This window comes from Acinonyx jubatus, chromosome B4 (genome assembly GCF_027475565.1).
Source record: "Acinonyx jubatus isolate Ajub_Pintada_27869175 chromosome B4, VMU_Ajub_asm_v1.0, whole genome shotgun sequence".
NCBI classification, from domain to species: domain Eukaryota; kingdom Metazoa; phylum Chordata; class Mammalia; order Carnivora; family Felidae; genus Acinonyx; species Acinonyx jubatus.
The window spans coordinates 123,970,330-124,077,910 of NC_069387.1; the positions used below are offsets into that span (position 1 = coordinate 123,970,330).

The 107,581-nt window shown below is 38.2% G+C and overlaps 1 protein-coding gene across 11 annotated transcripts; it reads left to right on the forward strand.

Annotated features, from left to right (window-relative positions):
- The first annotated feature begins 4,034 nt into the window (after positions 1–4,034).
- Positions 4,035–106,502, forward strand: RIC8B (RIC8 guanine nucleotide exchange factor B). 11 transcript variants are annotated; one of them, XR_008300458.1, is made up of 13 exons: positions 4,035–4,620; positions 13,343–13,390; positions 44,752–45,360; positions 55,394–55,488; positions 66,268–66,496; positions 67,244–67,339; positions 72,588–72,732; positions 83,465–83,609; positions 90,681–90,800; positions 92,535–92,690; positions 94,004–94,087; positions 98,223–98,361; positions 105,086–106,502. XR_008300458.1 is itself a non-coding variant. In XM_053226688.1 (11 exons), exons 1-10 carry the CDS (start codon positions 4,537–4,539, stop codon positions 94,041–94,043), a joined length of 1,611 nt encoding a protein of 536 aa, XP_053082663.1. In that variant the 5' UTR covers positions 4,035–4,536; the 3' UTR covers positions 94,044–94,087; positions 105,086–105,271. The 11 variants fall into 11 exon arrangements, 6 of the variants coding, with proteins under 6 accessions (XP_053082663.1, XP_053082662.1, XP_053082661.1 ...); XR_008300459.1 differs by lacking the exon at positions 92,535–92,690 and having other exon boundaries at positions 4,036–4,620; XR_008300461.1 differs by lacking the exons at positions 92,535–92,690; positions 94,004–94,087 and adding an exon at positions 99,016–99,192 and having other exon boundaries at positions 4,036–4,620.
- The last annotated feature ends 1,079 nt before the right edge of the window (positions 106,503–107,581 follow it).

A 107,581-nucleotide genomic window follows, 5' to 3' on the forward strand; every position in this document is an offset into this window, starting at 1 on the left:
AAACTCCCTCCACCATTCTTTCTTTATAATTTGCCTTCCCCGAGAAGGCTTTTCTGCTTCCTTGTCTTCCCATCAATGTTCATCTTGCAATTTCCACAGTACTTATGTTCAATTCCTTTCTTCCTATTAAAAAACATTCACTTATTTCCTGGGTGTTTCCTATATCTCCAAAGGACAGGATCAATTGTTTCTACTTATTTTTTTTTTTTTTTTTATGGTGCCTAAGACAATGCTGTGCTCCAAAAAACCACCAAATAGTTGTTTAAGGAACAAATCATGTTGATTGACTTTGCTACAAAAGGGAGACCTTGTTATTGGTAGAAAATGAAATTAAAATCACTTTCTTCTGCTAGGTTATTCTGAATTCTCAAAGACTAACGAGTCACATGCACAGAATTTGATAGTTATCAAAAAACTAGGTCAGGGGCGCCTGGGTGGCTCAGTAGGTTAAGCGTCTGACTCCTGATTTCAGCTCAGGTCATGATCTTGTAGTTTGTGGGATCGAGCCCTGAGGGCACAGAGCCTGCTTGGGATTCTCTCTCCCTCTCTCTCTCTCTCTGCCCCTCCCCTGCTAGCATTCTCTCTCTCTCTCAAAATAAATAAACTAAAAAAACAAAAAACAAAAAACAAAAACAAACAAAAAAAAACAACTAGTTTGGTGGTTGATAGTGTATCAAAATATTAGTCCAGTGGTTCTGAACCCTGGCTGCTCATTCAAATCAACTTGGAAGCTTTTAAAACTACCACTACCCAGGCCTCACCACAGATCAACTGAATCAGAATCTTTGCAGGTATGCCCAAGCAATGATTTGCATATGCCATATTGGTATTTGATTTGCACATATTGATTTATACAACCTCACTCTTATGAATAGATTTTTCTAAAGAATGAGCATGATCAAATATGGTTTTGTTGTTGTTCTTAGAATCACAAAATTTTAGAACTGAGAAAGAACTAAGATAATATCTGGACCAACCCCTTTATTTTACAGCTGAAGACTCTGTGGCTTAAGAGAGTTTGAGTAGCTTGATACAGTGGCGAGATGATTGCTGAGTGACCAGTCATATCCTGAATTAGTGGAATTCTCTGAACTCCACACAAAAAACATTGTGTGTATGTGCGTGCGTGTAAGATTTGGATTTTAAAAGCTGTTAGCACCAGGTACTACTTAAAGACCAATTTGGCACATTCCATCTAGCCCGTTGTCATGGCAGAGGAAATGTCACAGTGGGATATATCAAAGTCCAAAATAAATGACTAGTATATATTTGCAGGCTTTTTCATTGGCCCCAATCCATAACATATTACGCTATCAGAGCCCAGAGCACTTCTAGCCCTTAACTATACCACTTATTAGCAGATTTACTGCTTATGAGCAAGCTAATCAACACCCTGAACTTCCCTTTTCTCTATAAAAAGACAGTGCCTGTCCTATTGACCTTGCATTTTTCAGCTATTATAAGGATTAAATCAGATGATCTACGTATGGATATCTTGAGAATAGTAAGGCACTGTGTATATATCTGTATAGAATTACTATGTTGCTATCTTTCAGAGCAATGACTTGTGAATAAACGTGTTACTTTGATTACCCAGGCTCTAAACCCTAATTCCTTGGTACCATGCCACCCAAGAATCAACAGGAACTGGAGTTAGTGCTGGACTAGAGTCTCTAGTCACTGAAAGTACCCCGTAACTAAATATTCAGGGAGGTAAAATGATGTAGTGACCCAGGATTTAGCTAGTCTAGGCTCTAGTCCCAGAGTCTGCTTTTAACTATTGACTTTGGACAAATCACTTAATTTTTCTGGGACCAGAGTCTCGTCAGTGGTCAAAAGATGACTTGAATTAGAGTCAAAGATCCTTTTGATTTATAAAATCAGAATATTAGTGCTTAATTAAAATTACTAAAGTGCAATTTCCCAAGCCGTTAATTGATGTGGTTTCACATTTTTTAAATCTCTTTTTAGAAGTTCAGGGTTGGAGCCTAAAAACATAAGCCTATTTCTGGTAAATAGACATTTTGAACACATGTGTAAGACCCTTGTTAAAAGCAACATCTCTACTCAGATACTTTATGCTTGTTAGTGTCCTGTCCTGATGCCCTTGCTCCACAAATAAATATATGGTTACCCAAAAGGCATGTAATACACTACTGGACACAGAGTAGGTACCCAAATACTGTTACTTTACAGCTTGCAGTAGGAGTCCTAGCTCTTATTACTTAACTTGTCTGAGCCTGTTTTTGTATTTATAAATGGGAAAATAGTACCTTCTTCAATGATCCACTGAGATAGTGTATATTAAAATGCAGAAAAAAGCGGGGTGCCTAAGTGGCTCAGTTGATTCAGCATCCAGCTCTTGATTTTGGCTCAGGTCATGATCCCAGGGTCATGGGATTGAGCCCCGTGTTGGGCTCTGCACTGAGCGTGGAGCCTGTTTGGGATTCTCTCTCTCCCTCTTTCCTTCTGCCCCTCTCCTCCACTCATGCTCCCTCTAAAAAATAAAAAAAAAAAGTTTTATAAACTGTTAAAAACAATTGCAAGGTATTACTATTACCTAAGGAATGCAGACCGCTCTAAGGGTATTTTTTTAAGAGACAGATTAAAATCTTTCTGCATTAGTTTATCATGGACACAGCACCTACTCCAGTGCCTGGCTCAACAGATATGCTCAATGAGTGTCTGCTGCGTGAAGAGTATAATCCGCAGAAAAATCAAAAGCTCCATGAGCTTAGATTCCATATTTCTTTTTCTCTGCAAATTCCCAGAGCTAACACAGCATCTGACAGATAGAAGAAGACAATAATTATCAGATGAAAAATTGTTACCCCTCTAGTTCCTCTTCAACACAGCTCAAGAGGTAGACATGGGCAGAAGAGGCACCAAAGACGATTTGGAGTGGAACTGGAAGTTATTTGGAAAATTCACCCACTCTCTAATAGCTTGGGAAAGCAAAAAAGCAGCACAGACTCTTGAGTTCCATCAAGTTCAGTTTCCAAATTGTGCAATCTTGGTAAATTAATCTATTAACCCCACCGAGACGGTTTGCTCCTCTTAAACTGAGAATAGTACCCACCTCATAGAGTTAAGCACTAGAATGGGAGCTCCGCAAGGGCAAGGACTTTGAGGCCCACTGCATCTACACTGGACAGTACTGAACTATATTGAACAGTGCTAGACACAGCAGAGGTTCTCAAATACTTGTTGCCTGACGTTGTGAGAAACTGACGGAGAGGACACAGGCACAGTATGTAACAAAATGTTTGCACGTAGTAAACACTCAGCAAACGTGAACCTCTTCCATCTTCACTATCCCCATCACTACCATTACTAGCACATCGGTATTATGTGACTGGCAGATGGAGAGCAGTCACCTTTGGAGAAAGACCCGGATTCAAATCTAATCTAACTCCCCATTTACCAGTTTTGTGACACAGGACATATCACTTAACCTATGCTGGTTCCTTTGGTTCCAGAAAAATCTCCACGTCGTGAGAATCAGAAGCTATATGGCAACGACCTAACGCTGAATCTGGAGCCCTCGCGGCACGCGATACGTGGCAGCAACTATTACTAAGGAAAAAAAAAATCCCCTTTTCTCCAGATAACTGCCTGCAATTTCCCACATTACTGTAGCTGAATACGTAACATGACCGCAAACAAGGGGAGGAAGGAAAGAATTTCAAAGAGACCGAAACCGCTAATCAAGAAAAAGAGGGAATTAAACCGGTGTTTGACAGTTCCCACCAAGGGGTGCTAGTTTCCCCGACTGTCAACCTGTCCGACCGGCCAAGGCTCGAGCAGGACAACCAGCTCTGATAGGAACAAAAAGGAGGCAGAGCAGACGCTTACACCCTCCCCCTAACGGTCTCTTGGTCGCTAGCCGCTGGCCTCTGGCTGCCGCGGGACTCCCGTTTCCGGCCCTGACCGGACCACAGCTCCCAGCATGCCTTTGGCGGGAAGTCTTTTCCCGCTGGATGACTACTAATCCCGGCATGCCATTCGGTACTCCAGTAAATTAGATGGAAGCGTGGAATGACCCCAATGAGCGCAGGGAATTGTAGTCCATTTAGCTGCTGGCTTTTAGAGGGGCGGGGAAGAGCCGGGTCGCTCTCGTCAGCTGAGGAGAATGATTCATAGAGGAGGGTCAGGAGAGAACAGTTCTGGCTGCGAAAGCCCACTTAAAAGGCTGGGCTCTTCTGCGAGGGAGGGAGAGGCAGGAGAGTAAGCGAGGCCTCGGGCCTGACCTCGCCTCAGGCCGCTCGTCAGGCCTCCATCGAGTCTTGGGCCTTGTCGGGGGCGGCCGCGAGGCGCCGGTTGCTGGGGGACCGGTGACGTCGCGGGGTGAAAGTTGAGGGGCGGTGACGTCGGCCCTGCCCGGGCGGAGGCTGGCGGGTTGGAGGCAGGAGGGAGGGAGGGAAGGAGGGAAGGAAGGAAGCTGGGAACGAGCGAGCGAGCGGGGGCGCGAGGCGTTTACCTGGAGGCAGCGGCTTGGGCGCGCTGAGCGGCCGCGGCTCCCCCGCACCTGCGGCCATGGATGAGGAGCGCGCCCTCTACATCGTCCGGGCCGGCGAGGCGGGGGCTATCGAGCGGGTCCTGAGGGATTACAGCGATAAGGTAAAGCGCCCTGGCCCCGGGCGTGCGGTAGAGCACCCCCGGGCCGCCCTCGGGGCTTGCACATCGCATCCCTCCCAACCCCCCTCATTCCGGGGATGCGCGCTGCTCCCCCCAGAAAACGTTTCCGGCTTGGGCATGCGTGTTTGTGCCCCCAGCCTTTCCCGTGCGTGCATCCTGCATCCCCCTGCCCCCACGCTGGCGCCCACTCCTCTGATTCCGGCCCAGCCGGCTGTCCCACGGTTCTCCCCCCAAGCATGCAAGTCACACCCCCAGAATCCGTAGATGTGCGTCTGTGCCCTGTGTCCCACTCTTGAATGCATGAATGCACGCGAGGCTTCCTCACCTGTATGGCATGAAAATCTGTGTTTCCGTGCTTAAACACGGCTCTTGATTAAGCATAAAACGCATCAGCCACGGTGGCAGTTACTTTCTATACCTATAGCACTATATAGTTTTCAAAGCTTGAGGTCTCATATATGGTCTAACTTGATTCTCAGAGTGTTTACGGGGTAGAGGGTGTCATCCTCCCCATTTTATAGATGAGAAAACCGAGGTGCTAAGAACTGAAATCACGCCAAGGTCATGGGCATACTATGTTGTAAGTGGGGGGAGATTCAGACTCCTAGCAATAGCTCTTCTTTGTATCGGGTTAACAGCTTTCCCATCCAGTATCTCATTTAATCTTGACAGCAGTCCTGTGAGGTTTTATCTCCTTTTGCAATTGAGATTCTGTATCAGTTAAGTAACTTGCCCAAGGTCATACTTGGGAGCTGGGACTCCAGCCTAGGTCTTCAAACCATTCATTGTTCTTTCCACTTTACAGCTCTGCAGTAAAAAGGTATCTTGTTGTAAATCCCAGCCACTTCTCTGAATGTTTCTCCAGGAACCGTTAGCTCTCCATTACTTTTTCTTGCAGGAATTTTACGTGGTCACTTCAAAAGGTAGCACGCCACACTTTTATTCTTCCATTTAGAAGACTACTTTATAGGGATGACTGACCACTCACTTCTGTGAAAACGCACTCAACACCAAGTCGTACCCTAGAGACAGCACCTTTCTTCCTTTGACTGACTTGTACTCCTAATTTCCGCTTCTGCGTTTGCTGTGTGCCCACCACTGCGCTTTATTACACTTTGTACGATTGACCTGCCAGGGTGCCAGTTCTGCTCTGGGTGGAGAAGATCCCAAAATAAGATACCTTCATTCCCATTGAACCTTCCCCAACAACCCTGTGAGGAAGTGGTGGTATTCCCCATTTCACAAATGACATTTAGGATAATGTTGCCGTTGAGAGGTGGGGCTAAGATTCGAATCTCGGTTTTCTAATTGCTCTTTCTACAGTACTGTGCTACTTTCTTTGGGAGTATGGATGGATGGATTCAGTTCTGTTCGTATCTTAGCTCCTTCACTTTCCTTTTTTTTTTATTTAAAAAAATTTTTTTTAATGTTTATTTATTTTTGAGACAGAGAGAGACAGAGCATGAACAGGGGAGGGGCAGAGAGAGAGGGAGACACAGAATCTGAAATGGGCTCCAGGCTCTGAGCTGTCAGCACAGAGCCCGACGCGGGGCTCGAACTCACGGAGTGTGAGATCGTGACCTGAGCCGAAGTCGGACGCTTAACCGACTGAGCCACCCAGGCGCCCCATCTCCTTCACTTTCTAATATGCTTTATTGTTGCATATCTGCCTAATTTGGGAGAAATTCACTTGATACATTGGTGTTCATATTACGGAGATGATATTCATTTAACTTGATTTAAAAAAAGATCAGAGGCAGCTACAAACTAATGCTCAAAAGAAAGAAATAGTGTTGAATCAACTAGTATTTATTTTGCAGTTACTATATGCCAGATATCTAGCAATCAGTAGGAACTTTCTTCTTTAGGGACGGGAGGAGGAAAAACCTCTAACTGGATCTTACCACCTTCTTCAATATTTCTCCTTCCCTCCAAGACTAAACTGATTAGAACTCCAGATTTGCTTCCTTGAGTCTACCTCTTCCCCTCCTTGATCTCCCTCCAGGTTGCTTTCCGCACACCACTCCTGGCCAACTGCTATCAGAGCTTAAGTTCTGGACATCTCCAGCTCCCCTTTCACACTGGGAATGTTTTTAGAGTTGTATGCCCAGTGTATATTATTTAAGATGCTATTCCTGAAGTACTTTTTGGGCCAAGCCTCAGAATGCTCTCACTGGATGCGAACCTGGTCAGTCAGCTCCTTCAGAAAAGAGCGCTCCTGTTTAATGCTGATTATGGTAGGGCTAGCATACCAAGAAAATAGCTGAGGTTCATGTTGTTGGTGGGGCTTTGCTCCTCAAGGCGAGAGAGACCTTGGAGGCAGATGAATAGGAAGGGAAAGTATGATTGCGGTGGTCTGGCAGTAAGAATGGGGAGGTGGAATTAAATTGCCCAGCTCTATGGGATATGGAGTCTGAGATCCTGAAAAAGTAGCTGAACACTGTGCGCTTCGTTTTTCTTACCTGGAAAAAATGGATTTGAGAAATGTTTAGAATGAGAGGTGATTGTGGGGCATTGAGGAGTCCAACCAAGAACAGAAATGAATCATGTACACAGAAAGTGATTGGGTCATTGTTTAGGGGAGGAGGTTCTTTATGCCACTTTATTTCTCTAATAAAGCCGGAATTTGAGACAGTTCTAGAAATATGGTATACACATTTGAATAGGATATGTCAATATCTTGGACCATGTAAGAGGACTTTTTGCTTTCCACTTGGAGGTTGAGTTCTGACTCTTTGAGTTCGTTCCACAGATTTTTGCAGAGGAGCATGTTTAATGACTCAAGATAGTGGAAAGAAGGTAGAATTTAGAGTCAGATAAATCTTGGTTCAAATCTGCCTTTTATTGGCTTTATGACTATGGATTTGTTATTTTAAGCCTGGGTCATGGCTTTCTTATCTTTAAAATAGGGATAATATTACCTAACTTATTATGCACCTTTAATTAACTGAAGTTTAATGCTGCACACTGAGCACAGGGCACCTAGGAGGCGTTTACTTAGTGAGTTATAGTTCTAATAGATCAAGGTACTCAAGACGTCTTGTGGCCATAGCACAGGCTCTGGAGCCAGACTGCCTGACTCTGATCTTCAACTTAACCATCCATGTAGCCTCAGACAAGTTAACTTAACTTTGCTGTGCCTCAATTTCCTTACCTGTCAAACAGGGACAATAATAGTACCTACATCATAGATTTGTTGTCAGGATTAAATGAGTTATATGTGTAAAGCCCTTGAAACAGTGCCTGGCACTGAAGAAGAACCCCTAACTTTAGAACAACAAAGGCCAGAGTTAAACATGTAGCCCTGAGTTGATTTAGCCTGATAAAAATAATTGGGGAGTATACTCCATAACTTCTCATTTTCCTTGACCCTTACATTTTCTAATGGGTAGCAAAATACCTTGTACCATGTTTAGAGCCACAGTTACCTATCTGGCTCCAGGTAACAACATCTAATTTCTGTGTTAAAGAGACTGTAATTTTCGAGCCTTCTTGCTTCATTCACTGACTCTTGTTATCCTGGGGAGAGGGAAGATCTACTATCCCAGGAAAAATTAAACTTGTCTGTTTCTCGAGGGCATAATACAAGTTGACCCAACATAGGAAAGTATTAAAAAACAAATAGGAAGAGTGGTTGATCTTTTCCATTTGTCTCAATTCACCTGTTAACCTTTATTGAGTGCTTGCTATGTACTATGTATTATCTGTCCTAAGCACTTTCACATATCATCACATCTAATCCTCTTATATTAAAACTTACGAGGGAGATAGAAGTATTCCCTTTTGCAAGGGGAATAGGAAATTGGGGTTCATAAAGACAAGGTGACTATGAGCTCAAGGGCACATAGCTAGAAGTGGGTTCATGTTCCCTTTACCCTGTCTATTCTGTGTTTTTGAGCACAGAAGAGCAAAAGGTGTTCAGGACCAGTACGTTACTTTCTTTGGTTACTGTTGGGTCCTAATCACCTCCATTCTAGTTATAGAATGAGCTGTTAATCATGGGAGGTATGTATTGTTCTAGTCTAGGCTGTCCAAGCTCCTCCTCCTCCTTCAGGGCCTGCTCTGATACAGATTTAATAGAGAGATTGGTTACCATCATTATGATTATCACAACAAACAGTGATCAAGGGCTCTGAGGTGTACAATATCTTAGTTCCTTGAATCACAAGTTATTTAGACTAGAAGGACTCTCAAAGGTAATTGGATCTATCCCCTTCAGTTAATAGGTGAAGAAACTGAGGCCTAGAGTCATCAACTATAATGATAGCCAGAGAGATGGCTTCATAGCCATAAAAGCCACCTGGGCATATAATTACCTTATAACAAGCTCCAACAGGATTTCGTTTTGGAAATGTGGCAAATTTATGGCCACATTAAAGGGAAAAGTTATTTCAGATACAATCAGGTAGGTCTCCAAGAGTAGTCCTCGTAAGAGAGGAAAATAACACTGATAGCAGTGAGGTCTTCATTTATGTGCTAGAAGAACCTGATTGATCGGGATCTAATATTGAGACAGTTCTAGAAATACAGTCTACACATTTGAATAGGGTATGTAAATATACCGGACCATGTAAGAAGACTTTTTGCTTTCCACTTTGGGGTTGAGTTCTGACTCTGAGCTCATTCCACACATTTTTGCAGAGGAGCATGTTTAGTGAGCTGTTCCTTTGTTATACCTTGTTCTTGTTTCCAGACTGAAATTCTATAACCTCAGTTACTGGTGTTTAGTTCTAGAAGTAACCTCTATTTGTGAAATACAGCACAACATGTACACACACACCACCCCGGTTAATTCCCTTGTATCAGTACTTTTGAGTGTATCTTCTGAAATATGAAATAACTCCTAGTTCTCTAATAGGTATTTGGCCAGATGCCACATCATAGGCCATACTATAATAACAATAGTGGCCACTTACTGAACACCTGCTATGTGCAAGGTGCCATACATAAAAGATAAGGAAACTCTGACAGGTAGTAAAGTTGAATAACTTGACCAAGGTCACACTTTTAGTAAGCAGCTGGACTGGACTCAAACCCACTGCTGTCTGCCTCCTGAGCCTGAGCTTTTTAGAGCCTACTCATAGGATATAAAAACCTATGGGGAGGAGTCCTTGTGAGTCTGGTGTGTCACAGAGCTGTTCCTAGTTTACTTGGTCTCTAAATTGAACAATGGTTTTACTCTTTAGTTTATATTTGACTTGTTGCTCCTGTTCATCTGGAAATTAAGCACATAAAGAAGGTGAGGTGGTTGACTGTTGGCTGGCAGTTCTATAAAGGTATTTATAGCCAGAAATGCTAGTTCCCCTTCCCTTCTCTTTCAGCCTTAGAAAGGAGAGAGAGTAAGGGTTAGAAGTACTGAATAGGTTAGGTATGATCTAAGTTGTATAAAAGAAACCAGCCTTAGAGAAGCCAACATCTTTGGATCCAAACAATCTTGGGGGGTTGAGCTTCTGAATAGATTGGCACATTCAAAATTCAATTTGTATTGCCTCACATGCCAGTATATTTTCTAATTAAATTAAGCCCTCATGCTAGTTAGGGCTTTTGAAAGCTTTTCTCTCTTTCTCTCTTTCTCTCTTTCTCTCTTTCTCTCTTTCTCTCTTTCTTTCTTTTCTCGTTGTGGTTTTATGAGAGGATCAGCCTTGCATTTAAAAGCAACAGAAAATTTAGTCCTTGGTACTATTCAAAATTTTCACCACGAGGGGCGCCTGGGTGGCTCAGTCAGTTAAGCGTCCGACTTCGGCTCAGGTCATGATCTCACGGTCCGTGAGTTCGAGCCCTGCACAGGGCTCTCTGCTGACAGCTCAGAGCCTGGAGCCTGTTTCTGATTCTGTGTCTCCCTCTCTCTCTGACCCTCCCCTGCTCGTGCTCTGTCTCTCTCTGTCTCAAAAATAAATAAACATTTAAATCTTTAAAAAAAAAAAACTTTCACCATGAAAGATTAATTCTACGTAGAAACTGTTTAAAAGATATTTTTATAACTTAATGAAGATCTTTCCAAAAAATGATTTATTTCTCTATGCCTTTATCATAGATGCCAGAAAAAGTTGAGGAGAACCACTGTATTGGCGACTAGGTTCATTTATTGCAGATAATTTATGGAATTAATATTTCACATATAATGGCAAAAAAGCCATAGCTTTTTTTGGTTTCTAAGTGCAATTTATTTTCATTTGTATTGGACTTTTACTAAGCTTCAGTTTACAACCTTAGCCTGATGTCTGTTGTTTCTTTATCTTTTATCTAGAGTTAGTTTTTACTAAACCTCATGTCTATAAGCTCCCCAGTTATAGCCTTCAGATTTACAACTTGTTCTTCCTTTTTTCTTTCTTTCTTTCCTTGTTCATTCATTGGTTTATCTTTTATTTTTAATATTTCCCTTTTAATTATAAAAATACTGCACCAACAATGATTTTGTCAAAAAAAAATCACCAGATATTCCACTGTACAGTTGCTTTTATTATTTTTTTTAAGGTTTATTTATTTTGAGAGAGAGAGCACGCATGCGTGTGCATGAGCAGGGGAGAGACAGAGAGAGAAGGAGAGAGGGAATCTGAAGCAGGCTGCATGCTGTCAGCGAGGAGCCCAATGTAGGACTTGATCTCACTGTGAGATCATGACCTGAGCTGAAATCCAGAGTCAGACGCTTCACTGACTGAGCCACTCAAGTGCCCCCAGTTGCTTTTATTTTTGCATTTCAACACTCAAGCCTTTAATGCATCCGTATACATATGTAGGTACTGTCATTGTAGACATCTAGCTTGGTGTTTTACTATTTTTCCACTGATGCCATTATAAGTAATTTTCCATGTTGTTAACAGAGATTTTTAGCCATCTTTTTTTATTGCAATATAATATTTTATCAGGTGGATGCACAGCAGTTTATTTCATCAGTCTCCTGTTGTTAGATATTCAGTTATCTCTTTCTTCCATAATATTAGATAACACTGCAGTGAATATGCTTACATATATGACTTTACTCTCCTTCTGGATGATTTCATTAAGATAAATTCCTACAAGTAGAAGTTCTGAGTGAAAGGATGTGAATATCTTTATGTTTTCTTGTATGTGTTGCCAAATTACTTTCCCTTTTAAAGTTTATGTCAATTTATACTGCTGCCAGCAATTTTGCACCTGGATTATTGATGCCCATTTCTTAGAAGGCTTTATGTCTTCAGTCTTGCTCTCTCCTTTGATCTGGCCTGAAAGCAACAGCCCAAAATATTCTCCCAGAATGCTGTACTGTTCACACCTACCTCTGTCTTCCTTGGTTGCCTATCACCTGTCTGCCAGTTTAGGTATAAATTTTTAAATCCAAGCCATCTAACCACCTAACATCATCTATTTTAATTGTTTTGCAAACCTTATGTGAAGCAGCCTCTCTTCAGTTTCTTCAAACAACCCTTCTTTCTTACCTCAGTCTTCCCTCTGACCATTTCTTACATTCAGAACCACTTCTCTGTCAGCATTTCTCCATCTCACTTAATTTCAAAAATTGCTTCTTCTGCAAAGCTGACGACACAGAACCACCTGTAATGATGATATCTTTAGTACTTTGTGTACTTAACTCCTGATGAGTTGCTAATAAATGTCAGTGTGACCAATGAGAAAAATACAAAAACAAACAAACAGACAAAACAAAGATGTTCAGTGGAGATTGCTTTTAAAGGAAAACTCAAGATTCATAAGAGCACTAGGTTCCCCAGAATAAAACTTGAGAAAAGAATGAGAAATTTTGTGCTCAATTTTTGGGTCCTATCACTGTTTCTGTGGCTGTGGGCAAGTCAACTTACTCCATCCTCTGTTTAAGCTACAGAGTGGAAAATATAGTGTTGCCAGTCATCTCAGGAGACTCATGACACTTTCTTCGCTTCTGGTTATTTTTTTCCTCAATATCATTGGCATCATAATCATTATAATCCTAATATTTACTGAGTGTTTACTATGTGCCAGGCACTGAGATGGTATATATATATATGCCTTTGCTGTTTTAACCCTAACAGCAGCTCAGAGAACTAGGTATCCCCTCTATTCACATGAGAAATCCATTGATAGAGATTTTGTTACTTGCTCTGCTAGTTAGTGGTAGAGCCATAATTTAAACCTTAATTCGTACAGAATTACTTTTCTGAAATACCAGTCTATCAAATCCCTTCCCTGTCTACAATTCCCTGATCATTTCTTAGTGCATATGAAAAAGAAAGTACAAACTCAGCAACATTGGAAGACCCTTCCAAATTTCTGTCCAGTTTACTTTTCCATTCTCTTCTTTCTCTACTCTCCCATCCCCTCACATGTCCTATATTTCACTCTGGCAGAGCTGTTTATTTCACAAATATATCATACCATTTCACACATCTGAGTCTTTGTTTCTGTCTCTAGAGTGCTTTCCATTTGCCTCCTGGAAAACTCCTATTCATCCCCAAGGTCCAGTTCAGATGCTCTGTACTCGATGCAAAGCATTCCAGATTTTCCTGCGTAGAGTTAGTGGCTTGGTACTCTTATGTTCTTTTGTCTGTTTTTCTGCTGTAGTCTTTCACACTGCTTTATAATTATTTGCTTACATGCCTATCTCTCTTGCTTCAATACGAGTGTTGAAATACGATATGGAAAGGCAAGATTTTTACAAAGATACCTTTTAAATATAGCTGCAATTAAAACTCTGTGTATTTAAAATGACATTGTTTCCCTTTTCCCCCCTCAGCATAGGGCTACTTTCAAATTTGAATCAACAGATGAAGATAAAAGAAAGGTAAGCCTTGGTGTTACCGTGTGTGGGGGGGGGGGGGGTGGGGGGGGGTATGTGTGTGTTTCATTCATGGACTTTCTAAACAGTGAACTTGTTTTTATCTGATGATTGTTTAGTTTTTGGTTTCCTTTCAGTTTGTTTTTAGGAACTGAGAAAAAGACAAGTACCAAGGTTAGTATGGATTACACACAACTTTCTCCTGTTCCATCTCCACAGGACCATTATGCTTGCATAAATCAGGGGAATGGGAACAGTTCAAAGGGGACTCTCTCCATATCTTCTCACCTCCAGAGCTTGACTTTATTTGGTAATAGACCTATAGATTGCCCAAAACGTGTTGTTGGTGTTGTGAAACTTGGCTTTGGCTTAAGTTTTGGGAAAGCAGCTGTTGATGCTGCTGCCCCTCAACTACACGTTGTTCCCTGTACTGGCAGTTATTTGTGTTGTCAGCAATTGTCTCGGTCACTGACTTAACAGGCATAGAGAAAAATGGGAGTCAAGAGACTTGCCAGTAGATGAGTTATTATAAGAAAGGGTGCATCTGAGATACGGTCATATAATGCTATGCTTGCCGGTTGGGGTTGCCTGTGGTTGCTTTACTTAGCTGATTAGAGCATGATGCTAAAGGAGAAGGCTACCAATTCCCCACGAGCATTTTGCTCAGCCCCATACATCTATCCCTGACCTTACAAATGTCAAGACCCAAGTGAGAGGGCATGATTGAGTGTAAACCTATCGCTGCTGCTGAAAAAATAGCTTAAATCCAGTACTTTGTTGGAAGCGGTTTGATAATACCTTGAAATCATCCCTTTATTTACCTCCACCCCTACCTAATGTCTGCATTTTGCTCATTTTACCTCTTAAGATTCCTTTAGTACACTCTCTCCTTAATCCCCGCCCTAATGCAAGCCTTCGTCTGAGTTCTGTACCAGTTTCCTAATCGTTCTTTTTCCAGTTATATGCCCTTTCAGTCCATTGTCCAGAATTCTAAAACAATATGATCTTGTCATTCCCATCCTTAAAACTCTTGAGTGACTTCCTTTGCCTAGAGAATAAGGTCAAGTATCTTAACATGGTATACTACTTGTGCAGTGATCTGATCTCTGCCCACTTTTGCAGCCTATTGCTTACTATTCTGTTGTATTTTGTGCTTTAGCAATATGCTTCAGCTGTATATACATACACATCCCTTCTGTTTCTTACTTCCTAACTTTGTATATGTTGTTTTCTACCTAGAATGCCCTCTCCTTCTTGTTTACCTCTTCCTCTTTTTACCTGGTTAATTCTTACTCAGCTCTAGGAGCACCTCCTTCAGGAAGCCTCCTCTAGCATTCTGTCAGGGCGAAGTACCTCTCCAGTGTTCCCATAAAATTCTATGTATATCTCTAATACTATACTTATATGTTGTCTCTTAATTATGTATTGACATGTCTCATTGTTACACCCTGCAAACTCTAACCATAGATACTGTTATATATCTTTATATCCTTCACATCTAGAGTGCCCAGCACATAATAGGTACTCAAAAAGTATTTATTGAATGAGTGACATGGGGTATAAACTTTGGAGGTTAAACATTTTCTTTTGGATTTGAACAATGTAAACAAGACTAGAGTGCATTGTAGAATGGATTCTCAACTAGAGATACGCTGTTTGGAGAGCGTTTTCAAGATAGGCCTACTCAGGCCTGACTCCTTATCTCCTAAGTCAGAATTTGGGAGGTGGAATCCAGGCATGTATATTTTTATAAATGATCTTCAGGATATAAGTACTCACATTTGGTGGCAGTGCAAAATGGCCACAATCCCTATGGAACAGAAACTGGCACTATCTACCAAAATTATAGATGCATTTTGCCCTTTGACCAAGCAATGTCACTTTTAGAAATCTATTTTGTGGATAGGTAGAACCAGGTAAGCAAAGCTTCATTGAAGCACTATACATAATAGCAAATGATTAGAAGCAAACAAGTCTCCAGAAATCAGGGAGTATTTGAAGAACTAGGGTGCATCTGCATAGTGGAATATTATGATGTAGGAAAGAGAGGAAGAAGGGGAGGGGGAGAAGGAGAGAGACAGGTATGTGTTAATGGGACAGAGAGTTAAGTGGGGGAAAAAAGCAAGGTGTTAACCTATTTTTTTACACACTCATGATAGGAATTCAGGTGAGGGAGGCACCTACTATTTTGATTTTATTTGAGAGAATCCATACTATATCTGTTGATTCATTGTGTCTTGGGGCTCTGACACTAGAATCTTTGATAGTACTTTTACTGGTCTAAATAAGTACATTAGGTGGTGCTTGGGTGGCTCAGTCATTAAGCATCCAACTCTTGATTTCAGCTCAGGTTACGATCTCAGGGTCTGTGAGATTGAGCCCCTAGTCAGGCTCTGTGCTGACAGTGTGGAGCCTGCTTGGGATTCTCTCTCTCCCTGTCTCTCAGTCCCTCCCCTTCCTGTGCACATCAAGGGGAGGGGTGTGGGGAACCATCTCAAAATAAATAAACTTTAAAAATAAATAAGTAAGTAAGTACATTAAGACAGGGATTCCCCCCATTTCATATAAGTTTCAGTTGAGGGAGAATAATTTCCCACTCAGTTGTTAATAAAGCATGTGTATTTTCTGTAAGATAGTAGCAAAACCTAACATTTCAAAGTATTTTACTGCCTTCTAGGTCTTTGGAGACAGTAACTCCTATACTCCTGTTATTTGCAGTGATAGTGTGTAGATTTCTGCTTCCTGGGAGGTCTGATAATAAACAAACCCAGGGGGCCCCCGGGTGGGCGTCCGCCTTCAGTTTGGGTCATGATTTTGCAGTCGCGAGATGGATCCCCGTTTAGGGCTCTGTGCTGACAGCTCAGAGCCTGGAGCCTGCTCCAGATTCTGTGTCTCCCTCTCTCTCTCTGCCCCTCCCCCACACATGTGCTCGCTTTCTCTTTCTCTCTCTCTCTCACAAATAAATAAGCATTAAAAAAAATTTTTTTAATCCAATTAGGGACCTAGCTAGCTATGGCAAAGCGTAGGTAAAGAAAATCATTTTAGTCTCCAAGGGTTAAAAATCATTAGTGACTTTTTCATGTCTAAGGCCCTAAAAACTTGAAATGCTCTAAAGGATCCACATCCTAACAGCTTTTTAGGTTCTCAGTGTAGAGAGACATAGACTAGTAGGCATGCCTCCACATTAACCCTGGAGGAACTCAAGTTACTGTCCAGTTTGTTTTGCTGCCCTAGTTCTCTTTTCCTCTTTCCTAAGCATGTCTCTGGAGCCTTCTGCCAACAGCTTTTTGGTAATAGCAGCATGCCTTTCGATAAACTACAGGTGCTGTCTTCCTGAAAAGCGCAATACCTTTAGTCTGAAAACTTTTATGACAACTTAGAAGTAAATGTAAGGGAACAGACAGAGCCTCTCAAAAAATAAAACTTGGTTATAATGAGCTTTTTAAGAAATGGTTATATATTAAAGATCCTTAGACCTAATTGCTAACACTTATGTAGTGTTTGCATTTTTACAAAGATTTGCTTTGCAACAGTAATGCACTAATGCTATAAGTATGGTGTGAATATCACCATCCCTATTTTATGGATAAGAAAACTGGGGCTTACATTAATGACACCTTGCTAACACTCTCGTGACTAGTAAGTAGTGGATCCTCAAGTAGAGAATAGATTTTCTGACTGTATATTTCAGAAGGTTTGAAATTATGACTCAATACCTTGTTTTATCTCTTATTTAATTCTTTGAGACACCATTTAGGCAACTAGACTTAAATTGGAAAGTAGCAAAGAAAATTAGCAAAAAGGAGTGCTTAAGATTTTCCAGAGAAGTAAAGTCAGATACAACTGTTATATTTTACATATAATGTAAATAGTTCCAGGTGCATGTGGATCATTGTATATTTGGTTATAAGCATCTGTACTTATTGAAGTATTTGCATTCCTTCTTCTACCTCTAGGCTGTGGTTGTTTATTTGCACATAAGCAAATATATCAATCATGCAAATAGGTAGGATAGGGGGAAGTATGATGAATAATCTGAAATTTACATCAGAGGAAATGAAAGCTCTTATACTGGCTTCTAAAACACAACTGATCTCAAGTCCAATAGAGTGCTAATTGCAATAAATGTTGAAAAATACATGTCATAAAATGAGTAAAAGAATTGCAGCTCTTTTACCTGAAAGATAAGAATACAGCTATATCAAATATGGAAAACCTCAGTTGTTGTTTGAGATAAATCTTTGTGTATATAGTGATTTTCCTTAAAAGAGTGAAGTTGAAAATAGCCAAATTTCAAGCATTTGTGTCATTAGCTTTAAATTCACACAGATAAGCCCATTTTCTATAATGGCAGAGGATAATTGCTGAGTTGAGAACTCTTTGAGAACAAGAACTCTGGCTTAGTTTTTTTATATTTTCAGCCCCCAACACTGCATGTGGCATAAAATAGGCACCTATAGTAAACACCTGTTAAATAAATGGAGGGAACTTGGAGATTGAGTGGAGGCCAGAATTCCCATTACTTGTACAATATTGTTTGACTTTGAATTTGATATTCTCCTAATTATACAGCAGAATCTCAATGTAATGTTTAACGTGAAAAAAATGGATATAAAAGTATTTATACAGGATGATCACAGTCATGCAAAAGTAATAAAAACTGTTCAAAGAAAAATGACTATAAAGAAATTTGCTAAATGGTGGCTATCTGATTTTTCTTTCCCTATTCTGTATTTTAAACTTTTTTCTTGTTTATTGTAGATGACATTTTTCTTTCCCTATTCTGTATTTTAAACTTTTCTATTATAGATTATAATGATTTAATAACATGATAATTATAGGAGCGCCTGAGTGGCTCAGTTGGTTAAGTATCTGACTTCATTTCTTGTCATGATCTTGCAGTCTGTGGGTTCAAGCCCCGTGTCAGACTCTTTGCTGACAGCTCAGAGCCTGGAGCCTGCTTCAGATTCTGTGTCTCCCTCTCTCTCTGCCCCTCACCTGCTCACACTCTGTCTCTCTTTCAAAAATAAACATTTAAAAAAATAGATGTTATTAAATATAAATAAATAAAATATAAAATATGTTATAATTATATAACATATGTTATATATCTTTCTATAGTAATGTGATTAGTGGCATAAGCAAAGACCAATAGATACTTTTTTTGAAATCATTTATTTTCTATAAAATTGAGCATTCTTGATTATCTTATATATTCCTTTGGAGGGGAACATAAAAAAATGTTACTGGTTTGGAAATAATATTGCTTGTGGAGCCAGTTTATAGTATGAAATAAATTTATATGAACATGAAAGTTCATTCCATCATTTGAGATTTTCTTCTTTTTACTTCACCCACCCCAGACTTGGATGTACTTGGCATTATTAGTAGAGATCTCTGTAGTCTACAAATAATTTTTCAGTAATTCCTGTGTGCCAAGTCCTGTGTTAGACTTTGGTTGCTAAATTGGCTATTTGCCTATGGTGTGGGGTTTGGCACTTTCTCAGCTACAGATGCATACTGAAGATTGCCATTGTAGACTCTAGAAAATGAGCAGGTAAATTTCCATATTAGAGTCCCCTAAGGAAAATGTACCAAGATAGAACCAGCAGTTCTATACTGTGAATCCCTGCTTAGGAATAGCTCAAGACATGGATGCTTGTTCTGAAAGCCCTTTACACTTATTTTAGTTACTTGAAATTGTTAAACTCCCCAGTTTTCACTAAAGCAGAATGAGCTTTGTATGCCCTGTAAATTTGACTCAAATTTTGATGTCTCACCTTAGGAATACTTTGATACATGATGCAAGCACAGTTCTTATTTAGAAGACAGTAACTTTAAAGATAATCATTTTCAACATCTTGATTTCTTTAAAACTCTCTCACACACACAACCAAAAGCATCCTAAACCTTTTACTTTTCAAAGTTCCTGTCCAGCTGGAATCTGGCATAAAACTTTACTAGAAGGGCTGAATTGTATCATAGACCAGAGTGAATGCCTCATAGTAGTTCAAAATAATTTAAACTTCTTTTCAGACTCCTTTTTTTATTTTAGATGTTTGCCAAGGCATTGAAAGACTAAATGTAGGGAGAAAGAACAAAACAGCTCTTCTGACTTAGCAAGCCATAGATGTGGCAGCCCATACATGATCTTTGGATCATTTTTTGAGATTTATTTCTCAGAATAATAATAATATCTCCAATTTGTACTTAAGAGTTTCAGATTCATTTTCTCTTACCAGAAAAACTCATCCAGAAGTTCCACTTCCAGTGATGACAGTGTGAGGAGTTCTACAGACCTGTTTCCCACTAAAATGGGTGACTATTATTTTTAAAAAACAACCATTTAAAGTCCCTGGAAATAGTCCACAGAGCATAGTCATTGAAGAAATATTCAAGAAAATTTACTAAAACTTAGTAAGAAAAGTGAAAGTCTGTGGTATTTAAACTGAGACCTGCTCCCTCCCTCCCTCCTATTAGCTGAGCAAGATGGAAACTGTCCTCTAAACTGATGCATTCAAGAATATAGAGCTCCCTCTTTACTCTTTTTTCAGGTAGAAGGCTGTCTTCCCAGTAGAGATGTACGATTAACATTTCTCATCCTGCCCCTGCTACCTGTTGCTGAGACTAAATTCTAGGTGAGGGCAGCTGAGAGGTAGGGTCCCCCCTCCTTTAACCCGGCCCACACTCACGGGACAGAGTCTATACAATGGATATGGCACCACTGAAAATAGAGGAGCCCCATTTGCCCTTGGCCTTGGCTTGTGGGATGTAGATTCTACTCTGGGAGAGGCAAGCTGAGGATATCTGGGGTTGCTGCTCCCCTGTCCCCTCAAATCAGCTCCCAAGGAGGTGTCACCCAGGGAAAAGCATGACATTGTCTTTGTCCCGGCATCAGAACCAGGACTCCAAAATTTTACCCAGAGGAACAAGCAGATCTTATAACAGAGATCTCTGAATCTCTCCCCAAAGGAACCAACATCATTTGCAACAGAGTGTGAAGTTCATGCCTAAGGGTGCGGGTTGTGGAGAAAGGAGGAATTGGAGGGAGATTGATAGACTCATTGGACATACAGGCTAGCCAGAAGATGGGCTAGTTTTCTAGAGAGAAAAGGAGAAAGAAACAGCTGGGAGGAACCCTCCTGTGGTTAGAACAAACCTTAAATACTGACCTCAGAGACTATCCCTTCAAAGGAGCCCTAATAGATTGGTTCAGTTTGTGGAACAATTCATGCCCAGGACATTGTTGAAGACAGTATATCAATCAGCTGGTAGTTAGTAGAACTTAGCCAGCTGGGTGTGCTCAGGAAAAAGAAGGTCAAAGAGAGGCCAGCCAAAGCCACTGTCATTTTAGGATGACTGTGGCATAACCAAGGGTGAGCCCCCTGAAGAGGAACATCTGTAGAGAAGGAGGGGAAGAATATACTGAACTAAAGTAATTCATCCAGTCATGGAGTAAATAAGCAAATAGCAATAGCAAGTTTTGGAGGGTATGGGCAGTATCCAGGGTTGCTACTATATATTATATAAAATGTCATTTCCAAGAAAAATATGAGATGTGAAGAAACAGGAAAGAATGACCTACACACTGGGGAAAAAGCAGGTGACAGAAACTGTGAGAATGACCAGTTGTTGAGTTTAATAGACAAAGACTTAAAAGTAGCCATTATATTCAGAGAACTAAAGGAAGCCATGATTTAAAAATAATGCAAGGGTTGATAACAATGTCCCATCAAATGAAGAATATGAGTAGAAAGATAGAAATTGTTAAAAGGAAAAAGAAGAACCAAATGGAAATTTTGGAGTTGAAAGGTACAATAAAATACAATAACTGCAATAAAAACTCACTAATGGGGCTCAACATTTGAGTGAGACTGTCAGAAGAAAGAATAATTTGGTGATTATATCAATAGAGAGTACACAAGGTAAAGAACAGAGAAAAAAATAGTAAGGAAAAGTAAAGCAAGATTCAGAGAAATATGGGACACCATGAATGTACCAACAGATATATGATGGAAGTACCAGGAGAGGAGAGGAGAGAATGAAGAAAAAATGTTAAAAGAAATGATGGCTGAAAACTTCGCAAATTTATTGGAAAACAACCTACACATCCAGGAAGCTTAATAATTCTGAGCAGGATAAAGTTAAAGAGATCCACAAACAGGTACATCATACTAAAAATGCTAAAAGCCAAAGACAAGGAGAAAATCTTGCAAGCAACAAGAGAAAAAGGACTCATCATTTACAAGGGAACCTCTACAAAACATACAGCTGACTTCTCAAAAACCTGTAGGCCAGAGGCAGTGGGATAACTTATTCAAATAGCTCAAATTAGAAACTCAACCAAGAATTCTATTACCAACAGAGCTTTCTTTTAATAATGCAAGGGAGATAAAGACATTTCCAGATAAATGAAAAACTGAAAGAATTTGTTCCAGACCTACCTTACAAGAATACCAAAAGTGCTTTAGATTGAAAACAGGTGATCCCAAACTGCAATTTGAATTTACAAAAAGCACTGATAAAGGTAATTATGTAATTGTAAAAGACAATATAAGTGCATATATTTCTCCTTTCTTAACTGATTTTAAAAGCATTTATATAAAAAATATGTGTGTGTATGTACATATGTGTATATATACACATATGATGTATTGTTGAGCCAATAACATACAGAAATGTAACACATTTGCCAAAAAAGCACAAAGGTGGATGAGAACAAAGCTGTATTAGACTAAGGAAATGACTCTAGATAGTAATTCAGATCCTTAAGAACAAATCAAGAGAAGCAGAAATTATAAGTAATAAAGCTAATGTAACGAAAGCTGTAAGTATATGCTCGTTTTCCTTTCTCCCCAGAGTGTTTAAGAGACAAGATTATATAAAGTAGTAATAGTTATCTTAACGTATTGTTGGGTTTGCAACATTCATACATATATATAACAATAATGCCATAAAAAGGGGAAAGGAATAGCATCATATAGAAATAATGTTTCTGTATCTCATTGGAATTAAGTTAATCCGGAGCTGATTCTGATAAGATGTGTATGCTAACTAAGCCCTTGAGAACAACTAATGAAATTCTGACTCAAATAACTCAGTTTTTAGGAAAACCACAAAGGGTTGTTCAAAGAAGTTGAATAAAATCTAAATAAATGAGAAGACATCTCATGCCCATGGATTGGAAGACTGACTTTTGCTAAAATGGCAGTACTTCCCATATTGATCTACAGATTTAATGCATTACCTTTAGAATCCCAGGTAGCTTCTTTGTAGAAATTGACAAGCCAATTCTAAAATTCATATGGAATTGAAAGGGATTCAGAATAGCCAGAATAATCTTGAACAAACTTGGCTTACAATTCCCGATTTCAAAATATACTACCAAGCAACAGTATTCAAGACACTGTAGTATTGGCATGAGGATAGATTAAATATAAATATATGTATATAGAGGTGTATTTTTGACAGTGGTGCCAAGATCCTTGCCAAAAAGGGTCTAATTTTTGCCAAAGGTGCCAAGACCATTCAGTGAGGAAAGAACAGTCATTTAACAAATGATGCTGTGACAGCTAGTTAGTCCCATATAAAAGAATGTAGTTAAACCTTTGCCTCACACTGTATACAAAAGTTAACTCATTAGAGGTGCCTGGGTGACTCAGTTGGTTGAGCCTCCAACTCTTGATTTCTGTTCAGGTCATGATCTCATAGTTGTGAGATTGAGCTCTATGTCGGTCCCAGCACTGGGCGTGGAGCCTGCTTGGGATTCTCTCTCCTCCCCTCTCTCTGTCCCTCCCTTTTTCTCTCTCTCAAAATAAATACATAAATGTTAAAAAAAAGAAAGTGAAAAGACAACCTACAGGATGGGAGATAATATTTTCAAACCATATTTCCGGTAAAAGACTTCTATCTAGACTATATAAAGAACTCAATAATAAAAAGACAACCCAATTCATAATGGGCAAAGGATGGGAGATAATATTTTCAAATCATATTTCCGGTAAAAGACTTCTATCTAGACTATATAAAGAACTCAATAATAAAAAGACAACCCAATTCATAATGGGCAAAGGATCTAAATACACATTTTCCCAAAGATATGCAGTTGCCAGTAAACACATGAAATAACTTGACATCATTAATCATTAGGGAAATGCAAATTAAAGCCACAGTGAGATTAAAGTTCACACTCACTGGTATGGCTAGAATAAAAAAAACAGATAATAACAAGTATTGGCAAGGATGTGGAGAAATCAGAATGCTCATACCTTACTGGTGGGAATGTAAAACTGTGCAACCATTCTGGAAAACAGTCTGGCAGTTCCTCAAAACGTTGAACTCAGCAATTGTACTCCTAGGTATCTACACTAAAGAAATGAAGATATATGTCTACACAAAAACTCCTATGTGAATGTTTATGGTAGCATTATTCATAATAGCCAAAAGGTATAAACAACTCAAATATCTATCGATTTATGAATGAATAAACAAAATGTGTTAACTATACAATGAAATATTATTCTGCTGAAAATTAAAGAATAAAGAAATTGATAAGTGCTACAACATGGATAAACCTTGAACCCATTACACTAAGTGAAAGAAGCCAGACACAAAGGCCACATAATATATGACTCCATTTATATGAAATGTCTAAAATAGATCCGAAGAAACAGAGAGTAGATTAGTTGTTACCTAGGGGCTAGTGGGAGAGGGGACTGGGGAGTTGCTACTAATGAGTATTGGATTTTTTGGGGGTGGGTAATGAGAATGTTCTAAAATTAGACAGTGTGACTATACTAAAAACCAATGAGTATACACTTTTAACAGGGTGAACTTTATGATACATGAATTATATCTCAGTAAAGCTTGTTAGTAAATACAATAGGTAACATACACTACGTGTCCGTCATCATTCCAAGCAGTGTATGAAATATTAACATATTTAATCCTCACAAGTCTATATAGTAGGTACTGTGGTTTTGCTTTACAGGTGAGGAAACTAAGGCATACAGGAAATAACTTGCCTAAACTAGTGAAGTCTAAGGCTATGATTCAAGCCCATGCAGTCTGGCTCCAAACCCCTGTTCACCATACTGCCATTTATTAATAATTGAATCAACCTGTTGTACAGCTTATGAATTGATTGTATTCAGTTTATGATTTTAGGCATCTAAAGTTTGAGATTTGACGCAGAGCATAAACAAAGCTTTGACACTGAGCTAATTATCAGCATGGACAGTAAACAGAAGAGCATGCTTTGCAGTGTGACTACATAGGATAGTCAGTGAGGATATGTAGTGTCAGCTCTCCATAAGCAGTGCAGTACTTGACCATAGGAGTTAGTTAGGCATGTTGCAGATTTTTTTTTTTTTGGATTCCTATGATTATTATGATTATTTTTTGCCAAAAATGTAAGGTTTCTTTTTCTCAGCATTTAGCTCTTCCTTACAAAGTTTGATCATGTACTAAGGAAAAGGGAGAACATGTATGTATATCTTTGACTAATTAAACTCTTATCTTAGGGACATGGAAGAGTTACTGACTGTACAGACATCTCTAATGTTCCCAACTTCCCCATTTATAGATGAAAAACTGAGAAGTTGACTTGCCCAAAGTCACAATTAATGAATGGAAGAGCTAGGACTCAACCCAGGGCCTCTGTCTCTTTCTCTGCCTTCAGGGATCATATTTGCAGGAAGTTCACAGGGAACTCACAGTATAGTAAAGGGCACCAAGTATCTTCCAGTATAGTGATTCCTTCTAACATATCTTGCACAAAGGGACATCACACTCTGAAATACTTTCAGTAATGGGAAGCTCACAGCAGCCACTCTGTTGTCAGATAGCTTTAATTAGAAAGCTTTTACGCGTATGAACTCCTTTAAGTTGGCTTTGGTTGATCCTCTTACCTTACCCATATCCCTCTCTGTCTCTACCTTTGTCCACTGTTTTGCTTGTCTTCCTACTTCCTTTCTGCCACTCCATCTCTATCATTTCCTCCCCCCCCCCCCCCGCCTTATTGCCTAACACTCATATTTATCAAAAAGCTTTCTCTGGCTGAATTCTCTGTAGTTTATTTCTTCAGTCTCTTAATATAACTTTAAATTGCTATACATTGAAATACACTTATATTCCTTATTCATTCATTTTACATGTTCAGTCTTCCTAATATTATAAATAACTTGAGTCATGTGCTTTTTAACTCCCCAACCCAAAATAGACTTCTTGTCACTTGGAATTTATTTCTCTTGAATAATTTGCATGTACTTGAATTTTAAGTTGGGAACATTTTGAGTTGTGTGCCTGTATGGGGGCTGAGCACACAAGTGCTAAGTAATGGGTACTATGGATTCCAAGTGAACATCATAGAATTGATAAAATTAATACATAATTGCAATGATATTTTTATAGCATCAGCATTTTCCTTTTTCAAGTGGCTTTGCCATTAAAACACATACAAATAAAAATTTCCTAGCCGTATTGTGCCTATGTAGAGTATGCCTGTTAATGTTTCTTGATCTGTTTGTCCATCTGGCCATCTTTATGATGTAAGATGCATTAGCCTCTACTCTATCCCAAGCTAAAGATTTTTAAATATATAATCTCACTTAATATTTATAAGCCCTAAATGTTATTCCTATTTTTAGAGATGAGGAAATGAGATACAAGTGATTTCAAGAAATTTGCCCAAGATCACATAACCACAAGGGGCAAAGCTAGTGCTTAAAGCCAGGTGCTTTTCTCACTTCAATTGTACAGTCCTCAATAAGTAACATATAAAGTGAATTACATCTTACAATATGTTTTTTTCAGATGCTCTCTATATTAAATAATTAAAATAACCCTGTGACACAGGTATATTTCTATCTTACATATGAGGAAATTTAGCCTCAGATAGATTAAGAAAATTGCTCCAGATCCAAATTCAGAAAATAGTAGAGCTAGGGACTAGAGGGAATCTAAATAGTCTGTTCTGTGCTTTTCTTGCTGTATCGCTAGTGTCTTCTTGTGCCTTTGAGGATCCCTAAAATCTCACAACTGTCTCATTGGGACAACTTAACTTCCCTCTTGTCCCTGTTCTCAGCTGTATTATTCTGCTCTGGCTGCTGTTAACAGAATGCCATAGACTGGTGGCTTAATCAGCAAAATTTATTTCTCACAGTTTTAGAGGCTAAGAAGTCCAAGATCAGGATGCCAGCAGATTTCATCCTGAGGCCTTTTCTCTTGCTTGTAAATGGCTGTCATCTCACTGTGCGCTCACATGATCTCTTTGTGCAGAGAGGGGTAGAGGGAAAGTGTGAGTGAGCTAGCTCTCCAGGGTCTCTTCTTTCAAAGGCACTAATCCCATTGGACTAGCGCCCCTCCCTAATGACCTCATCTAACCCTAATTACCTCCCCAAAGGCCCATTTCCAAATACCAATATATTGGTGGTTAGAGATTCAACATCTGAATTTAATGGGGACACAAACATCATGGTAAACATCAGCTTACCATCAGAGCCCCTGACTATCTTCTGTCACCTGGGACATTAGAGCTGGGAACTAGATTCAGAGATAGAGTAACTAGTACAGACTGAATAGTTGAGTGTTGTGGGGTAGATGGCATTGGAGACAAAGCAGGGAAATCCTAAAGAGACTATATAGGAAAGACTTGGATAAACTTTTAGGCAAAAAAGGCAAAGGAGCTATAGAGATCTGTAGGACCTTGATCTGTATTAGCCACTAAGATACCAGGTATGTGTTGTAATAGTGTCCATCTTCCAGCCTTGTTAGTATACTGCGTGATCAAACTATAGCTTATGTTAAGAATTCACTAAAGAGTAATGAGATAATGAGCCCTTCTTTGGTAAATTATAATAAACAACAAATGATGATACTTCTGTATTTGCTGATATATTAACTTAAAATATTAAACTATATTTTAATAGGAGAAAAAGGCTTTCTGAAAAAAAAGACTCTTAAATAGTAAGAGAAGCAGAGTTGGCTGGTACTGTATTTGAAGAGAAATAAAAAGTTTTGACATGCCCATTTCTGCCCTCAGTTGAGAAAGGATGGGCAGCAGATTTTGTGAGTTTTCATTTGCACCTAAGCAGTCTTTGCTATCCCTTAATGAACTCCTGATGATGCAACATGTCTTTCTCAGGACTGCTAATTAGCAAACAAACTTGAGCCAAACTTACATAATTGTTGTTCGTCTGCACTTTCTCTTCAATATTTTTGGCAAGATTACCATGGTATAGAACATAGCCAGAAGGATTGTCTTACTGAAAAATGTACATGTGGAGTAAGGTAAACTAGAGGTGAAATTTAGGAAGTGAGATAAACCTTATTCACAAGGACAGTATCCATTACATAAAAAGTGAGAAGTACCATCACTTCCCATACTACAAGCAGGGAAAAGAAACCCACAAGTATATAGAAATAATAGTAAGTTAAATATCATATAGACCCAGCTGCATGAGTATTCATTTAGAAAATTTAATCTTTATCTTTTTATAAAGAAATTCTAAATTTGACCTTCAGAATCCTTTCTCCAACCTTTACTAAAAACCCAGGTTAGAATTCTGGCAGTGAGTCAGTGATTGTTTAACATTTTTGTAAAATACAAATTTTTAATAGGTCTGTCTTGTAGAACTGACAACATTGTTCTGTTAATTATAGTAAGCTTATTTTAGAATTTAATACCTCTCTGTCTTTCTCTGTCTTGGGTGCGCGCGCGCACACACACACACACACACACACACGTGCTGTACAGAGAGGGCAAAAGTTTAGAACTATCAGATTTAGGTGGCTGACCTTCAAGTCCAGTTATGAACTAAAATTAGATCCCTGTGGAATATATATCTAGTGACATCCATCAGAGGAGAGAGTAGGCACAACCTTGAGAGGCCAGGGAAGTATCATTCAATGGATCCTGCCTTAGCTACAATATTCCTTTTATATCTTATTTTTTAATCTCAAAAATTCATGTGACTTTTTGTATTGTGAGTGTTAATGTATTTACTTTCATGTAGAAATTCTTCCCCACCCTGCCCCCACTAAATCTTTTAGTAAACCAGTGGTTAAAGAGGATGTACTAGGATTGCCCTGTGACTTTAAGTATCCCTGACACTGTGCCACATCTCCCAGATGAATGTGCATAGTCTATTTTAAGAGCAGGGTCCTATCCCATCACTATAGGAGCACTGGTTGGAGCAAGAGCATAAATCAAACATGTGGCTAATGTTGTGGACATAATGGACAAAAAGTGTGGTGGGCAGGAGTCCATTCTTATTAAAGAGAAAATAGTAGACTCTGAGAATAGGTATTCAGTTCCGTGAAAATAGAAGAACAGAAACATTAAATAATAATAAAAAAGTGATAATAAGTAGAACCATGTTTAAGGACTTAAGTCTGTTCATTTAAGGAGAAAAAAAAAATCAGTCCTCAATAATTCCTTTCACAGGCCTAGCTTAACCCTGAATTGCTTTCAAAGTTGGAACACCCATTTTTGCTTTATTTCTTACACATCACCAGATGCCAGTAGAATGAAAAGAGAGTAGGACTGACAGGTAAGAATCTGAGTTTCCCGTTCTAGCATTCTGTGCTATCTTAGGCAAATAATTTAGCCTCCCTGGGAGTCAGTTTTCATGTCTGTAAAATAAAAGAAATATTCCCAAGTCCTGAGTATATTATTAGGTTTGGGGTTTTTTTTAATTTTTTTTTAATCTTTATTTATTTTTGAGACAGAGACAGAGTGTGAGCAGGGGAGGAACAGAGAGAGAGGGAGATACAAAATCCGAAGCAGGCTCCAGGCCCTGAGCTGTCAGCACAGAGCCAGATGTGGGGCTCAAACTCATGAACTGTGAGATCATGACCCGAACTGAGGTCGGACGCTTAACTGACTGAGCCACCCAGGTGCCCCTATTAGGTATTATTTTTTAAAAGGATTCTGTGGTCAAACAAATAAAGGAAATAGCAGTTTTAAAAAATTAAACAGGTTTATTTTCCATAGTACATCTGAGAATCTTTAATACTTTAATAAGCTTTATAAGTTTCTCAGACTTACTCTCCCCAATATCTACTTTTTTATAGCACCTTTTGCAACTGCTAGTGCTTGTTATTATTAAATAGTCACTATAGCCCTTTCTAACTCTTAATATTCTGATTCTGTAAATTACACTCATTTTGTTTGGCTCTTCAGCTGTTTTCTGGCCTGTAGTTATCATTGGGTTACTGCCAAGTTGAACTCTGTGCCTGTGCTGTGTGTGTACCCTGCCCCTCTTTCCAGCTCAAACTGGAAAGTTACTGCATTTTCCTGTTTCTTATAAATAAAACAGACATTCGTGCATGTCTTTGGCAACGTTCACTTTCTCTGTTCATTATTGTTTCATTTTGATTTAATTATTCAATTATTGCCCCATTTTTATTCTAAATTAATATATAAATCTTTACTTGAATTTCCCAAATAGTAAAGACTTTTAAAAGTCTCAGCTCATTACATCCTTTTGATAAACCCTGATGTTGAAGAGAAAACTAGATGTCAAACCTACATATAGGCATATTATTTTAATCATAAAAATAAGCCTCCTTCAAGATAGTACTGTTGGCTGAGATCTTTAATTATAGGTCTTGTTCTTGGAAGTGTACAATTTTAGCTCTTACTAAGTACCAACATCTTATTTACTAAAACAACACCATAATACATATTATCCCCATTTTAAACATAATGAAACTAAAGCTCAGAAAAATCAAGTAACTTCCTAGATCTCGCAGGTAAAAAATACAGCAAAGTGAAGACTGACTCTGGAAGTCATATTCTTTATTATAGCATGTAGCCTTTTACTAAAGTATATGGTAATGCATTGTAGTTATGATGTTAAATAACATTTATTGGGTATTTATTTTATCTGAGAACAGCACATGCACACTATCTCATTTAATTCCCCCAACAACCCTATGAGTAGGTACCATCATACCCATGTTACAGAGAAGGAAATTTAAAAACATGACCAATTTATTAAAAATCACACAAATAAGTGGTACCTAGGAATTAAGCCCAGAACTTTAATGGCCTATGTGGACATAAAACTCTGTGTTTAGTATATAGTGCTTTGAAGATGTTGCACTTCGTATATATGTTTGTAAGTACATATTCAACATATTTGACAGCATCTTTGTACCTGTGGAAGAAAAAGAAATAGACAAATCCTGCCCGCCCAAAACTGATGAAAGAGATAAGAAGTCTCCATAAATATAATTCAAGGTCAGAGGTGTTAAGTGCTATAAAAGTGCTAGAGATAGAAGAGGTTACTTCTAAGCTTACAAAGATGACATTTGCCTTGAAGAAACAAATTATTTCGGAAGGTCAGGGTTTAAGAAGACATGCTATGTACAGGAAGTAATATGAGAAAAGGCACATATGTTCACATAGATAGTAGAGAGTAGGTTTCTCAGCCCAGATCAAGGATAATGTGACAGTAAATTGAGTGTGAGTTTTAGAAAGGTGGATATATGTTGGAGGAGGATCTGACCCCTTCCTAGATAATGAGTTTAGATGTATTTTATTTGAGGTGTCCACTGTGGGGCGATTAAAGAGAAATGTCTACCAAGCAATATCATTCTCTTTTTGCTGCCAGCTTTAGAAAATGGGTTCCCTATCTCCTGAATGATTAAGACCTCTGTCAACCAAGTTGTCCAAGTTAGAAATCTGAGACATTCCTTGTCTCCTCTTTCTTCTCCACCCTGATGACCACCCCACCAATCATCCAGTCAGTTCTACTTCCTTAAAATCTCTTAGCTTTCCTTTTTTTTTTTTTTAAGTCGGCTCAATGTCCAATGTGGGGCTTGAACTCATGACCCCAAGATCAGGAGTCACATGCTGTACCAACTGAGCCAGCCAGATGCCCCTCACAGTCTCTTAGCTTTCTACTTCTCTGCTTAGTTCACATAACCATCATTTCTCATCTCATTAACTTTTTCTGGTTCTGTCCCATTTCTTGTGCATTCTCCATATTACCATCAGAATGATAATTTCTTTTTTTTAATATGAAATTTATTGTCAAATTGGTTTCCATACAACACCCAGTGCTCATCCCAAAAGGTGCCCTCCTCAATACCTACCCCCCCTCCCACCCCCCATCAACCCTCAGTTTGTTATCAGTTTTTAAGAGTCTCTTATTAACCTCTTTTTTTTTCTTCCCCTCCCCCATGGACTTCTGTTAAGTTTCTCAGGATCCACATAAGAGTGAAAACATATGGTATCTGTCTTTCTCTGTATGACTTATTTCACTTAGCATAACACTCTCCAGTTCCATCCACGTTGCTACAAAAGGCCATGTTTCATTCTTTCTCATTGCCATGTAGTATTCCATTGTGTGTATAAACCACAATTTCTTTATCCATTCATCAGTTGATGGCCATTTAGCCTCTTTCCATAATTTGGCTATTGTTGAGAGTGCTGCTATAAACATTGGGGTACAAAGCTTCTGCACAGCAAAGGAAACAATCAACAAAACTAAAAGGCAACCAATAGAATGGGAAAAGATATTTGCAAATGACATATCAGACAAAGGGCTAGTATCCAAAATCTATAAAGAGCTCACCAAACTCCACACCCGAAAAACAAATAATCCAGTGAAGAAATGGGCAGAAAACATGAATAGACACTTCTCTAAAGTAGACATCCAGATGGCCAACAGGCACATGAAAAGATGCTCAACATCACTCCTCATCAGGGAAATACAAATCAAAACCACACTCAGATATCACCTCACCCCAGTCAGAGTGGCTAAAATGAACAAATCGGGAGACTATAGATGCTGGAGAGGATGTAGAGAAATGGGAACCCTCTTGCACTGTTGGTGGGAATGCAAACTGGTGCAGCCACTCTGGAAAACAGTGTAGAGGTTCCTCAAAAAATTAAAAATAGACCTACCCTATGACCCAGCAATAGCACTGCTAGGAATTTACCCAAGGGATACAGGAGTGCTGATGCATAGGGGCCCTTGTACCCCAATGTTTATAGCAGAATGATAATTTCAAAGCACAATCTAATGTCATCCCCCTGCTTAATACCTTGTAATAAGTTCCCCATTTCCTTCTGGATTAATTCCAACTCTTTATTCTCTTCATCATACAGACATGGACTAGTATATCCTCTCTTTAAAAAAAAAAAGGAAAAGAAAAATAAACGACCTCTCTTTATCTTATAGTTGCTCTTACTACCATTCAATTTCTGTTTCTTTATAGTCACATCTTGAAAGGTATGTACGTCTGTCTGCACATTCTCATTTCCCAAATACTATGTAGAAACTGCTTTTATCAAGGTCACTGGTGATCTAGCATTGCCAAATCCTTTCACTACTTGATCTTTCATCAGCATTGGAAACAGTCGACTACTCCCTCTATAAAATATTTTCTTTCCTGTACTGTCTTCCAGAGCACCACACTCCTAAATTTCCTCTTGCTTCTGGCTGTAACTCTTAATCTCTTTTATCAAGTTCTCCTCCTCCCAGCCTCTAAGTGGTGGCATTTTTCATGGCTCTATCATCTTCCTTCTATTTTCTATGTATTTTACTGTAGGCAATCTATTCCTATAGCTCCAAGCACCTTTACTCATAGAGAAGATGTAGCCCTGATGGCTGCTTAGGGCTTCAGCCACATATTCAACTTTGTACTTGACATCTCTGTGGGCATTGCAAACTTAATGTGTCTATACATAATTTTCCCCAAAACCTGTTTGTCAAAAATACATATCAAATCCATCTACCTTTCTCTCTCTCTGCTGCTTCCATTCTAGTTGAACTGTATTTGTTCCCTTCCAACCCATTTTCCACACAGCAGCCAGTGTGGTTTTCTTTTCTTTTTTCTTCTTACGTTTATTTTTGAAAGAGAGAACGAGCTGGGGAGGGGCAGGGAGAGAGGGGGACAGAGGATCCCAAGCAGGCTCGGCGCTGACAGCAGAGAGACCTGATGTGGGGCTCGAACCCTCGAACTGTGAGATCATGACTGGAGCCAAAGTCTGACACCTAACTGACTGAGCCCCCCAGATGCCCCAGGCAGTGTGATTTTCTAAAAAGTTTTAATTGGGTTGTATGTCTCTGCTTAAACTCCTTTAGTGACTTTTCATAGCAGTTAAAGTCTAATCTCCTTATCGTGGACTGTAAACCTCCACGTGGTCTGGTGCCAGGTTATTCTCCAGTTACATCTCAGAGCACTCTGCCACTAACATCACCCACCCTGGCTTTCAAGACCTTAAACACACCAGACTCTGTCTGCAGTGCTCTTTCTTTGCACATTTAGCACCTTCTCACCATCAGAAGTTGGCTTAAATATCACTTTAAAATGGATCCTTTCTCCAGTGGTTTTCTATCATACCATCCTGTTCATTTCTCTTATAACACTTTAATTTTTTGTTTGTCTTCCCCATTAGACTGTCATCCCCATAACACATAACAGAATAATGTTTGTTTTGTTCACCACCGTACACCTCTCACATTACACAGTGCCTTGAATATAGTAGGCATTCAAGTATTGTTAAATGATTGAGTGGAAATTGAATGTGTACATTTCACATCTCACCTTAGATGTCACTTCCTTAAGAACTCTTTCCCTGAGTTGGTCTGTATCCCTCCCATAAGTTGGATTAGGTGCCTTAGATTTGTATTACCATAGTTTTTTACACTTAAATCAGTGATTCTCACTGGGAAGTGATTTTATTCCCCAAGAGACATTTGGCAGTTTCTGGAGACACTTTATATGTGTGTGTGTGTGTGTGTGTGTGTGTGTGTATACATATATATATATACATATATATATGTGTGTGTGTATGTGTGTGTGTGTATATATATACATATGTATATATATATACACACATATGTATGTGTGTGTATATATATATGTATATATATATGTGTATATATATATATGTATAAAATTGTCAAATTGGCTTCCATACAACACTCAATGCTCATCCCAACAAGTGTCCTCCTCATTGCCCATCACCCACTTTCCCCTCTCCCCTATTCCCCATCAACCCTCAGTTTGTTCTCTGTATTTAAGAGTCTTTTATGGTTTGCCTCCCTCCCTCTGTTTATAACTTTTCTTTTTCTCCCTTCCCTTCCCCCATGGTCTTCTGTTAAGTTTCTCAAGATCCACATATGAGTGAAAACGTATGGTATCTGTCTTTCTCTGCCTGACTTATTTCACTCAGCATAATACCCTCCAGTTCTGTCCACGTTGCTGCAAATGGCAGGATTTCATTCTTTCTCATAGCCAAGTAGTATTCCATTGTATATATAAACCACATCTTCTTTATCCATTCATCAGTTGATGGACATTTAGGCTCTTTCCATATTTTGGCTATTGTTGAAAGCACCGCTATAAACATTGGGGTACAAGTACCCCTATGCATCAGCACTCCTGTGTCCCTTGGGTAAATTTCTAGCAGTGCTATTGCTGGGTCATAGGGTAGATCTATTTTTAATTTTTTGAGGAACCTCCACACTGTTTTCCAGAGTGACTGCACCAGTTTGCATTCCCACCAACAGTGCAAGAGGGTTCCTGTTTCTCCACATCCTTGCCAGCATCTGTAGTCGTGGAGACACTTTTGATTGCTGTATTAGGTAGTGGTAGTGAGGGGGTGTTACTGGTATCTAGTGGGTGGGGGCCAATGATGCTATTAAATTTCTTATACATATTCTGAGAGAATTATGTAGTCCAAAAGGTCAGTAGTGCTAAGGCTGAAAACTTCTGGCTTAGACCTATCAGAGCACTTATCACACTAATCCATGGCTTGTATTTCTTTGCAATTTTAATTTGCTTAGAAGCTTGCTATTGGCTACCCAGTACCAAGGATTTTACCTTGGATTTATTAGATACTTGGTGTCTTCTTGAATGAATGAATGAATGAATAGGTAAACAAATGAATATATAAACCAGCCATAGCACAACTAGGCTAACTTGGACTAACTTTTAGTATTAGTTATAGAGAGTAGTTGCTTCGTCATTTAGGTGAAATATAACTTTTGTTACTTACGGAATGCTGGCATAAGAGGTTCTGTGTGAGATCTTGATGAGACATTGTATTTCAAAGGTGCATTTTATTTAAATTTGAAGCTAACCTGATGCAACAAAGGGACCCCAAGATAGAAGTGGTTTGAGGAATATTGGTGTTTTATTACCTTTTCAAGTGATAGTTCTGAGGTGATCCGATCTGGTTAGGTAGGTGAATAACTCTGCTCTGTAAATTTATTCAGTTGCCCTGTTTTCCTTCTGAGTTTGCAAGTCATGCTTCACTATCTCAGCATTGTCCTAGCATATACTGGGCTGCCACTTCCAAGTTCTGGGCTACAGAATAGGACAAGAAAGTAGAGAAAGAATGCTCACTGTCTTAAAGACCCAAACCCAGAAATGGCTTGCAACGTGTTCACATACATTCCATTGGCAAGAGCTGAGTCATATGGTCATATGGCCTCAGAGCAGGTGAGGAATGTGTCATAGGTAGGCACTCGTGGGTCTTGCCACACTTCTGTTACTATATCTGAAGGGGAGAATGGATTTTGGTGGACACTGATAATAGTTTTTCAATATAGTGTTGAGGAATTAAACGAAATCTTAGATAAGCATGTTTATGAGACAGTCCCTCATTACCATGGGATCTGAGTTAGTTTTACTACTTTCGTTATATAGTTCAAGAAAATTTATACAATATAAAATGCATTCTCTAGAACAGTGCTCCTTAAATTACTTATGGTGAAGGGCCAAGGTTTTTGTTTGTTAATTTTTCCCTAATTTGCAGTAGACCAGTGCTTCCATAAAATACAATAAAAATGAAACATTAAAAGAGATAACCACATCCTTTAATAGTCACAGCAAAGTCGGATTACTATAAATGTTTCTAAATGCAAACTCAATTTTTTTATACCTATTTTCAGTTTGTGTACCTATCTCAATGCAGTCCAGTAACAGTTTGTGAACTGGCACCAATCTGTAGACACGTTTGAGTAGCACTTATATGTCGGGTTGCCAGAGTATAGGAAACTATTATGTCTGTATGTTTTTTTTAATTTTTTAAATGTTTATTTATTCTTGAGCGAGAGAGAGACAGAGTGTGAGTTGGGGAGGGGCAAAGAGAGGAGACAATCCAAAGTGGGCTCCGGGCTCTGAGCTGTCAGCACAGAGCCCAATGTGGGGCTCAAACTCACAAACTGTGAGATCATGACCTGAGCTGAAATTGGATGCTTGACTGACTGAGCCACTCAGGTACCCCCTATTATGTCTGTATTTTAAGCAAAGACTCTTTTTTATGTATAAAATTTGACTTTTAATTTCTTAATATTTTTAGAAATCACCTTTTAAAACAGTATATAAATCATGATAGATCATTTGAATGTTCATCTATGCTTTATGGCATGTTCTGCTTACTTCATAGCAAAAGCCAAAGCTGATCTTAGTTTTACAGATTCATAGTGAAGAGCTTACCATCCTGGAGCTGGAAGAAGGTTGCCTTAGAAATTCTTAATGCATGATATAGATGAAGAAAGAGGCCAAATAGAGTGACATACTCAAGATCATATTTTTAATAAATGAGAGAACACTGTGGTACAATCATTGACATGAAGTGGAAATCACATTGGAGTCAGATAATCTGGATTAAGTCCTGGCCTTCTATTTCTTAGTTAAGTGTCCTTAGACAGTAGTTTAGGTAAGTGTTTAGTGATCATTTCTTACATTGAAGAACATATATAAGAAGTTTTTTGTACACTTACAAAACCACCCATTATGAAACCACTCCTTTTGATGCTAGTAAGTCCACTGCTCTTTCTGGATTCTGCTATATTTCATGGTAGAGGCTTACTGAGAACAGAAGTCATTTAATATAACTGCATCTATTTAAAATTATTTATATAAGGATTCTGTAGCAATGTGGAAAAATGCTAATAATTAAAAATTAAAAAGTCAGGACACAAAATATATACACGTTATGATTGTAATTCTGTGTTAAAGTAATATGCATATGTTACTGATAATCAAGTAGATTGACTAAGAATAAATACTTCTGTCTCCTGCATTATAAAATATACCTGCTAGGGGTGCCTGGGTGGCTCAGTCAGTTAAATGTCCAAGTCTTAATTTCAGCTCAGGTCATCATCACACAGTTGTGAGTCCTGCATCGGGCTCCATGCTGGGCATGGCCCCTACCCAGCTTGTGCTCGCTCACTTTCTCAAAAAGAAATTAAAAAATTATACACACACACATTAGCTGGTGTAATTATGACTGTTTTTCTATTTTCTTTAATAGTTTGGTGCGTTTTACATTTTCTTTTTTTTCCCTTTTTTTTTTTTTAACATTTATTTATTTTTGAGAGACAGAGCATGACCAGGGGAGGAGCAGAGAGAGAGGGAGACACAGAATCCAAAGCAGGCTCCAGGCTCTGAGCTGTCAGCACAGAGCCCGATGTAGGGTTTGAACCCACGAACCATGAGATCATAATCTGAGCTGAAGTTAGACACTTAACCAACTGAGCCATCCAGGCTCCCTGGTGCATTTTACATTTTAATGAACATATATATTTAAGTTATTTAACCTCTTCAGAAAAAAAGAACTTCATATGAAGACATCTAAGTTCTGCTCATATAAAGAGACATTTTTACCCAATGAGACAAACCATCTTACTAGTCCAATCACACGAATAGCCTTTACTACTTCTCTTTCCTTCTTAGAAAGGAGAAGTGTCCAGACAACATTAATAGACTTCTACTAATCCTTTAGATTTGAAGAACTTTATCTAGTCAGTTTATATTTTGGGTGCTAACTTGTGTGCTAGTTGCTCTACTGAGGGCTACAAGGATTATGAAGAATATGAATAATAATAATCACCATTTACAGAGTACTTATTATGTCCCAGAGTCTATTTCACAATAGCCCTATGAGATATAGATGATACTATTCCCTTTTTACACATGGGACAGTGAGGCTCAAAGAAGTTAAATAGCATGTCTGAGTTACACAGCAGCAAAGCCTAGTAATATACCCAACTCTAATTCAGAAACCACTACAATTTATATTTTCTTCTGTCTTGAAAAAAAAAAAAGTGTCCTTTCTGCCATCAGAGAGCTTTTAGTAGTAACAGGAAGAATGTACAGAGCACCAAATGATTGCTATAAGTTATGGTTTGGGTATTCCTTGGAGAGAAAGAATGTTGGGAGCTGAAGTGGTTAGGAGAAATTTTATATCAAAAGTGAATATTAGGGGCACCTGGGTGGCTCTGTCAGTTAAGCGTGAATTCTTTATTTCTGCTTCGGTCATGATCTGACAGTTCGGTTCGTGAGATCAAGCCCCAGGGTGGGCTCTGTGCTGACAGTGTGGAGCCTGCTCCGTATTCTTTCCCTCTCTCTCTCTGCCCCTCTCCCTGCTCGTGTGTGTGCGCGCTCTCTCTCTCTCACTTTCTCTCTCTCTCTCTCTCACTCACTCAAAATAAATATTTTTCTTAAAAGTGAATTCTGAGGTTAGCTTTGAAGAATGGTTAAAACTTGAATAGTCAAAGAGGAAGAAGAACTGATGCATGCAGAGGGGAAGCAGTAAGAAAGCAGAAGAGCTCAGTGTGAGATAATTTGGATAGGAATATAGCTAAAGAGGAGGGTTTGATAGAAGCACAGTATGAAAGAGAAGCCTGAAAAAGTAGGTTGGAGATCTTAAATGCTAAACTGAGGACTCAGATTTTATTTTATAATAATATATAAACCTATACTGAACACTTACACATCCTAGGCACTATTCTAAGAGCTATACATGTGGGATATCATTTAGCTCTTACAGTAAATGAGGCCCAGAGAGGCCAAGTAAGTTGCCACAGTCACACTGTTAGAAGATGGTAGAAGAGCCAAGGTTTGAATACAAGGAGTTTGAATCCAGAACCTTTGCCTTCATCACAGTACTGCTGTGGTTCTAGAGTCCATGGTAAGTTGAACAAGTTTCAAGCCCAGGACCATTGACCTTAAACAAGTAATATATTTCACACGTGGAGTAGTGTTTTTTTTTTTTTAATTTATTTTATTTATTTGTTTTTTCAATATATGAGGTTTATTGTCAAATTTGTTTCCATACAACATCCAGTGCTCATCCCAAAAGGTGCCCTCCTCAATACCCATCACCCATCCTCCCCTCCCTCCCGCCCCCCCCATCAACCCTCAGTTTGTTCTCAGTTTTTTAAGAGTAGTTTTTAATATTTAAGATAAGAAAGGTAATGTGACCAGACAGTGACACCCTGTTCATCTTGAGGATAATCAAAGAGAAGTTAAGGTTATTTGCATTAATGGCTTTCAACTCAGCCTACTTTTCTAAGCTTATCTGGTCCATTGCTCTCACTTAACCCCAGTCCTCTAACATCCAAGTTGTGTCAGTCCATTGTTAACCATAGTTCGGTGGTTCACAGAGTGTAGCTTCTGAATTGGCAGCAGCAACTAGGAACTTGTTAAAAGTCCCAATTTTGGAACCTCACTCAAGACCAACTGAATCAGAAGCTCTGAGGGTGAAGTATAACAATGTATTTTAACAATCCCTTTAGCTGATTATGATCCATGATGAAGTTTGACAACCATTGCTGTAGTAGACTCTGGGATTTCAGTTCAGGAGAAAATTACTAAAATTTTTTGGCGGTACTGATAGTAACATTGGGGAACTATTTGGGATCTTACTCTTGAGTGTCTGCTCCTGCGTCCACAGTGTAACTTTATAGAAATAGCCATGGCTTGCTAAGCTAGTAAGCATTTTAAAAGGGCTTTTTCTCAGACTCTTTGATTCTTAGTAATATTTTGTAAGCATACCTCAACTTTGCTTTCTGACTTTCGTTCATTACAGAGAACCCAAACTCTAAGTGAAAGTTGTTAAATCAGAAAATATTTCCATTAATTTTGATAGAAAAAAATGTGTTTTGTAATTATCTAAGGTACCAAAATAATTTGAGATTGAAAAATATATATCAGTTGAACAATGAAAACAATTTTGAAAGTAAATAAAATAGTAAATAAAAATAGTCTACACCTAACCTCTAATGTAATGACAGTTTACTGTACCTGCAAAAAGAGGAAGAGAAGACTTGATAGTAAGTGGTGGCTGGTGGAGGAGGAATACAAAGGAGTCATTCTTTGGAAGATGCTGGAGAGTCAGGTGGTAGTAGTTTTAAGGTTAGAAATTTGTGGTTATCTTGCACTTAAAAATAGGTATAGCACACCTGATCCAGCCACAGGGCTACAGAAAACATGGCCTATTCTCTAGGAGCCTAGAGAAGGAGTGAGATGCTCCAATAACTTACTCTGTACAAAAGCAAAAACTAAGATCTTGTTGGAAGCACAAATATCAAAAGAGGGAGTGACTAGGGAAGCTTATAGACCCCTCAGTCTTCAAACTAAAGCTGAGAAAAAGAGGGGGCTCCTGACTAGAGGGCATGGTAGCATGTCCTTTCATGCCACAGAAGGAACAGCAGGGGAGGAGCTCAAGACAGATGTCAAAGGACTGGGAGTCATTTTGGAGCACTTGAGAAAAAGCGGGGAGTGTCTGTGACAGAGCAGTAGGAAAAGGATCACTAGGCTCATTCCAGATATGTCCTTGGGCATCAAGGGGCTATATAAAGTGTTTGAAGAGAGCAGAGCATGTTTTAGGAAGCATAAAATCAACTGAAAAAAAATAGTCACAGCATAGAAAAATACTGTTCAGGCAAAATAAAGGTGAAATACAAGAGCATCTTTGAAACACAGAAGGAGTGCATGCACTCAACAGATGGAGAAAGTGTAAAGAATGCTCCCTCTTCAATTCTCTAGCTTGGTGTACATATGCAAAGCAAAATTTTTCTTTTTTTTTCTTTTTTTTTAATGTTTATTTATTTTGAGAGAGAGAGAGAGCATGAGTGGGGAAGGGTGGAGAGAGAGAGGGAGACACAAAATCGGAAGCAGGCTCCAGGCTCTGAGCTGTCAGCACAGAGCCCGACATGGGGCTCTAACTCACAGGCTGAGAGATCATGACCTGAGCCAAAGTCAGATGCTTAACCAACTGAGCCATCCATGTGCCCCCAAAGCAAAACTTTTCTGATTCATCCACATATACCTGATTTATTAATTTGGTCTTCATAATATTCTCTGAATAGAAATGATTATATTGAGTACAGCAATAGGTGTGTTTATAAAATATCACTTTTGTTGTATTTTGGGTAGGTCTTTGATTTTGTTTTTTGAATTATAGTAAAAAAAAAAAAAAGGCAGAGAAGAAAGAGTCATGATCCAAAAAAGTGGCTTGATTTTCAAGATACGTTATGATTATAATAAAAAGCCACCTAACAGTCATTATGTGAGGCATGTCTATAATGAGAAATGGCATATTTAAGAACAAGTATAACCAAAAACTGTGCTTTAAAATTAGAACTCTTGTCTTTGGTTGCCAGTTGATCTCCAGGAAACCTGTAAATGAAGTCGTTTTTGTGTTTTTTTTTTAATGTTTGTTTATTTTTGAAAGAGCATGAACGGGAGAGGGGCAAGGAGAGAGGGTGACAGAGGATTCAAAGAGGGCTCTGCTGACTGCAGAGAGCCTGATGCAGGGCTCAGATTCACAAACCATGAGATCATGAGCTGAGCTGAAGTCAGACTGACTCAGTCAGACTGACTGAGCTACTCAGGTGCCCCAGAAGTAGTTTTTAACTATAAATTTTGTAGGCTTTCTAATTTCTTTCATGTAGCCTTTTTATGTCCTAGTGTTTTAGTCCATTTGGTCTATAGCCTTGTCTCTTCCTATTTGTATTCATACTTTGTTCTTTTTCTTTCTTGAGTCTGAAGGTAGAGCAAGAAAGGAATCATATTGTCTATAGATTTGGGGGGGATTTTTTTGTTGCTGTTGTTATTTTTGGTTTAGAAAGTTAGGAGGTAAAGATGTCTATTTTACTAGATATGTAGAACTCCAAATTCACATATATAATATTTTATAATACCTTATTTATTACGTGTTTCTTAAACAGGAATGTAGATGAGTTCTCTCTTGAATAAAGTTATGTGGGTGCAAAGATTATCTGACTTCACCCCCAGAAATATACCACATAGGAAACAGTATGTAGAATTGGTTTTGTTTTGTTTTTTTTGTTTTGTTTTTTATCTTGGATATGAAAGATCAGAAATTAGAGAAAAATTGCCTTGTTTTTTGTATTTTTATAATGGGCACATTACACTTGTCCCCACTGCCCAAACTTATGTTCATTTTTAAAACAAAATGCTTTGGGGTGCCTGGATGTCTCAGTCCATTGGCTAAGCATCTGACTCTTGGTTTTGGCTCAGATCATGATCTCACGGTTCATAAATTTGAGCCCTACATCAGGCTGTGTGCTGACAGCACAGAGCCTGCTTGGGATTCTTTCTCTCCCTCTCTCTCTGCCCCTCCCCTGCTCACTCACTCTCTCAAAATAAATAAATAAACTTCAAAAAAGTTTTTTAAGTGCTTTAATGATGATAGTAAGACATTAAATGAAAGTCCTTTCTAGTCATCAGGGATGACAGGTAGAATTGACATTATTATCAAATTTTTTTCAGCTTGTCAAGTTAATTTCCTTCCCACCTCCATCTAGAGAAAATAGTACAGTTGACCCTTGAACAACGTGGGGGTTATGGGTGCCAACCCCCTGCACAGTCAAAAAAATTTCTGTGTATATGGGGCACCTGGGTGGCTCAGTTGGTGAAGCGTCCGAGCTCAGTTCGGGGTCATGATCTCACGGCTTGTGGGTTTGAGCCCCACGTCGGACTTTGTGCTGACAGCTCAGAGCCTAGAGCCTGCTTTGGATTCTGTGTCTCCCTCTCTCTCTGCCCCTCCCTGTTTGTGTTCTGTCTCTCAAAAATAAATAAATGTTAAAAAAACCTTTTTTTTAAATTCTGTGTATAATTTCTGACTCTCCAGAAATGTAACTTACTAAGAGCCTACTGTTGACCAGAAGCCTTACAAATAACATCAACAGTCGATTAACGCATATTTTGTATGTTATATATTATTGGATTTATACTTTTACAATAAAGTAAGCCAGAGAAAAGTGTTAAAATCACAAGGAAGAGAAAATACATTTATAGTACTATATTGTATTTATTGAAAAAGATCCATGTATAAGTGGACCTGTGCAGTTCAGATCCATGTTGTTCAAGGGTCAACTGTACATTTAAAGTTGACATTGCCATAGCTGTACTACTAGGATGTACCTGAGAAGGTACACACAGCTTGGGATTCCTGCCAAGATCATAATGCTTGACCCATGAATAGCCTCTTTTTAAAGAGTTAAAGTCTGATGCTAGGTTAATACAGACTTTGTAAAATCTTACATCAGTCCTAGTTGGTGCTGTTGTTTTTATAAAATGCAACAGGTACAGAAATGGTCAGTAGTAAAATAGTTATACCTACTTGTTCCACATATAAGACATGAGCTTGAGAGACCCAGACCTGCAGTTTATGGAGAAGAAAACTAGACATTGAATTTTGAGAGATGAACAGTGGTTCTTAAATTTAGCAATGACAGGAATAATTATTTTTCAAAAAATACAAGATAGATAATATGTACTTTGGGTCCATCAGCTATGATTCAGACTAATTGCCTTCTATCCTGGTATTATATGTAGTCTGATGTTAAAAATCTGTTGAGAACAAAGCTATATAAAACTTGACCGATTCACTCTGGCCCTGTACAACTAATTCAGTCTCTCTAGCCTTCAATTTCCATATCTGTAAGTGAAAGAAGTGCAGCAAATATAAGGTCTCTTTCTTTTTTTTTTTTTTTTAATTTTTTTTTTGAATGTTTATTTTTGAGAGAGGGAGAGAGAGACAGAGACAAAGCACAAGTGGGGGAGGGACAGAGAGAGAAGGAGACACAGAATCCGAAGCAGGCTCCAGGCTCTGAGCTGTCAGCACAGAGCCCGACGCGGGGCTCGAACTCACCAGCCGTTGAGATCATGACCTGAGCCGAAGCCACCCAGGCGCCCCTAAGGTCTCTTTCACTTCTAACATTCTGTGACTTAAAAAATTAAAAATCGAGGCGCCTGGTGGCTCAGTCGGTTGAGCGTCCGACTTCGGCTCAGGTCATGATCTCAACAGCTGGTGAGTTCGAGCCCCGCGTCAGGCTCTGTGCTGACGGCTCACAGCCTGGAGCCTGCTTCGGATTCTGTGTCTCCTTCTCTCTCTGCCCCTCCCCCACTCGTGCTCTGTCTCTCTGTCTCTCAAAAATAAATAAATGTAAAAAAAAAAAGTTTTTTAAAGTAAAAATCTTTTCTAGCCAGAACCTGACTGCTATTACATACATTGGTAGAGAAGTATTCTGTTTTAAATCATTTAAGCCAAATAATGACTTTTCATACTCATTCTTGTTTTTCAGAAACTCTGTGAAGGTATATTTAAAGTCCTTGTAAAGGACATCCCAACAACATGTCAAGTGTCTTGCCTGGAAGTTCTCCGCATTCTCTCCAGAGACAAAAAGGTTTTAGTTCCTGTAACAACCAAGGAAAATATGCAGATACTGCTGCGACTAGCCAAGCTAAATGAGTCGGATGATTCTTTGGAGAAGGTGTCCGAGTTCCCAGTTATTGTGGAGTCATTAAAATGTCTGTGTAACATAGTGTTCAACAGTCAGATGGCACAGCAGCTCAGCCTGGAACTTAACCTTGCTGCAAAGCTCTGTAACCTCCTGAGAAAGTGCAAGGACCGAAAGTTTATCAGTGACATTAAATGCTTTGACTTGCGCTTGCTCTTCCTCCTGTCACTTTTGCACACCGACATCAGGTCACAATTGCGCTATGAGCTTCAGGGACTAGCGCTGCTAACCCAGATCTTGGAAAGTGCCTTTAGCATCAAGTGGACCGATGAGTATGAATCGGCCATAGACCGTAATGGACCTCCTCTCTCACCTCAGGAGACAGACTGTGCCATCGAGGCCCTCAAAGCTCTCTTCAATGTGACAGTAGACAGTTGGAAGGCACATAAAGAGGTAAGGTTGAGAAGAATATTCTTATCTACCTATTATTTAATTGGTCCGGGGCATCCCTAGAGCTGCCTGTAAGGTTTTAGTTGACATTTGTGTAACACTTACTAGAAAAATAGGATGAAGATGAAAAAACAAATATTTTATTTTATTTGTTTTTTATAGATTTAAAAAAATTTAATTCCAATATAGTTAATATGGATTATTATTTTGTAAGATGCCAAATATAGTTCCTTTTCTGAGTTGTACCATCACATGTCTTTTTTTTTTAATGCCTTTTTGAGGAATAAGGTTTAAATGATAATATTTGAAGGGAAATAAAACAATGTGGTTCATAAAGTTACAGGCATTTATGATGACTGACATCTTAAAGAAAAGATAAGATAATCAGGCCAGTTAAAACTGATCAATCAGAATTGATGTCTGCTCAGTAGAGTAAAAGATGCTGTATCACCTATCATCCCAGTCTCCTAGAGTGTTATAGTATTAGATAACTATCAGAAATGTAGGACTACAACTAGATATCCAGGCTGGTACACAGTCCTAGAAAACAAATGTAATTACACTAATGTGTGAGAAAGGTTTTTTTCTAGACTAAGATCCTTTTCTGTGGCTTGGACCATACAGCAGCCCAAAAGTGAGGCAGATTTGATAGTTTATATCTAAGTACCCACAAGAACAATATGCTAAACAAGAAAGTTAGTTTAAGGAAGAAGACAATTGTAAATGAAGTAGACAAACTTTTTTCCTTGCTTCTAGAATCTCAACATTTCACGTTTACCCTATTTAACCTTAAATAATGAGTGAAATTGAGCCCCTGCTTTAAAAAGAAAGAAAAGAAGAAAGAAATGCAGTATGTTGGTGCCAGAGCAAATTATCTTTTCTGACAATTGACTTTAGGACCTAGGGCTAACATTTTGCTGTGTCCATTTGAAACAGTTCTCACCATGAATACCGATCTGTTTTTGCCAGCAACCTACTTTGAGAAGATTATCTCAGTGCAGTGCTATAGTGGGAGAATGCAGGCATCTGAGTTTTAAAGTGCAAATAGGTCTATATTTTGAAACCAAATATTTGAAGATCAGTCCTAACAGCTGTTTTAGATGACTGTAGTATGGTCAGTTTTTCCTGAGACTTGGCAGGAAAACATGTGGAAAGCCCACATGCTCCATTTATGCTTTGAAACCAAATATTTGGAAGTATTTAAAATATTATGTCTCTATGCTTATTTGGTACCTTCTATGGTTATTTTTCTTACACTGTTTGTTTTGGTGTTTTTAAGTTCTCCATTTAGTTGCAAGAGCTCTTCTGAGACTGTTGGTTTTTCATTGTTGGGAGGCCCTGTTATTTAAATTGTGCCCAAAATAGTAGTTCACACTGTTCAGATTCCCAACAAAAGGGTGTATAAGTCAATGACTGCTTATCAGTATATGTATGGAATGACATGTAACATGTATCAGTAAATTGAGATTAGCCCTCATGAGTGTGCTTCAGTTAGAAGCAATAGTGGGGCTGGAAGAAGCCTTAGAAGATTTTAAAGCAGCAAATACTCATTCTGTGGCATAGAAAGTTTATTTTCTGAAAGATACATGAGAAAGGATCAGTAGTCCTGAAGCAGGCTTCTCAGCAGATGAAGGGCTTCTTGTGAGTTGTGGTTCAGTAGATGAAGCTGTTATAAAATGTGCCCAGTTAATGTTAGTCTGGGCTATTACTGAAGTTATCAGAAATTTAAACAGTAGTGAAAGTAGGATCTTGGCAACCCATTTAGGCAGGAGTGTGGGAAAGGTTATTTTTAAACCAGTTGAATCTCTGTGGGTCTCCAAATTCAAATTTTAGCAAACATTTAGTCAATCATTCAGTTAGTCAATAAATATTTATGGCCAGTTACAGGGTATCATGCTGGCATGTGTAATATGTTGGCAAATAATAGACCTAGTCTCTGCCTTCAGTTTTGTTGGTGAGACAGGTATTAAGTAAACAAATATATAATTCAAATTGTGTTAAGTGCTAGGAGAGAAACAGTGCATTCACGATTGAAAATACTTAGCACAGAGAAGACCATGAAGGTGTCTCCTGAGATAGGAAGACTGAGAATGATAAAGCTGTTTGAAGATTGGGGAGATGGATGTTTCCCTGAAATCAGAACATAGAGTACCTTTTAGGGAGGTACCCACAACTTAGCATAAAGAAAGTCTATAATAAAGTTGCAGAGAAACTTGCCAATAAGAGTCCATTTACTTAGATTTTTTTTAAAGTTTATTTATTTATTTTGAGAGATATGTGGGGGAGGGGCAGAGAGAGAGGGAGAGAGAATCCCAAGCAGACTCTGCACTGTCAGCACAGAGCCTGACACGAGGCTTGATCTGTGAGGTCGTGACCTGAGCTGAGATCAAAAGTTGGACACTTAACTGACTGAGCAACCCAGGTGCCCCCATTTACTTGCATTTTAATAATTCCTTGATTGTCAGATGCATGGCATCTTTCTCCAGTTGAGCAAGCACCTAAAGAATTGTTAGTACCTTAAATACCAACTGAAATAAAGGGATAATAAAAACTTACTTCTTACAGAAGAATCCAATTTTAAAATACAGTGTTAAAAATAACTAATATTATTTTCTTTTAATCAAAATGCATGCTCATTGTAGTAGATCTAGAGGAAAATTGCATATGAGCAATAAGTACAAATCACCTATAAGCTTACCACTCAAAGATAAGCACTTTGTGTTTTAACGTATATCTTTCTAACTATTCTTCATTGTAGAATATATAAATATAAACATGTATAATTTCTTTTTACAAAAATGCAGTAATTTTATAATCTTTTTTTCCTCAGTAAATGTTCTTGAAGAGTAGTAGTTTTCAAAATGTTCCCTGAAGCCATAAAGTTCCTAGGGGTAGCCTCTGGTGATGAGTGGACAGTGTTCCAGGTTCCCCACCCTCACTTTCAAAAGAGTATCTTTGATTGTTGCTGTTGTTTTTTTCTATTTACATTTAGGTTGAAGGGCACCTGGGTGGCACAGTTGGTTGAGCACTTAGGTCATGATCCCAGGGTTGTGAGATCAAGCCCCGGCGCTCAGTGTGGAGCCTGCTTAGGATTCTCTCTCTCTCTCTTTCTCTTTTTCTCCCTCTGTCTCTCTCTCTCCCTCCCTCCCTCTGCTCCTCTTCCCCACTCGTGCTGTCTCTCTCTCTCTCTCTAAATAAAATGAAAAAAATTAAAAACAATTTTTTAAAATAAATTTAGGTTATAACTGGATATCATTTGGGGATAAAAAGAGTTCTGTAACCAAAAAATAATGTACCAATTTATTTTCCTGTTAAAGATTGATAAATCCTTATGAAGGAATACCCTTCATAAGTAATTTTATATTTAATAGGTATATTTATACTTGAGTATTCCTTCATAAGGATTTATCAACCTTTAACAAATTCCCTATGTGTAGGCATTTAGATTGTTTGCAGTTGTTTACTATTGTAAATAGTAACACAGTGAATTTTCTTATTGTAAAATTTTGTAGATAAATTCCTAAAATTGTTGGGTCAAAGGATTTTTTTTTTAAAACCCTAAGGGTTGTTAATATGTATTGTCAAATTGACCTTCAGAAGATTAGTGCTAGTTAATACCTTTCCAAACCCTGGGGATGCACCTTTAAAGATCTTTATGACCACAGCTCAACCGTTAGAGAAAATACAGATGTTTGGTTTTGGTTTTAACTGTTTTAGTAGGTATTTCTACCACTGTTCACTTACAATTCATTAAAAACAGAAAATTAATGACTAGGTTTTTCTTGAGGTTTAGCAGATTAGTGCCATTTGTTCATTTTAGGTTCATGTGTTAAATTCCTGCCTGCCTGCCTGCTGATACCATCAGGAATCTGAAGATTCCTTTCTATTCAGTAGTTGGCCTTATTTCCACACGGTGTCCATCTGTCTTCCTCACTTCCTTCCTCTTTCCCTCCCTTTCTCATTCTCTCCCTTTCCTAAAGATAGTATGTTTAAGAGGTCAAAAGACTCCTTTAGCAGGACCTGAAGTCAGTTCTAGAAAAGTTAAATGAAATGGTCTTGTTTTCCTCCTGTTTTAACACTTTTGCTAAATCTCTTTGTTGGAGGAAAGCATGTTATTCTGGAAATCCCTTACTTAACACACTTTCCCTCTGCACTGCTTCCCAGGTCATCAGTGCAATGTAATGAGAAAACATAAGGACCAACAAACATGTTAGAGCCAGACACCCAAGTGCAAGCAGGGAAGTAGTACCACTATCTGTGTGGTCACAGGATGTATTAGAGTGACAGAAAACAGTGAATGTCCATAGAAGTTAATTGGGAATGTCACACTGTCATAGAAGAGGTTAGTTCCATGATTATTTAAGAGATTTTAAAGGAAATATGGGAAAAGGACATAATATTAATTTAAAAAGCTTCAAGCTGTGTCATGCTTGTTTGTTTGTTTTGGGTTTTTTGTTTTTTTTTTTTTTTTTTTTGCTGAATCATTTTTGAGTAGACATTGAGTGCCCAGTATGTGCCAAATTCTATGTTGGGTATACAAGATGCAAGATGAAGAAATCATCACTGCCTTCAAAGAACTAAAAGATTAACAGGAAAATCAGACACATAAACATAGATAAATATACGACTGTTTGTTACATACTATTCTTCTCTATATTTTCTATATGTTTAAAAACAGGAAAGAATCACCTCAGTAATGCAGAGATGTTTCAAATGCCATATGTTCTAGATCTTTGAGGGTATGTCTCACCTCCCTGGGATAGTCTTTCTGCTAGCAACATACCCAGTACAGAGTAGACTTTCAGCAAATTTTTGTTTAATGAAAAATAAAATGTGATATACAGAAATACATAGGAGAAAAAGCCCAAAGTTAGCAGGGAGGGAGGAAAAATATATGGTACCTTTTAAATTTTCAAAGCTTTTAGAAAATTCTCTAGGAGCCTAAAACATTTAATAACATTATTTACAGCAGTAATTTCTAGCCTTTTTAGAGTTAACACTATCTATTTTATAACATTTATATCTCCCCTTGCAAATTAATTCAAAAAAGCATTGATTATTTTATGCCCGTCACCATGTTAGATGCAAAAGATGCAGAGGTAAAATACATAATCTTTACCTGTAAAGAGGTAGAGATTTTTAAATATACACAGTTTAGTAGGACAAATAACCATGGTAGAGGTAAGCAAAAGGAATAGGGTAAAACATAGGGTAAAATGCTACCTGAGATACAGCTGTATTTCTAGGTAAGCATGCATACATTTGTATGTGTGCATGTGTGTATGTGTGTGTCTGTGTCTGAGTGTCTGTTTCACTTTTTATAGGATTGAAATTAAATTTTCACAGGACAGGTTTCCTAAACCTTCTTGAAGAAATTAGAACTATCCTGGGGTAACAATACCAGATCAGGACTGGTTGGTGAGCAGTATTCTCCCTTCAGACTTTCTCAGGCATTGTTTACATCAGTTGACACTTTGAATGAAAAGATGTGAGGAAACTGACACCTTTACCAAATAAAAGTGAGATCTTCCACAGTTTGCACAGAAGGAAAAAGCAACAGGACCGTAGTAGAATCTGTAATTAAGAAGTGAAGCCTGTATAGAGATCCCAAAGAATTTTCTGAGTTTTTATCTACCTTTTAATTGAGTGTTGTTATCTCATTTTGATTTCCACTATCACAACAAGCCTATTTTGCTTTCTCTCTCTTCCTCCTCCCTTTGTCCTTGGTGACTTTTTTCTTCTCAATCTTTGGAGATAATATGATTTCAAAGGAGAGAATATTGAAGTCTTAAAGATACCAAAATTAAGATGAAGCAAGTAAATTATAGTTATATAAACTGTATTTGTATAATGTTTTATAAAGAACAGTTATATTTAATCTTTCCAGCATCCTTGTGATACAGCAGCATTAACTACATTTAACACATGGAGACACGAAAGATCAGAGTGTTTAAATTACTTACGGAAAGTCACATAGCAGACTAATAGTATAGTATCCATTCTAACCTTTGTTAAATAAGACTTCTTAATGATAACACTCATTTAACCAATATTTATTGAGACATAGACTAATGGAATAGAATAAAGAGTCTCGAAATAAACCTACACATATATAGTCAACTGGTTTATGATACAGGTAACACTGAAGTGCAGTGGGGGAAAAGTGGGCTTTTTAATAAGTTGCCCTGGATCAATTGAAAGGCTGTATGGAAGAAAAACGAATTTATTTTACTTTATTTTTAATGTTTATTTATTTTTGAGAGAGAACATGAGTGGGGGAGGGGCAGAGAGAGAGGGAGACAGAATCTGAAGCAGGCTCCAGACTCTGCGCTGTCAGCACAGAGCCTAATGAGGGGCTTGAACTCACAGACTGTGAGATTATGACATGAGCTGAAGTCAGACGCTTAACCGTCTGTGCCACCCAGGCATCCGGAAAAACAAATTTAAGTCCCTACCTTATACCATACATAGAACATTAATTTGAGATGGATAAGGACCTTAATATTAAAAAAGGTAAAATAATAAAGCTTTTAGAAGAAAACAGATTATATTCATGACTTTATCCTAAACAAGTCAAACATTTCTTAAGTAGCAAAGATTTCTAAAATAGGACAAAATAAAAACCAAATCTTAAAGCAAAAGTTGACAAATTGGTCTTCATTAAAATGAACTCATCAAGAGAAGAAAGTAAAAAAAGCAGGCCACCAAATGGGAGAAGATATTTGCAACACATCTATAAATAAAGGATTGTATCCCAAATACATTAAAATCCATACAAATCCATACAAATGAAGTCAGTCAACCCAGTAGGAAAATAGTCAAAAGGCTTGAACAGGCACTTCACAAAAGAGCTATCCAAATGACCAGTAGTCACATGAAAACTCCTTAGTTATCAGGGAAATGCATAATAAAACTATGAGACCACTGCACACCCACAAGAATGACTGAATTTTAAAAGACTGACAATACCAAGTGTTGACACAACTGTAGAACAACTAGTGAGAGTATAAATTGGTATAAACACTTTGAAACACTATTTGGCAGTATATTCTGAAGTTTGACATATGTATATGACCTGTGATGCAGCAAATGAAATGTAAGAAAGTACATTCACAGCAGTACTCTTCAATGTAGTCCCAAACTGGAAACAATCCAAGTGCCCATCAAGAGTAGGATGGATAAGTAAATTGTGATATATTCATTGTATTTAGCAGTGCTTTCTTAACCAAATTGGTGAAGGATCAGATTTTTTGCCCTTGCTTTCAGAATGAAATTCTTGTATAGTGCAATATTACACACAATGTCAAACTGGAAAAGTTCCTAAATGCTCACACCTTCTGCACTCATGACACTGCAGATCAGTGGCAAACAGGGTGCAGACCAGCAGTGATCCACAGACTACATCTCAAATATTACTGCTCTCAAGTGATGAAAATGAACACACTGCACCTAAATACACATGACAACCTGAAAGAATCTCACAACCATACACAAAGGGTCTATATTTTATGATATCATTTAAGTAAAATTCAGTGAAAACAAAAAATCACTAACCTGCAATGTTAGACATTCAGATTACCCTTGAGGATCAGGAGACTGTCATTTGAAGAGGCCAATTCTGGAGTTCTTAATCTTAGTGTTGGATCATTTTTGTGCTGGTTATATGGATGTGCTCATTTTATGAAAATTTATCTGGCTGCCCACTTATGACTGGGACTTTTTTTTGTTTTACTTACCATTTACATTAAAAATTATTGAACATCTACTAAACACATGCACTCTAAACTTGTAAAGGTAATAGAGTACTGGAGAAAACAATGGATAGTGCCAGTATGTAAATAAATGTGGCATTACAAATTAATGATTTTATGAAAGGAATCATAACAAGATACAGCAATAGAAAATAATGAAAGAAGAAACCTACTTAGATATGGTCTAAGTAGGTCTTTTCTAATGAAATGGTCTTTCTAATGGTCTTTTCTAATGAAATATGTTAGCTGAGACCTGGAATATGAAAAGGAATCAGTGATGCTGAGATTGGAAACAACAATCCAGGGATTTGACAGTTGTTTTGAGTAGAGAAAGGGAATTTAGTGGATTTATAGTAAAAGAGGACATTGAGGATATAGGTACAACTTGGGAATTGGCGTTATAAAAGTTGGGACAGGAGGAAATGGGATGGAAAGAAGTAGGATTTTGGTTTACAGTTGCAAATAGAAAGACCACAATGGATAGTTTTGCAAGAGGCTTGTCAACATCAGCATGAGAAGAAATGATTGTGATATCTAGAATAAAGGAAAATCTTGTTTGAAAGGAAGTGCATTCCTAGTTAATTTTCAAAACCGAGGAAAATATGATCTTATTAAGAATTAAGAAATGGAAGAATTTTACATGTGTTTCCTGTGCTTCATGTAATTTGGGGTAAGCAAAAGTGTATTTACATATTAGAGAATTTTGATCCAGGCATTTGAAAATGGACAGTGAATGGGACAGCGTTCGTTTCAACCCTACCAGTCCTGGTGTCTCTGACATTCTACCGACCCCCTTCCCCTTTTCTCTATTCCTTCCCCAACACATGATTATTTTACTATCACTCATTTCAGCTCTGTCAGTCTTACTTACCTTTTGTTTCCTTCTTCCCTCATCCTTTCCACTCACCTTCAAATGTTTCATTCCAAGTACTAAGCACTTCCATGTGTATCATCCTCTTTAATCCTTTTATAACCCTACCAGTCTCATATTTGTGGAGATATGTGTGGGGAAACTTTGGCTCAGAGAATCTGTATGACTTGTCTAAGGTCACAGCCTAGACTCCAGACTCCAAGTGAAGTGCTTTTTTACCATTATGCTACTGAGGCCTTCATCTCTTCCAAATGAACATATGATGGTGTTTGGCTTAAAATACTGTCATTTGCATTATGAGTAATGCAGTTGTGCTCTATTGTTTGTTAGATCTTATAGGAGACATCATCTCAGAGGGCTGAGTTATATATATGAATATATGTATAATATTTGAGTATATTTCACTTTATATAGACTTGAGATTATATGTAAAACTGAAGTTTTTAGATTTAAAACATTTTTAATAAAGTTTTTAAATTTTTAAATAGTTTTTGAAGTAATCGGAGACTTCCTGAAGTATAGCATATGCAGGATCTCTATTATAATTATCATTTATTTTACATGTCTTCTTAGTTACTAAAAATCTGGAAGCAGAGAGATATGACCTTGATGCAGGTAATTAAAGAAATTATAATGGCCCCAAATCTCAAGAAGAGGCCCAAAATCTCTAAAAGAAGAGGAGGTAAACTAAGGGATTATTCAAAACTTAGCTTATTTCCTACTGCTTGCCTTCTTCCCTCTGACTCTCTCTGTGTCTTTAATAACAATGAGTAAACATTGGAAAAATAGGAGATTAAACTCAGATCACTTGTTTTTCATCACTTGCTGGTAATTCTGGGGGAACTAGCAAGATTTGGGGGAACTAGGAGATTAAGAAGACTCATTAATGAAGTTGACAGATTTTACCTTTTAATTTATTGCTTTTGAAATAAGAAATTAGGCAGTTAAGTATGTACAGCCCACTGTTAAAATATCTGATAGCATTACATCTGTTTGAACTTTTATAACCACTAGTAAACTCTAACAGTATACTATCAAAAGAATCTATAGACTTTCTGAAAATGGAAAAGATCCTCAGGTGAATTGAGTCTTAAGGTAAAAGAGAGTAGGAAATGCATGGCTGTTGATCTTGTCTCTCTTTGCCTGACATGCCATAAAGGGAGTGGCTAGGTCAGCATCTTCTGGTTTTCAGCCACTTCTGGAGGTGGCTGTTCATATAAGACAGTAACTATTAACTTAGTATTGAGAATTTTGTCTACAGTGTCCTGACTTCTATTATTTATGATATAAGAATGACTGTTTAGGGGGACAAATGGTCCATAAGATGGCTCCCAGGGATGCAGGAATACACCAGACTCCTTCACTAAGGCATTCAATCCCCAATTTTTCCTCTTGTCTTTTTTATTTGCTGTAGAGTGATTCTCATCAGTTCCGTGTCATGGCAGCTGTCCTTCGCCATTGTTTACTAATCGTAGGTCCAACTGAAGACAAAACAGAAGAGCTGCACAGGTAGGTAACTTCTGTGTTGATATCTCAGTAAAGGACATCATCAATTCTCGATGTTTTTATGCTTCTAATTTTAGTTGTTATGAGCACAGGAAAGTGAAAATATTCTAGTGAATCAAGTAACTGGTAAGTCAGAAATCACTACCATGCCCTGATGACAAATTTTCATTCTGTCCCCTTTGGAGACAGTTTGGCATTTGTTGCATTCAACAGTAAAACCCAAAACAACAGTAATAATAGCACAGTTCAATAGTTATTGAATAATGGGGCGCCTGTGTGGCTCAGTCGGTTAAGTGCCCGTCTCAGCTCAGCTCATGATCTCACGGTTCATGAGTTCAAGCCCCATGTCGGGCTCTGTGCTGACAGCTTGGAGCCTGGAGCCTGCTTCAGATTCTGTGTCTCCCTCCTACCTCTGCCCCTTCCTTGTTCACGCTCTGTCTCTCTCTCTCTCTCTCTCTCTCTCTCTCAAAAAAAAAATAAACATTAAAAAAATTTTTTTAAGTTATTGAATACTATATGTGACATTATGCTAAGTGCTTTATAAAGATTAACTTCTTTAATCAGCACACCAGCCTTATCAAGTGGGTACTATTTTTCCCTTTCAATAGATGATGAAATTGGGGCATAGAAAGATTAAGCAATTTCTCTGCGATCACACAGCTCTATTAAGTGACAGAGCTTGTATTTGAACCCTGCTTTTAATTACTACACTCAAACTAATGTTTCCACTAATTTCATTGTAAGAGTATTTACCAAAAAGTGTATCTTAAGCAATATGGATTAATTAAATTTTAAAAACCTATTATAAGAATTGGGTCATAGTCTCAAGTATTAATATATAAAAAATAGTTCAAGTTTTGTGTCTTGCCTGTTGGAGCTATTAATGGACAGCTACTAAAATGTATCATTCTCTGAGAACTTAGTTAATACATTTTTCTCCTTCTTTTACTTTCTATTCTAGATCAGATTTGTATTAACAACACTTACAATTTTAACATAAGACTGCTTAGGGTGCTTTATTCTTTAAGAATATAAATGGCATTTTAAACAACTCCAATAAATTCAAATCTGCAAACAAATAACTTTGGCGTTAACTCTCTTTTACAAATAAACTTAAAATTGGGTTCTTCATAGCTTCTGAGCATTTACAGTATTCTTTTTTCCAAAATATGGCTTAAGTAAAACTTAATAGAAACACAACCAGAGTGTAAAAATGAAACGTAACCTTGTTATTTTTTAATCAAATTCATATTATTTTAGTTATGATCAGCAATTTATTATTTGATATTATGCTGAGTTTGTTGGTAGGTTATCTTTATGTACCCCACCCTGCAAACCTCAGAAGATTATTTTCTTCACAGTTAAAAAGTGTGATTTTTTTTCCTTCAGCTAGAGATCAAAAGTTCCTTTAATTTTTTTGAGTCAGTGCCTTTAAAAAATAATCAGATTAGGGCACCTGGGTGGCTCAGTCGGTTGAGCATCCAACTTCGGCTTAGGTCTGATCTCACGGTTTGTGGGTTCAAGTCCGGCGTCAGGCTGTGTGCTGACAGCTCAGAGCCTGGAGCCTGCTTTGGATTCTGTGTCTCCCTCTCTTTCTGCCCCTCCCCCACTCACACTCTCTCTCTCTCTCTCTCTCTCTCTCTCAAAAATAAAATAAAAACATTAAAAAAATGAGATTAAGTGCAAAAATCATAACCACTAAAAAGATTTTATTAAGCGTTTTTGACTTACTATAATTTTTTTCATAATCAAGAGACACTGTAGATACTAAAACTTAAAAAAAATGGATTTATAGAAAGCCCAGGAGTAAATTGGTGGCTTTTTTTTTTTGAAATCACATATTATAAGTTAAATGGTATTCATACAAGAATGTGAAGAGAGGGGTGCCTGGGTGGCACAGTCAGTTTAGTGGCTGACTCTGATTTCAGCTGAGGTCATGATCTCACATTTCATAAGAATGAGCCCTGTGTAGGGCTCTGTGGTGACAGCAAAGGGTTCTCTCTCTCCCTCTCTCTCTCTGCCCCTTCCTCTCTGTCTCACTCTCAAAATAAATAAACTTAAAGGGAAAAGAATGTGAGGAGAAAGTGGGGAATTGTTACACTAGTTACAAAAACATTGCCAAAGATTTCTGTGATAAATTTAATATATTTAAAATGTTTATTTATTTGTTTTTAGATGTGAGAGCACACATGTGCGTAAGTGGGGGAGGGGCAGAGAAAGAGGAGGAGAGAGAGAATCCCAAGCAGGCTCCATGCTGGCGACACAGAGACTAACTCGGGGCTCCATCCCATGACCATGTGATCAAGAGTTGGACGTTTAACTGACTGAGCCACCCAACTGCCCCTGATAAATTTAATATTTTAACACAGCACCCAGTATTTGTCAAAAGAGAGCAAGAAGAGAAGTTTTAAAAATCAGATTTTTTAAAAAGTAATTAGATTTCTTTATTTTCCTAATGATATTATTTGCTTTAAATATTTATTCTTAAATAAATTTTAAAGATACTTTTCTTTAAATTTGACTTTATCTTAAAAGTTGCTTTGATAAATTTCTATTAGGTACACTGTAAATAAGAAGGGATATCCCTAGAGCCACAAACAGGATATAGGAGTTTCTCAGAGGCTTTCCCAGGAGATTGAGGTTGTGGCTGACTTGACAGTTTATCTGGAAAGGCCCTGCAAGTCCCTTTAATCAGAATTAAAGTGATTAGTATCATTGGAGAATAATGACTCTAGGCTAAGCCATTTAAATACAGAGAAAATTGCTTTAACCTCAAAGAGCTATTTTAGGAAACTGACTAGAATTGTAATACCTACTAAATTCTGCTTATTTGTAGTGGCCATGAAAATCGTGTGTGTGTTTAAGGCAAAGTTAAAACAAAAAAATCAGAATGTTTTTCAAAGTAATATTTTGTTTCAGTTTTTAAGTTATTTTCTAAGTTTGTTTTTTTCTTTTTCTTTTTGACACTTCGATTTAAGGACAAATATGATGAAATAGGTAAACCTGAATAGTATGTGATTATGCATTATCATCAAACTCAAAGAGTTGTAGTAATGATTCAATAAGAAATTAATAAAGAGCTATTGTCCCTGGCACTGAGGAAGCACTTGGCAGGTGGGAAGGCTGCCACTGCCACTTCTGTAACTATTATTGTAATAAGCATACTGGCTTTTAGAACCAATATTTAGTTCCAGATCTCTTCCAACTTTTAAAAATTGGTTTTTGATTTTGATATTTTTTTTGGGAACTTATTTCTGTGTATATCCTGTGATCATGTAGAGAAATCTATTTTCCAGTCATCTAAGCTTTCCTGTCTATCATACATACGTGTCATGAGCCTACTAGGCTCCTCCAGGAAACGAGTGAGTAAAAAAATACCTTGGCAACAACTTTTTCTGATGTGCTGTCTCTGTAAGACAGTGCCCTTTTTTTCCCCACCCCCAGAGCAATGAAGAGGACAGGGACATTGAGATAAAATGAGTTAGCTCACACGGACAGCTGACCTTAACCTTTATTTCCACTAATCAGCATGTGAGATAGCTTTAAAAATCTATTTATTCTATTTCATTTCCTCTTGTCTATACTTAAAGTAACAAGTAAATTGTTGGTTCGAGCCATCTTTTTTGCTACTTTAAAGAACACATCCTAATTCTGTTCTTCTCTGCTATCTTCCTGAACGTATTTTCAGCCCTCTTGTCCATAATCAGCAAGCTTATACATAAACAGCCAAAAACAGTTGCATGTGGATGTGGTTGTGGTTTCATTTTATTTTAGAAGGGGGAAGATGGGGCTGGCCTAAATGCTGGATAGTTGAGGAGAGGGGAGGGAAGGACCAGATCTGATTTAATTTCTTTTAACCTCTCCGTCTAATTTCTTTCAGTTAGCACGCTGGCATCTACAAAATGCTTTCTCTCTCTCTCTTTTTTTTTGAACCCAAAGAGCTGGTGTGTTTTTTATTTTTTTTTTCAATTTATTGTTATGTTATTTTATTGGTGTGAAATATACTACCAGTTCTACTTGTACATTTCAAACAAGCAATTAAACTTTGATCTGTTATTTGTTTTGTTTTTTTTTATAAATATGAAATTTATTGTCAAATTGGTTTCCATACAACACCCAGTGCTCATCCCAAAAGGTGCCCTCCTCAATACCCATCACCGACCCACCCCTCCCTACCACCCCCCATCAACCCTCAGTTTGTTATCAGTTTTTAAGAATCTCTTATGCTTTGGCTCCTTCCCTCTCTAATCTCTTTTTTTTTTTCTTCCCCTCCCCCATGAACTTCTGTTAAGTTTCTCAGGATCCACATAAGAGTGAAAACATATGGTATCTGTCTTTCTCTGTATGGCTTATTTCACTTAGCATAACACTCTCCAGTTCCATCCACGTTGCTACAAAAGGCCATATTTCATTCTTTCTCATTGCCATGTAGTATTCCATGGTGTGTCTTTTAAAAGTAGTGATTACCTCCCTGCCTTTTTTGTTTCTTTGTTTATTTTAAAGTTTATTTATTTATTATGAGAGAGAATGAGCATGAGTGAGGGAGGGGCGGAGAGAGGGAGAGGGAGAATCTCAAGCAGGCTGTACACTGTCAGCACAGAGCCCAACGTGGGACTTGATCTCATGAACAATGAGATGATGACCTGAGTTGAAATCAAGTCAGACGCTTAACTGACTGAACCACCCAGGTGCCCCATGTTGTTGTTTCTTTGTTTAGACCAATTTATTTTATCTCACATATTGAAGTACCTAATGATATCTTATTACAATGCTAAGTATATGCCTTTTTTTCCAGCTTTATTGAGCTGTAATTGACATATAACATTGTTGAAGGTGCACAGTGGTGTTGCTTTGATACACTTACATTACAAAACGATTACCACCACAGCATTAGCTAGGCATAATGCCTTACCCGTGGCTGACTTTCAATAAATGTTTGAAAATTGAGGGGAGAGAAGATGGGGGAATGGGTAAAATAGGTGAAGGAGATTAAGAGCTACAGACTTCCGGTTATAAAATAAATAAGTCACAGTGATGAAAAGTACAACATAGGGAATATAGTCAATAATACTGTAATAATGTTGTTTAGTGACAGGTGCTAACTACACTTATCCTGGTGAGCACTGAGTAACAGAATTGTTGAATCACTGTTGTATACCTGAAACTAATGTAACATTGTATTTCAATTATACTTCAATAAAGATTGTTTTTAGAAGTTTGAAAATTTGATTTCATTTTGGCTTATATTTTTTAACTGAACCCTTACTATATGATAGGCACTATGTTGAACTCCTGGACAACAAAGATGAATACAGTACAATCTGTGTTCTCTAGGGCTTCACCAACTAGGGGTAAAACAGACATGTAAGTAAATAAGTGCAGTTATTTTGATGAGTGCTGCATCAGACACGAGCAAGCTTATGTAGGAATGCAGAAAACAAGAGAGTTTACTTTGGAGAGATCAGGGAAAGGGGGTCTTATTTTATTTTATTTTTTGCTATTAAACCTCCTAGCTCTTTAACTTCTTACTGTGAATAACACTTATGTAGGTGAACAGATATTTTCTGAACTATCACCGAGCACCATGCTAGGTGCTTGAAGATCTCCACAGTACATACTCTGGAGGAACATAGAGTCTAAATGAGGTGACAAGACTAAATATTAGGAAAAGTTAAATAACAATTCAAGACCATAATAGAAGAGCTATCACAAGATTTTGAGTAGTATTCCAGTGAATTAATTATCCAAATAATAACTGCTAATAGAGTTTAAAGACAAGCTCACTGTGGTCTAGCATGATGAAGAAAGTCTTTCTTACTTATACTGTACCTATTCTCCATCCTCATCCAGACCTCTGGTCTCCTGGTTATTCCTTTTTCTTCTACCTATAAGCCCCCAGAGGCTTACTTTCTTCTCTCTCTATTCTGAAGCATCGGTTCATCATTTCAACCTGTCTGTACACCTTCATTTTCATGTCCTGCCAGTCTTGAAGCACCCAACCCCAGATCAGTCAGACCACCCACCTTCTCCACTTCTAAACTCAGGCTGCTCAGTCTTGTGGGACAGTTTTACTAACCCAACAGATTGGTCCGTCCTGTCTACTGCATGCAAGAGTTGTTTCTTGAAAAGCAAATCTCTGTTTAGAATCCCCTCAGGGTTCCCCTCTGTCTTTATGTTTCAGAGCAAACTTCTATTGTTATTTTGCACTTATTAATGATCTGTAGCCTTATCAGGCAAATCTGTTTCCCTGGCTTCTGCACCTTCCTCTTTGCCAGAATAACTCCGGTTTAAGGTCACCAGTAACCCATCTGGCCATAACATGCATCTCATGGCAATCCCCTTTATGACACTCCTACCCCACTCCATGCACACATACATGTACTTTTCTGGTTTCATTGCCTATTAAGGCCCCTCCTTTAGAGGCATTATCCTTTGCTTTATACTGTATACTTAGCACCTAGCATAGTAGGCATAGTAAATATTTGTTGAGAATGAAGGGAAGTTTGAGCTAGTCTTAAAGAATGAGAACATTCTAGGCAAGAGAAAACATGGTCAAATACAGAAATGAGTATGTCTCTGGCACATTTAGAGAACAGTGACTAGGTTGCTGTGTGTTAAAAAGATATGCTTTGCGGAGAGCAGCATACAGGGGTCTTTCCATCCATATCTTATCCAATGTTTTCTTGACACTTCTCACCCGCTGCTACTCCAGTCTTCTCTTGCTCTTTACAGCAAAAGTCCTCCAGTCGTGGACTCTCTGGTTCCTCTACTGTTCTTTCTTGAATTTGGTCAACTCATGCTTTAGTTCCACTGCTCAACTGGAATGGCTCTTAGTGACTTCTGTGGTGCTAATCCAATGGACATTTGTCATTTGTCATCTTGCTTGTTTGTCCACATCATTTGACAGGGTGGTTGCTCCATTCTTGCTTATATACTTTCTTCCAGGACACCAAACTATCTTGGTTTTCCTCCTACCTCACTAATTGTAATTTCCTCAACTCAGCCTCAGACAACAGAGTGGCCCAGGTTCAGCCCTCAAAGTCTTTCAGTCCACACTCATTCCCTCACTGATCTGATCCCATCTTTTATCTTTAAACATCATCCACATGCTAAAACTCCTCACTTTCTATCTCTAATCCAGATCTCCCTCCATGGACTCCAGACTCTTACAGCTAACTTCCTATCAACATCTCCACTTGGAAGTCGAATAGATAACCCAAACTTAACATATCCAAAATTAAACTCTTAATGTTCCCCTAAAAAGCTGCTTCTCCTGCAGCACTTCCCATTTCAGTTTATGGCAGCTCTAGCTTTCCACTTGCTAAGGCTAGAACCTTGAATTCTTACAGTTCACAATTCACAAGAAATGCCCTTTAAAATGTATCCAGATGTAGCCACTTCATTGTTATCATCATGTTCAGTCATCTAAATTATTATAGTAACATCCTGATTCTTCTCACCTTTGATGTCCTACCATCTGTTCTCAATGCAATAGTCAGAGTGACCCTTTTAAGATAAATTAGAGTATATCACCATGCAAAACCCTATAGTGGTTCCTTTTTCACTCCAGAATAAAATTAAGTTATAATAGCCTGCAAGACCTATCTGGCCTCCTATACCTATCTGATCTCCTGTCCTACTCCTTTTCCTTTATATCGTAGTTCAGCGAAACCATCCTTCTCACAGTTCTTCAGTCATGCTGCTGCATGACTTGGGGCCTTTGCTCTTGTTTTTCTTTCTGAAATGCTCTTTCCCCCCATAGTTACATGGCTCACTTCCTCACTTCCTTTAAGTCTTTGCTTAAATGACACCATTTTAGTGAGGACTACCCTAACCACTCTATTCAAAATTATAACCTACATTTGTCTATCTTACCCTCCTGGTCCCCCCCCACACCCCCACCCCAGGCCACTTATGAGCTTCTATGTGCCTTCTATTCATTCATCTTATTTGTTTTGTTTACTTTTTACTGACAGTTTTCTCCATGCTGGAAAATAAGCTCCCTTAAGACATGGATTTGTCTTTTTCTTCATAAAACAATGCCTGACACAAGTAATTAATAATTACTGAATTGAGCTAGAGTAAAGGTAGGAATTTACATCTGAAAGTCTTTTGGAGATCTTAAGTTTCATTTAAGTAAATTCTGTAGCCATGAAGAAAAGATATGTGAGCCCCAAGTATAAAGAAGATACGTTTGAACCAGGAAAGATTTGTTAATGGTTGTAGGTCTGCATGTACCGTTATCATGCTTCTTGTTGTCATTTGGTATTAAATTATGTTTAGTCCAGTGATTGATACAGGACTGGATTTTAGATTGCCTTCCCACTCTCACAACTAACAAGGCTTTAATCAGGGCCTTAAGGAGCTCTAAATAGGCTTTGCTTTTGAATCTGCATATCAGGAGGGGGCTGGGAGCATGAGTGGGAGGATGTCATGTCCCAGTGATTAATGATCTCTAGGAAGCTGAAAAGGGGAGAGTAATATACACAGTATTTCTACCCCCTGGAGTAGGAATGCAAACACCATTGTGCAGATCTGTGCATAGTCACTGACTTCCTGGTAGCTGGAGAATTTCATACACTCTTCTACCACAAATAAAACTGTCAGAGAAGTGACAGAGCTCAAAAAGCGGGCCTTCCTTGCTTAAAAAGAATAGCTCAAACACAGTGAGCCAGAAAATTAATTTTGTAGTTGTTTGGAAACCCAGTTGTTTAATAAGAAATGAGAAAATGAGAACTTTTCTTGAAAAGCCTAAAAGCTCCAAATATTTGTTGAATCAAACTCAGCATTTGGTTTCTTAAATTTACTGGATTCCTGGAAACTACTTATTTTAAATGAATTTAAAGGAAAACATTCCTTTGTAATGAAATGCACTGTCTTAAACTTTTCAGTGTGTTCTCTATGGTAGATTTAGAAAATCATCCTATCAGTGGACTCCTGTGCCTGTTGCCCTATGTGTCGAAAAAAAATCCTAACATTTCACAATACTTATATGGTTTTAAGAAAGTAATTCTATGGTAGAGTTCTTTTGTTTGTTTTCATCCCCAGTGAATCTGTGATATTTAATAACAGTTTCCAAATGCTTAAGTCAGAAGGGAAACATTTTTAACTCAAGATAAGGAACTACAGATGTTTGCAAAAATTTTTAAATGAAAGTTTGTGGGAAAAGCATTGTATTTCAACCAATTGTGATCATTTACAAATAATCAAAATGAGGGCCTTTATTTAACAGTAGCAGTAGTAATCACAGAAGCAGTGACAGATTTTTAATGGGGACTTCCAAGTAACTTGTATTTTACCAAGAACCATTCATTGGTAGGACTTGTTATTTTTGTTCTTGGTTCAGATTTTTTTGATACCGTTTACATCACTACTCATTGTTCTACAGTGTCTAATTTTTAAACTTTGATTTTTTAAATATTTTTTCTGTAGTATAAAAAAAAAGGAAGGAAATACTCATTCTTGGGGAAATAAGAGCCACACTTCAGAGTAAGGAAAGAAAAAATTTTATATTTTATTTCTGTTTTGTTGGTGTTTACTTTGTTTATTTTTGAGGGTGTCACTATAATCTAAATTAAAATGAACTACTGTGGTCTAAATTAAGGCAGCATCAGATAGAATCAGCCCTGAGTTTGGTTTCCAAGTGGTTAGACTTTTCAATTGCATTTGCAAGAGTTTATTTTTAGTCAGGATGTGGTTATTTTTAGATCTGCTTCTCTGTCACTAGGAAATGTAATGCCTGTCTTTCCATTGTTGTTTATCAGGAAGTTCTAAGGCACAGGCTTATAATATCCAGTTAGCAGAGAACACTGCCTCTCCTTTTAGATGAAAGAATATGAAATAATCCTTGAAGGAAAATCTGTTAATTGAGAACATGTCTAATTTTTTAAATTATTAGTGTCACTTTAGTCTCTTACACGCTGAGCAACAGAACAAGATTTTTAGGGAACATCAAAAACACAAGGTTTGGGTTCCCCCTACTGGTATGCATCCCAGGTGCATGTGTTCCTTAGTGAAAAGGCCTAGGGGATTAGAGATTTGAAATGGCTATGTGGACCTCTTTTAAAGAGATCTGGTGATGAGAAAAGGAGAAAAAAAACACCGTTACCTATTTTCTGATAATGTCTTTTAAAAAAATTAGATGATATATATGCTAACTAAGTTGGATGTAAATTAAAAAAAAATAAAATAAACTGAAAAAAAATTACAAATAAAAAATAAATAAATAATGAAAACCTCTAAAACTATTTTAAAAATTAGATGATCCAAAAATTGTATTTTTTACATCTAGAAAGAACAAAACTTAATCCCATAATATTTGGTTTTTTAATGTTGTTGCCTCTGTGATAAGCTGCTTATATACAGCTTCTCAAATGCTTTATGTTGTAATCTAAGGAATAATAAAACACCAGTGGCTCCACAAAAGGATTTAAAACCCCAAGGAAAAAAAAAAAGCTAGCATTGTGTCATAATAAAATTAAAGAGATGGTGTTAAAGCTCACTAATTCCTATTTTAGCATTTCAGAAAGTGACAGGACATCATGTGATTGTGTGTGTCCATTTAACATCTGTTCTTTCTAATTTCTCATATGTGTATTTAAAACTGTTCTCTTTATTTTCTGTCTCTTAGTCAGTAAATGCCAAGTAATATTAAAGGCTTGTTTTGAAATAGAAAAATTTTAATTGACTCCTAAAAGTCATTTCTGAACTTCTTATTAATGTTTGCATCTTAAAGGACTATTCAATGAAATTAAAATATTGTATTTTTAAATTGCTTTTCAGCAATGCAGTCAACCTTTTAAGCAATGTTCCGGTCTCTTGTTTGGATGTTCTCATTTGTCCATTAACCCATGAAGAAACAGCCCAAGAGGCAACGACTCTAGATGAACTGCCCAATGATAAAACAGCTGAGAAAGAAACTGTTTTGAAAAATAATACCATGGTATACAATGGTATGAATATGGAAGCCATTCATGTTTTACTCAATTTTATGGAGAAGAGAATAGACAAGGTAAGGCTGATAAAATGGAGGCCTTGGGAAGATGTTTCTAAAGAATGTAAATGTGCCATATATACAGATATCACAGGACATGATTTTTAAATTTAATCTTTTTTTTTTATAGCTGACATACTGCATAATTATGCCCTGGAAATCATTTTATTACAATATACGATTAATTGCTAAAACAAGTCAATTTACTTGTTTAAAGACAAAAAATTTGTTAATGCAACACCAAAACTGTGACTAGTGCCTGCAAGTGAAGGAAAAATTAATGACTTTTCCATGTAGGTATTTTTTAAGACCTAGAAGTAAAAATTATCTGCCCACAAAACCTGAAGATAAATACTTTCCATAATACCTAAAAGCTATCTTTAAAAAAAATCGAGTTTTCATTAGTTGTGAGCTGCTTATTTTCTCTTGTCTGTCATTTGCTTTGTCTGGTAGCTATACTAAAAGGCAGCAGGGTAGTATGGGTAGGTTGTCAAAACCTTTGCCTTATTTAAGCCCATTGGTTGAGCCAGTGAGGACCCCACAAAATGTAGGAAAATCCAGGGAGGATAAAAATGGGCATTAATAAAAATGAAGATAACTGGTAGAATGAAGACATGGTTAGGAAAATAATTTCTTAAATAGTTTGTAAAGCTTTGGTAACATAAAATGTCTCCCCCACCAAAAAAGGAGTATTAATATACTCAGTTATATAGAGGAAAGTAATACTGTTAGAAACTAATGTAGTATGTCTGGTTTTCTTTATAGGGAAGCAGCTATAGAGAAGGTCTAACTCCGGTTCTCAGCTTATTAACAGAATGTTCCCGAGCCCATCGAAACATCAGAAAATTTCTCAAAGATCAGGTAACTGCTTAATGCATATTACATCTCATGGTTAATCTTCTTATATGCAGTTTCTAAAAATAGAATTAATGAGTTGCATTCTTTCATAATGGTTTACTTTCATAAAATCAGAAACTCAGAAAAGTTAGTTTTAATCTTTGAAATCTTCCTAATCCGGGAAAAAAGTGATCGTGTGTATTTTTCTGAGTCATTGATTCATTTATTCAACTAATAGTGGAGATCTACTTTGTGCTGTGTTCTAAGCATTGTTCTAACCACTGAAAGACAGATGGAAGTCTTTGCCTTGTGGAGTCTACCTTATAGTCGGAGAACAAAAAGTAAATGAATATGTTATAATGGCAAGTTGTGATGTGTTCTGAAGAAAGACAGCAGGGGAAGGGGAGATTTAGGAGAATCAGCAGGGCCTCTCTGAGAAAATAACATTTGAGCGGAAACGTGGATAAATAAGAAAAGCATCTCTGAGAATATCTGTAAGAGGACTATAGAGAGAACATGTTCAGAGTTCCTCAGGTGAGAGGATGCCTTGGTGTGCTTATGGAAGAGCAAGGAGGTTAGACCAAGTTGACAAGGAGAGTGGTAGATGAAGTAAAAAAAGGTAAGCAAGAACCAAATAGCCTGAGGTTGTATAGGACTTTTGGTTCTCTTTTAAGTGAGATGGGCAAGCATTGGACCATTTTGAGAAGGGGAGTTGAATGAAGGGTACTTGTTTATATTTTGAAATACTCTGGCTACTCTATGTAGGATAGACTAGGGGAATGTGAGTAGATGCAAGGAGGCCAGCTGGAAAGAGAGCTGATGGTGAATGTTTGGAGTAGGGTGATAGTAGAGTTGATGATAAGGATTCTTTCTACCACTGTGTTTTCTGTTCATCTGCTTGTGTCATATAACCTTTGTCTCCCCTTCTATCATGAGTGAATTGTCCCTGCTTTCTTCTGTGGCCAGCCTCTTCGCTTGTGTCCTAGATCCCTTTCCTTCTCACCTTCTCAAGAACTTTGCTTTTGCATTTATTTCCTCTCTTCTTATGTTAATCCTTTTTTTTTTTTTTTAATGTACTGGGTCATTTCTGTCTTCATCCAAACACATCTTTCAATCTAAAAATAAAAAAACCTTCTCTTAATTCCATTTCTCAAGCTGCCTCCCCATTACTCTGTTCTTCTTAATGCAGTTTTCCTCAAAACACTTTTCTGTACTCACCTTCTCTATTCTTTTTACTCTTTAATTCTCTCCTGCACCCGCTGTAATTAGGCTTTCCACCCCACTGCAGAGGCACTCATCAAAAATCATCAACCCGGTAATGCCAAATCTAATAGTTCTCAAACCTTTTTTCTTTAATTCTCCAGTGCATTTTAATGTAATGCGGTATTCTCTCCTTCTTGAAATGCTTTCTTCACTTGGTTTCTAGGACACAATAGGGAACCTTTTTGCAATGTTTGAGTGCCCCGAGGCAATATTGCCTTGGTCTCCATTTCCACTCCCTTGGTGATCTCATTCAGCAGTCATGGTTTTGAAAATCATCTGTATGCTGATGACTCCCAAATTTATGTCTCTGGCCCTGACCTTTCCCCTCTGCTCCAGACTGATATAACAGGCTGCCTACTCATCTCCTCCCCTTAGATGTATAGTAGGTATCTTAAGTTTTAACATATACCCAACTAAGCTCTTGATTCCCATCCCTTCACCCTGTTTCTTTCCTTCTTTCCACATTTCGGTGCATGGTACAACCATTCACTCCACTGCTCATTTTTTGCCATACAGAATTTCCCTTGTTAAATGAACCAGCTTCATTTCCCCCCCTTTATGTTTATGATCAAGATTTAGTAAGCACCTTACCATACGTGAAGTACATTAATAGATACTGCTGCTAAGGAGAAATTAGAAAGTAGAGACTCTATCTTTGAGGAATTTACAGTCTATTGGAAGAAGAGAGTAGTACCCTGAAAGCATGAATAATCATTTAAGCCAAGTAAACTAGTTGATTAATGAATTGAAGTCATTTTCCAAGTTGATTATTTTAAGACATTCTACTGTGACTAGGAGGAGTTGGTGAATAATAAATGAAAAATATTTTAAATTTTCTATATTTTAGCTTTTTCACAAAGGAGATCCAGGTTCAACTGAACTGTTTAGAGTTTAGATCTCTGGCCAGAAGAGCCAAAAAAAACCTGTTTGTTAAACAACTTCTCTATGTGAAGCTCTTGAGCCACATATTATGTAGAAACAAAGATTATGAGACCCTCTTTTTGTCCTTAAAGAGGCACTACAGTATAAAGAGATGAGACATGACAAGTAAAGATAACTAAAGATACAAGACACACACAAAAATCCACTTTCTTCCTGAGAAAGATGCACTCTCAACTATGATGATTAAGAAAGGCAGAACATAAAGTAACAGGTGGTTAGTTTTGGTAATCGTGTAAATGGAATGACGGCTAGTTAATTATTACACCCTATTTCATTATTACCTGAATGAACCCAACACATGCCTACCCAAAGGAAATTGGTCTTAAGTATTGAGGCAGGTAGAAAGAGAACAGATGGTAGAAAGTACCAACCCAGGTTGGGTTAGTCTGTGGAGAGGTTTACAGAAGAGATGAGGAATCTGTGGATTTGAGAGAAGAGATGGACAAGATTTGTCAAAATAAAAAATTTGTTGGAGGGTAGTATTTGGGAGGAAATGGAATGAGTCTATACAAATGCAGTTTGGGAGTGGTATGTAACAATGAAAGCAACAAACTTATGTTTAAAAAATTTTATTTTAAGAAACCCAAAACATTGGTAACAAAATTTTGGGGTGATAACCTTTGTTAATAGATTCTTTACTCTGGAACAGTAGGCGCATACTACATGAAATCACTTGTTAGATGTCTCATTCTTCTCTACATTCAGTGTATAGAGACCATATAGAACTCAATATGGTTAGCTGAATCAAATAAGGATTTATTGTGCAGTGACTTTGTGCCTATAGAGCACAGAAATCATGGTGCTCTACCCTATCAGAAATACTGAATATGGGTTCTGTAAACACTTTGGTAGCTTATTCATTTTTCTGGGATTTAGTTTCTGTTTGTGTTCACAGCTGTATCTCCAGTGTCTCCAATACCTCCTGATTCAGGATAGGCATTCAGTGTAGAAGGAGAGAAAACAAGAAAGTCAGTTGAATGGATTAAATAAAATAATATACACATGAAGGGTCCAGCACAGTAAATTATTATTTGACTTTGTTTTTATTGTCATTTACTACCTTAGTGCCTAGCTTATGGAAGGCACTTTTAAAAAGGTATTTGAGGAGTGTCTGGCTCAGTCAGTAGAACATGCAACTCTTTTGTAAATTCAAGCCCCATGTTGGGTGTAGAGATTATTTAAAAATAAAATCTTTAAAAAGAAGATTTTTGAATTCATTCATTCTTCCTTCAATCAGCAAATACTTATGGAACATCGTAATATGCCATGCACTGAGAGCAGTAAACAAAACAGAAAGAAGTCCCTGCCCCCATGGCAGTGACTCTTGTGGAAGAAGGCCAACAGTAAAGAAAAATATACACTGTATCAGGTGGTGATGAATGCTGTGAGGAAGACTAAAGTGGCGGGCGGGGGGTAGGGGTGCACAGAAAAGAATGCTCAAGGTTAGTCATATAGGGTGGTCAGGAAATGCCTTCCTGTAAGCAACATTTTAACACAGACCTAAAGTGAAGGGAATGAGCCACACAATTTTCTAGAGAAAGTGTTTCTGGGCAGAGGGAGCAGCAAATGCAAAGACCATGGTGTGTTTTAAGAAGTTCCATGGAGGCCTGTGCAGCTGTAGCAGCATAGGTCAGAAGTGTAGTCAAATTGGAGTTAGAAAAATAGCAGGAAGCTGGATTATGTGAAACCTAAGGGAGTTGTAAGGACATTGTTTTCACTAGGAGTAAGATGAGAAGCCCTGGAAGCTGGAGGACTGAGACCAGGAATGACATGATCTGACTTTCAAAGGATCCCTAGCTGCTTTGTAGAGAATAAATCATAGAAGGGCGAGGTTTGAAGCAGAGACCACTAGGAGGTTGTGGTAATAACCAGTTCAGGTGAGAAATATCAGTAACTTGGATTTGGTAATACTAGAGGGAGTAGTGAGAATTGGTTGAATTATGGATATATTTCAGAGGTAGAAACAATATAATTTGCTGGTGGATTAGATGAGAAGAGGCTGTTTCTAAGGTGTTTGTACTAAACGGTTGGAAGAATAGATTTACCATTTAATGAGATGGAAAACTAAGAAGGAACAGCTTTGGTGGGAGCATCAAGACTTCTGTTTAGGACATGCTAAATTTGAGAAAGCTTTAAAAGTCTGGAAGTCAGTAAAGAAATTAAGATAGAAATATAATTCAGGGAGTTATCACTATATAGAGACTGTATAAAGCCATAAAAACTGGTTGAAATCACCAATAGATTAAGTGAAGAATGTCACCGAAGAGCACAACCCTTGAATTTTCCAACACTTAGAAAACAAGAGGAGAAAAGAGAATTGGCAGAAGAGGCTGAGATGAAGCAGCCAGTGAGATAGGAGAACCTGAAGAGGGAGGGGGCTGGGTGGATGGATGGGTGAAGTGAGTGAGCAAGCAAACAAACCAAGCAAGCCATCTGCAGGTCAATTGATAAAATAGGGTGATGGTGATGTTACTGCCTCCTTTGCAAGGTTACTGTAGAGATCAAGTATAGAGAATATATATGTATATCCTCTCTTATAGGAACTAGCACCTTTAAAGTATTCAATAATTAGTAGCCATTTTTATTATAAAACAACAAGAAAACATAAGTACAGATTTTTTTAGTAAATACTGAAAATGCTGCAGGAATTACAAAAAGGGAAAAATCAATAGGAATGAGAGTATTAAGAAAGGCCCCATCGACGATAGAGAAGATAGATTGACCCTTGCTTCAAAATGGATTTTGATGGAAGCAGGCAAAGGCATTCCAGACACTAAAATAAATAAAAACCCAGCAATGAATTTGAGTATATCATGGTGGTACAGTGAAGAGGTGTTTCTCTTCAAATGAAATTTAATTACAAACTTGAAATCATTTGAGGTGGGATTTTTGTTGTTGTTGTTGTTATTTAGTTTTATTTGAAAGCAAACCTATTTATTTTTAAAAAGCTTTTTCCACTCATAGAAAACTGAGCTCATAGACATTATAAGACTGACCAGTTGCATGGTGCCATCCTCACTTACTCTAGTACCCACAACTGATGATGCTTTTGCATTTCTGCCATTAGGTTTTACCACCATTGAGGGATGTGACAAATCGTCCTGAAGTTGGCTCAACTGTGAGAAATAAGCTGGTGCGCCTCATGACACATGTTGACCTTGGAGTCAAGCAGATTGCTGCTGAATTCCTTTTTGTCCTTTGCAAAGAGAGAGGTAGGTTAAACTCTCTTTGCTCTCTACATTTTTATTTTTCCGAGGGAACTTAAGAAATCTTTCTGTTAGTAGTGGCCGTCTCATTCCACTCTTTTCAGAGCTTACTCCTATCTGTTCTATTAGAGGGCCTGAGGAGATATTAAAAATTAATAATTTAAAAAATTTTCTGTATGCTTCTGAAGTCATTAAGATGTACAAACACACTCACATTAAACTTTGCCTTCTGTATTCTTAACCCAGACTTCTTAATCTTGATGAGTGAGGACCTGGAGCCATTATGGAAAATCTGCTTAAGTAATTCAGGTGCTACTATTCTGGGTTTGTTTTTTTTTTAGATTTTATTTTTTTAAGTAATCTCCTCACCCAACATGGGGCTTGAACTCACAACCCTGAGAGACCAAGAGTTGCATGCTCTACCAACTGAGCCAGGGTGCTACTGTTTGGATAACCAGGCAAAGCCCTGGGTTAGTTCCCTTTTGTAATTCCTCTTGGAATTAAAACTGTTGGAGTCTTGGTTTCTTCCCTAGGTTATTTAATAAATAATTATTCAATGTGAGCTACATATACTATGGAAATATAAAATGGAAGATGGAAAGTACAAAAATGCCTAAGATATACCCCTTACCCTTGAGATAAGGATAAGATAGAGGTAGAGAGAAATTTTAATTTTTTTAATTTTAATTTTTTTATTTTTTAAGCGAGCGAGCAGGAGGAAGGGGAGAGAAATGGAGAGAATCCCAAGCAGGCTCCAAGCTTAGCACGTAGCCCAACGCAGGGCTTGATCCCACGACACAGGGATCATGACCTGAGCCGAAATCAAGAGTCACTCAACGGACTGAGCCAGCCAGGTGCCCCAGTAGAGAGAAACTTGAAAGTAACTATACTACAATGTAATAAACACCATTTTATAAGCATATATAAAGTGATTGTCTTCTGAGATACATCTAACAATTTTAAATATTTCCTAAAATTATATGGGTTATTTGCTCTGCAAAATCAAGTTCTTCAAACAAGGAACTTTAAGTTATCCAGATATTTTTACCTATTTCTTTCTTCAGCTCCTAGTTTTATATGTATATTGGGGCACCTGGCTGGTTCAGTAGGTATAGCATGAGACTTCTTGTTCTTAGGATCATGAGTTCAAGCCCCACATTGGGTGTGGAGCCTACTTAAAATAAGAATTTCAAAAAAAATTTTTTTAATTAAAATTTAAAAATGTAGTAGTATAAAAATTCTATCTAAGCAGATTTTATATTCCACTTTTTTAAAGTACCTCAGTTTTGTGAAACGTAATTTGGAGGTAGAAAACTTCACTCACTTCTCCCAAAATATTAAGTTCAATTCTCTTTTGTTTTTTTACCCAGCTATATTGAGGTATAATTGACAAGTGAAATTGTATATATTTAAAGTATATTATACACCATGATTTGGGGTGTGTGTGTGTGTGTGTGTGTATTGTGATGTGATTAACACAATTAATTACTTATGTATGTCTGCTGCCTGCATGGTTCCTTTGTGTGTGTGTGGTGAGAATGTTTAAGACTTATTCTTTTAGCAAATTTCAAGTGTACAACACAATACTATTAACTATAGTTAATTTCATTTCTCCTGTCCCTAACCACCATTCTACTCTTTCCTTCTAAGAGTTTTATTTTTTTTTCTTTTTTTAAGATTCTACATGTAAGTGAAATCATATGGTATTTGTCTTTCTCTGGCTTAGTCACTTAGCATAATGTTCTCTAGGTTCATCCTTGTTGTCACAAATAGCAGGATTTTATTCTTTGTCATGGCTGAAATATATATATTTACATATTTACATATGTGTGTGTGTGTGTGTGTGTGTGTGTGTGTGTACCACCTCTCCCTTATCCATTCATCTGTCATTGGACATTTGGCTTGTTTTTGTATCTTGGCTATTGTGAATAATGCTGCAGTGAACATGGGAGTGTAGACAGCTCTTGGGGATAGTAATTTTGTTTGCTTCTGATATATACCGAAGAGTTGTACTGCTGGATCATAAAAACTGCTGTTTTTAATTTTTTGAGTAAACTCCATACTGTTTTCCTTAGTTGCTGCACCAATTTATATTCCCACCAGTGGTGTGCAAGGGTTCCCTTTTTGCCACATCCTTGCCAACATTTATCATCTCTTTTTTTTTTCATCTCTTATTCTTTTGATAAAAGTCATCCTAATAGGTGTGCAGTGATCTCTCGCGGTTTTGATTTGCATTTTCCTAATGATTAGTTAAGTTGAGCATCTTTTCACAAAAAGACCTGTTGGCCATTCATATGACATTTTTCAGGTGTTTTGCCCATTTTTGTTTAAGCAGGATTTATTTTTAAGTTTATTTTTATTATGAAAGAGATAGAGACGGGGTGCAGGTGGGAGAAGGACAGAGCAAGGGAGAGAGAGAATGCCAAGCAGGCTCCATGCTGTTGGCACAGAGCCCAATACAGGGCTTGATCCCACAGACCATGAGATCATGACCTGAGCCAAAACCAAGAATCAGATGCTTAACTGACTGAGCCACCCAGGGCCCCTTTTTTAAATAAAATTATTTAGAGATTTTGCTACTGAGTTTACCCACTGAATTCTTAAACTTTATTTCTAACTGATTCAGCCACTTCAGTTCCTGTTAAGATGGCATATTAGCAACATAATTTTATCAATATAACAATAATAATAAACAGCTATTATATATTGGGGTATCATGTTCCAAACATCCTAGGCCATAATCTCATTTAATTCTCATAAGGACCCTATAATTTAAATATTATTATTTCAGTATCATAAATGAATTAACCTGAAAGTTGAGAGTGTTTCAGTAATTTACTCAAGGTTGTACAGTTGCTAAGGGCTAAAGCCCAAATTTGAGTCCTCTCTTTCCATTCTGCCACATTTCTTTACTTAGAGTAATTATCTTCAGCTGTTATCACAAATGCTCTTTTAAATAATTCAGTTCTTTCATGACTTTGAGAAAAGATTGATACAGCATTTTAGGATTAAGTGACTCGTATAGTGCCTTGCACATGTAAGCTGAATTGAATCAATTTTTCCAAGATAAGAAATGAGCTGTTTTTGTAAAGTATAATTATGTATGTATACATAAATCTAAATCATACCTATGTATCTATCCATCAAAAGAGGTTTATCAAAATACATACTAACATCTTATCCATTGTTACCTTTGAGTAGTAGGATGGCTGGTGACTTTTTTTAGTTCTGTGTATTTTGTAATTTTTCTACAGTGAGCATGCATTTCTTGTATTTTTTTAAAAAATTTAGGGTGCCTGGGTGGCTCAGTCAGTTAGGCCTCCGATTTCAGCTCAGGTCATGATCTCGCCATCCATGAGTTCGGGCCCCACGTCAGGCTCTGTGCTGACAGCTTGGAGCCTGGAGCCTATTTCAGATTTTGTGTCTCCCTCTCTCTCTGCCCCTCCCCAGCTCATGCTCTGTCTCTCTCTCTCTCTCTCTCACTCTCTGAAAAATGAATAAACCTTAAAAAAATTTTTTTTAATTTTAAAGAGGAAAACTAAAGCTTATTTCTTCTATAATTACAGATCTTCATAAATTATATTACATATCTAAATATAATCACCTTACTAAGAGTTAGTGTCATAGCAAATATGGCATATGCATTTATATATGAATTTGTTCAGTGTTTTTCATTTGAAAGTATTAGCTTTGTTCCCTCTTGAACCCTACATTTGAGGTTTTATAGTCCTAACTTTGAGCCCAAAGCCAACCCATATTAGCAAAAGTATATCAGTTTCACTTGACCTTTAGCAATTCTATGTATGCTCATCTGCTTTTCCTTCCAATCTGATTTTAAGTTTAGTAGATACATTCTTTTGGAATAAAACTTTACCCATTTAACCATTTACTCATAATTTTTGAGCTATAGCCAGGGAATACAGAAGTATAAAGATAAACAAGGTTTCTGTTTTCATATCACTTACTTTCTTATCAAGGGTTACAAACTCACATGCCTTCAAGTGCCAGGCTGGTAATAAAAATGGACTGGACATAAGAAGGTGAATGAAAACTGAAACTTAACTCATTGGTGGGAAGATGGTGGGTTGGGAGTAGGGGAACAAGAAGATTGTGCGAGATTGGAGAGAAGATATTGCTGCTACTTAGCTCCAACTGGTTGTTATCATGAAGGAACATATGGCAATGTTACCCAGTATTCTCGATTTTTCAGGAGAAGCCAGGATTCTGGATTTTTACATAAAATCTCCCAGTTTTTAAATGCTATCAACTCATTATAATTTAAAACCATCTAGGGGCTCCTGGGTGGCTCAGTCGGTTAAGCGTCTGACTTCGGCTCAGGTCATGACCTCACAGTTCATGAGTTTGAGCCCCACATCAGGCTCTATGCTGACAGCTCAGAACCTGGACCCTGCTTTGGATTCTGTGTCTCCCTCTCTCTCTGCCCTTCCCCCACTCATGCTCTGTCTCTATCTCAAAAATAATTACTATAAATGTTAAAAAAAATTTTTTTTTAAACTATCTAGCCAAAAGAAAAAGTTCGTAGTCCACATCCAACTTGTAAGTCATCAGATTTTGGAGTTTGGATTGGGTTTGGATGCAAACTATACTAAAATGAGATAAATTTCAGATAATTCATCAATGTTGAACTTTCCTCTTAAGGACATTCAGCTAAGTTTGAAGTGAAGGTATCATGATGAAGTCTTAAAAGTCAGACCACTAAGTGGAAACAGCAGGCAGCAAATTGGGTTAGGAACACAGAAACTAAATTAAGAAGGAAGATTGGGGGGCGCCTGGGTGGCGCAGTCGGTTAAGCGTCCGACTTCAGCCAGGTCACGATCTCGCGGTCCATGAGTTCGAGCCCTGCGTCAGGCTCTGGGCTGATGGCTCAGAGCCTGGAGCCTGTTTCTGATTCTGTGTCTCCCTCTCTCTCTGCCCCTCCCCTGTTCATGCTCTGTCTCTCTCTGTCCCAAAAATAAATAAACGTTGAAAAAAAAAAAAAAAAGAAGAAGGAAGATTGAAATGGGACAAGATACAAAGGGCAAAATTTCATGGCAGCCTTGGCACAGAAAGAGTCATCCAAGGGTCATCAATACCCATCTTTGCCAGGCTAAACTATATCCCCAACTGACAGTGGCCCACAGGTTAACTTGTGCTCGTGCCCACCAACTTGTTGAGCCAAATCTAAACTTATGTTACCAGCTCTGGCAATTGTGTACTTTGTCCAGGGGGCCTAAAGAGAGGCCTTATGTGTTTTAATTAAAGAAAACAATTTGTAATACAATCCTCCCCCTGTTAACACATTCATTAATTACCAGTGTGTGCTAGGCACTGTGGTAGGAGCTGAATTACAAAGATAAATAAGGCTTAAACACCCTCAGCACATAGCCTCACAACTGGAAACTTTCGTCTCCTTTATTTGAGTCTCTGAGGAATAGGTAGGTGTCTGTTTAGCTGGTAGCTGAAGTCTCCCTTTTCTGATCTTTTCTCTTCCTGTCTTGTTGTTGCTGTTGTTGTTGTTTTTAACTGTCTCTATGTGTTTTCCTCAACCTGTACACATCTCGACATCACGGTCCTTTATATCTTCGCCTCTTGAATGACTAATCTGTTTTTCCTCTTAGTATCCTAACTACCACTCAGGCTTCAGCTTGCTGCAAATTAGGCTTTCCACTGCCTTTCTCTACCTCCCAGATTCCTCTGAAAGTGCTCTTAGTAAGCTCACAAGGTAACTAATTTTCAAAAGTAGTGGGTATTTTTTAGCCTTCATTTTACTGCATCTATCATTGTAATTGACACTATTGGCCACTCTATCTCTGTGCTACCATACATTCCTAGATTTCCTCTGACCTTTATTTTCAATCAAAGTTAACAACTGTCTTTGCCCACATTGAACTGCCAGTGTTCCCTAGAGTTCTCTCCTGACCCCTGTTCTCATTTTACATTGTCCCCTGAGTGATCTTATCCTCTGCTTGGCTTCTGCTTCAGCCAATTTGCTGGGGATTCCCAATTCAGTGTATCTCTTAATATAAACTATTAATAAGTCATATCCCTCCTTTCTGGTCAGGTTTTCTTCAGTCTGTCTTCCATGTGGTTAGCAAAAAGATTCTTCTAAAATACAAATATAATCTCATCACTACCACCTTGTAAAACTTTCAGTGACTCCCTGTCACCTGGTAAAATCCAAATTTTCTTAGATGCCTCCATGGCCTGCCTTTTGTGCTTCTAAGTTCTAAATTTACTACTAATTATAAATTTACTACTACTTTATACTTTTTGCTTACTCATGCTATATTTTTTGTTCTCGCCTGATCATACTGTACCATTTCTTGGCATTATCTCCATGACTTGGCAAATGCTGTTCCTTTTACATGCAATGTCTTCATTTGCATGGCAAGCTTTATTTATCCTTGAAGATCAGCTTAAGTATCATCTCTGTGAAGACTTGTCTGATCATGGAGGCAGAGTTAATCATTGTCCTCCTTGTACCATTTTTACTTACACCCATTTTTAGTACTTTTACATCTGCTATATTCTAACTCTTAATTTGTTGAACTTGCATTCTAGCCATTGAGTTTCCTTAGGTCAGAGATCATGTTGTCTTCATTTTTGGATCTCCAGTTTTAACAAAGTACCTTAGAGATAATAATAAAAGAGCAAACATTTCTGCTATCTGAATGTAGTGTAGTGAATATACAATCTTATGGATTTCTTCATGTAAAGGAATAATTTCAGTATAAGAGAGGAATGTGCCCGGTACTGTGGCAGCCTGAAAAAGGGAATGATTGGTTATGTGGAGATGGTCAGAGAAAGTCTTTGCAGAGAAATGGGAAACAGCCTTGGTATGTATAGGAAAGAGACTAGTTCAAGATGTGAAGAATCCATGATGTGCAGGAATAATAGGAGATGAGTTTGGGAAAAGAAGGCAGGGGCCAGGAAATGAAGCAGATCTTAGAGGTTTTATACAGGAAGGTGATAACAAATTTTTGCTTTACACAGATCTATGAGGCAGCTGTATGGAACAAGGAATTAGAGGGACATGAGATTGAAAATAGGGAGACTAGTTAGAGGAAGCTATTAGTATAAGATTTCTAAAAGTTGCAGTATTTGGAAGGAAAAGGATTATAAAGCCTTCTCTCTATAACAGAGAAAGGGGTTTGGTCTCTAGGTAGAATCTGGCTCTGCCATTCTTTCTCCTTGGTAAAGAGCAGAACCTCTTTTTGTTTTCATGACAGAGTGTGATAAAACCCATGTTTGCGTAAGCTGCAGCACCATTACCACCAGTGCAGTTCTGACTGCAGTATGCTACTATGGTTGCTTTCCTCTGTTCATAGTACCTCTAGTATCTTGATAAAATAGTGGTGAAATATTTTTTGCAACTTTCTGACTGTTGATTTGTCCCATTTCTGCATCAGTTTTACCTAACTGCATGGTTGATTACTAGGACAAAAAAAACCAAGTATTTTTTTTAATGTTTATTTTTTTTTTAACACTTATTCATCTTTGGGAGACAGAGAGAGAGAGACAGAGCATGAGCAGAGAAGGGGTAGAGAGAGGGAGACACAGAATCCAAAGCAGGCTCCAGGCTCTGAGCTGTCAGCACAGAGCCCAACGCAGGGCTTGAACTCACAAACTGCGAGATCATGACCTAAGCCGAAGTCAGACGCTCAACCAACTGAGCCACCCAGGTGCACCGTTTGTTTGTTTATTTTGAGAGAGAGAGACAGACAGACAGACAAGGTACGAGTGGGGCAGGGGCAGAGAGAGAGGCAGAGAGAGAATCCCAAGCAGGCTCCACACTGTCAGCACAGAGCCCAACTCAGGGATTAAATTTATGAACCATGAGATCATGACCTGAGCTGAAATCAAGAGTCAGACGCTCAACCGACAAAGCCACCCAGGTACCCCTAAATAAATTTGTATGTTGTTTCTTTCTTTTTTTTTTTTTATTTAAGGGCCACCCAGAAAACCTTTTCTTTGCCTTAGCAGCTCACTTTATTTTTTAAAATGTTTATTTTTGAGAGCCAGAGTGCAAGCAGGGAAGGGACAGAGAGAGGGGGAGACATAGGACGTGAAGCTGGCTCTGCTCTGATAGCAGAGAGTCCAATGCAGGGCTCGAACTCATGAACTGAACTGTGAAATCAGATTGACCTGAGCCAAAGTCAAGAACCAGTTGCTTAACCAACTGAGCCACCCAGGTGCTCCACAGCTCACTTTAACATCCAAGTTCAGTCTGTTTTCTTTTTACTACTTTCCCAGTATTGAATAGGATATTTTACAGTGTTATTTGAAAATAGCTAAAAAGTAGTTATAAAACATTCCATGAAATGATGTCAATCAGAACTTCACAAAGAAAATATTTCTCACTGTGAAAATTTTGTAGTCCATTTGTCATCTCCCTTCCCCAACCCCTATTTTTAAAATATTTTATCCTATTAACAAAAGTTCATTTGATTCTGAAACTAGTGGCTATACCTTATCTGCTTTAAAGGCAAAGCAAGTCTTTAAATAGCCTTTGTAACCCAAACTGTCACAGAGTTGATACATGTTTGTTCCAGTGAATGAACAGTAAGCATTATTTTCATAAAAGTGCTAGGGATTTCTTACTATTAACTAACTTCCAGGAAGATTTTCTGCTTAAGATAGCAGATTATTTAGTGTTCAGGTTACTTTTTAACCTATTTTGGCTTTTCATAAACTCTGCATTCTTCAACTATTTTAATGTTTAGCCATTGTAGGTGGTTACTTACATTTTATGTCTTTTTTATTGTTATTTTTTTAATTATATTCATTTCTCAATTTAGACTTCCACAATTTCAGTCAGTATTTTTTCTGGAACTACTAAACACCTTTATTGGTTAAAAAGTAAGGCTTATCAAAAACACAATGAGAGTATCAGTGCCATGTGGATTCAGATATATGATTCTTCGCCTGACTTTGTGTCTGACCCTGTCATTAATGTCTGACCTCTGTGAATATTAAGAACACCTGTATCCATCCCTAAAAGTCCATTAAGAATTCATTAATTTATCCAAACCATTCCAGTCTTGCAGAGGCCCTGTCAGCAAAGGGAGCATATTCAGATTTATTCCAAGGGCTTTCAAATTAAACCACCGTGATCCCTCACTGAATTCCAATATGATTCTATCTAGCACCCATTGAGAATTATTACCAAGGAGACAATAGTTACCAATAGGTTTTAAGGTAGAAAATGGTTGAAAGAGAATCATGCAAACTTTAATCTACTTATATTATTAATCCATGTCTCCTTTCACACAAATTTCACCAGTTTGCTATATCCTTTGAATGTAGGACTTCCTTTTATTTGTCCCCAGACTGCCTATTTTCAGTGTCAAGAAAGGTACCCTCTAGTTCAAGTATTTGAAAAGTTAATGAACAACTCTACCCTGGATTATTCATCCTATCCATGCCTTTAATGATTTCATCTCTGATCATATATGTCCCCTTTCCTTACCCACCTTTTTGCCTATCCACTGCCCTTTTCAGGTCCCAAAGTCATTTTAATTGCCCTCTGAATCTTCTCAGCTTTATTTTGTCTTTTTTGAGTAAGTGGTCTGAATTATAATAGTATTTCAGATGTAGGTTTCACTAAAGCCTTATACATGAATAAGATAGTGTTTGGTTTGTTTCCTACAGTTGTCTTTAGAATGACATTTTATTGAAAGCCTTAAATAAAATTTTTATTTTTAGACTGATAGATTGAATATTTTGATGCTCACCTTGAAACTGTACCTGATGAAAGGAAAGTACTCTTCAATAAAGCTGCTAATGATTGCTTAGTTTCCAAGAAAAAAAAAAAATCCTACAGTTCAGTGTTCCCCTGCAAAAGTTGTATGTGTCTGCTTGTCTTAGAGATATCACCTTGCACTGATAACAGGGTAATACTGTCCTGCATCAGATGGTTCACTGAGCTGTTGCTGCTGTTGTTGTTGTTGACTAAGATAAGTCTAAAATTCTCATTTTACCTAATATTCCCAGGGAAAAAGAAAGAGCATTTACTTTGTGCCAGATACTTTTCTAAGCACTTTGCATGTATTAACCTGTGAAGTAGATATTATTCCAATTCTTGAGATTAGAAGAAGTGGGATACAGAGCTGTAAAATAACTTACCCAAGTCAACCAACTAGTAAGTGGTAGAGCCATTACTAAAATCCAGCCAGTCTCACTCCTGGGCCTACCTTCTTGGTGGGTCTCATGTGCTTATGTATTATTGCTGACTTTTTTGAAAAAGTAGTAACTTAGCCTATCCTATTTGCAAATATCCCTAAGTTTCGTTATTGCCGACAATTCCTATAAAGGGTATAAGAAAGATTTTAGATAATGACTGAATTGGTAAAATTCCAATCTGGGTTTCATTAACTCCAGTTTCTAGTCATCGTTTCTCCAAAACCGGATAAAGACGTAAGATTTGTGACCAGAAAATTAAAACACCACTCTTGCTAATGGCCTTGTGGTCACAGAAGCCCCACTCCTGCCACAAAGTATATTCCAGACAGCTCCACTTGAATTTCTGATACCTGAAAAAAGACTTTTGGTCCTCAGAGCATGCAAGAGAATTTATGGGTAGTTTAGTATAACCACTAACACACTTTGAAAATCTCTCAATTTTAAGATTTACTGCCGTATAGATCTCCAACTTCCTTGTACTGGTAAATAGTCAGTAATGACAGTGAGCACCCAAGACCCAAGGATTCCTGTCTAAAAACCTGTTCTGTTTTTGCAGTGGATAGCCTGCTGAAATACACTGGCTATGGGAATGCTGCAGGACTGTTGGCGGCCAGGGGCCTCTTGGCTGGAGGAAGAGGAGATAATTGGTACTCAGAGGACGAGGACACAGACACTGAAGAATACAAAAATGCAAAACCAAAGTATAGTATCAAGTTTCTTTTCACCTATGCCTGTGCCTTTGATTTGGTTATTTACCTTTCACTTCCTTTGTCTTTCATTTTCCAAGTGTTTCCTTTCTTCTGTGGATTTGGAAGCTTTCCATTTAATAGTGTTTTTAGAGACAATTTCGTAGCTAGTAGCTTAGAGAGTGACTTCAAATGATTAAGGAAAGATAATATTGCAAGAAATGTTCTGCTGCATGCTCATTATCCTCTCCTAAGAATTTGGAGAGCTGGTATTTTTAGACATTTACCATCATACACTTAAAAAGTATTAGTGGCTACTTTTTGCTTTCCTTTCCGTAGGTTGGGATTGTATAAGGTACAACCAAGACCAAGGATTTAAGCTGGTTATTTGATGGTTCAGTCTTTCTCAGAAATCTAAACATAGGTTTCATAAATTCTGATCTTCCCTCTTGCAAAAAAGCCATTATGAATCAATAAAATGGTACATTACTAACAAAAGGAAGTGTAGCTCCACAGTAAAGTTTTATCAAACACTTAATCCTCTTTTAACAGATGTATTATTGCTTTGAATAGGCAAACCAGAGACTATCATGTCTTTCCTGAATCAGTGCTTAGAAATCAAAGACACTAATTCTCTTATCCCAAAACAAACCACCTCTACTTCCTTCTGTTTCCTCCGCATCCTTTTTTTCCCCCATTTAACCCCATCCCAGGTAAATTTCTTAGTTCCACTTATTAGGAGTTACGTGAGCTCAATTTTCTGGTTTCCATTAATGAATATTAAAAGGGTGTATCCATCCCTTTTGGCATTATCGATGATGTTGACATGTTGGGTTTCCTGTTGATGGTTTCTAGCGTGTAATGGGGATCATGTGGTAGTTGATAAAGGATAGAAAATCATTATCTGCAAAATTAGGCTTTTTTTTTTTAAAGGATAGACTGTGCCCTGTTAACATGAAAGTAGTAGGTTATCAGAAGGTAACAGCAAAGATCATTTCCTAATCAGACAAGACATATATGGCCTATATTCCTTGGCAAATCAGGCCTGAGTAGGTAGCATTATTACTTTTAATATTTCTAGTGCTTTCAGTCTCAGCAGCAGGATCTTGTAGAGTATATCCTAGAAAGAAAAGGCTTCAGGGAAAATAAAACTAGCAGTGACTCTAACCAATACATTCTTAAGACTGCTACCATTTAGATGCTATAAATTGGGCATGTCTATCAAGTAACTGAAGCTTAGATAGAGGAATTATACTTTAATCTTTTCCTAATCATAGAAGTCATCATTCTAAATTAGTCTTGCTAGCTAGCTCTTGATTTTTCCATTCCATAAACTATACTTCCATATCAGTTTTTTTCTCTCTCTTCATTTGAGACATTAAATATACCACTTAAGTCTCATATTTTTAAACAAAGGTAGAAATTACATTAGGCATTCATTGTGTCCCAAGTTATGCAGACAAGTCAACTAAGATAGAAACTCTTGGAATACTCATGGATGAATGATGTCATTATATCAATGTGTATTGTTGATTTTGTTTGGTGAATGACTCTATTATAGTAATGATCACATATCTCACAAGCACCAGAACACTACTATAACAAGAAATTGGAGGAAATACAAGAACACTGGGTCTCTTCTAATAGCATGGGAAATAGAAATGTGTTAGATTGTGAAAGTGATGTTAGATTTGAGGAGAGCACCTTTTGTTTAAATCAAAGACCATGATGTTTGGTATTGTTACTGTTTTGGCTTGGAAGAGTCCATACTTAGGCCTGCATACTTTTTAGAATCTTCTTCAGCCTTTGGACCTGGCCTGTAGGGTTCATAGGAATGGTGTGTTAGTGTGGTCAGAATAGTCACCATTGTGAAATCTTGTTGTGTTTCTTAAACATTGGTCATTACAAGTATATATTTCTAGCAAGCATTACATCTTTCCCCTTCAGATAGATTTGCATCTGTTTTTTTCTTACATCTTCCCTCTTTCAGATAAAACACTGTAGTGGGATGTTTGTTAGTTAATTTAAAATATTTATTCAAATGGTCCTTGTGGAAGTGGTGGTGAACAAAATACTTTGCAAGCAAGACAACTCCTTGTGCTCTGGGGAGTGATCTACAGAACTGAAAGAACTTTTTCCCCAAAAATCATGAAAACTTTTTACCAATCTAGTCAGGCTTATGAAGTCAGCACCTGAAAGGATTGCTTTCCCTGCTACCATCTGATTACCCTTCACCAAGATCACAGTATGCTTTTCTTATGATGCATTTATTCACAACAGTTGCTAGTTTGGGCAGAAGCAGAGAAATTACCCTTTATCCACTTGGCCCTAGTCCCGTTGTCAAAAATGTAAGTGGATTCTGATTGATGCACCAAGGTAACCTGTAATCCTTTAGTGGAATCTGAAACCAATAATTGTGTGGAGCTTACATTTAGGCTATAGGAGACAGTTAATTTCACAACAGTCTTTTTTGTGTCAAAATAAGTGTATTTAATGGACTGGAAATGGCTTTCTGCAATTAGCAGAAATATAGTCAAAGAATCAAGTTACATGCCACACACACTGTGTTGTAAGTCTAGCCATGTTTGTTAAAAGTTTTCAGATAAACTTTGGTCCTGAATCAAAGAAAAATTTCCAAATTCTAACTTATATACCTACCTGTTTCTTTTATGCCTCAGAGCATGGAGGCCCCTTGACCATACAGGTGGTATAAGTGACTAATGTGGTTTGTACATCATTCCAGACATCAGTTGAAAGATGTGTACCTGATGACATTTGGCTCATTTTAGACCAGTGGCCTTCAAGATGGGTATTATATAGGAGCCTAGGGGTCCAAAGAGGTATCTTTAAAGGGCTGCTAGATGGAGGGCAAAAGGAGGGGGTGACCAAAGTGGGCAGAACTCTAGGATAACTCCTTATACTCTTAATACCCTACACTAGTTCATACTCACACCCAGAAGCTTAAAATCATTGTACTAAGCAACTCAGGGGTGTTTCCTTCTTGACTATATTTCTCTCAGCAGTAGCTGTGGCAGCAGCTGTGTAATTTCTTCAGAATGAGACAAGAGACTTTTATTCTTTGTCAAGATTTTGTTTTGTTGCTTTAAGTCCCATTGTAATTGTCACCATATATTGAGACTATACAGAAGACTCTTTATTGTTTTGCGGGGGCACGTACTCTGGGGAGTTTTTCATGGAAAGATATTTCTAGCCTTATTTGCACTTAACCTCTTCTTTCCTGCTCTGAGCTCACAAAAGCCTTTTCCTATTAACCCTGATCCCTTTCCTGGAGGTTGCAAATTGTCCACTCATAGACTAGATTCAGCCCACAAGTAAGTTCTGCTTGGCTTACCTGATGTTGCATTCATTGGTTTAGTTTTGTGTTTTCATTTTCTGTTTTACATAATATTTTGTTGCCGACATTTAGAATTCAGATATTTCAGATGGAAATTTGGATTTTGAACTTTTTTTTAATAAGTTCTAATAACATTAAGCCTGCATTTTCACGTGGCAACTGGCTGATGGAGTGGAGGGTCTGTGGTGCCCACCATACCAGGCATGAGCTCCTCTGGTTTAACAATATATCCTTGTCATTTACCTTACCTGCCTAGCCCCTGTAGGAATTTGCCTTTATAGCCCCTTCTTTAACCAGAATGCTTTGAGTGAAATTTAATCTACACTTCTTAGGAGATTGAAGTTAATTTTCATATAGCTCATGGAAATTTTAATGGCTCTTTTTTGTAAAGTGACCTAGTACTGTTGATGTTGACCAAATGTAGCAATAACTCGAAAAGCAAAAGTTTTGAAATATATTTCAGCTTTTATGTATATATTCATTTGCTCATACCTTTTTATGTCTTAATCCCTTCATCTCCAGGCCCATAACTGCAGTCAGTTCATAGATAGTAGCCTTATATAATACGAAATGCTCGATGATGCTTTATATAGGTATTTAAATAATTCTTGTCACCTAACTGAAAGACATATACAATCATAGAATTGGAGGGCTGGGAAGATGCGGAAGGGGAACGAAGGCAAGGTGGGACAACATCGTACCATAAAATTACCCAATACAATATCTACCACAATTAGTATACTTAAAGCATCTTAAGATTCAGTCTTAGAACAAGAGAAAACTACCCTCAGAATTTCAGTGTTAAGATCCTAAAACCTAGAAAGTTAAGTCTTACACTATACTGTTTGAGGTTGTAGTGATTGTTCAACTGAAAATAATCCATTTTATGAAATCTCACATCATTGTTGTTATGGTGACTGTTTTCCTCTCTTGGTAAGGAAACCACAGGAGGCTGGTTTGATGTGGGGAGCAGGAGGGGCGGCAGTGTCCCCAGCACATTGGCATTTTTCCCATAAAACAGTGGCACAGTTCAGTGCCCCAACTTGTGTTTGCTGTGGCACCGGGTACATTCTTCTACATATTGGGGGTGGGGTATTACATGAGTAAAAGATGATAAATCCTTACTCTGTAAGTGAATCTCTGGCTACTGCTTTTATACTCAGTGAGCAAAGATTTTGTGACGTTAGTAGCTAATTTCAGAGCAAGCTATTAAATCATTTTAGCAGCAAAGGGCTTGAGGTCAGCTTATTAAAAGCGGACATCACTTGTACTAAAACCTTAAAAGAAGCAAGAAAAGAATCAAATGTACACTGATTCAGGAATTCATGTTCTGGCCTTATAGTGTGGATACCACAGAGCTTACCAGTGTATCCTCTTGACACATTTTCCCCTGAGGCACGTGATGGCTTGTCCTAATGTCATTATATTCCAAAACAGTCTGTGGATGTCATTTCTTAAATCACCCCTCCATTGAACTTGAGAAGAGCCTTCTTTCAAGAGACAAATCGAACATATTCTACATAGTTAGTACATCTACCTTTCCTTGTACTTTTTTCTAAGGCCTGATTTCCTTTGTCTGCTTGGGAAGTGGTATACACCTCTAATAAGTACCTTTACTAATTTATTTGTAAGACTAGTTGTTTTTCTAATTTAGCAGGTGGCAGAAAAGGAACTGTGAAAACATGTGCTGTTGCTATATGCCCAGGGAAATAATTGATGGATGGTAGAATTACATTTTTAGTATGCATCTGGATTCATCTTTAAAATGCTATAGTTCTTAGAAGCCTTGTCTGGGCTCCCCTTGTTCTTGACTTTTGGGAACTATGTTGACCGCATTCAATGTTTTTGTTAATGGCCACTAACTAGAGGCCTTTTTCTCTCCTATTATAGCACCTGGGGGAATAAAAAAAAGGGGGGGAGGGAATACTAGCACACAATGAGTGTCTGAAGTAGGCGCTCTAGCCCTGTGGTTCTTTAACCTCATTGTGTATCAGAACCACCAGGAAAATAAAATATATAGATTTACTTGGTCTCAGGTGAGGCCTAAGCCTTTTCTTTAAAGTTTACCAAGTGATTCTAATGTGCAGCCAAAGCTAAGAATCACTGACAAGCCTATGAGTTTTCAGACTGTTTCCTTAAGAGTTCCTAAAAGTGCCTCAGGGGCTACCTTAAGAGGAAGCAAGTAAGTACAGACCAACAGAAGGGGCTTTAGGCCTCCACTCTGCTTGGTCACCCATCCCCTCTTCTGCCAGAGAGGTTCCACTTTGTCTGTTTTATATGTGGGCTTTCTGTGTAGATTTCATTTGTTTAAAAAAAGGCAGGGGGAGGTTGGTGGTCCGTCCACCGCTTTGAATGAAAAAAAGTTTTTTAATCATGGCTACAGCCTTCGGTCTTATGCAAGAATGACAAAACAGAGGTTTTAGATATGTTTGTTGAGAATGCTGAGCACTGAGTCCTTCCACAAGAATCTGAATATCATGTAGCCTCCAAGGAATGTAGAAAAAGAGAAGGAGATCTTTTAGTAATGAATAGTAGTAGTAGTAATGAATAGTAATGAATTTCTCCAAATGAGAAATCCCTGATTGGTAAAGAAAGTTAAACTGCCCAAGTCAAAGTCTAAAGCACAGCTTGCAAGCTAGCCCCCAGAGGACCCAATTGATCACAGTCTTCGTTTTGGCCCATAGGATTCTACCTCCTGCCACCTTTAGACAGGCACTGTTCTCAAGTTTACCCCAGTCCTCAACACTCCACATTATTTATACTTGACCAGTTCACTCATTTGCTTATCCTGAAGGCCTGGCCACTGAAAGTATTTGTGTTTATAGACCCTAGAAAACAATTAACAGTTTGCTGTGTTTTTAAAGATCAAATGAAATATCCCTGCAAACTGTCTGTATACTTGGCTCAAACAAAATGCCATAACCTCTTGTCTGCTTTTCCAGAAACATGTTTAGGTTATAGATATTTAGCAGCCATTGAAAGAATTTTCTTTCATCTCAAAAAAAAAAAAAAAGTGTGGCTTTCAGTTAAGAGGATAGCTTGTGTGGTATTACAACTTTGTACAAACTTTATGGAACATATTCATTTTAAGTACTTTATTAAATTATTTCCAGAAAGCCAGATGGTATACCTGTCTCTTGGTAGGCTAGATTTCTTTTTTTAATCCAGGTCAGATCAAATCTAATTTCAATTGTTCTTCTGCTTTATCTTTTATTATTTAAACACTCATTGCCTTCTGTGGTCTCACTAATGGACTAATTTCCTGAGATTATAAATCGGCATGCTTTCATTTTCAGATTTCAGCCTCTCTGTCATCATTTTTCCAGTTTTTTTGACATATATTTGTTTTATGCTGTATCACAAAATGGATTCTCCTACTCAGAAATCATTTTTTCTTTAAATTAATAAACTATGCATCCAAGGATATTTATCCTAACGGCACCAATCAAATTTCATATTTTTAAAAAGCAGCCAGTCGTTAAAAAAAACAAAGTTGGCAAGTTAGCTATTGTTTTTTTAAAAGAGTAAAACTCTCACCCATTTCCCAAAGCAAATTAGTAGAAAAAGTAATTTTTTTAAAATTCCTATAGCAGTTCCATACTATAAAATTGCTATTATTGCCCATTTTTGGCTATTATACTCTTTCTTATTATAACTTACAACTTGGACCAGAGAGTATAGAAAGAGCATAATTTTAAAACATACAGCATAACTTCTTTTTCTTTTTGTAGCATTAATCTTATCACTGGTCATTTAGAGGAACCAATGCCAAACCCCATAGATGAAATGACAGAAGAACAAAAAGAATATGAAGCCATGAAACTTGTCAACATGCTTGATAAACTCTCCAGGTATTGTATTCCCATCCATTTTCTGCTTGGTTTCTAAAAATGTTCTATTTCTTTGTCTCTCTTACTGAGAGTTACCATGGAACAGCAACTCTGGAAATCCATGTGAATTGGAACAGGGTGGCCCGGGCAGCAGTAGTTCAGACCTCTCTCGGCTACCATGGTTTTTCTACGTGTGCCGCTTCTGGATGTGCATTCTAAACATTTAAACTCTCAAAGCTAGGGTAGGAACTACTAGATCACTGTGGTATTTAACCAACTAACCTCCCTGTCTTCAAAAAGATGCTGTGAGTTAGGTTCAATGATTTTGCTGCTTCTTGTATTTTTGTTTTAGTCTGTTTTGGTTCTTGTTCCAAATCATTATGCTTTTTTTTTTTTTTTTTTTTTTCCATTTTTGATGTGCAAGCTGGCAATTTCTGTCTTTTTGGGTTGCTCCTGAAACCAAGAATTCTAAACTGCCATGCACCCAACAGGAAAAAGTGAAAAGGAATAGCTCAAATTAAGGGTTTTCTGAAAGCAAGTGCTTGTATTAATTAGGGGTTCTAAAGACAATCTCCCCTTCCCTTCTTGCTTCATACCACCTTCCCTTCCAAAAATAGCCAGTTTTGAAAATAATTAAGTCAAATATGTAGTAATCAGCAACGAGTCATCTTGGAGGAGTTATTAGAAAATATTAATTCCTTTCACACTTGCCTGAATTGCTCTATTTTCTAGTCATACATTGAGTCACTGTCTCCTTTAAGCCATCTTGAATGAGTGCTTCTGTGTGTTGGTGGCAGCTACCACTTAAAGGTGTATTTCTTCTGATCATTTTCGTTTTCACAGCAACTATGTAAAGGCTAGTATCCCTCAGTCAGGAGAAGTAGCAACTGGAATGGGAAAGCCAGAAAGCCAGCCACTATAGGAAAAGGTGTAACAGAGAAACAAGTAGAGGCTAAAAGCATAGCAGGAGGCTGACGGACTTCAGACTTAAGGAGTGTGACAAGTATGGGTAGACACTGCAGAGTCTGAGCTTTTGCAAATGATGCTGGTGATGTGGTAGAAGCTATATAAAAATAGCTTCATCATCTGCAAAGCTAATAGGACTAGAACTTAGTGACTTCCAGATAGTCCTTTTAAGTTTTCATCCTTTCCTAAAGAGGGAGAATCTACAGCTAACTAACTATGCACACAATCTTCAAGTGACCTTTGTTTGCAAATGACATTCTCCATACCTTTATATAGAATTGACATGTTCCTTTACTGAAAGAATTATAAGCAAAGAGAAGACACTTATAGGCAAACCTATAGGAAACAGAATAACAAGGTGTGAATGAAATCAGAAACATAAGATTTGTGCTTGGCTACTTCCAAAAGGATCGAACGTAGCTAATGAAACTGTGGTTTAAGTACAGAAGTTAGGATGAGAACTAACAGAGTCCATCTAGTAGAAGCTGGAGAGGAAAATGTTAATAAGGACCTATGTGGAGCATATCCGTGTGTTAGAGCAATAAACAAATTTCATAAATTTTGCTGAATATGAATTCTTAAAATGTAACACAGATGCTGTTCAACTGGCCTATATACCCTAGATGAGTAAACTCCAAGCTAGGAAAGTGGGAGATGGGGAAAGGACTGCCTAAAATACTCCAGTATATTCCAGGTATTTGACTTACTGAAAGAGATAAGACCATTCCATAAGGCATCCCTATGCAAGGGACAGAAAACGGTGCTAGGTCCTTCTCCTTTTAATCCCAGGGGAATCCACATTTCTAGAAGCTGCCAACAAATAAATAGCCTGAAGCTATGTCAAGTCTGAAATTGCCAAGCTTCTTCCACTTGATTTAAACTATGCCTCAAAGAAGATGCATACTCACCCAGAATCACCCAGCAGATACCCAACTCAATCTGAAGGTGATACTCCTTTTTGCATGTATAAAGCAAAGCAAATATGTCTTGTGTTGGTTTTGATGGTACCGATTCTGCCATTAAAATTGAAGTTAAAGGCAACTTTAAAAACAGTTCTAAACCACAGACTTTTTGCATGACGTGTGGTGGGTTTTTTACATTGTCTGCCTTTGTGTGTGTGCTTCCTAACATTTGCTCTTACTAATGATCAGTGAGAAAATTGTATGGAGATCAGCAGTGGGCATTCCAAAGCAGGAATGCAAAGAATGAAGCCATTCTTTATGCATCTTACATGTTTGTCTTAAGTTTCTGCTCTCTTTTCACTGTTGATTTTGGGGTTTTGGTTTTTTTGAGGTAGAAGAGATGGCATAAAGCCAAAGTAGACTAAGTTCAGTACAATTCAGGGAACATTTATTAAGCAGCTACTCTGTGCAAGGCACTGTGCTAGGAATATGAGGGAGATTCAGAGAACATGACAGACTCTGGAAAACGCACATTCTAGTGAAGGAAATGGCTATGATATTCTAAAATACAAGGTAGATGGAAATAATGATAAAATAAGGTCTATATTGAACTGTAAATACCCAGGAAAAGGAGCAGTTCATTCTGTTTGGATGAATCAGGGACTGTTTCACAGGGAAGATATAGCATTTTTGCTGATTCTTGAGGTTTAAAAGGTATTTACTTAATAGATAAGTGGAGAAATGACCATTCATTCCAGGTAGAGGGACATTTACTCTTGTCAATAAGATAAACCTTTGGTATTCACATACTACATCTTTCTTCCAAAAGACTCAGGGTGTTTTATCATTATTTAATTATCAGAAATCTATTATCAGATTTATAACTGGGGAGGAAGTGAGGGTCAGAGAAATTACCCCTGAATATATCTAAGCTAATGACAGGATGATACATTTCCTTTAACAGTTTACAAAACACTTTCACATACCTTCTCTTTGTAGCTTCATAACAAAGTGAGATTAGGAACTTCGTTTTCCAGAACTCAAGACCTTTGCTCTGTCCACTGTGCTACTGTGTCTGTCTGTTAGAGTTGGTGTTTGCCCGAACACTTCCTAATCATCCTCTTCAGCATTGCGCTGCTGGTCAGTTCCCTCAACCGTCACTCTGAGGATGTTCTGCATCCCACCAAGTCTTCATTGTGCTAAGAGTGTACTGTAGCTTTGTCTAATTAACTTTCCTTCTCCAAAATGAATCATTTTCTCCTGGGCCTGAAGTAAAAGGCATGTGAGTAAAGGATAGGGTTGGAGGTGACGTGGCCAAGGAATGGACACTAGACACTTCCTTTTTTCCGTCCATAGGAGAGCAGATGTGAAGGACCCGCACCAGGATGGTGGTTAGCAACAGTGGCCCGTGCCAAAGCACTTACCAAAGTGATGATTAAGGTTGGTCATGCCAAGTACTGTTACTGAGCCTGGTGTAGGGTGTAGATGTCATCTACTACCAAAACTGTAAAACCACCGATTCAAAAATTAAAGCCACATTTCCATTTTGCCTCCATGCTGGACATAGTGACTGCCACAAGGAGCTCACCACCTTGGCAGCTTTATCACAGCTACATTTCCAAGGACACTGGAGAGATTCGTGTTCCAACATTTTCTTCCCGTTGAATACCAGCTGACTTAGTAATATTCCTAGTGATTTTGTGTGTGTGTGTGTGTGTGTGTGTGTGTGTTAGGATTGTATTTGTGACAGATGTAGGTAAGGGGATTGCAGTAGACCTGGAGGTCTTAAGAGTTTGAAAATAATCTGAACCCTGTAAATCCCATCATGTCTAGCTAGTACAGTGCCTTGTACCCTGTGGTTTCCCTAGTGTGTGATGAGGAAATAATGAACACAGCTGATCCCCAAATCTATTGGGCAGCTTTTGGCTCTATAAAATACCCTATGTGGTTTAAGACTTTAAACTTTACCTTTGTCAGTTCCATTTCTTGGCCAGATGTAATGACTAATTTGAATCTTGGGGTACATAATTTCTCTAAAATAATCATTGTGTAATATGTAGCAAACAAACATAAGCATTAAGGCCTGAGGCAGGAGATTAAAAATGTCAAATGAAGCTTTCTATAATGTGAGAGCAGAGCTGAAAAAGGGAATGAAATTTGCCTTCCTCTCCACCTGCTCTTTCCTTCTTTGAATTGGAAAAAAAAATAAGCCCCCACAACTTAAGTGGGGGATTAGAATGGGGACTGTGTGTGTATACGCAAGTCCAGTGTGGCTAATACAATTGCGTCCACCTTAGCTACAGCACACAGCTCGTGTGTAATAATGACGCCTCCTCCAGAAGAAGGGAGAGGATTGATTGGCTTAAGCGTCAACGAACCAAAGGAAATAATATTTCAAGTTTCAGTTTCGTTTTGATTTTCTAATCCCCTTTAGTTCCTTAATTGGAATCAGGCACTGATTAGTCTTCTACCCCACCCTTACCCAGTCACATTTAACAACATTTAACAGTGTACATTGATTGCTTTTTTGCTTATATATTTTATCCAAATCTAAAATTTACATTTAAATAATTTTCCCATTTCTTATCTATTCCATATCATATATATTTTTTTTACAGCCATTGTGTAGTATTTGGGACATGGCTTTCTTAATTAATGCAGGTTCCAAATATGGGATTCTGTTTAGACTTACTAAAGCTGGGACGAGCAATCAATGACTGAAAAGCAATACATAACTTTATTCCTTATGAATAAGTTACTCTACTCAAATAAAAAAAAAAAACCTGTGATCACATCCACCTTTATGATAAGTTAGTCAAGGACATGCTTTTCAGGTATGGTTCAGAAACATGTTGCAGTTTTTAAAGTGTTTTGAGATCTACTGTAGGTTCAAAAGTGTAAAGATTGTAATTGTTTATATCGGAAAATCTTTTAGATCTGTGCTGTCCAATACGGTAACCACCAGCCATATACTACTGAGAGCTTGAAGTGTGGTTAATCTGAATTGGGATGTCCTATAAGGGTTAAATACTCAGACTTTCAAAAACTCAGTATAAAAAGAGAAATGTAAAATATCTCAATTGTTTAATATGGATTTTATGTTGAAATATTTTTTATATACTGGGTTAACAAAATATATTAAAGTCAAAGTCAGTTTTACTTATCTTTTTCAGTGTGGTTACTAGAATATTTTAAGATTCCATATATGGCTTATGTTATATTTACATATGGCAACACTATTCTGATATCATTAAAATACACTGTAAGGTTGCCTGGAAGTTCAATTAAGGGAACTTGGATCCAGTTAAGTTAATATGCCCTTAAAGTGGCAAGGGAGGATTAATTTGAGAAAGTTAGTATTGTGTATCTTTAGGTTATAGAGGGCCTTCACTGGCTAGACACCTCTGAGTAGGGTGTCATGCTCCCTTTGTATTGCCTGTTGGTAGTCACTGTCCTTTAAGCTCTGTAGAAGGAATGACTACTTTGAGCTCTTAGTTTAAGCACTAGCTGAAATGGCTTCTAATAGAGAAACCTCAAATAAGAATAACGTCCCCTGGCTGTTTATGCTGTTAGCTACCCTCCTTCAACTTTTAAGTCTTTCTGATTGGGGACAGCATGTAAGAATTTCAATTTCTGCTGCTATATTCAACAGTGTCAGTGGGCACGCTGACCTCTTATTTATTTTACTAATTTGGACAACAGGACAGAAAACTCCTGTGGAGAAATTACCAAGAAATAAGAATGCCTTCACTTAAAGATAAAACTGAATTTGATTCTTTAGCACTGTCCCTAACTTCTTTCTCCATATTTTTTTAACCATGCTGTTTAATGTGAGGTAGGTAACAAATTTTTAGAAGCTTTGCATGTGATTTTCTAACAGAAATGAGAATAGTAAAAGACTAATATTTATATAGTGCTTTAAAGTTTAAAGAGTGTTTCCATTTATATTATCTCCACTGATCATTAAAGCATCCCTGTGAATTATTAGGGCAAGTAGTGTTTGACTGAAGAACAAACAGAACCAATGATTAGGAGACTGACCCAAGATCAGGCATCTGGTTGATGACATAGCCAGGACTCGATTCTCAGTCTTAATACTCCAGATCTTATGTCATTTTGCAAAATGACCAACAGCTCTCAAAAATGTGTCCATCTGATTTTAAATAAGATGTCCTAAATTTTAAAAAAATGCAAAGTGCAAAGATTGTAAGCATATTTACCTGAGAATTAAGATTTGGAAGACCCACATTCCTGCTCTTTCATTCTGTAGTTGAGATCTTCTCGAAGATCAAGTGAGGTGCTAAAGTAAATAGTTTATATCAAACACACACACACACACACACACACCTTTATAAGAAGGAAACCAGTGAAACTGCTATGACTCTTTGTTAATAGTTTTTTATTTTAAAAAGAGAATGATTATAGGTATTCTAACAAATTCTTATATTTAATGCAACCACATTAAGAAAATCTAACTTTTGAAAGGCTTCCCAATGGGACTGTTTAGGCAACTCCCAATTACCTTTACAAACAGAAAGAAATCCAAAATAGATGATATGCTGTGTCCATTTGTCATGGAAATGATATTTTTTATGCTACATATTCACCTTCCTAATTGTACCCAGTCCCAAAGCACAATGGTGAGGTCTCAGGGAAGATCCCAGAATTGTTTTAAAAGATACAGCCTGAAGACTTTGAATTTGCTGTGGAAAAGCCACCATACCCCTCCAAAAATCCTGGGGTAGTGGCTTAGTGAAAAATCAGTGTACCCAGTCAGGACTAGGAAGTCATTAGATGAAAGACCATGAAAGATGAAGGATCAGGGTCCAAGCCCAAAGGACACTTTTTCCCAGTATGTAACTGAACATGTTAAGCAATGGCCAAGGTTATAATATTATTCCTATGAGAAAAAGGGGTTATAAACACTTGTAAGCATATCAACAAGTTACTAGGCAGTCCGTTGAACTTTGGTGGAGTATGGACCATTGCAGTGATGCTGAAATCTTGAAATAAGATGCACTCTCAGACTTGGGATTAGAGCACAGATCACAGAGCTGCTTTCTCCCAGCTAGCACAGGCTCCACACTAGCAGGCATCTCTTGAAAAGCTCTGTGTTCATTAAAAATGTTTTATGTATTTACCAGTTTCTCACCCTTTCAAATGTGAAAAGGAATTAAATATGAAATGGCTAATTTAAAAAGTCAGGGTTCTTTTTTTCCAAGCAAACCTTACATTAAGAGCAGGAATCCCTGTGCCAAAGAAATGGTTCCCAATTATCCCGTCTTGGGTTTTGTTATACATTGTACAGAAGTCAACAAAACGAGTATGTAACAGAACCTGCCTAAATAGCAGCCACCCTCATTAGAAACAGGGAATTAATCAGAGGGCGATTGAAGGAAGCAGTGCCTCACAGGTTTCCCCCTTTTCTTCTTTTCTAATCATAGAACAAAATATATGACATAAAAGGATCGGAACTATTATGCAGTACTCAATTAGAGGGAGGTGAATAGGTCTCTAACATGCTGTTTTATCAAAAGAGCAGACTGGTGTTTGCATGACTGTTGTTTCATTACAGACCCTGTCATTAATTCCATGTGTCAATACTGCCCTGTAGTACACAGAGCAGACAAGAAAGAAGAGCCCTTGAAAACAAGGGAATGATTTTTGAGTCGTTATCAAGCTAAGTGGCAAGCGGGAAGCTGAAACTCGTATAGGTAAATTCGAAGGGACTCTTGGGAGATCTGCAAGTGGGAAACAAGAATGCATTTTACCAACTGCTTAATTATGTCCTGTTTTTCAACAAGTACACTTGAATTGAATGCTTTGTTTGTATTGCACAAAAACATGTGCTGTGGGCAAGAGTATTCTCTTGCTTCCAGGTCAAGTAAGGTGTTTTATACACATATACATCTGGCCTATTCTATAATGTGCGATTGGGTATGTTAGTGTCTGAGCCCCAATTTTGCACTGTCATTTCTGGGGGAAAGTCTTACATAGGAACCAGAAGCCCTAAAAAGTAGAACCTTGTCTAAGGTTCTGAGAAGTTACAGAAACCCAGGCATCCCAGAGGACCATCCTTACAGGGAAATGGTGGCTCAGGAAAATGTTAAAATATATCTGGGGGAAAAAAAAAAAAAACAGACCAGAAATTTTTAAATATGGTATAAATCCCATAATCTCCCACCCCTAAATCTTTAAGAAAGTATTTTTTGGTTTCCATTAGCAGTTCCAAGGGTTAGGCTGGGGCAAAGTAGGGTTTCCTTTCTTGGACCTGCTTTATCTATGTCCTTGTGCCTGGCCAAGCCCTTATAGATTATGGTTCCTTATCGTTTAGTAAGATCAAATTTCTAAATGATGTTTCGTTCCAGTTGAACATTCTTGGAGGCTTATCTCTTCCCTGGCCAGATGCCTGATCAGATGAGAAGCCCGCCATGATACTGTCACAGTGCCTAGAATGGGCTCTTTATCCAGTAGACATCACTGTACTTTTTGATGATAACGAGGGCAGTCTTAACTTATGTTAAGGCCTGTGTATAGCATTGAAGGTAAGTATGAAGGAGTTGTTGCTATGTGAATATCTTAATCCTGATGCACATTTCAATATACAGTATCTCCGTTTAACCATAATGTACATATATCTGACACTAGCCATTCCTTTTAGATGTGACCTTCATTTTTAGTGCCAGTAACTCTTCATGGCCTGTTTATTGAGGGCCATGACTGAATTTAGATCCTCACTTGTTAACATTTGCCATTGCTGTGATTTACTTTTGTAATCATTCTAATCATCTGCCAGTGGTTTCGCAGGAAGGATTTCTGTTCTTGATGTAGGTCAATTATAGGTAGGATGCCGTGTTTGACTCTTAGGCTTAGAATATCTTGATTAGAAACAAAGGTTTAACAGCATTGAGTTTTAGTGTCTTAAAAACCTTGCAGCTTTTTAAATAGATCAAGATTATTTAGTAGCCTAATATTGAGACTCTTAGAATAGAATCTTGGGGATCATCTTGTCCAACCCCTTCATTTTATAGATGGGGAGACTCAAGCCCAGAGAAGGAAATGACTTGCCCAAGGACACCCAGCAAGTTAGAGGAATATCTGAGACTAGAATCTAGACCTCTCGCTGCCCCATATATAAGAAGCTGCGTCTACACCAATCAGTAGTTCAGTTTCCAGGCTGTATGACACAAAGGGGGCCTGACTTTTCACGGTCAGAATGTCTAGTGACATTGATGCAAGAAAATAATAAAAATAGTTAAAATAATGAGAAGGATTCTTAATAAATGGTTCTCTACTGTTCTTCATTTATGACATGACCCATGCATTATATCCTTTTAATAAGCATTTACTGAGCACTTACTGTGTGCCCCCAGCCTATACTAGATACTACAAATCACAGCTAGATAAGACATGGACCCTGCCCTCAAGTTGCTCACCGTCTAGCAGAAAACAAGAAATCCCTGGAAAGCATTTTGCAAAATTTCCTGTAGAATTCTAATGCCTTTCCTAACTCTGTAAATGATGATGAAAATGAGTCTTCTGTGCAGAGATCTAGCTTTTCTCTTGATCATGGTTCTTTTATTAGGAGTCCCATAAGACACTATACCTTTTCTTTCTGTGAAAGTGCAAGATAATATCAATTACAACTAAATTTAGTGCATAAACACTTACTGAGGACCTGCTGTTGGCAAGGCACTGTGCTAGACACATAGGGATATGAAAATTGAATAATTAGAGCATAGAACATTTTCCTTTTAAATGTCAGGGCAATACCGTTTCATAGCTTTCAAACTTTGTAACGAGGATTATTTTTTTTTTAATATTCTTAGATGTAGGGCCCTTGAAATCGAAGACAAAAATACCTTTGTACCATCATCCAGACTTGTCAGCCTAGGATTCCAGTCTCCATTCAGATCCTCCTTTGTATCCCATATCTGTTTTGAGCTTTCTTTTTCCTTTACCTCAGCCAAACCAGCCTGCTTGCCAATCTCTGCACACAACTAACTCTTGCTTCTGTGCCTTTGCTTGACTAATTCTTCTGCTCCTAGGATGGCTTTATCCCCATCAATCTATGTCCATCGCTGCCATCACAGTCTGGCCCTGAGTCCATCTCCTGCGAGGAGCCTGTGATCAGGCCCCATCTCCTTCTGTGTCCTTCCCACACATACATAGCCCGGTTGATGGTGGAACAACATTTCTGTGGCATTCATTAATGCTTCCCATTCTCCATCCACATCTTGCTGATCTAGATATAACATCTTACAAAATGAAACAGTCTAGTATATAACCAGATCATTCATCAGACCTTTTAGGAGTGAGTCTCTATATCAAAGATTTCATTTGGGTATTTGTGGGCTGTTAGTTGTAGGACAGAGAAGAAGATCAGAAACGTTGAGATGGGAGTTTGATAAGTAAGCCTGGAGTCCAGCAGAAAAAAAAGTCCCATATCTGTGAGAGATCCTCTCTCCTTTCACTCCCAGGTAGGACAAGAAATTTCCTTTAAACACATTTCAGTTACAATAGGGGGGGAATTGATGAACTGCCAAGCTAGGGAAAGCAGGGCTCTGCCTGTTAATCATCTCAAGCTTGTTGATCTGCTGTTCTGTAATTCTTTTAATATTGTTTAATGTGTGTGTGTTTTATCTTCTGAACTGACTAAAAGCTTCTTGAGGACAGGGACCATGTCTTTTATTTGCTTCTGCATACTCAGCCCCCACTTATTCCCAGAGCCCCCTAACAAGCTTGGGGAAGTCTCCAATAAGCACAGAAAGACAGGAAAATCAACTTGCGGTTCCAACCACATTCCAAGCCATTACACTACAGTTTACACATATAGTGACCTTTTGCCTTCAGAACAACTCAGTGAGGTTGGTATTTCTATCCCAGTTCTACAGATAAGGAAATTGAAGAGAGTTCAAGGTCTTATTGCTAGTGACTGGTGGACTCAGGATTAGAACGTAGGTCTGTCCACTGTCAAAACCTGTATGTACCTTTCACTCTACCACAATCATAACAAGTAATATGTAGGACATCTTTTTGCAGCTCACAGAACTCTTTGATCTACACCCTTGTTATTGCTACCCCTACTAGTTCTGTTACGGTTACTTCTTACATCATTGCTGGCAAGGAGGTAGAACTAGTATTATCATTATCCCCATTTCACAGATGGGGAAACTGAGACTCAGACTTACCCAAGATCACACAACTGGTAAGTGGAAGAGCCAGGCCTTCAAACAGACTTCCAGACCCCAGATGTTTTTGTTTTTTCACACTATATCACATTGCTGCCTTAATTCATTTGCACAAATGCATGACTGTGTGGCCAGTTAATCACAGACACCTCTCCAACAGAGGTGTCTAGAAGTCCAAGCATCAAACGGAACCCTCGGAGGAGTTTTCATGTTATTGGAGGGGTGATACAAAGGACCCAAAAAATAAATGCTTGAGAAGAATAGTTCATAAGTGGGAATTAAAATATGAGGCCCTTTATCCCACAGACAAGTTCCTATAATTTGGCCATGAGACGTTTGGATTGTTCTTAATTACTTCCATCGTAAAATTGGAGTAGGGATGAAACATGAAAATATTCCTCCTAGGTTTGGACAAGCTGGTAGCTAGCCCAGCATCATCCTGCTGTCACAGAAGTGGAGTCGTGTTGGTAGTGGTTTGGGGGCGGGGGTGTATCCACCCAGCGTCCCATTGCGATCTCTCCAGAATTCCTCTAGGCCCATCCAGGGTCCTGCTTCCGCCTACCCCAGCCCTTCACTCCCTACCCCTTACTGTACCCTCTTCCACAAGCCCCTTTAGACCTTTGAACTTTATCTCTCAGTGTTTTATTCCCAGCAGGCTGTCCCCTTGTCCTTTTATGTCATTAGTAGTGTCCAATATCACAAAATCCTTTAGCACAATCACTTAGAACTAGGGAGCTATGTTGTAAAAATGTAGATATGTGTGTGGTGTATATTAGTGCCAGAGAGAAGTTTTCATGGAAACAGGGTGTTTTTCTAGCTTTCCAGTAAACATTTCTACCTGGTTGTCACGCAAGGGCCTCAAGCTCTTCATGTCCTAGAAGAGGTCAGCATCTCCCCACCAAAATCTACTTCATCTGTGGTGTTCTTGCTCCAGTGGATTGTATCCCCATCCTCTCGGTCATCTGAGCTGGAAGCCACAGGGATACTCCACTTCCTAGTCTTTCTTCACCAGCCTTCAGCCCTTCCAGTGGGTCACAGCCCGAGTCCAGTGTCCTGTGTCCTGTCACATACACTGTACAGTGACATCCTAATGACTGGTCTCTCTGCCGCCAGGTTCCCCCTGGTCCAGTGTGCCTTTCACACTGCTGCCAGAGACACTGCCCTATAAAACAGAGGTGACATCCCTTACAGACAAACCTGAGCCTCTTGGCATTGAAGACACTTAACCACTAGACCCCAGACTGCCCTTGCAGCCTTACCTCCGGCCACCTCTTCATCAAACCTCACCACTTTCCAAACACTGGGCCCTTCTGCAGCTTCATGAGAGCACATAGAGAAGAAATTGACACAATCCAAAAAAGTACACAAAACACACCAGTAGACGGGACCCTACCGAGCCCTGTACACCGTCTCCTTTGCCTCTAAGGCCCTGTGACTTCTTTGCCCAGCATTGGATACCTGTACCTGATTTGTACTGCCGTCCCTCCCTTTCCCGGGCAGTGTGGTCTACGCTTCATCTCAGGAGCTGCCAGTTCTTTGTTCGTGATCCTCTGACAACATTTACCCCATTACGTTCTAAGTTATTTTTCATACATGTTTCACCCACTCCTCAAGGACAGTTGTGCCCAGTCTTCCTTGCCCTGCCTGGTGTATGACCTAGCTCCTGGCATGTAGGTATTGAACGGACATTGAGCAGCTGAACTCAGTGTGCTCCTGTAATGCAGTTAGAGCAGTTAATCCAGATGTGAAGCCCTGCAAAGAGCACAGGAGCCCTAGGTCCCAGGTCCAACTTGGCCCTAGGTGTGTGACCTTGGGTAAGTCACTCAGTCTCATTTAGCAAACAAGGGTGTTGGACTAAATGATCTCTGAGGCCCCTTCAACTTTAAGTTCTATGATTCTGACCCCATTTCTTGAACCAGGAACTGCATTTCCTCCCTTTTAACTCAGGAGCCTCAACATAGCCAGGCAGCCATCCCCATTACTCAAGTGGATTTTCAGACTCTCAGAAGTAGTCTGTGGTACTAGCCAGAGCTGCTTGCTCAGGCTCCTGTTGGCTTATCCAGGGACCACGGGGCTGTTCTCCCGCCCCCCCACCCCCCTTCCGGGAGTGTCACTGCACCTCCAACCCTTCACACTGCTGTGTGGCTGACCCTCCCCAGGCGGGAACCTTCTCTGTGCCGGCCTAAGGGCCAACAGCAAGGAGGCAGAGGGAAAGCAGGTTTTACTGTTTCCCTTTACTCCAGATCCCACCAACATTAAGCTGCTGCCATGTGGGTTCTTGGTTATATATATGTTTTCAGGGGGTGATGCCCATTTCCTTGAGAAATAAATTTGAAGCAGCTCATGTGCCTCTTCAAGGCTACTTGTAAAGTCTGACATTTTGGGGGCAGGAGGAGGGCTAGAGTTAGCAACTCAACAGGTACATTTGCCATAATCTCCATGTAATAAATAAGAGCCTATGAAGAGATTAAATAAATCTTTCCTAATGCTTTTTGATTGACTTAATCAATAATTAATCATCTTTAGATGAGGCTGTAACTCGTGGAGTAGATATAATTGGATTAGCTGAAAAGAGGCAGTTGGGGAGCTTTGAAGAGATTAAAATGGCTGTCAATCCCATAATTAAACTGCCACAAACAAAAGCAATGGTGTTTAAAAAAAAAAAAAAAAGGAGGAGGAGGAGGAAAGAGAGAAGAAAATAAGAGGGAGGGAGAAGGGAGAAGGGTGGGGAAGGCCAGCTGACTTGGATTGGATTGAGAAGTACTTATGTATTGCTGTAGATTGGAGAGGCAGAATCAAATCTGACCGATTTATTCCACTGAATGAAATCCATACATATCAAGTCAGCCACTTGATCGTATGCCTGGCCCACTGGGACCCGTGAAATTTTGGCAGCTTCAACTTCACTAAAACAACGAATCCACAAAAGGAAAAAAAAAAAAAAAGTTAATTATTAAAAACAGAAGAGACCTGCTCCTTGTCCTGAGCCCATTTAGACCTTGACTTTTCATACTTTTAATTGGCTTAGTAGGTTTGGCCTGTGTGAATGAAGTCTTTGATCTCCCTCTTTTTCTTTCCATGCCCCTTTCATCTTTCCTGTTACAAACACACAGAGAGCTTGAGGAAAAATACTTTGGTTTTTAAAGACTTTTCTTTTTAAAAGGATGTGGATTTGGGCGGGGGGGAGGGGTGTGTGTGTGATGCTGGTGAATACTTTTTTTTTTCTCTCTTTTATCTCTTTTTCCAGAGAGGAGTTGCTTAAACCAATGGGACTAAAACCTGATGGGACAATAACGCCTTTGGAGGAAGCACTCAACCAGTACTCTGTCATCGAAGAGACCAGCTCTGACACAGACTAAAAGCGTCACCTGCCCAACTCTCAATATTGCTTTTATCAGCATCTTTTCTCTGTAGCTCCAGGGGAGTCTTTTCTCTAAAACATTTATGCCCTTGCTTTGGCTAGAAACACATTAACTGGTTTACTCATTGAGAATCCAGCATATTTAAGAGGTGATCCTGTGTTTTTGCGATACCGAGGCATTCGTACAGAGCTGCAGTTAGATGGAGTTGCAGGGGCTAAAAACACAGAGAAAGAGTAATTCCATTTCCTCAGGATGGAACTGAAAGGACTTCGTTCTGCAAAGCAGCCCTGGTTGAATCTGGCCGTTCTGTTTGCCAAGGTTCTTAGAAGATAGAGTCGCGTCCTTCCTCTCACCGGCGAAAGCTGCCCTCCTGAATCTCTCCAGCAGACAGCGGCACGTGAGAAGCAGAACGAGCTGCTAATAAACAAGGGCTGAGGCAAGCGACTTCTTAGATCAGGACTGACCACATGGAAGCCAAGCAGCTGCTCCATAAACCTAGCCCCACTCTTCAATTTTGTATAAAGATGTGGAAGTGCACACACAAACACGCACACACACAGCCCCAGACTTGCAAACTGATTACATTCTGAAAGTTTGTATGTCGCTTATCTAGAACTTCAGAATACATTTCTCCCCATAAAGGGTTATAAATGATGGTTTAGTTCTGAGGCAGCTACAAATGCCTATTTATTCCCTTATGTACCTTAACACTAGACCCATAGAACTGAACCCCCCCCCCCCCCGCCCCTGCCCCGTCTGTATCACTGCATGGGAGCGTGCATTCTGAGCTCTGACCCAGGGTGCCAGGAACACACATCCTCCGATCCAGCAGAGTGGATGGGGACTCCCCGAGTCCTGGGGGTTCTTGTGTGGCCTCTGCCGGGGGTAGAGGGAGTCAGCGGCACCCATCTGTACATACAGGTCATTCATATGTCACAGGTTTTAAATTGGGGACTGTGTGTGTGCCTGTGTGTGTGTTCAGCCTTTCTACCCTAGGTGATCAGTTTAATGGTAACTTTATTTATTTAAAAAACGAGAAAGAAACACAAGTAGTTACTGTTAAACTGATTAAAGCTGTTTATTTTTACTTCTAGAATTGGTCATAGGAGGAAGTAGAAAATGGATCCTGCAGTAGACAGCGGGCCTAGTCAGTCAGTGGCTAAAGCCTAAAGGGGTCGGTTTCCTTTTATATGTGTATGTATGTAGATAACACACACATACATACATATATATACATAGATGATGTGCTTAACCACTGCCTTTTAAAACTTTAAATTAAATAAAACATTGGGGTTGATTCAATGTAGCCATCTCTGTGTGTTTCTTTATAGATTACCTGGGGTAAACAATATCCCAGAATTTGTGCTTCTCTGAAGTGCTTTCACATCCATTATCTCACCTACCACAAGAGCCTTTTTAAGGATAGGTAAAGTACACGGAGTATTAGTGAAAGGTGTCATTTAGCCAGAAGTCTCTTCTGTGGCAAAACAGCAGTTCAAGGATGGAATTTTAAAAGGCCTTTGAGCTACCAAAAGAGGTCACTAGAGTTTCTTGCAATTTACTCATAGGAGAGATCCTCAAGAATCTTTTTATTTACTAAAATCTGCATACATTTATAACAGGTTTAGTTCTCTGGCTTTCAAGCCCATAAAAAGTGGCAAAGGAGGCCGACAGATGGAAGACAGGTCTACCGAAAGCCACCGAAGGTCAACAGAAAACTGGACGGGAAGGCGGAGAGAAGGAGGAACACCACTCCAGGCATCACCAGTCTGGGACAGTCTGTTTCCCAAAGGACAGTCTGGTTGACCCAGAAAGATCTGTACAAACAGTACAGCCCATAGACAAGTTCGCATAGAGATGAGCCAGAGTTTATTTTTAAAAACTGAGTAAATCCAGAATACTCCAGAATAAAAGGCTAGGAAGAATACAACCCACTTCACGATTTTCATCCCGATGGTTAGAGAAGTGGTGGGTAACCCACGTTTTAACAGCAAATGAAATGAAACTCGGTAATTCATAAGATTATGTGGGAAAGGTTTAGAAAAAAGTACTTTTGTTACTTCATTCTACAAATGCATTCTTAGAGTATTTTTATAATTTCTACAATCAAATAGCTTTGGCCTGAAGACGTGTCTCCTGAACTAGCATCTTGCCAGCTTATGCAGAGGGTCCGAATGGTCCTGTGTAAGTAGCTGTGCTCCTGTGCTTTCAAGGAGTTTGGGTTCTCTCTGAGGTTCCCCACACCAGGCACTAAGCTCTGTTTTTGAAGAGAGCGTTTGCAGGGGGAGACGAGGGACCTCATTTTGCTCACGGAAAGAATGAACATCTGCAGAGTGCTTACTATGGGCTGGGTTTTTTGTGTCTCTTCTCACATGTAACCT

Coding starts and splice junctions, on each gene's coding strand:
- RIC8B (XM_027070930.2), top strand. CDS start 4,537: ATGGATGAGGAGCGCGCCCTCTACATCGTCCGGGCCGGCGAGGCGGGG. Junction 4,621..13,342: donor TGAGGGATTACAGCGATAAG/GTAAAGCGCCCT, acceptor TTCCCCCCTCAG/CATAGGGCTACTTTCAAATT. Junction 83,610..90,680: donor TACAAAAATGCAAAACCAAA/GTATAGTATCAA, acceptor TTCTTTTTGTAG/CATTAATCTTATCACTGGTC.